General features: G+C 39.6%; 2 protein-coding genes across 3 annotated transcripts; one reads left to right on the plus strand and one right to left on the minus strand.

The window, feature by feature from the left end:
* Nucleotides 1-29244: 29244 nt before the first annotated feature.
* DCBLD1 (discoidin, CUB and LCCL domain containing 1) lies at nucleotides 29245-70034 on the plus strand. Its single transcript, XM_070733424.1, has 15 exons — nucleotides 29245-29804; nucleotides 38751-38963; nucleotides 46894-47028; nucleotides 48262-48313; nucleotides 50962-51034; nucleotides 53002-53135; nucleotides 54838-54878; nucleotides 55560-55775; nucleotides 57061-57185; nucleotides 59442-59589; nucleotides 59676-59792; nucleotides 61254-61344; nucleotides 65028-65077; nucleotides 66526-66645; nucleotides 68731-70034. Exons 1-15 carry the CDS (start codon nucleotides 29726-29728, stop codon nucleotides 69222-69224), a joined length of 2088 nt encoding a protein of 695 aa, XP_070589525.1. The 5' UTR covers nucleotides 29245-29725; the 3' UTR covers nucleotides 69225-70034.
* GOPC (golgi associated PDZ and coiled-coil motif containing) lies at nucleotides 63480-101881 on the minus strand. Of its 2 annotated transcripts, XR_011557414.1 has the most exons (9): nucleotides 101301-101853; nucleotides 91304-91468; nucleotides 86662-86837; nucleotides 85615-85780; nucleotides 85204-85299; nucleotides 83360-83524; nucleotides 80446-80623; nucleotides 78835-79046; nucleotides 63480-63842 (listed from the first exon to the last, which is right to left on the minus strand). XR_011557414.1 is itself a non-coding variant. In XM_070733425.1 (8 exons), exons 1-8 carry the CDS (start codon nucleotides 101622-101624, stop codon nucleotides 78934-78936), a joined length of 1383 nt encoding a protein of 460 aa, XP_070589526.1. In that variant the 5' UTR covers nucleotides 101625-101881; the 3' UTR covers nucleotides 76814-78933. The 2 variants fall into 2 exon arrangements, 1 of the variants encoding a protein (XP_070589526.1); XM_070733425.1 differs by lacking the exon at nucleotides 63480-63842 and having other exon boundaries at nucleotides 76814-79046; nucleotides 101301-101881.
* Between the last annotated feature and the right edge of the window lie 14504 nt (nucleotides 101882-116385).

Genomic DNA, 116385 nt, shown 5'->3' on the forward strand with positions numbered 1-116385 from the left:
CTGGCTCCAAACTGACTGTAGATATACAATAAAACCAAACAAAATAAGAATATACATTATAATAAAAGTATAAAGTACAAAGGAATAAGAATGGGATTTTTTTAAAAAAACAAGAACAGATGGTGTTTTTGATTAACATCTATGACCTCAAACATCTCCAACAAGTGGCGCCAACAACCATGCCCCAAGTCCTAGGAGAACATTCAAGTATTCAAGGCTTTCTGAAAAGCTATCAGAGTGGGGTCACCTGGACAACATAGGAGACGGGCACTTTCTCATATAATCTGGTTTTATGCCATTTGGACTTTGTAAGTCACAATCAATAACTTGAATGACAGTTGCAACAGTGCAACTCGGAGAGCAGAGCTACCACACGGACATACCTACTTATGCCCCTTACTGCCAATGCCACTGCATTTGGTTGAAATTTCCAAGTGATTTTCAAGGGTACACCTATGTCAGTGATGGCGAACCTATGGCATGCCTGCCACAGGTGGCATGCAAAGCTATATCTGAGGGCACGCAAGGCGTTGCCCTTTTCAGCTCCGGCACTATGTATGCCCTGGCCAGCTGATCTTTGGGCTTCTTTTCCACTATTTTTGCTATCCCCAGGCTTTAGGAAAACTTCCTAAAGCCTGGGGATGGCAAAAAAACCCCACCCCAGCAGCATACTTTCAGTTCCTTTGGGCCATTTTTCACCATCCCCAGGCTTCAGGAGGCTTTCCTGAAATGTGGGATGGCGAAAAACAGCCCAATGGGCCTACCGGAAGTCTGGAGGCTTCAGTGAGGCCTGTGCACATGTGTGGGGGGGGGGGCAGTGTGGGAGTTGTGTGCATGCACAGGGGGGTTGCATAGGGTTGTTTACATGTGTGGGGGGAGGTGTAGGGTGGGTGTGGGCTATCACATGAGTGTTTGACCCTTTTGGCACCAAAAGGTTCACCATCACTGACCTATGTGAAACACACTGCAGTAGTGAGGCCCTAGGGCAGAGGTCTCAAACCTGGGCCACTTTAAGACTTGTGGACTTCAACCCCCAGAATTCCTCAGCCAGTTTTGCTGAGGTGAGGTGTTGAGCTTTGCTGACTGAGGAATTCTGGGAGTTGAAGTCCACAAGCCTTAAAGTGGTCCGGGTTTGAGACCTCTGCCCTAAGATAACAAGGCATGAGTGACTTCTCTTCCTGATCCAGGAAACAATGCCACCAGACGAATAAAGTTCTTTTTTAAAAAAAATTGTCTAAGATTATATTTCCATAAAGTGGTATCAATAACTTTTTTTCTTACTTTGGATCTCCCACTGTGACTGTCATGAAGAAAAACATCTGTCCACTTTTTCCATACTCTACATTATTTTGAATGAACCATTAGCACATTCCTTCTTACTATTCTTTTTAAACTTTAAAAAATGGAATAGACTTTCCTCAAAGGTGAGTTGATTTTTATCATTTGTTGATCTCTATATTCCTTTCCTGCAATACAGACAGAAGGAAGCACTCCAAACATTGTCCCAAAGGTGTTTGTCTTTGCCCACAAACCTACAAGTAGCCTCAAGAACTCTCTAAAAGAATGCAAATGACCAGCTGTGTGCAAGGAGCATAAATGCTCCCATTCTCCACCATCCATTCAGAGCATGAAGAAGCTTCTTGGATGAGATGAAAAATGTCTTAGAAGAAAACAAGAAAGTCCAGTTGCCTCTTGAAAAAGCACCTTTGGGCAAGCTCATGTACAACATTTTCCTCAGAAATGGCTTTAAATACTCCGAGTCTTTGGAAAGGGGCAGCATACAAATCTAATAAATCATCATCATCATCATCATCATCACCATTATTATTATTATTATTCCAAATGAAGTTAGCTTTCAGTTGAAATTTTAAGCTGTTGAACTTGAAATGTGATGCTCCCATGTCCTATTTGTGGTAGTAGTGACCACTAGTGATTTATTTCCCCTACCTGCATTGCAGTTTGTTAGTTGTATTTTTTTTCCAGTAAATTTGCTGGGATTATTCAGGCTGCGTAGAGAGTAACTAACATAACATAGTGGTTTGAACTTTATTTAGGCATACATTGATCTGTACTATTGATGTACAACTGGGTAAGACAATTTATTTCTTCACTGTATTGAAATTCAATTTTCACCAAGCTAGGTAGCAAAGGAGATTCAAAATTGTAGGTCAAGAACTAAGGTCATAGGTTGCCTATCCTTGATATAAAAGATACTCTTGTGACTTTTCCACCATCCATCCTTAGGCTATTTCCTACCTGATTTTTTTTCTTTCCTCCCAATATAGAGTAACAAAAGCAGTTAAAGATAAACCCTACCAGTTATAATTTCCTATTTTATAGTAAACTTGGCAATATGGGGTTTCCTCCATTCTCAATCTTTGTAATTTTGCCTGGTTTCATCCAGTTTCATATTTTGTCCTGGCTGGAACCTAGAGATAGCTGAAGGTAACTCTATCCCTGTTTGTATTTCAGATGTTTTTTCATCTAGTTGTAAACTCTGTACAACTGTTCTAAGGTCTGTATTTACAGAAGCCAATCATTGCTGTCTATTGCCATAGAATGCCTCATTCGAAGAAAGGCACCATAAGCATTATTGCAAAAGAATCTGTTTTCCTCCAGGTGACAAAACTCTGGATCAGGGATGAAATCTAGTGGGTTCTGAAGTTCTGGAGAACCAGTAGCAGAAATTTTGGGTAGTTCAGAGAACTGGCAAATACCACCTCTAGCTGGCCCCAGAGTGGAGTGGGAATGGAGATTTTGCAATATAGAGCCGGGGTGGCGCAGCAGGTAGAGTGCTGTACTGCAGGCCACTGAAGCTGACTAGATCTGAAGGTCAGCGGTTCAAATCTCATCATCTGCTCAAGGTTGACTCAGCCTTCCATCCTTCCGAGGTGGGTAAAATGAGGACCCGGATTGTGGGGGCAATATGCTGGCTGTGTTAAAAAGTGATGTTGCTAACCTATAAGCCGCCCTGAGTCTAAGGAGAAGGGTGGCATAAAAATTGAATAAATAAAATAAATAAATAAAATAAAATATCCTTCCACCAGAAATGGGGAGGGAATGGTTATTTTGCAATATCCTTCCCCCAAAGAGTGGGAAGGGAATGGGGATTGTTCATCAGCCACGCCCACAGAACCGGTAGTAAAAAAAAAAAGGATTGTATCACTGCTATGGATCTTATCTGAACATTCCCTCTGGCTATAATTCAGCTCCAATTTATAAGATATGAAATTCAGCCTAAAAGAAAGAGGGACTTGCCAGAGGTTCAGCTTAAGAATGGGTATCTGGAGCTTTGAAAGCGTAGGAGGTGATAGGTACATAGCATAATTAGTTTAACTAGATAAGGGTTTGCTGAATCTCTTTCTAAGCTAAGTGCTAATTATGAATTCCTTCCAGTGTTGTAAAAGCTCAATAGAGCAACCTCGGTAAAGAGAAATGTGTGCTGATTGAGTATAGATCACCAACTGTATGTTCAGCTTCTGCTGTTTGTACTGGTAACAAAGGCATGGGGGGAGCAGCGGAGGCCAATTACACAGATCATTCTACACAGCCTGAATACTTTTTTTCCCTATCTCGTATTAGAAGTGGGCATAATATTTGAAAACATGCCCAGTTCAGCACCAGTTGAAGACAGCAATGATTTTCTTATTTTACTCTTTAAAAATTGAACAAAGGCAGTCACAGAGCTGAAAAAGAGCACCAAAGTTCTTGTTAAAAGAGGCAATTTTTAAAATGTCAAAATGTATCTTGGACGTACTTGCTAAATATGTACAGACAGGCACATCTTCAGGGGAAAATATTTTAATTGTTGCGTTCAAAACAAAAAGAAACTGTTGTAATGTATTCATCCTGCATTTCAAACATTCAAAGTATTCCATATTTACAGATTTGTGGGGGAAGGCCAATATTATTTTCATACTGTAAAATAGAGAAATGATGCAGCACAACAATTTAATATGTTAAGCTTGTATTTGGAGCAATTTAAACTACGGGGCTAGATCAATGTACACAATAGCACAAGTTCTACAACAGGAAGAAAAAAAGACAGCAATTTTCAAGCTCACCATAACATCAACTTAAAAAACCCCCATCATTGACAGAAATATTAAGTGGGGGGGGGGGGGGCAATTCATTTGAAACAGAAACAACTTTTTGGGAAATAAATTGCTGCTCTCAAGAAGCTTGTTTTGCACAGACCAAGAAAAGCATACACAGATGGCAGTTTAATGATACAGAGAATCCTGCTATTACAGTGTAAACTCTTTTAAACACTTAACAGATACATAGCTTTTCATTTGCTTTCTCTATGTAACTTTGCATGGACATTGGACCAAGCTGGTTCCTAGAAATCCCAGGACTAATTTACTCTAAATTGAAAAAAACCAGACATACAGCAAAAGGCAGCAAAGAAACATAACAATTCTGAACTCTGCTGATATTTAATGAACCACTAAGATAAATGTAGCCAGCCAGGAAATGACTAACCTTAAAAAACTCAACCTCCTATTAGATGAAAGCATCACATCATCCTCAGGATTGATAATGTGCCACTTATCTTTCAAATTTCCAAAACCATTTATAATCTTAATACAGTACAGTGATACCTTGTCTTACAAACTTAATTGGTTCTAGGACGAGGTTCTTAAGGGAAAAGGTTTGTAAGACGAAACAATGTTTCCCATAGGAATCAATGGAAAAGCGATTAATGCGTGCAAACTCAAAATTCACCCCTTTTGCCAGCCGAAGTGCCTGTTTTTGCGCTGCTGGGAATCCCCTGAGGCTCCCCTCCATGGGAAAACCCACCTCCGGACTTCTGTGTTTTTGCAATGCAGCAGGGGAATCACAGCAGGGGAATCACAGCATCACAAAAATGAGCGCTTCGCTGGCAACGGAAGTCCAGAGGTGAGGTTTCCCAGCGAAGGGAGCATCAGTGAAATCGCAGCATCGCAAAAACACCGAAGTCCTCGAAACCCCACCTCCAGACCTCTGTGTTTTTGCGATGCTGCGATTTCACTGAGGCTCCCCTCACTGGGAAATCCCAGCTCCGGACTTCTGTTGCCAGCGAAATGCCCATTTTTGCACTGCTGGGATTCCCCTGCAGCATCACAAAAACATGGAAGTCCGGAGGTGGTGTTTCCCATGGAGGGGAGCCTCAGGGTAATCCCAGCATCACAAAAACGGGTGCTCCGCTGGCAACGGAAGTCCAGAGGTGGGGCATCCCAATGGCGGTGGTTGGTTTGTAAGGTGAAAATAGTTTGTAAGAAGAGGCAAAAAAATCTTAAACCCCGGGTTTGTATCTCAAAAAGTTTGTATGACGAGGCGTTTGTAAGACAAGGTATTGCTATAATTCTTTAACACTGTTGACCCATCAGATCAGTGCAGTCTGCACAAAACAGATTTGCAGAAGAGTGAAATGACTTACATGCCTCTTCATTGGACATTACAATTAGAAGGTATGACTTTGTAGCTCACCGGCCAATGATTGAAATAAGATATCACCCATGAAACTTTTTGCTTGGTGCATGCTAACTCACAGGAAGGCAGCCTACACTTTCAGATGCAGCCTGATGAGAAGGGCAGTACAACATGACAGATGTGCCGGTGTAGGTAATTCAGAAAGTCATCCCTGGGTCTGCAATTTCTCTCCAGGGTTTTTGAGTTAAAAAATAAATAAATCCCAGCTATACCTGGAGATTAGTCTCAGCACATTCTATGTGCAAAGCAGGTGTTTTCTGACTAAGGCCTGACCTAAAGCTGTTGTTCCATAGTCCTTTCTTTGGGAGAAAGCCCCACTAAATTCCAGGCAAATAACTTCCATTAATAAGTTGCTTGGGCTTGCATTATAAGTTCCCCCAATTATTTTAAATCCACATTTGTTTCTTCTGTCTTTTGGGATTATCTTTGTCTTTCCTCTCCATTTCATCAGGAAGAGGGCAGTGGAATTATTACATTGATGGCAGGGGTTGTTTTTCTGTTGCTGGTTCAGTGTAACTGAAATGTGGATATATAAGTACATAGCAGGAGATAGATCAACAGAAGCCTCCTCTAGTCAGGTCCATCCCCCTCCATCACCGCAGCCCCTCCAAATCCAATTGGAACCTTAATTTGGTATCTGTCTCTTCCCCACCCACCCCCAGCTCCTTTGCAACCGAAGCGCTGTAATGCAAGCTTATTGCACAGTAAGATGAAAATGATTATTCTCTCTTGACAGACCTGCACAGCTCTCTCTGCATTTAACCAGGGCCCTTACAAGTTGGATCAGAGAAGAGACACTTGATAGCCGAGGCTTCCATGGTTGGAATATTTCTGAAGTTAACGCATAATCTGAAAGCAGAAGCTAATAAATTATAAGGTGCTAATTGGGGCCCCGAGTGGAGCCGTCAATCACGTTTCCCTAAACACAGAGAGACCCTCCTAACCTAAAAAGGCAAGAGAGTCTCCAAGAACAGCTCCCAGTTGTCACCAGCCATGACATCCATCTCAACAAGGGCATACATAAGCTGTCAAAGCAGACAGTGCTCAAAGACGTTAGGTTGCAACCCTATGTGTGATTTCTTGGTTCCATCTTACACAAGTGCAGTAGAGCTTTTTCGGAAAACGTACCCCAAGACTGTTCTTTCCAAGAAGTTCTTGTAAAGATTAAGCTTTGTACAGTAACCCCTCGCTACTTCACGGTTCATCTTTCACGGATTCGCTACTTCACTGGTTTTCAAAGGTGGCTTCAATCCATTAAAAATTTTAAATCCATTAAAAATTCATAAAATTCTTCTACAGTACTACTGTACTCTATTAAAGAAACTCGTAGGATATCAAATATAGTTCCAGCTGAGAAACATTACAGAATGACTGTTTAATGCAAAGGGTGGGTTCAAATACTCATTAAATACATTAAAAAAATCTTTCCTCTACTTCACGGAAATTCGTTTTTCACAGGTGGTCTTGGAACGCATCCCCCGTGAAAATCGAGGGATCACTGTACCTGGAAGATACTCCTAATCTCAACTGTAGCAAACTGTCAGCTCTCTATTTATTAAACGTTTAGTAATCCTCCCCTCACCCCTCACCCCATGAGAAAATGTTAAGGACAGAACTTTCAGTCTCATAACAAAGAAGGTTTGATTTTATTTCCTCATAGTAGAATGGTAGAAGTTTTTTTTTTCCTTTTTCACACAGGCAGCTGTTGATAGCAAAACAAATTGGTGTTCATATGCTGTCCCGGTTAATAAAGGTTCTCCTTGCAGCCACACTACACAAAATGACATCTCTGTACTGAAATCTTCAGTAACAACTTATCACCTGCTTCAGTCATGAAATACTTTCCTACCACTAAGTATTTTCAGCTTCAAATGCATAACATTAAACCAACCATAACACAGTAGGAACAGCATAAGCTGTGAGGTGGAAGATCGCAGGCCGAATGTGAACTTGGACTTGAAATTCTAGATGGCTTTCTATAATATAAACACTTGCCTTCCTGATTGGGGCAAATGCCCAGCATATTTTTGAGCAAACCTCTTGTATCTTGTGAATTCCAGTCACATTCCTCATTTACAAACACCAGGAATGCCCCAATAGTGATTCTAGTTTGAGAGGCCCCCAAACTGACCTCCCTACCCCCAAAACTTAGCAGAATTTGTTTGGGGTTTGCAATATATACATAGAGGAAGAGTTAAAATCAGCAGTGTAGTACTGTATTCTATATTCATGAATGTCCCCCCCAAAATATTTGTGTGTAGAATTTTTATTTAATTATTTTTCTGATAGAGAATGTCTTGGCAATGCAGTCAGGCATGGTACTTTTTTCTCCATGGAGAATGAATCATTTGGAATATTGGAATGCCCACTTTTATTTGAAGTATCTTCAGCTCTTCAATAGTGTTGGGCAAACCCAACAAAGTTCGGGTTCGGCGAACTCACCCAAACTTTGCCATGAAGTTTGGGTGAGTTCGCCGAACCCGAACCCGAACACTCCATGACATCAAAGCTCCGCCCCGGGAATCCCATCGTTTTTTAATTTTTATGGAATTTTTATTTTTATTTCTTCCTGGATTCCGTCCTCCCACCATTACTCTAGTGCAGCGTTTCCCAACCGGTGTGCCGCGGCGAGAGGCGGCGGAGAGTGGGCGGATCGGGCGGGCAATGGGGCAGGGCGGAGAAGCCAGGGGCGCGTTTGGCCAGAGGCACCTACTACCGCACCTCCCTGCCCCTGCCTCCCCACGGTGCCTCCGGCGAAACGCGCCCCTGGCTTCTCCGCCCTGCCCCATTGCCCGCCCGATCCGCCCACTCTCCTCCGCCGCCGCCTCCTGCCTTGGGGCGAACAATCCGGAAGTCCGGGACTGTGTGGCTTTGCGCCATGAAGAGAAAACGGCCGACTTTTCCCTGCTGCCATTTTGTCTTCATGGCGCAAAGCCACACAGTCCCGGACTCCCGGATCGCTCGCTTCTCCGGTCAGCAAAGCCATCTGCCCAGGAAAGCGCCGCGCTGGCCGGAGAAGCGAGCGATCCGGGAGTCCGGGACTGTGTGGCTTTCGGCCGGGCTAACGGGAGGCGGCGCGAGGCCGGGCGCTGGGGACGTCTGGGAGGGCGAGGAGGCTGATGGCTGCTGCGCACTCCACTCTCTCTCTGGCTCTCTCTCGCTCTTTCTTTTTCTCTCTGTTGCTGGAGTGGTGAACAAGAGAGAAAGAGAGAGAAAAAAAGGAGGGGAGAGAGAATGAGAGAAAGAAAGCAAGAGAAAGAGAGGGAAAGAAAGCAAGAGAGAGAGAGAAAGAAAGGGGGAAGGAGGGAGAGGGAAAGACATAGAGGGAGGGAAGGAGGGAGAGAAAGAGAGCAAAAAAGAGAAGAAGAGAGAAAGAAAGAGGGATGGAGAGAAAGAAGGGAAGGAAGGAAGAGAGAGAAAGAGGGAGGGAGAAATAGAGTGAAATGGAGGAAGAGATATTTTTTTGTCCAAACTTTTCTTTAGCCCCCCCCCGCCCCCCCCTTCAGTGTTCCCCAGAATTTTGAAAACATGAATAATGTGCCGCGGCTCAAAAAAGGTTGGGAAACACTGCTCTAGTGCCACCCCCGGAATCCAGGAAGTGATCACCTTGGTGTGCTTAGCAATCTGCTGGTAAACGGCGATGCTCCATCCCGGCAGTGGCGGTGTGCGGAGGTAAAGCCCCACATTGCGGGTGCTGCGCGGTCGGGTTGCAACAGAAATTTTGGGCTCAATTGTGGTCATAGGTCATAACTGTATTTGTGCCTGTAATCAGGATAAGATAAATCATCAAGGGAAACCTGTCTATTATTATACCAACTATTCAGTAGATAAGTTCTTTTTAATTAATCTAAGTGCTACTGCAAAAGGTAATGTTTACATCTGCAGTAATTTAGGGAAGAGAAAATAATATAGTTTCTTTTGGGGGATTTGGTTTTTAAATTTATTTTGCATGGTTGGACAATGGATAGTACTTCTAACTAGCATTATAGTTCAGAAATGTGATTCTGACCCAGCTGAAAAGAAGGAAACAGGTTTTTAAACAAAATAAATTCCTCAGCCATGATAATGAATAGCTAAGAAAATATTTCATTCTTGCATTCCAGTTACAATCAAAGTAATATTCATTCATACAAATCTTTTCCCAAATATATTATTTTTAGTATTTCATTTTTTTATTAATAAAGATTATCACAGGGAAAATAAAGGACAGACTATCATAAATAGACCCAACTAAGTATAGAACACTGGAGAAGCAGTCACATTTCTTCCTTACATAAATAACTAGAGATGATGAGGTGAGCTAAATACAAATACGTATGATGTCACTTTGTTTTTTCCAGATATAGTATAGATTGTTTATTTTACCAGAAGGGCCGCACAATAAATAAAATACTGCTTTTCAATCCTTAGTTTTTCCTCCCAATTCACTTTTAAATAGTGCAAATTTCACTTTGATACATAAGCAGTTGGGATATTCACAATATGATAGAATCATACAATCACTTACCAACCAGATAAAAAACATACAGTTAAAAGTATTTGTATACTTATACTCAGTGATGGGCAACCAAAGTTTTTACTACCACACCGTGGCCGTGGCTTATTCAACATCTTTCAGTGCAAATTGGGTGCTCTGGGGTGGAGCTCCAAATTTTGCTACCGGAACTGCGTTCCTGACCATTCCCGTAGGAGCCCATCACTGCTTATACTGTATACTGAATGGTTATAAGTCCTTGTATACATACTGTATACAGTTAAAAGAATACCTGTGTAAGTATACCTACATGTACCTATGTAAACAATTTCACCAATTTGCTCCTGTAGATCACACCATTTCATAAAAACAGTTTTAAAAACAGCATTTAAAATGAAATTATATATTATCCTGCTCAGGAAAACACACAAACACACACACACACACACACAGATACTGTGTGTGCATCAATAAAAACATTTACACTGAAATCATATATGTTTATTTTACTAATTTAGTGCTTTGTGGAATTTAAACTTTCTTCCTTCTTTGTTCCAAATATTTCTTGGAACACAGGCCATTAGTTTCTTGGCCACACCATTGTACATCCAAACATCTATAGCTATGCTTGAGCAAATACTTTGCAGCATGAATATCCAAATTTATCTATGTATGTATATCTCTATCCATATCTATATACACATACATGCTTGAAGCCACATTTGCCAGTTAGAAATTCTATGCTTACAGAAGACAAATTTATACATTTATTGAGGAAGGGAAGACTAAAAAAGAGAAGGCATGATGCTTTTACCAGAAATATACTGAGAACAAAGTATTGTTCTCAGGGATTGAGGGCAATGTGTAGAAATAGTATGGGCCAAGAAGGAAGTTCTCCAATACAGACCTTGGTAGGAATTCAAATATGTTAAGTGTGGCACAGCAAAATAAGGTCTCATTCAAGAATTCCAGCAGGCATCCAAAGATAGAAAGGGAGGGAGGGAGGGAGGAAGAAAGGAAGGGGTGGGAGGGAGGGAGGGAGGGAGGAAGGCAGGAAGGAAGGAAGGAAGGAAGGAAAGAAGGAAGGAAGGAAGGAAGGGGTGGGAGGGAGGGAGGGAGGAAAAGATAAAATTTCAGACTTCAACCCTATTTTCTATAGCTTATCTAAATCACATCCAAGAACCCCATGGGTAAAAATATTTGTGTGGTTTGGCTGATCATTTTGACATCATACACATTGAAAATAGAAAAAGTATTTTATTTCATTTAAGTTGTGATGTAAGGGTAAAAAGTAAACTGATGATACGAGATGAACTTCAGACATTTTGCTCAAATTTATGTGAGTTGTTAAAAATGCTTCCGTTTGAATGTTTTGCCATAATTCATAGATCAGACCATACTCCAATCATGGCTGTGTATCAATCGCGGGTTTAATAAAATAAATATTTAACTTTTCCCTTGTTTATCTGCACAGGGGATTAGATGCTAGGTTCTCAAGAGAATGCATCTAATCCCCCATTTCACAGGCAGCTTAATTCAGTACCATGAATTGGAGTCTCTCTTAGTCTAAAACGAGTGTATTGTTTCCTAGCAAGTAGAAGGTGAAAAGGATTCAGTCCCCGTTAAGTAGGAATGCAGATGAAAATCCTTTTAGTTCAAAACAGATGCTGATTGAAGAAGATGATGGTGAATGATGAGAGTCAGTCAGAAATGGTAAGATAAAAATAATAGTCTGTTTTCAGCTGCTCTCACAGACCATTGATGCATAGTGGTTACTTTTTCTAATGGAGAATTTCTGGGACAGCTGGTCCCTGCAGGGAACTCTGGGATCTTTTCAGATCAGGTTGCATTTAGGCTTGGCTAAGCACCAGAGGATTTTAGGATTTAAGCAGCTGTAAATGTGGATGGCTATGCTACAGCCATTAATATGAATGGGACAGTCGATGCTAGGCATGGAAGGATAGAGTAAAAGGCATGGAAGCATAGAGTAAAAGAACCAGAGGGAACTCAGAGTGGCATGGACACAGGTCGATGAGAAATAATGAATGGTCCAAAGCACACTTACCTTCATTACCGGTTCAGAACTCTGAACACTCGTGTGTGGGGCTTCTGCACATGCTCAGAACTTTCTGTGCATGCGCAGATCGTCCATGATAACTGCCAGGCAGGTGGGCGGAGCCTCCCACCACTGCCACTACCAGTTCATCTGATCCAGGTGAACTGGTAGCAACCCACCACTGTTCCAAAGTCACCCTGTGATCTTTATGAGTCTATGGGGATTCGAACCAGAGATTGAAAATCTCAGTCCGGCACTCTAGTTGTTATACCACTATGAACCAAAGCTATAAGATGGGACCTTCTTCTGCCTCATGTATCCCAGCGGCTGGTTAGGTCCCACAGAGTTGTCCTTCTCCAGGTCCTGTTAGCCAGGCAATGCCATCAGACAGGGCCTAGGGGAAGAGCCAGGGGTGGGCTGCTAGCCAGAACACCGCCACAGCTCGTAAGTGCTTACGGGGCCAGCACGATTTTGCTTCTGCACCTGTGGAGATAGCAAAATTGCACACGGAGCATCAGGTGCGCCCGTGTTTCGGCAAGGTTTTTCTGCTTCCGCACATGTTGAAACATGGGCGCACCTGCGACTCTGTGCAGAAGCAAAATCGCGCTGGCCCAGCAAGCACTCACAAGCAGCGGCGGTGACCCCAATTTAGCATTCTGGCTGGAGCCCACCCCTGGAAGAACCTTCTGTGTGGCAGCTCCTTTGATTCCTTTGGAATCAACTCCCTCCAGAGAGTTGTACCACCCTCACCCTCTTTGCCTTTTGCAAGGTTTTGAAAACATACCGTTGCAGGCAAACCTGGGGCCGTTGACTGTTAACATCTTGATATGGATGTATATGATGGGATGAATGTGGATGAATGTTTTTTAAGAACTAGGGTTTTTAGTCTACATTTTAGATTTGGATTTCGTATATGTCCTACTTTTGTATTTTTATATTGGTTCTTGTTGTGATCCGCCCTGAGTCTACAAAGAAGGGTAGCATAGAAGTCCAAATAATAAATAATAAAATAATCAATAATCTTTCACTCACTTATTTCAAAGTGGTTTATACTGAAATCAAGCCACCCATTCATCTTTACAGGTAATCCTTAACTTACAACCACAACTCAACCCAAAATTTACATCACTTAGTGAGACATTTGTTAGGTGAGTTTTGCTCCATTTTATGACCTTTCTTGCCACATGTGTTAAGTAGATCCCTGCAGTTGTTAAGTTAGTAACATGACTAGCTAAGTCAATCTGGCTTCTCCATTGACTTTGCTTGACAGAAGGTTGCAAAAGGTATGATCACAAGACTCTGAGACACTGCAACCATCATAAGCATTATAAGCATCATAAGCATCTGAATTTTGATTAAATGATCACAGGGATGTTGCAACAGTCATAACTGTAAAAAATGGTCATAAGTCACTTTTTTCAATGCCACTGTAACTTTGATTGGTCACTATATGAACGGACCAGAATATCTCCGGGACCGCCTTCTGCCACACGAATCCCAGCGACCGGTTAGGTCCCAGAGTTGGCCTTCTCCGGGTCCCGTCGACTAAGCAATATCATTTGGCGGGACCCAGGAGAAGAGCCTTCTCTGTGGCGGCCCCGTCCCTCTGGAACCAGCTCCCCCCAGATATCAGGGTTGCCCCCACCCTCCTTGCCTTTCGCAAGCTCCTTAAAACCCACCTCTGTCGTCAGGCATGGGGAAATCGAAATTTCCCTTCCCCCTAGGCTTATAGAATTTATACATGGTATGCTTGTATGTATGAGTGGTTCTTTAAATTGGGGGTTTTTAGATTGTCTTTTAATATTAGATTTGTTTATATTGTCTTTTTACATTGTTGTTATCTGCCCCAAGTCTTCGGAGAGGGGCGGCATACAAATCTAATAAAAGAAGAAAGAAAAAAGAAAAAGGTTATAATTTGAGGGCTACCAGTATTTATCAACTTCCTATCATCATCTACATTTGTTCAGTGGCACAGATAAATGGATGGATGGTTGGATAAGTGGATGGATTATAAACCGACAGGCAAACAGACAGATTTCTTCTTTAAAGTATTGCTTTAAATAGTTACAATGTGGCTGCTTACAATTGCAAATAATTAATTAATGATTTTACAGAAATATAGTTAATTTAAATTTAATAAATATTTTATTAAAATAATAGCAGAATACTGTCTGACAAAACTGATACATTAAAAGTTTGGTTCCCTGATTTAAGATTGACTGACTGAAAGGTAGTCCTGCATGTAGCTAAGATTTCAAGCCTACATACCGTGGCTACAGAGGCTACCTAGTGAATTCAGCAGGTAGCCATTAAACAGATTCTGGCCCACATTATATATACTGTATTCTCTTCCAAGTTCTCTAAGTTCTGCATTTCACAGAAACTGCTCAGCTGTATTAATTTATACCAATGAACTGTAGCTATAACTATTGAAAGTCACCCATTTCTAGACTTCTGGTTTTTAAATGTATCGTTTTATGCAGATCAGACTGGATGGGATAATATCTTTCTTATCTTTTCCAGATTGGCCCTAGCTCTTTTCATTTTGCTCCTACGGCACTTTTGCCCTTCATTTTAAAGTTGGAGCTCCTGATTTCTGAGCACATGTGAAAAAATCTGTCCTTTATTTAGGTGCCAATTTGAAAGCCGAACCCTTGAAAACCTAGCACTGGGTATCAGTGAAAGATGAGTCACCTTTTCCAGGCATCAGGCCCAATATTACAAGATGCTGGCCACTCACATCTTTTATTAATTTCAAAGGGTACTCTCAGTTCACAGCATCCTGTAAGATGGCTATATACCTTACTTATATGCTTCAGAGCAGATGGGGTATCAGATAATCCAGCTGGCCATAAATTATATTCAGACCACAATTTGATCTTGCCTTTCTTGAGAAATATAGTCAACAGATGATGTCCAGAAGAGGTTTTTTGCTGGTTTCACAATTAGAAATAGCAAATTGAAAATGTCCAGTTTTGGCTTCCCTATACCTTCAGCCAATCATTAAGTTATCATCCACAATGGGCTTGAATTGATTTGAATTAAGGAACTCATTATTCTTACCTATATATATATATTAAATAATGCCACTCACGCATCATCACAAAATCTCCAGAACTGTAAAGACTACAAACATGAAACCTAGCATGTATGTTCCCCTTGGCTTCTAGGTATTTGCTAAGAAAGGGTTTGTCGAAATGACCATCAGATTATTAGTATTTCGGCAAAGATTTTTTTTTTTTTCTCTCCAATCACAGTACAATAAAAATTATAACAACAAAATCAAATTGTTTTACAATAAATCAATTTCAGGAAGTTATAGAATACAACCTTCACTTTTGACATCTGAATAAAAATAGCTGCCCAATTTTTTAATGCTATAGAAATATACTATTGGCTAAGACCCCATTTAAGATGTTCTGAATTCTAGTATCTCACATTGAATAGCCTGAAATGTTTCAAATCTCTCCTAATCGCTTCCATATCAATTTTCATATATAATCAATACCCTTTACAAACAGTTAATGCCTAGCGTAGTCAAAGGGGAAAAAATAAACCCAGTAATATCACCAAATATTGCCTAATTAATCCAATTACCAACCTAATTACTAATTGCTTTATATAAAAAAATGAAAAATGAAAAGGATAGAATCAAAATAAAATGAAATCTATAAAAAATAAAATGAAATTAAGTCTCTAAAGAAATTTAAAAAACGGAAGACAGAGAATAGAAAATTGCACCAAATAGATAAGATAAATATAGGTGTAAAGATGCAGCAGATTATTAGTATTTCTGATGCAGTATGTAACAGTGATGGTGAACTTTTTTTCCTCGAGTGCCAAAAAAGCCTGGCCAAGCGCTATAGTGCATGTGCAAGTGCCCACACCAATAATTCAGTGCCTGGGGATGGTGAAAACAGCTTCCCCCGGCCCCTGGAGGCTACAAGCAGCCTGTTTCCCAACTTCTGGTGGGCCCAGTAGGCTTGTGTTTCACCCTCCCCAGTCTCCAAAGGGTTCCCTGGAGCCAGGGGAGGATAATGCCCTCCCCCATCCACCCAGAGGTTCTCTGGAAGGCAAAAACGCCCTCTCAGAGCCTCTGTGTGAGCCAAAAATCAGCTGTCCAGAACACACATACCCATTGGAGCTGAGCTGGGCTAACAGCTCGCATGCTAGCAGATATGGCTCCGTGTTCCACCTGTGGCACCTGTGCCCTAGGTTTGCCATCACTGGTATATAAGAAAATATACTGATGTTAAGAAGTTACACATTCTATTCCCCCAAATCACCTGAAAAGAACTCTGTTCCAACTGCCAGTTGCCTTATATTTAACTGTCAATTTATCAAGCCCGATCACATAGTTTTGTAACGCAGCATGGGTATCCAGCTACCAGTAATATATAAAGGATCAATATATATTGCCAGTAATGAGAGCCATTGTTTGCTACACCTCTTCACATCATTTCAGTTCTATCTTTCCACCTGCCACTCTAGACAAAATCTCCCTTCTATGTTATTCTGCTTCTCCAGGACTGACTGCTTGCAAACATTTGCCCATCCTAATAGTGTACTGATGGGAAAGGACCCCACACATCTTTAGCCTGGCATAGAAAAGAAGATGACAGCACATTCCCAATTCAGAAAGCAGGAGCATTCTTTGTACTCTTTTTAGTTTTGACCCCTGTGGCCAGGAGGTCAAAATCTGTTTAGTGTGTGTGTGTGTGCGTGTGTGTGTGTTATTTTTTGAAGCAATGCACTTTGGTTGTCTGACTCCACAAGAGATTAGTTGGCTGCCCAAGATCCAAGAGTTCTTTTCCTGTGGAAGGCTTAACTGGTTGAGAGGGAAGGAATGGCATGACCTTGGCAGGAAAAGCCATCTCAACTCAGCCAGCAAGTTTCTCATAGTTTTTAGCTGGCTGTCAAGTATATTGCTGTGCCCTTCTACAGAATCTCGTTTTGAACTGTAAAATAATATGATCCCCAAGGAAATGAAGGTTAGCAAGTCAGTGGAGAAAAGTGCGATTCCACATCAGAACCAGAGGCTGACTGATATTATTATTTTTTATTATTATTTATTAGATTTGTATGCCGCCCCTCACTGTAGACTCGGGGCGGCTAATGGAGAGCTGAGGTTTATCCATAGCTGCTCATAATTCCTCTCCTTCCTGCTGGGATTTATGCAGATAATCAATCAAAAATCAAAAACAAATCAGGAATTATGTCTGATTCAAAGGCATGGCTTTTTTCCTCATATAAAAAACTGTTTTTTTAATGAATGACACATCATTCTAGAACTAAGTGCTCTTGTAAGTTTTATGTTAGTAAAAATGTCCAAATATATATATCTAGAATGCAAACTCATGAAGACGCCACTGGAAAGGCACAAATTGTCAGTCAACTCAAGATACACTAATTCTAATGTTTTTCCATCAAGTATTATAAGTGTCATGCATACCCAGGCACCCTTTCTGTTGTCTAAAACAAAAAAATTAGCTGAGTTGCTTTCAGATAGAAGGGAAGATTAAGAATTGAGTGGACAGGGTGGATGGATAGACTTCAGATTGGTTATGCGAGTGCTTTTCGATTATCTTCTGTCATAAACTCTCTGCTGGGATGATTGTTTGCAATATTTGGCATGTTTTCACTGAAAAACTCAAGCAGCTCATCAATGTGATTGAGGTGTAAGATGTTTAAGTGATGTCTTAATTTTTTTGGCTTTATGCTATCCACTGCAAACATTTTTAGACACATTAAACTTACTGGTCTTTCCTTGTCTCCCACCGAAGTCACAGTTTTTTAAAATTTTATTTTATTAATAGAGTTGAAAGGGACCGTTAGGTCATCGAGTCCAACCCCCTGCCTGAGCAGGAAACCCTACAGCACCCTAGCCAAATGGAAGTCCAATCTCCTCTTGAAGGTGTCCAGAGTTGGGGAGTTCACCACCTCCCCTGGCAGGCAGTTCCATTGATTGATCGCTCTGACCGTCAGGAAGTTCTTCCTTATTTCCAGGTTGAATCTCTCCTTGGTCAGCTTCCAACCATTGTTCCTCGTCCGGCCCTCTGGTGCCCTGGGGAATAAAGAGACATATGCTTAGTCATATTTCCTCGTCTCAGCTTTTGGGAGACTCATTATCTCCATCTCTCTCCTCCTTTCTTCTCATCCCTGTTAAATATTTTTCCATGGTGTCTTTTAAGGGTTTGTTATCTGTATTTCATATCTTCTGCTCTATGCTGTGTGCTATTGTTCAGTGGAAAAAAACCCTACTCCCTGCGGCAAAAAACCACACATTCCCCAGGGTCACCTGGCCCCCTGGCATTGTTCCACACACCCCCAGGGGGGTCTGCCTCACTATTTGAGAAGCACTGGGTTAGAACTATTGTGGTTTGTTAGAATCTCCTACCCAACAATCAGAAACAAGTGAAAAAATAAAAATAAAATTCAAAGCATATGGAGCTTATTTTGGGTTCAGAAATGTTTCTTCAATACCAGAAAATAACCAAGCCTCAATCATTTCATACATAAATCAATCTCTGTTTTGTTTCATGAGCTTTCTACATTTCTGATGTATAATTTGGTGAGGAAAGAGATTTGATTGTCCAGTCAGTAATCGGAATCCTTTTCCTATTATTGGGGGCTCCTTTCATAAATGGATAAATGCTTATCTTGTAATAGATAATAGAGTCTTGGAGTTGAAGGGGAACTTTGTGAAGACATACATGGGCAACCAGAGAAAAACTCTATATTATCATAGCTAGGTCAATATTTCCATATATTCAAAGACCTCTATGCTGCTGGTTTACAGCACCAGGAAAGTATGCCTGGATGAAACTTAGACAGCATCAGATATGTTTAACCATGCCATGGCTGCTAATTCTCCACATTTCATAAGCATGTTATGCCCTAGTAGCAAAAGAGAAATGTGTGTGTAAAGATTCATTGCTGCTTCAAAACAAACATTGGTATAGCAAGATGGTTTAGTAAACATTACCTCACTTTTGTGAAAATGGAGACCAACGAAAGATATAAAAAGAATGGAGAGGGGAAATTACCATACTATTCTTTGTGTAGAGCATAGAGGAAAGGGTAAAATTATTTTGCGAGGACCAACGTATAATAACACTTTAAGATAATGTTGGTTTCAGCCATTTCAATATTTAAACTTAGCTCAGACCACTCTAATATTCTATTCTGCATAATTCCAAGATTCTTCCATTGTTCCTATTTCTTAGACTAAAAGTATTGCAGGCTTGAAATTGTGTAAACTCTAGTTGCATCCAACTGGAATGACAGAAACAGAGATATTCCTTTGCCGCAGAGCAACATAGTTGTTATTACTGACATTTGCATGGCATTTTCTTCTTGGTTCTGGCATAGGTTCTCTTTGAACTCAGCGACAGTTTCCAGCCAAGCTTCAGAACCCTTCCACAAAATCAGAGGTTCAAATTCCTTCTTAGAAAGAACGAAGTGTCACAGAAGTCATCTGAGACATGATTTTTATTGTAAACAGATAACCTTCATTGACATTACATTCTTGATCTCTCTTGCTGTATACGTTCTCATGACGTTCAGGCCAGCTCCTGTTTTTTAAATTATTATTTAATCTGATAATAAATATTTTGTGATGCAAATGATTAATTTCAATAAGAAAATTATATTCATTTCTGTATGAGTTGATATTTACTTCATAGAAACATAGAAGACTGACGGTAGAAAAAGACCTCATGATCCATCTAGTCTGCCCTTATACTATTTCCTGTATTTTATCTTAGGATGGATATATGTTTATCCCAGGCATGTTTAAATTCAGTTACTGTGGATTTACCAACGGCGTCTGCTGGAAGTTTGTTCCAAGGATCTACTACTCTTTCAGTAAAATAATATTTCCTCATGTTGCTTTTGATCTTTCCCCCAACTAACTTCAGATTGTGTCCCCTTGTTCTTGTGTTCACTTTCCTATTAAAAACACTTCCCTCCTGAACCTTATTTAACCCTTTAACATATTTAAATGTTTCGATCATGTCCCCCCTTTTCCTTCTGTCCTCCAGACTATGCAGATTGAGTTCATTAAGTCTTTCCTGATACGTTTTATGCCTAAGACCTTCCACCATTCTTGTAGCCCGTCTTTGGACCCGTTCAATTTTGTCAATATATTTTTGTAGGTGAGGTCTCCAGAACTGAACACAGTATTCCAAATGTGGTCTCATCAGCGCTCTATATAGCAGGATCACAATCTTCCTCTTCCTGCTTGTTATACCTCTAGCTATGCAGCCAAGCATCCTACTTGCTTTTCCTACCGCCCGACCACACTGCTCACCCATTTTGAGACTGTCAGAAATCACTACCACTAAATCCTTCTCTTCTGAAGTTTTTGCTAACACAGAACTGCCAATACAATACTCAGATTGAGGATTCCATTGCTTTGACCATTTATCTAGTAAAGCTAAATCATTTACCATATTACAGACGCCTTCAGGGATATCAACCCTATTGCACACTTTAGAGTCATTGGCAAATAGGCAAACCTTCCCTACCAAACCTTCCCCTATGTCACTCACAAACATATTAAAAAGAATAGGACCCAGAACAGACCCTTGTGGCACACCGCTTGTAACCTGTCTCTGCTCAGAATACTCGCCATTAACAATAACTCTCTGATGTCTACGCTTCAGCCAGCTGCAAATCCACTGAACTATCCAGGGATTAAGTCCAATCTTCACTAATTTATCTATCAGCTCTTTATGTGGAACCGTATCAAAGGCTTTGCTGAAGTCCAGATAGGCAATATCCACGGCACCACCTTCCTCCAACACCTTTGTGACATAGTCAAAGAAATCAATGAGATTAGTCTGACATGATTTGCCTTCAGTAAAGCCATGCTGATTTGGGTCGAATAAGTTATTGTTTTTTAGGTGCTGATTTATCCTCTTTTTGAGTAGAGTCTCCATCATTTTAACTATAACTGATGTCAAGCTACTGGCCTGCAGTTACCAGCTTCTTCTCTACTGCCCTTCTTGTGGATAGGCACAACACTGGCCATTCTCCAATCCTCAGGAACATCTCCTGTTAACAGGGATTGGTTAAACAAATCAGTCAGGGGGGTAGCAATGACAAATCTGAGTTCTTTAAGATGGGTAGATGCCATCTGGACCCATTGCCTTATTTATCTTTAATCGTTCAAGTTCTTCTAAGATATCAGCTTCTAAGATCACTGGAGCTAAATCCGTACAGCTGGAAGAAATGCTATATCCATCTATAGTATTATATTGTAAGGTGTCTTTTGAGAAAACTGAACAGAAGTAGCTATTGAAATGGTCAGTGACCTCCTTATTCCCATCAATGCATGTATTATTCCCGGTACTAAGCTTCGTGATGCTGCAGTTTTTCTTCTTCCTATCACTAATATATCTGAAGAAGCTTTTATCCCCCTTCTTTACAGATTCGACAATTTCTTCCTCTTTTGAAGCTTTAGCAGCATATATTATCTGTTTCACCTCCTTCTATCTCATTTTATACACCTCTCCATCAGCTATACTTACAGACTCTTTATACCTTCTATAGGCAGCCTTTGTTTCATTTACTATAGCCCTTACATCATTGCTAAACCATAGCGGTTTCTTCTTCCTTTTACCTTTAGTTATTTGCCTTACATACAGTCCAGTGGCTTTTAAGATGGCCTTTTTTAATACAATCCACTGGGTGCTCGCTCCTGCCATTTTACCCCTCCCCTTTAATTCATTATTTAAATATTCCCCCATTGCATTAAAATTTCTTTTTCTGAAATCCAATACTTTGGTTGCAGTATAGGATTGCTCACAATCAGTTTTACTTCAAACCACAAACATAGATGGTCACTGCAACCTAAATTTTCTCCCACCTTAACCTCTGAAACCCAGTTCATAAAAACTAAATCTAGAATATTCTCCCCTCTAGTCGGTGTCTTAACCAGCTGTGCCAGAGCTGCTCCTGTAAAGGCCTCTACTATATTCTTACTTTTGCATGTAAGGGCACTGGGGATATTCCAGTCAATATCAGGCATGTTGAAATCACCCATAACCACAATATCTCCCTTTACTGCCATTTGGATAATTTCATCCACCATCTTGTCATATTCTTCAGATTGCCTTGGAGGCCTATAGATCATCCCAATTCTAATGATAGAACCTTCTTTATTTTGCATGCAAACCCAGAGAGTCTCCAGATCTTTATATGTATTTTGAATTAGTGTTGTTTTTAGACTTTCCTTAACATAAATGGCTACTCCACCTCCCCTTCTCTCTATTCTATCCTTCCTATACAATGTATATCCTGGTATGGATATTTCCCATTCATTAGAATCCTTGAACCATGTCTCAGTTATGGCAACCAGATTCAAATTATCTCTAGATATTATGGCCATTAACTCACAGAGCTTGTTGCTCAAGCTTCGAGCATTCGTGCACATTACCTGAAGAACATTATTTTCATTATTAGTTTGCCCCTTATCATCAACAACTACATCTATTTTATTTACAGCTCCCTTTTCATAAGCTGAAAGCTACACACACACACAACTATGTACATACACCTAGATAGATAGATAGATAGATAGATAGATAGATAGATAGATAGATAGATAGATAGATAGATAGATAGATAGTCAGAGACAGTGTGTGTGTGTGTGTGTATAGGATAATAGTGACACCCTGTGGTTGGAATGAAGTATGACATAATTTTGTCTCCATTTCATATTTTGCCCCTGGGAAAGGGTGTTATTGATAGAGACTTTAGCAGTAGGTTTTCCAAACTGACACCAGAGGATTACATCCACCAGACGTTTCTTCTACACAAGTCCCACTGAAATAGGTGCAGCTAATGTCTGAAATGCATAAATAATTTCTCAAACCAGGGGAATTATTTGAATCACCAGGCAATTCAGAACTCCTTACAAGCAAGCATGCCCAGATACGAACATGTCTCCCAAAAAATAAGACTGTCTTATTTTTTTTTGAACCGTGAAATAAGCACTTGGCCTTATTGCCATGCACTCAAAAGCCCTATTGGGCTTATTATCAGGGGATGTCTTATTTTGGAGGAAACAGGGTACATTTCCAGATGTTTCCATAGTTGACAAAATAACACCCATATCTGGACTTTCTAGCACACGGGTGTCAAACTCAATTTCATTGAGGGATGCATTAAGGTTGTGTTTGACCCTGAGAGGGTGAGTTGTGTGAGGTCAGGGTGGACGTGACCAGCTTGATATCACTCATGTGATCCAATACCACTTTTGTTTGTAGTTTGTTTTGTTAGTACTCTGCCAATGAAAATGAAGCTTGTGAAGCTTCTCTGGCAGAGGCACCACATGTTAGTCATTCACTCTATCAGAGAGGCTTCCTAGGCCCATTTTCACTTCCCAGAATGCTTTAGGGAGGTTTCCTAAACCTGTTTTCGCTTCCCGGGAGGCTACAGGGAGGATTCCTAGCAGGAGTGAAATTTTAAAATTTTCCCTACTGGTTCTGTGGGCGTGGCTTGGTGGGTGTGGCAGGGTAAGAATACTGCAAAATTCTCTCCCATTCCTGGGGGGAAGGCTACTGCAAAATCCCTATTCCCTACCCACTCCTAGGGGAAGTGTTAGTACAGGGTACATGTGTGTTACGGTTTGCCATTGTAAACTGCATATTATAAACTGTACCAAACTTGTACTGTCACTTTAAATGTTACAGTTGCTACTGTAAAACTGTACTGTCACTTAAAGGGTTAATGTGCACTCAAAGAGTTAACATTTAATTGCAGAGTAAATGTTCAAGGCTATGTTGTCATTGAAGCTATAAAAGCTCATGATGGTGCCTGATCACTTCCTTGTTACTTTATATTTTGCCTGAGATGGGGGAGTTGTTTTTCTAAGCTCCCTGCTTGTATTAGCTTTGTGCTTTTATCTATCTTATTGTATTTTAGCTTCATGCTTTATCTATATATTTTAGCTTTGTGTTTGTTATCTATATTCTGTATTGTTCTGTATTTGCTACGTGCATATTTTGGATTGTTTATATTTTGTTTATATGTAAATAATACTTATTTAACTAAGTCTGTGTCTTGGCTTTATCACACTCCACGCTCTATTAAAATTCTCTGCTTGGTATTGTTGGAGGTTTAATAGCATAGCTAACCGAGACAAGCCAACAGGAAGGATATTGCAATATCTCCATTCCCACCCTACTCTGGGGCCAGCCAAAGTGGTATTTGCCGGTTCTCCAAACTATTCAAAATATCTGCTACTGGTTCTCTAGAACCTGTCAGAACCTGTTGAATTTCATCCCTGCTTCCTGGGCCTGTTTTTGTTTCCCAGGAGGCTTCATGGAGACCTCCTAGGCCCAAAACAGGGTGCAGGAATGTGACATCCCCCCACAGCCCGTTTTTTGCTCCCAGTGAGGTTCAGGAGGTCAAGTGCTGCCTGTCACACACCCTGGCCAACACTCATACCCACCCAGTCACATGACCACCAAGCCACGTCCACCAAGCCATGCCCACAGAACCAGTAGTTTTAAAAAAATGAATCCCACCGTGTTAAGATGTTGATTTTTCTCTCCTTCTGCAACAACAGTGTCAAATTTCCAGATCTCAAAGATCCTTTCGCAGAATTTTTTATTAATATTATCACCTCAGATGATTACTTTCAGCAGCATGTCCTCTTCTCATCCTAGTCTTCTCTGAGGCTACTTCTCCCTAGCACAATGTTACGATACACTTTTGTTCTACCAGCTGCTTAGTCCTTCTTTAGGACAATCCTTTATGTTAATATCACATTAAGGCAGACAAAAAATACACAGTACTCAAAATCATTGAGTATCCATGCTTCCATTGGTCACAAAAGTAGATATTTTTTTTCACAATAGGACATTTTTTAAAAATTTATATATATATATATTTATTTATTTATTTATTTATTTATTTTTATTTTATTTTATTTTATTTTCATTTTCATTTTCATTTTCATTTTCTTATTCTTATTCTTATTCTTATTCTTATTCTTATATTTATTTATTTATTTATTTATTTGTTTGTTTGTTTGTTTGTTTGTTTATTTATTTATTTATTTATTTATTTATTTATTTATTTATTTATTTGCCGCCCCTCTCCGAAGACTGACAAATACTGGTCAGGACAAATACTGATCTCTAATTGTGCAATGTTGGAGAAATTCAAAAAACCCCACTGAAAGTTAGATAATTAAAAAAATTATTTGAATGAGCGGAGATGGACAAATTAACAATAGAACTTAAAGGACAAAAAGATTCAGATTATTATGTAATATGGGAAAAGTGTTATGACTGGATTGACAACAGAAGGATGAAGAGAAAGTGTACGAAGAAGACGTAAAATTGAAAATGAAGTATTGTATGTACAAGTAGATTGGATGACCTTCCTTGCACCAGCAAAGAGGAAAACACATTACTGTCACATTAACATCAGAGGAAGGTCTGGGACAAGCTGAGGTTAACATCACACACATCCCTGCTCTTCCAAAATAGTAGGAGTCCTGTCCTTACCTTGGGGCAAATAGGTCACAATTGGCCATAAGAGATAAAATTGCTGACCCAAATTCTCCAAGTTATATCTACCGTATATACAAAATCTGGCAAATGCTCCAGAAGCCAAGTTTTCTTCCTGCTGGGAAGTGAATTTAAGATTTATTTTGCTTTCCAGCAGATGGCACTGTAGCATGTTATTAATTAGATTTGGTAATAAAAAGGAAAGTTTAAATTCCTGGATTCTTTTGATCCCCCAAGGAACACACACACACACACACACAAATAATTCTTCATTCCTGCTACTGCCTTGATTTGTCATTGGTGCTTTCCTTTGAAATTTTAAAGAACCAGCTAATTTGTTTTATAGATCCAGCAAAACAATCTTTTCCAAGTCATTTTTGGCCTGTCAATTGTACACTGCTCAAAAAAATAAAGGAAATATTTAAACACGGAGAGGGGTGACATGTAAATGAATGAATGAATGAATGAATGAATGAATGAATGAATGAATGAATGAATGAATGAACAAATAAACAAATAAATAAACAAACAACACAATATAACTCCAAGTAAATCAAACTTCAGTGAAATCAAACTGTCCATTTAGGAAGCAACACTGATTGACAATCAATTTCACATGCTGTTGTGCACTTCAACTTTGTAGAGAACAATGTATTCAATGAGAATATTTCATTCATTCAGATCTAGGATGTGTTATTTGAGGGTTCCCTTTATTTTTTTGAGCAGTATATATCCATACCTATCTCTGCCTTGACATTTGTTAGATATCTGTCATTTCTTCAATAATGACTCTTGGGGCAAAGTCTGTCCATAGAAGTAAACATCATTACTGACATTGTGGATATTGTGGCTACTCTTTTGTGATTTCATTCTTCAAAAATCTCCTACAATACTTTCATTGTTAGAATATTTTGCAGTTTTATACAGCTTTCATCTACCTAAAAGAATTAATCCCATTTATTTGCTCAGCTTTTGAAATTATGATTGTTATCTTTGTTGGACCTTGCCAAAAACTAAACAGGATCTATTTTTTCCTATGAGAAGCTGTTTGTTCCTTGTAATTAATTTTAAAAAAATCTTATTGTAAAGGTTTCAATATTCCAGTCTTTATCTAACATAGTCTGATTACACTTTCAAACTCTTATTTACATTTTTGCTGTTGGTTTCAGATTCTTTACATTCCTAAGCTTATGATTAAGGATTTCTTTCAGTCACAATTGAAGGCAGACCCATCTGGTGTTTTCAGACCTGTTGGTCTCAAGCTATTAACAGCTTAGTAATAGTTAATGAGTAATTTCTTAAAATGATTAGAAAATGAGGTTTATGAACTTAAGTGTTTTTAATGGCTCAACCATGTTGTGAGGAAGATGGCTGATCCTGTTATCTCCAGGTGCTCAAACCTGCAGAAAATCACTGTCTGGGGTCTCCTTGCAAGGAACAGTCCCCAAAGCACATATGGGCAATCTCCCAACACTCTCCTCATCTGTAGAGGTTCCAAGGAACAGGCCTTCTCGCTGGCTCTGTGGTTTCTGCTTTTGTAGTGCTGTCTTCAGTTTGCCATGACTTCCCCAGAGGATTGAAGGATGATTTCCACTGACTATTCATATTCAATGGTATAGCAATGTTCTCTACATGGGGCTGCCCTTGAAGACTGTTTGGAGACTACAAATTGTGCAAAATGCAGCCGCGCGAGCTATAGTGGAACTACCAAGATCTGCCCACATTTCAATATCACTCCGCGAACTGCACTGGTTGCCAATTGGTCTCCGGGCCCAATTCAAAGTGCTGGTTATAACCTATAAAGCCCTATATGGCTTAGGACCAGATTATCTTCGGGACCATCTTCATGTATCCCAGCGGTCAGGTGTTGTAATCATAGGTTCTTAGGCACTGAACATTGGGATAGAATATTGCTGAAGGGTGATGTTTTAGCCTAATGGGTGCTGTATAAACCTTATTCTTCCTGTATGGAAAGGCAGCAAAGTCCAGGCTGAGTAAGCAAGCTGCAGAATCCATGACCACGTGGAAAATAATTAACTTGATATACAGCATGAAGATAACGTATAGCTAACTTCCATATAAGGAAATATAGAGGTCGGCCCACTGGGGGAGGGCAGTTTGCCTTCAGTCAGGTCCCTCTGGACATACATACCATGTCCTCCCTCCTGGTCTTTCGCAAAGCTTTAAAAACTTACCTTTGCCGGCAGGCATGGGGGCCGTGTGTGATGAATCTGTCTCCAGCCAATATGAGATATGATTGGATTGGATGAATGTATGCAAGTGTTATGCTTTTAAGTAAATTTTTATATTGTAGAGATATTGGATTTCTTATATATTGTTATATTAATGTTGTATGCCACCGTGAGTCGCCTCGAGAAGGGCAGCATAGAAATCAAATAAATAAATGAATGAATGAATGAATAAATAAATAAATAAATAAAGTAAGTAGGTAGGTAGGTAGGTAGGTAGGTAGGTAGGTAGATAGATAGATAGATAGATAGATAGATAGATAGATAGATAGATAGATAGATAGATAGATAAGCAAGCAAGCAAGCAAGCTTCGGGTTTATTATTCATTCCTTAGCAAATGACCATAATACTTTGTGAAGACAAGGAATAATGGATGGAAACCGATCAAGGACAGATTCAACCTATAAATAAGGAGAAATTTTCTAACAGTCAGAATAATCAACTAATGGAACAGAAGTTGCCTTCAGAAGTTGTGGGAGCTTCCTCATTGGTAGCTTTCAAGAACAGACTGGACTGCCATCTGTCAGAAATGGTGTAGGTTCTCTTGCTTGGGGGCGGGGTTGGACTAGATGGCCTTCAACAGTGGTTCCCAACTTGGGGACCAGTAGTGGGTTGCACCCAGTACAGCTGGGATCAGGGTTCTGGTTGCGGAAATTGAAATGCGCATGCATCTCCGCGTGCCTGACGCACATACTTGCGCGCCCACATGAGATTTGGCTTCTCTGCAGCAAGCCAAATCTTGCACAAGGACGCTCTCCCGCACGAGATTGCGCAGATTTTTCGTGGCCCTTTGCGACATCCATTCTGTGCACATGGACAGAAGCAAAAAAAGTGTCCTTGCGCAAGATTTCGCTTGCTGCACATGCACAGAAGCCAAGTCTCACACCGACGGGTACATGCATGCCCGCCAGATGCACCCCCACCCGTGCTGGTCCTGGAGAGCATACCAGTAGTGGCTGGTAAGTGCAATCCCTGCCCAGTCAGGACCTCTTTGGGGGTCGAGTGACCATTTCACAGGTGTCACCTAAGACCATGGGAAAAGACAAATTTCCCATGGTGTTAGGAACTAAAGCTTCTATTCCAATGCCTTGGAACATATTTTTACAATCCGACCAATCAGGCGTTTACAGTGGGGGTGCCTCTCTGACCTTCCTGCCAATCAGCTTAAAGCTCTGTTGGGATAATTGGGGCTAGACTTATGGTTGGGGTTCACTACAACATGAGGAACTGTATTAAGGGGTCCCAGCATTAGAAAAGTTGTAAAGAACCACTGACCTAAAAGGCCACTTCCAACTCTATCACTTTGTTAAAGTCTAAGGTTCCATGCACTTTCCTCCCCAAGAATCGTGATTTTTATGTTCCCCCTTCCCAAATGCCTTTATAAGGTCACCTTTAGGCAGTGAGGGGCTTCCAATTTTTTTACTACCACACTGTGGGCGTGGCTTATGCCAGGATGCCCGGCATTTTCCTTCAACATCTTTCAGTGCAAATTGCTCTGAGGTGAAGCTCCATTTTTGCTACCCCAGTGCGTCCCCCCCCCTTCCAGGCAGTAGCCCACCCCTGCCTTTAGGTGTGTGTGTGGGGGTAGACGGGCTGCGCGGTAAACGAGAAGCCTACAGATGCTTTCTCCACAAGGACCCATGGGGGGGAGGAGCCTAGCCCTTTCCGCCATCCAATCCGAAGAGCCCCTGCTCCTCGCTTTCTTTCCTTCCTCGTTTCTTTCGGCCCACGGGAGGGGGGGGGGACAGAGAGGGAGGCAGGTTCGCCTGGCTTCGGCAATGAGGGAAAGCGTTCCCCGTCTGGCGTGAGAGTTGGTCGCGTCCTTTGAAGGAAAACAAAAAACGAGCGGCGCGGCAATTCTTCTCCCGGCCGGGCGCGGGAGCGAGTTTTGAAAAGCGCCGGGAGAAGCAAGTAGGGCTGCCGGGGGACGCAGGTCCGGGGATTATGGGCCGCAGTCGTGAGCTGGGCGCCCTCCTGTTGTTGCTACCCGTTTTGTTGTCCGGCAGCTCGGCGGAGAAGCTCGGTGAGTCGGCCGGCCTTGCCTTGCCGGTTCGCACGTTTGGCATGGGAACGTTTAATGGAGCGAGGAAGTGGGTGGGTGGGTGAGAGACTGGAGGTGGACGTAAGCGCCTGCAAGAGGCATTATTCTTACGTGCAAAAAGACCTCGCCTCTGTGGACCGAGCGAAAGAGCACTTTGCATTGCCGGATATTTCTTCCTTTATTTCTTCATCCATTCATTTATTCATTCATTCCATTTGTATGCCGCCCTTCTCCCAAGGGACTCTTGGCCGCTCACAACAAAGATTAAAACATATAAATAATATTAAAATATCTTTAAAAAACCACCGTAGTTTAAAAACAATTTAAAACCCTTTGCGGGCGATGCTCTTTTTCTCCCGGAGGTCGTTAAAAATCTTCAAGGTTTTTAAAGGGTTTTTAAAAAGGGGGCTTCAGTTTAACTTTGATCCCAGCGCAGGTTTTTCAATTTTGGAATTGGAACGGCGGATAAAACTTGCGGGCTGTTGTTGTTGTTGTTGTTGTTGTTTTGTTTCGTTGCACCGGGCTGCTCTTTTTTTAAAAAAAACAAACACCTCGAATTGAGGCACAACCCCAAGGCTAGGAGTTGGTTGATGGGAATAATCTGCCGGGAGTTAGGATTTGGGTCATTGCAATTGTGTATGCATGTTGTTGTGTTTATTTTATATAAATCTTATTAGGGTTTTAAAGTTTAGATAGTATTTTTTGACCTCTTTTTACTGTTTTGTAATTTTTTTTTAATTGTTGTAAGTCGCCCTGAGTCCTTCGGGATTGGGCGGCATAGAAGTCAGATTAAATAAATAAAAATAATAAATAAATCTACAATCAGCTTTTTAAAAATCCCATAGTTCCCATGTGCATATATTTCTTTTTTAGATCCTGCTTTCAATCTCCCCGTTTGGGGGGGGGTGTAATAAAACAGCTGAGTTTGTGTCTGTTCTGCAAATAGATAATTAGGTTCTCTTAAAAGTTTCTGATCCAGCTCTTTGAACTTAAGCGTTCTTAAACATTTGCTTGTTCGTTGGTTTCCGGAATGTAATAAAGGTCTTGGTGACATGTACATCTGAATCAGTCGTTAAGGTCACCTTGTTTGTAGGGTACCTTGAGGTATTAGAAATGGGCACGTGTATTGTTGGGAAATGTGGGAGCCATATTGAGAGCTGCATAGTCATGGAAAAGGGAAGAGATTCCACCTGACTTCAAAAAGAGATTTTGCACAGCCACAGTTTCTTTTCCAACCTTCCGGAGTTTTGAAAGCTATGAAAAAACAAAAAGACTATGAGGAAGTTATGAGCGGAATGAATGGAGTTAGCACATTCATGTTTATGAATGCCTGAATAGGATTGTGAGCCATGCTGAGATAAGATTCTGCTGGGTCTCACTCCAACTTGGGTATCTAAAACTTGATAACTAATGCGTTGAAATGAAACATTACACTGATAGCAGTATCTACACTGGTTAATTCAAGCACATAATTGCCAGGAATTTTATTTTCTAAAAACTGGGTCTCAAAAAATATTCATCTGCAAGTCCCGGAAATCACACTTAATCTTTAAAAAGCATGCTGTGTGAAATATATATATTTTAAAAGGTGTTTGGAATTTGTCACTTTAATTCCTCTAGGCTATCTTTCAGGATTTCCCTGCAAAATTAAATCTTAGAGTGATTGCGGACCTGAGTCTTCAAGCTGCTTGCCTTTCAACTTCAAACTAGTTTTTCTATAACGGTGATGGCAAACCTATGACATAAGTGCTACAGGTGGCACGTGGAGCTATATCTGCTGGCACACGAGCCATTGCTCTAGCTTAGCTCCGGTGTCCATGTGTATGCCAGCCAGCTGATTTTTCACTCGCACAGAGGCTCTGAGAGGGTATTTTGGCTTCCAGAAAGCCTCCGGGGGATGGGGTAGGGTGTTTTTACTCTCCCGGCTCCAGGGAAACCTTTGTAGCTTGGGGAGAGCGAAACACGAGCCTACTGGGCCCACCAGATGTTGGGAAACAGGCCATTTCTGGCCTCCAGAGGTCCTCCGGGGGCTGGGGGAAACTGTTTTTGCCCTCCCCAGGGATTGAATTATAGGTGTGGGCACTCGCACATGTGCATAGCACTTTCAGCACCCAAGGAAAAAAAGGTTTGCCATCATTGTTCTATAACATAGTCTCAACAACAACAAAAAAATGCTGCTGGGTAGTAAGATGTACCCTTAATTTGTTTTCCTTTTAGAGGGATTACCTTTGAGTGGTTATTGATACGTTCTTCAGGTGAACTTTGCTATTTGTACCTTGTGGCAATTTCCACTATCAGAACTATCATTTGTAACGCAGAAATAGATGATTGGTAGATACAGGTTAGCACATGCAAGTAGTTCCCTTAAATGAAACTGTGGAAATGCAGTGTTCTAAAATTGCTGACCTTTTGACATACTGGATAGTTCTTATTTCCTATGAAGTTATAAACTTCCATAATTTTAGAGGGAAGGCTTTTTTAATAGTCTGTTTAATTAAGAAGTCATTGTAGTTAAACAAAAATATTGAAGGATATATGTAGATCTCTCAGCTGATGGTCAAATACTCTGCAGCAGTGGTTCTCAATCTTTTATTCCCCATGACCCCCTCAGGTTATTTGTGGCCACGGACAGACACCCCTCAAACCTGACTCAAGATTTAAATCCTAAAATTACTTCAAAGCGTTGTGGACACACACACCTGTGACAATATTGTGGGGCTCCTAGGGATTTGTGGCCCACAGGTTGAGAACCACTGCTCTACAACAATTTAAAAGGGGAGAAATTCCATTTTTTGACCTTTGGTTTGTCTAATATAGTTAGAAAACATGGCTTTGCAAATAGAACCTTGAGTTGTACTATATTAGTTGATTTGATGCTTTATATTGTTTAAACCCCTTAATCCACGACAGCTTTATCTGTTTATCTAGTTACAAGATTGTAAAATAAATATTTTGGGGTGTTTGTCTAATATAGCTAGAAAACATGGCTTTGCAAATAGAACCTTGAGTTATGCTATATTAGTTGATTTAATGCTTTATATTGTTTAAATCTGTTAATCCATGACCGCTTTATATGTTTATCTAGTTATAAGATTGTAAAAGAAGTATTTTTTGTGGGAGAAGGAAAAAATACAAAATCCATAGTTTGGTCAATATGTTCATTAGAATCTCTTGTTGTATTTGCTATAAAAAATAAAGTGGGGGTAAGGTTCCAAATTCTCAAGAAGATAATACACAAAATGTGAGATAGAAGAAAAATGTGTTTAAGGAAATAAGACAGCAATTCTGATAAAGATGTGTACAACTTAAATGCAAAATTTTGCAAACTGCATTAGTCACCGAGTATTGCAATTTTCAGATTGTAGCCAGTGCAACAAAGAAGTGATAGGTATACAGTATGTACAATTTCTTAAAAACGTTCTAGATCAGTGATGGCGAACCTATGACACGCGTGTCAGCACTGACACGCGTAGCCATTTTCGGTGACACGCGGCCGCCGAGAAACGGGGAGCTTTAGGGAGTGGCCAAGATGCAAATCTCCCCGCTTTCCAATTTCCCACCGACTGCAAGCAGGTACAGCAAGCGCAATTATTATTATTATTTTTCCTCTCCCCTTAATTTTGTTTTGCACCGATTTAAAAAAAATTGTGCCAGTTGCAATTTTAATTTCACTCCCAGGGCTATTTACCCGGGGGTCCTACTTTGCTTACATTAAACTGCTCATCCTGTAAACAAATATCTCTCCTCCAGGAAATCTACTCCAACCTCCCCTCCCCTCCTTCGCTTCTTTCCCTCCACGAGCAGCGCGCGGTGTCCCTCCCCTTGGGTCGATCGCATCGGGGAGGGCGGAATAACTTAATTGCCGTTTCCTCTTATAGCTGTTACAGGAGACGGTGCTAAGGTAAACCCTTACCGGTTTAAACGTAAAGGATGAGGGGTTATTAATTTGTAATTTAAAAAATCATGCCGGGCTCGCAAAAAAGAGAGTCCAAAAAAAGAACTGTGTGGACGTCGCGCTGTTTGCTTCCGCCTTTGGCGGCTCGTAACTAGATTTTTACAACCCCCTGCCCCCCTTGATAAGCTTTTTCTTGAATCTGACCAGTTTGGGGGGTCGCCCCCCCCCCTGCCCAGGAAAGAGTTGCAGCAGGAAAGCAGCGCATTTGAAAAGCGCACTGCTTTCCCAGAAAGCCGGTTTTCGTGGCCGGCACAGGGCTTTCCCGGGCAGCTGGCTTGAGCCTTGTGCCGGTCAGCAAAGCCGGCTGCCCGCCAGAGACGTGGAGAGAAAGAAGGGAAAGCGAGGGAGGGAAAGAGGAGAGGAAAGAAGGAGGGAGGGAAGGAAGGGAGAGAAAAGTGAATGAGAGGGAGAGAGAAAGGGAGGAAGAGAGGAAGGAAGAGATAAATATAAAGGGAGAGAGGGAGAAAGAGAGGGAGAGGGAGGGGAAGAGGGGAAGGAAGGAAAAGAGAGAGAGAAAGAGAAAAAAGTGGAAGGAAGAGAGAAGGAAAGAAAGGAAGGGAGAGAGAGAGAAAGAGAGAGAGAGAGAAGATAGGAAGGAAGAGAGAGAGTGAGAGAGAGCAAGAAAGAAAGCGAGAGAGGAGAGAGGAAGGAAGAGAGTGAGAGAGAGTGAGAGTGTTTTTTTTCTCAAGGTGACACACCACCCGAGTTATGCTCGGTTTTTTGGCGAATTTTAACACACCAAGCTCAAAAGGTTGCCCATCACTGTTCTAGATCAAGCTACTTCTGCTGATCACTCAGCCTTCCATCCTTCCAAGGTCCGTAAAATGAGGGCCCAAATTGTTGGGGGCAATATGCTTACTCTCTGTATTCTGTTTAGAGAGGGCTGTAAAGCACTGTGAAGCAGTATATAAGTCTAAATGCTATTGCTATCAGCTGTATCTTAGGTCTTTCACTTTGGGCAAAACTAAGCGTGAATGAAAACAGTCTTTTGCTTGTTATACCTTTTAAAAAGCAGGAAACACATTTATGCTACAAAGTATAGCTGGCTAAGAATGAGTGCTGAGAGGTCAGTTGTTTCAAACTCAGATTTGCAATGAATTTGGTAGGTAGTCTCAGGTTGAGCAGTGCTTGTATTTCAGATTCTTCCCCATCAGAATTACAGGTGCATAGTAACTGCCCATCATATGGGATTGTTGTAAAGAGTAAGTCGGATAATGTGACATTATACCTTATATTAAAAATAGATAACAGCAAACATTTATCTGATGTGTGTCTTGATTTTAAATAAAATGGAGGACACATTGATAAGCAAAGATTTGCCATTACTGTTTGTGCATACACCACTAACCATTAAAACAGAGCAACATAAAATCATAGAATTCAGAATTGGAAGGGACCATGACCATTATCTAGTCCAGTGGTTCTCAAATTTTCTAATGCCACGATCCCTTAATACAGTTCCTCAGGTTGTGGTGACCCCCAACCATAAGTCTAGCGCCATTTCTCCCAACGGAGCTTTAAGCAGGAAGGTCAGAGGCACACCTCCATTGTAAACGCCCGATTGGTCGGATTATAAAAATATGTTCCAAGGCACCATCATAGAAACTTTAGTTCCTAACACCATGGGAAATTGTCCTTCCCCGTGGTCTTAGGCGACACCTGTGAAATTGTCGTGCAATCCCCAAAGAGGTCCTGACTCCCAGGTTGAGAACCACTGCTCTAGTCCAATTCTCCTCACTGTGCAGAAAAATGAATTAAGACGTCCATGAGAGGTAGGATCTGGCCTCCTTTTGAAAAACGTAACAGATGGTGGACCCAGAACTGTCCCACTGTTATACAGGCTATAAAATTATATGTTATACAATATGATTTATTTCTAAGGTTAGTCAACAAAATTTAATGCATAATGGTTGATTAAGATAATACTGGTTTCCCAATTATGTTTATTTAATAATTATCTCTAATTTAGAAAATTAGTCCTTGCCATTTTAAAATTATTCTTACAAGGAGTAGAAGGCAAGCCGGTGGTAGGAATCCAACCAGGGTGAGAATTAACATTTTAACTTTAAATGATCCTTCTTGAATTTCAAATATGTTAAGAACTACTTCAAAGTCTTCTGTCTTACTATGGCTGAATACTTTTAGAAAGAGTAAAAATGATGCAGTGTGTCATGTTATCTTGGGTAGCATCCCAAAAATAAAATTTAAGGAAAAATATCCTGCATGATTGTTTTACATTTTAGCCTGTAAAATTGAATAAGAAGATGATTGGGTTCACATATTGCACTAAAACGTAATTTGTTTAACTCCATTACTTATTAATTATAGTTAGTTGGATTTGCTAAACTATAAACCTTCGTTTACAAAGTGTAGTTGTTGTATAAGATAGCAAGTCAAAAGTTGACAAAAGAGCTGTGATAGCCAGTGTTCCCTCTAATTTTTGGGGGGATGGGCGGAAAAGTATAGTGTCTGAGCGGCAGTCCCTTTGGGACTGGGCGGCACAGAAATAATAAATAAACAAACAAACAAACAAATAAAAAACCCACCCTGTTTTGCCTCAGAGAATTTCAAAATAAAATACTGTACTGTGTGTCTATAACAGTGAGCTCATAATAGGGCAACTCTATCAATATCAAAATGCCACTTAAATAGTTGAGCTAGTTTCAAACTAGATTTTGATTTTCTTTCTCTCTTTCTTACTCCCATTCTTTTTCTTTTTCTTTTCCTTCCTCTCTTTTTTCTATCTGTTTCTCTCTCTTCCTCTCTTCCTCTCTCTCTCCTTCCCTCTCACTCTTTCCCTCTCGGCTTCTGGGCAGGTTTGGAAAACTCTGAGTTGATGATGATTTTTAAGTGAGCGATTGCTCACTGCTCAGCTTAGAGGGAACTATGGTGATAGCGCAGTGTTATAATGCAGTATTGCAGGTTAGCTCTGCCCATAGCCAGGAGTTTGATCCTGACCAGCTCAAGGTTGATTCAACCTTCTATCCTTTCGAGGTTAGTAAAATGAGGGCCCAGATTGTTGGGGGTAATATGCTGATGCAGTAAACTGCTTAGAAAGGGCTGTAAAGCCATTTTTTATCCAAGGCATTCTTTAGACCCAGCCTTATATGACAAGAAGGCTCGGGAGGCAGGTTCTGCCGGCTGGCTGTGTAGGATCCTGCCGGCCAAGGGCGATGGGCAGGAGGGTTGGGGAGGACTCGGAGGCTCAAGCCTCCTTTGGTGGCGGCATCCCGGCTTGCACACATTATTCCCTTTTACATTGATTCCTATAGGGAAAATTGCTTCGTCTTACGAAGTTTTCATCTTACGAACCTGGTCATGGAACCAATTAAGTTTGTAAGACGGGGTATCACTGTATATATATCTCACATGTTTTTGCTGAATTTTTAAAATTAAATAGCACTATTTCGGCCTTGTTCTGGCCTCATCAGCTAGCCATACCCTTACTGGGTATGTATGTATATTATATCCAGTAAGGGTATGGCTACATACATACATATACATGTATGTATATTATTTATATATATAAATAATATACATACATACACCTTCTTTTTCACATACACACAACAATTTAGGTCATAGCTTCTTCCAACCTTATTTCAAATTTTCAGAGCGTATTGTGGGCACTTTCACCAAATACTTACTATGAGGAGTTGGATAGATAATAGGTGGGTAAGGTTGTTTCCCATCATTCTGTCAGGTTTCTCATGATGCTTTCTAGCATGTCAGTGTAACTTGTCTCTTTTCTAGGCTTCTGGGTACATTATTAAATAGAACACCACACTGTAGTCGCTACCGTTTTATTTTCCAAGAATGTTCTGAAGTGCTCATGAGGAAAATCAGCATTGGTATAAAGATAGATCCTCTACTTCCTTGTGGAAAACACCGAAGCTTCCATGGTGACATAACTGTTGCCTGGGAGTTGGGGGCTCCTTTAATATCCTTGTTAATGAGCCTACTGAAGTGGTTCCTATTTACATGCTTTCAAACTGCTAGGTTCCACAGGAACAAATAACAAGAGATTACCCTGTCACACAGTAGCTTTGATAAAAATAGATGTTGTAAATCTATCATTGATAAATTGGGCTGTGAAGAATAGGCAGTCTAGAAGATTGACTTTCTATAATAGGGGTCCATGCTTGCTGGCATCCATTTTTCTATGTACAATAGTTCCTTAGTCTATGGCCATTTGTAATCTGCTTTAAATAATAAATTATTTTGTGTGTTGTAGTATTTTGGGGCATGCTAAGAGATCTTTTCAAGAAATGTCATGAGATGGGTTAAAATATTACACCAGGCCATTGTTCTAACTATAGTTTAGCATATTTTCAGCAGCATATTTTGTTTGTTATACATTTCATACAATTTTCAAAATTCCCTTTATATTTTTACATAGAAATGGGGAATAGTAAATAATGTAAAATATGTAATATTTTGTAATAATAATCATTGCTGATTAGTTGTGATGCACATTGCATATCATTAGGACTACTAAATTTTAATATCTTCATTATGCCTATAAATTACAAATAAAATCATTAGTTTGATGTTCAAATATTGTGTCTTCCTGGCCTGCACGCTTGCCTAAAAAGTATAAAATTAAATATTGATTAAAAGGCTTAAATTAATAATTTCTACTTCATTCTTATTCTTTATTCTGAAAAAAATAATTAAGAGATTTTTATGGGCCCTGGGTATTATGCCTCTTGTATCTAATGGGTAAATTGGTTCTAGATACACTTCTCACTATTATTTTTGACCATAAAGAAAAATTTTCATGCAAGCTTAGTAATCCGTGAACTGGTGATTCACACCTCCCTTTCTTTTTAAGAGATTATTGAGAACCCACTTTAAAAAATAGATATTCAAATCTAAGAGAATAATAAGTAGGAAGTGATATTTTAACAATGTGGTGCAATGCAGGACATATATACCTACTGTTGTAATTTTTCATTTCTTTCTTCAAATAGATGATGGATGTGGGTCTATAGTCATCTACCGAGACAGTGGAACTCTGACATCCAAAAACTATCCTAAAACTTATCCTAATCATACTGTCTGTGAAAAGAAAATTCAGGTACCTCATGGAAAGCAGCTGATTTTAAAAATTGGAGACTTGGACATAGAATCCCAGAAATGTGAATCTGACTACCTTATCATCTACAATTCCACAACAGTATATGGTATGTAAAGAGTTGATGGTACAACTGATTTATTAGAAGACTTAAGATATTTTCCACAATGCTGTTGTCACTCTCCAAATCATCAGAATCATTTTCACAGAAACCCATACTGATTCCCACTGCAGTTTCCAAGTGCCTTAGATGAGTTGTCCAAAGCTCTCACAAACTGACCAATAAGGGAGTATAAAATCAGCACTCTATCTTAATCTTTTCTCACCCTTATCGGCATTGTGTTTATCCAGAAGTTTGGGGGGGGGGGTGTTCTTTAAAAAAATAGCACTAATTACTGAGGGGGAACTGAGACATCCAAGGACACTGTGATAGTTTGGTACAGGAATAAGGATGAGCCAAAGATCGGTAGGCAAAGAGGGATGAGAGTTCTCATCATTGCCCAAGGATTCACTTCTTCCTTTTAAAAAAAAAGAGCCAAAACATACAACTGAATGTTTCTTCTGTGTTAGACTTATGGTACTAAAATCCATAGCATAACTTAGGTGATGCAAGAAATGAGGATTAAAATGTTTAGAAAAAGTGTGTGTGTGTGTGTGTGTGTGTGTGTGTGTGTGTGTGTGTAGGGCTACAAAAAATAGTGGCCAGGTCATCACAACGATCCAACAGGCTACCCTAGGCCCAATTCTGTAAGAAAAGTGGAAGACAAGATTTCTGAATCCAATTAGAGCTGATGCATACCAAGTATATACTTGTAAAAATGATGTAATATCCAATAAAATGGAACCAATGACCAGACTAGACTGAAAGTTTGATGATCAAGGAAAATAGGTAATAGATCTTTACTCTGATATGATTAAATAATCCTCATTTTATCATGGCCTTAGAGTATATGAGTATATGTTGTGAGCCGCCCCGAGTCTACGGAAAGGGGCGGCATACAAATCTAATAAACAAACAAACAAACAAACAAACAAATAAATAATCCTTTTCCAGTGTTCTTTTTGGATAAACTGCCATACAGTGATTTATTATTTGATTGATTGATTGATTGATTGATTTCTATGCCGCCCTATTCCTTGGACTCAGGGCGGCTGACAATAAAATAATACATAACATGCAGAAATCTAAATTTAAAAAACATTAAAACCCCAATATCTTAAAAAACCAGTCACTCATGTACAAACAGACATAAATTCATTCGTTGGCCGGGGCTAGATGTTGGTCTTAGCAGTCCCAAGCCTGTTGGCAAAGATGGGTCTTCAGACTCTTGCAAAAGATGGGGAGGGGTGGACAGTGCAAATCTCTGGAGGGAGTTGATTCCAAAGGGCCGGGGCCGCCACAGAGAAGGCTTTTCCCCTAGGTCCCACCAGGCGACATTATGTAGCTGACGGGACCTGGAGATGTCCAACTCTGTGGGGCCTAACTGGCCGATGAGACACATTAGTATAACAGAACAATACAAGAATGTTCCGTTGTATTCTAATCTGTCAGTTATGAAAAACATGTGACTTAGCCAGTTCTAAACACACTTCCCAGAGAGCAAATACCATAGAAAGATGGCTTTTATTTTTAAGTATACTTTTTCAAATTTATGTTATTAAATGTTATAAAGTATAAAAGCTGGGAATGAGACTGCCTCCTGAACCTAGAGTTGCTTTTATTTTGAATTAGTGCTTGATGGCTAAAGAAAGATTATGAGAATATCTGATTATAGAGAATTAAATAGGGAAAATGGAGGATTTCCTAATGTATATAATATGGAATATTGAAAAAAATGCAGAAGATTAGAATTTTCAGGTTACATTTCTATCATTCCTGCATGACAAAGAAGATGGGGGATACATTTGCCAAGGAGTTTTGTTCAAGTGGCTGTTTTTATGCAAAGTCGTGGATTCTGAGTGCTGTTCAAATCTAAATAATTGTATACTTTAACACCATTGCTTTTCACCTTATTAAAAGTGACATGGTTCTTCTTCTGCTATGATAGTAAAAATGTACAGTTTTATAAGACAAATATAAATATATTTGTCTAATAATTTAAAAATTCTGACTGTTATGGGATAATAGGCTTTTTAGATGAGGAGATGGAAAATAGACTTGAATACTGTTATGGTCAGTACAGAAAAAGAATTAGGGCATTATTGCATTATATAGAAATACTCAAATGAATTAAGTATTGCTGTACTATATGACTTCTTAACATCATGAAAATCATTCATTTGGTCATTTAATACAATACTGTCTTCCTTGATAGTGGTTCTCAAAGGTCTTGAACAAAAGCTTTCCTCAAGTTTTACCATCAGAGATTCATTTAAATAGAAAGGCATGTTTAATTCTGGGACTACGTCACATATACTTTAATACAAGATTTTATTACTTTACAAATGTCCCTTCAACAAGAGTTTGGGTTCTCTGAACTACGGTAGATACAGTAATACCCCTCAGCTTTCTTTCTTTCTTTCTTTCTTTCTTTCTTTCTTTCTTTCTTTCTTTCCTTCCTTCCTTCCTTCCTTCCTTCCTTCCTTCCTTCTTTCCTTACTTACTTACTTACTTACTTATTTATTTATTAGATTTGTATGCCGCCCCTCTCCGTAGACTCGGGGCGGCTCACAACACAATAAAACAGTTCATAACAAATCTAATAATTTACAATTTAAAATATTTAAAAACCCCCATTATTAAGCAGACATACATACAAACATACCATACATAAATTGTATAGGCCCGGGGGAGATATCTCAATTCCCCCTCAGCTTTCCTGGAATTATACCCATATTTTCACAACCTTTATGATGAATTATTGAGAATTATTTCTTTACCTTACATTTCATTTTTACAGAATTGTGAACAGCATTCTTGCTTGATCTAATGATTCTGAGAGTTTTGGTTGACTTCTTTCACTAGTGCAGGTATGTCTCATACTTTTTGTGCAGAATTTATTTTATAGTATCTGGAATATAGTTCAATATGTTTCCTAGCCCCAGACCAGTCAACCTCAGAATGAATCACCAGTCTTAATTATTGTACACTTGAGGGCAAGACAGGTCATTGGGAAATATAAGAGATACTAGAAGTGTACTCGTGGGAAAATGTCTGGAAGGGAAAATTTAGTCTGGAAAAAAGGAATGGGGAAAATATTTATTTCTCTCGTAACTTCAAAACACAAAAATAACCATTTCTTTCCATTTTATTTTTTTAAAAGTGTTGATTTCCAGACCATGTTGCAAATTTATTTTTATTCATTAAACAAGTCAATATATAGCTAACCATCTACCAGAGTCTTATATGTACCATAAGATGTACAGGAAATTCTTGATTTACAATCATAATTAAACCCAGAATTACGATTGTAAGTCATGGCAGGTCATCATGTGATCACACCCAATTCCATAACCTTTTTTTTTAGGAACAATTGTTAAGTAAGTGCCCACTTATTAAGTGAATGCCATAGTCATTAAATGAAACTGCTTTCTCTAAAAACTCATGATCACATGACTATGGGATGCTGTAAATCTGCTGGTTTGACAAGCACTTCATATGCAGTCATGTGAGCCATGAGGTGGAGAATGCAACCATCAGAAATTTGGAAATACCTTGTTTCCCCGAAAATAAGTCACCCTTGAAAGTAAGACGTAGGAGAGATTTCGTAGAATTGCCTAATATAAGGCATCCCCCGAAAGTAAGACGTAGGAGACGTTTCGTTTCTCAGCATTCCCAAACAGAACATATAGAATAGAATAGAATAGAATTGTATTGGCCAAGTGTGATTGGACACACAAGGAATTTGTCTTGGTGCATATGCTCTCAGCGTACATAAAAGAAAAAGATACATTTGTCAAGAATAACACTGCTGTCCATAAATTGCATCCCAAAACGCTGCATCAATCAGATTTAAAACACATCCAACACACATCCAACATGCGGCTGCATGTTTGGATGCATTTTTTTCTGCAGCAGGATACAGGATACAATTCACTGAAAAAAAATAAGACATCCCCTGAAAATAAGACATAGCACCTTTTTGGGAGCAAAAATTAATATAAGACGCTGTCTTATTTTCGGGGAAACACGGTAGGATGCCGCGAGAGAGAAGGAGGGAGGGGGAGAGAGAGAGAGAGAACTGATAGATCAAACCATGGGTGATCATGAAGGACAGTCAAACTGGGGTATTTCAATCTCTCCAATGTAATATTATCATTTTCATGAAGAATCTCGCTGTTTTTGGAAGCTTCCTTAGTTCTATTGTTTAATGTTCCAGAAAGAACCTCATTTATGGCCAGTATTAATTTGTTTGGTTTCTCTTGATGAGTCAATTGCAGCCCTTTCTGCCTTCAGTTGTCATATTTTTAAACCATAACAGTTATTTTTGCTGTGGTAATATCACCTAGAAATATTAATAGCAAAACGCTGGTAGAAATGATTGCTAATGATATAAAACATTTTGGACTTCAGTGTTCCCTCGATTTTCGCGGGGGATGCGTTCCGAGACCGCCCGCGAAAGTTGAATTTCCGCGAAGTAGAGATGCGGAAGTAAATACACTATTTTGGCTATGAACAGTATCACAAGCCATTCCTTAACACTTTGAACCCCTAAATTGCAATTTCCCATTCCCTTAGCAACCATTTAGATCAGAGGTCTTCAAACTTGGCAAATTTAAGATTTTTGGACTTCAACTTCCAGAACTCTCTAGCCAGCATAGCTGGCTGGAGAATTCTGGGAGTTGAAGTCCACAAGTCTTAAAGTTGCCAAGTTTGAGGACCCCTGATTTAGATTATTACTCACCATGTTTCTTTATTAAAGTTTATTTAAAAAAATATTTATTAAAGGTGGATGAAAGTTTGGTGATGACATATGATGTCATCGGGCGGGAAAAACTGTGGTACAGTATAGGGGAAAAAACCGCAAAGTATTTTTTAATTAATATTTTTGAAAAACCGTGCTTTAGACTTTTCGCGAAGTTCGAACCCGCGAAAATTGAGGGAACACTGCATAGCAAAACAAGCTGTGATTTACCACATATCTCTTAACTCTTAAATCAAGTAAGGACATTTAAAAGTATGTGCTTATTGTGCTACAATTTCTGGAGGGCTATAATTCAGGTCTTCTACTAACATAATTCCGACTTCCTTCAATCTGTCTTTTATTAAAATAAAAACTCTTAAGCATAATTACATCCTGCAATGGCTCTTTAGCCTTAAGGAATGTTTAAGGTCTTAGTAATTTAACAGGAGACAGGACACAATAATTCCTAGGTGTGTGCAAAATGTTTTGAATTCAAACTGTTTTGAATTTGAAACATCCTGTTTTGAGTTTGAAATCCTCTGTTTTGCACGTGAACTAGGTTGTGATCATTTTTTAGGATTTTGCACTCAGAGTAAAAAGATTAAACCTTTAATCTTCAAACACTTTCTTTTTCCTTCAGAACATCATATCTTACAGTAAAGATAACTTTCTTTTCCAAATATTTTATACAACTTTGAATTGATTTCTAGCTGATATGTACATAGGTCTGATCAACGTCCACGCTAAAATGAGGTCATATCTATATGTTTCTGAAACATTTTGTTGTACATTTTCTCTCCTAACCAATCAACTTGATTCACAGTCTTTATACCTACAGAATTCTCAATAAGTGAAACCTACAAAAAACTGAATTATTTGCTTTTGTGAACATTGCAATCCTCTTACATTATAGAATAACGTGACAGAATAAATTTTGGATCTAGAATAATACTGTTCTACATCCTCCTCCTAATGTTAATTATCTTTTATAATATTATGGATTGCTATATTACTTTTCTTTCACTATCTTTTTCTATCAATAGAGCTCTTATCACTTTTTAATTTTTGCAATTTATTTATATCTCCAACTAGTTCACTACTTTATGTTGATCATTTCAAATTGTTTTCATCTTGCTTTCTAACAATTTTAATTTCTATACATTATAGAATAACATGACATAAGAAATTTTGGATCTAGAATAGTGTTCTACATCCCATTCATACACTTTTATAAAATTACGGATTACTATTTTTCTTTCTCTATCTATAGATCTATCACTTTTTCTTTAATTTTTTCATTTAATTTTTACAATTTATTTATATCTCCAAATTGTTCACTGTTCGCAATTGAGCATTTCCAATTGTTTTCACCTTGCTTTCTAATATTTTTTATAATTCTTTGAGGAAAGTAATGCTGCATTACTTATTAAAAATTATAGTTAAATAGCCAGCAAAAGCATTTCCAAAATTTTGAAAGAATTCAAATATAAAAATTATCAGCTTAAAATGTTTAAATTAATGAAATTGGTTCCATTATAATCTATAGTTTGGATCTAAAAATGTTTAGTGTATGTATGTATGTATGTATGTATGTATGTATGTATGTATTTATTTATTTATTTATTTATTTATTCAATTTTTATGCCGCCCTTCTCCTTAGACTCAGGGCGGCTTACAAGATGTTAGCAATGGCACTTTTTTAACAGAGCTAGGCTATTGCCCCCACAATCCGGGTCCTCATTTTACCCACCTCGGAAGGATGGAAGGCTGAGTCAACCTTGAGCCGGTGATGAGATTTGAACCGCTGATCTTCAGGTCTACAAGTCAGCTTCAGTGGCCTGCAGTACAGCACTCTACCTGCTGCGCCACCCCGGCTCATGAGCCGGTGATGAGATTTGAACCGCTGATCTTCAGATCTACAAGTCAGCTTCAGTGGCCTGCAGTACAGCACTCTACCTGCTGCGCCACCCCGCCTCATTTAATTTCCAATGTAAAAAAATAAAACTGTTACTGAACTTCTAATAAACTATTTTTCAAAAGAGAGGTAGAAAATAAGTAAAAGGATTACTGTTTTTGTTTGCAATAGAAATAACTAAATGTGAATATATAGTTTGCAAATAGCTTAATAGTATACAGTATTTAGAAAATTTATATGGCTAACTTAAAACATGATTCTAGACAATTCATAGCAATAATAAAACCACAAACCATAAAATAATAACTAAAACCAAGAACTAAAAAAGTAATATACTATGTATGTATATATTACATGTTTACATATTTATTTACATATATATTACATATGTATTTATCACATACACTATATTAAGACCATAAATGTTAAACCGGTTCTGATTGTCAGGTTTTGTTATTTAATGCTCTTTTAAGAAAACTATACTTTCAAAACCACTGAGTTCTAGTTATGTACAGTACTTGGAACTAAAATAATCTAAAATGTTAATATTAGTGTTTCTTTTTTATTGAATGTAAGGTGGCAAGAATTTACCTATTTAACTAGCTTCAAAGATTACAAGTCAAATATGCACGTAATTGCACAAAGTAAACTACCAGTATTTTTCAGAATAAAAGACATACCTCCCCCCACAAAAGAAGATGGAAATATTGGTGTGTCTAATACCACAAATACATCCATTTTTGGCCTCCTGAAGCCCAACCCCCGCATCCCATTTTTGCTTTAAAAAATGGGGTGCTCAGAGGGTTTGGGAGGCCACCAGACTGTTCCTGGGGGCTGGGGGAAGGCAAAAACAACCTCATATTTTTTTTAAAAAAATTGGGTGTTTTTTTCTTCACTCAGCCCCCATCCCTCTGGGGAGCACTCTGCAGGCTTCCAAAACCCTCTGTGTGCCCCATTTTTTACAAAAACAGATGAAATACAGGTCTGTTTTTGCAAAAATAGCGCTGTGCTATTTTTGGGAGGTTTGGGAGGCTTGCAGAGTGCTCCTGGGGGCTTTTTTTCTTACTCACCACTTTGAAATGGTGCATCTTATACACCAGTGTGTCTTATAGTCCAAAAATACAGTAAGTTCAATGGATTATTTATTTATTTATTTATTTATTTATTTGGTTGGTTGGTTGGTTGGTTGGTTGGTTGGTTGGTTGGTTGGTTGGTTAGTTAGTGTGTCTGTGTGTCTGTGATATGTAACAAGTCTCCAATTTTACTTGTTCTATTTTTAGGACCTTATTGTGGCAAAGTGCCCATCCCCAAAGAAATTATCTTGGATTTTCATGAAGTAACCATTCGCTTTGAGAGCGGATCCCATGTATCTGGCAGGGGCTTTCTGCTGTCCTTCACCAGCAGTGATCATCCAGGTAAAGTGGAAAACCTCAAATGAGATGAACTGTCAAGAGAACAATGACTGTAAAACCAGCTCATAACAGTCAGGTCAGGCCAGCTTTAGGATTGACACCTTATGGAAATGGGAAGATTGCAGTGAGAGTGCCTTCTTGCTGGCAGGCCAAGCATTCTGAAAACAGAAAGGAGAAGCAAACAGAGAGAAATTGCCTTTTACTATTTCAGTACTAATGATTGCAATCAGAAATTGGTATTGAAAAAAATCTATGTGTTAACATGAAAAAATGTGAACCTCTACTCTGTTGCCAAGTTGTACACAAAAATCTACCTTTTCTTGTACAGTGGTACCTCTACCTAAGAACGCCTCTACTTAAGAACTTTTCTAGGTAAGAACCAGGTGTTCAAGATTTTTTTTGCCTCTACTTAAGAAGCATTTTCTACTTAATAATCAGAGCCTGGAAATTTTCCCAGAAAATTTGAGAGCGGCACAAAGGCCCAGCCAGTTTCCTGCCATTCCCCCTGTGTTTCTCTCTCTGGTGCAGTGTATTGGAGGCAGCCTCGCGCCGGGTGTATGGGAGACGCATGCTTCTCCTCGCCGCCTCAGAGTCCCTCTTTTTTTTTTTTAAGCCTTAAAGTTTTAGACTTTTTTGATTCCCCTCCTCACCTTCTTTCAGCAGCGACTGTCTCCCTCCTCCTGTTCCTCCTCCTCCTTCCCCCACCCAACTTCCGAGCTTTTATTTCTTTCCTAATGGGTTTGCACACATTATTTGCTTTTACATTTATTCCTATGGGAAAATTGTTTCTACTTACAAACTTTTCTACTTAAAAACCTGGTTACAGAATGAATTAAGTTCTTAAGTAGAGGTACCACTGTACTTGATTTATAATGGGTTATATAAATCTGACTGGCTTATCATTGTAGGATAAGACAGTTCTTGCTAAACTTTCACACAATGTAAATTCTGCCATTAGGATTTAAACAATGACTCAAGACTTTTGTTAAATAGAAGTTTTGCTATAATTATTTTGGATGGGAAGGGGAAAACATAGATCCAATTGGAGAAATCCAGGAAAAGGGAGATAAAACAAAGGTTATGAAAGGGGAAACAAATGTTGCAGGGCTTCTGTGGATATTAATTCTTCTTAAATGACACTTTATCTTTAATTGATTAAGTATGTATAGACTTATTAATGTAAATTCACAAGTACTCGTATCTTCCAGATTGAGAAATAACTTTTACTTTGAACAGATCTAATCACATGTCTGGAGAGAGGCAGCTACTACGCAGAGCTGAAGTATAGGTAAGTATAAGCTTAAGGGCTAGACTCTCTGGCTGTCAAGTTACATCTTGCTTGTAACATATTTATTGCTGCAACCAGATAATAGACATGACCATAAGCCAGGAACCCTACTGCCAACCACAGGAATGTGTTTTTCAGGAGATACTTGGAGGCATCTGCCTATGTGATTATCTACTGGATGCTTCTCTGAGTGAGGCAGTAAAGACTTCTTTGGGAAGACTTTACATTCCAAACGGAATGAAGGAATGCTGCAGCAAAACACTGCACTCTCCTAATATGTAGTACTGTATAGTGACTTGTGATGCCAAAGTAAGTCGGGACTATGCTTTTGGAATTGAGGATGTCTGGCTCCTAACTGCAGAAAGGCAACATATCTCAGTGAAGCTGTGCGGACAAGTGGCAGCTTTGCAAAGTCCCACCGATTTCTTCAGTCTGAGGACTTTACAGGGCCAAAAGTCGCCCTGTAGGGGTGATGAAGGTAGAGGGGATATGCTTTGGTGGTTGCAAGGAGAGTGAAGTCTCCTCGACTGACCCAAAGAAAATGCCTTGATGGTTGAACCAAAACCATGAAGACAGCTGAAACTGAAGAGAATAAAGGAAAGATCATGTAACAGTGTGCTCGGTCTGGGTAAGAATTCTTCTGACTTTTGCCATGGAATTTTCCCTAAAATATCACCTTTGGGAAATGGGGCTCAATGGAGGGAAACAGCACCGACTAAAGTCCAGAAGCTACTGTCAGATTTGGAAAAGAAAGAAACAATATTGTAGCCAGAAGTAATATTAAAAAATAAAGGACAGACTGGATTGGTTAGCTTCTCAAAAATTGTTTCAAATTTCTGGAAACTCTTACTACCACCTTGACTTGAAGAACTTTGGGAAATTACTGCAAAATATTTTATCCAGAGACATTTTATTTGCAGTAGTAGCAGAGGAAAAAAAGTAACAGTGACACCTCCTGGCCGAAGAAGGCAATATAGAGCTGGAAAAAGTGGATGAAGTGAAAGCTGTTATGACTAAATTAGATTGACTGGAATATACTAAACACCTGCAGGCTGATTATACTTTGTGCTTGGTGACAGGCTATGAAATCATTCAACTTTTAGAATCTTGAGGATTATAAATACGTCGGACAGTGTGAGAGTGTGAAACAGTTTGGAGGTTTGAAACAAAGTGGAGACTGTTAAGGGACCAATTAATGGAGTGATTCTGTGAACTGCTGTAATATTGGCTATCTTGGTTTGACATAACTGGGATACTGGGATTTTGACAGCTTACTGAGTAAAAATTTAAATTTATTAAAGTAAGGCAAAATGGGATCTCAAGGGGAAATAAATGTATTTCTAAAAGAAATATTATTGATGTTCCAAGGCACACAAGAAATTATGATAAGGAACCATAGGGAGATAAACAAATTGATGAATGATGTAGTTGTGAGACCAGAAAATTATGATCAAAAGGCATTGAACAACAGTCATGAAAGTCAGGAAACAGGAAATAAAATAGAAAGGGAAAGGACAGGGGAAGGAAAAGGACAAATGATATAAAAAGATAAAAAAGAAGAGACAGTCAAAGATGAAATAGAAATGGTGAATTATACTTTAAGAGATCAAAGGTTAGAAGGGGATGCACAGAAAGACATCCGTGAAGTGAGGAAAAAATCATTGAAAGGTCTATTGAAGGTTCAAAGAGTGAAGAAGTGGCAGAGATAGAAAAAATATTTAGCTCAAACACAAAAGAGATAAGAAAATTCAAGATTCCATGGGAGGAGTATTGAAGATGTGCCAAGAAGTAAACGAGATATCAAAATGGACAAGAGACGAATAAATGCAAAATACTACTTAACACAGAAGTTATACCATTAAGAATTAATATAAAGATAGAAATTGTAAATGGGGAAAATATTTTTTAATTTTGGAACTATTCTATTAATGGATTTAAATTAGCTGCAGAAGTTAGAAATCCAAATATGTAAACAAAGATGAAGTAATTTGTGTAATTGAATAATGAACATTGAATAATTAAATAAGCCTTATGATTATTTTGAATTAATGGATATAAATGTGATGTTTACTTCATGTTTATTATGTTTGATATTACTAATGGATTATAGATAAAATTGAGCAGAGGGTCTAGTCAAATAATGCAAAATTTTCAACGTCTTAAGTGGAGATGAAGATGAATAGGTATTGAGAAGAAGAATTATAACTACTGTGTGTATTCAATAGAGATTATAGAGATTGTACCCAGACAGTATACTATTATTGTGAATATAGAAATTTTATACGTAAACATGAAAATTGTACAATAAAAAATAATAATAATTAAAAAACACAACTTTTGGTACATAACATCCAGTTCAAATATGTCAATGAGAAGCAAAACATGCATTTCAGTTCCCGCTGTTGTGGGAGTTTATGCTATTCCATAGAATGTGTGAATCAACTGGAATTTTGAGAGGAAAGGCCTTGATCTTTAGCCGCCCCGAGTCTTCGGAGAGGGGCGGCATACAAATCTAATAAATTATTATTATTATTATTATTATTATTATTATTATTATTATTATTTGTTTTTAAGCCTATAATCATGCGTCTGTGTGCATTACTAATCTCTATTTCAAATAATGAGCCTCCCTTTTTTTTTCCTGGTAGCAAGTACTGTCCTCCTGGTTGCAGAGATATAATAGGAGATATTTCTGGAAATATCATAGAAGGCTACAGAGATGTAAGTACCCCAATGTAAAAGCGGATTTAGAAGAAAAAAAATATGACAGTGCTGTTTTTGACATGTTTTTGACTAATCAATAAAACATTTCACTTTAGCCAAAGTCAGTATAAGATCTGGCAATAGTGATATGAACATGTGCAGATAATAGCAATAGCACTTAGAGTTATATACCATTTCATAGTACTTTACAGCCCTCTCTAAGCGGTTTACAGAGTCAGCTTATTGGCCCTAACAATGAGAAGCACATAAAGTATGCTTTTTTGTTTAATTAATAAAGTTCAGGCTAAATAGTTGGTAAGCTGACTGAGAACTGTTTTTCAATTCAACTAAAAAATCCATTTCTTATGATCTGAAAACTGTTTTGAAAGTTAGGTACAGTAATAAATTTTGCAGGAATCTTATTGTGAGTGAAGTTCAGAAAAACTGCTGTTACACAACAACATCAGGCTGCATGAAACATAAAACAGTTTATGGTCAGTGTAGAAATCCACTAAATTTCTCCATCCAGCCTAAATATCTCAGTATGACGCTACTTCCCCATGTTCAGCTGGTCTTAGGAGCAGGGGTGGGTTCCTTCTGGTTTGGACCGGTTTGGAGAACTGTAGCAACCCATTGATATCACAATGACATTGCGGATCCGGTTCGGTTGGTGCTAGTCCATTGACGGCGCCATATTTTAAAAAAATAATTGAATTTTTTTAATTTATTTTTTTCTTCTGAATATGTACAGAAGCTGAGCCTCTGTCACTGTGCATGCGGTCACCATCTTTTTGATATATTTTTTTTAGTTAGTACTGCACATGCCCGCTTGCAAATCGTGCACATGCCCACAAGGTACGGGAGGAAGTGAACCAGTAGCGAGATAAGTAAGAATCCACTTGGGTTAGAACCCAATAAGGCCTAGGAGCCTTTCTGCCCAGCTAGCTCAAATCCTTTATCAGAGGATCAGCTACAGAAGGCACCGTGGACACCTTTCAACATCACCCTATTGGATTTAGATTAAGGCTTAGGTCAAGGTTATTTTGAATTTTGTTTTTGCCCTCATCTATAAATCTGATAAGCCTCCTTTCCATGACATCTTCCAGATCATTTTGCAGAGGTATCTGAGGGTTGCTCAGTGGAGCACTGCAAATTTAAGAACGGGTTCTGCCCCATTGTCTCTAGTTGATGCTTTGAGACAGACCACTTTGTGTGTTGTTTTGCTTGAATGAAAATGTCGTCTTGCACATATGAACAGAACAGTCACTTAGGACAGCTGCCTTGCTACAACATTGCAGCCTCACTGTAGGGCATAGCAAAAGAGGTGTTGCTTCACCTTCAGAGCTGGATTGATGGGGCAGGCATGAAAAGATCAGTTGAAGCCAAGGATATATTTAGGCTTTGCACACAGTTTGGAAGTACAGAGAGAATTATGTGAGTTTTGATCTGGTCAAAATAATGACTGGTTGTTCTTTTATTATCGTATTCCTCATAGTGTTCGCTTCTATGTGTATTTATGTGGCTGTGTAGTTTTATTTAGATCATTGCCAATTGATGTATATGCCATTTCTTTTAATCCAGTTTACAGATTAGGGTTAACAGGCTTTTAAAGCAATAATTCAAAGTCGTCCTCTTCATAGAGTATCTTCCAACTAAATGACCAGAGCATGTGGCATTATTCTTCGCCACCTGTATTTTGAGGAAATGGCCCTTAATGATTTCTGAGCAAGGGAAGATTACTGCCTTGTAAAATATTAACCTTAGAGCATATTTACCTAACACGTTGTTGCATTCTTTTCAGAAGTAATATTGCCTCTTCTCCAGTTAAATATATAATTTACAGAGAAAAGTTACTTTCCTTTTCTATTAGACTTGATTTTTTGAAAGAGTGCCCTCTATTATTGACTAGATACGTATGAGTTATTTAAGTATTAAAACATAACCTTTGTTATGGTTTGTTTATTTATTTGATTTTATTACACCAGACATCCTTTTTGTGCAAATCTGCCATACATGCTGGAATCATTGCAGATGAGGTGGGTGGCCAGATCAATGTAGTGCAGCTGAAAGGAAAAAATCGCTATCAGGGTATCTTGGCCAATGGGATCCTTTCCCAAGAGTAAGTATTGTTTTTGATGTTTGGTTTATGATACGCTTACTTAAAGCCAGGATATAGCAGTGTACAGCACCTTTCCTTCTCTTTCAAAATAAGTCATAATTAAATAGGCAGCCTAAATAACCATAATTTGATCTGAACTAAAATCATGTTTGCATATGCTATCCTTAACATAATACGGAGACTTATAACTGTATGTTCCCATGCAAAGCTGTTTCCTTCTTTTCCTTCTCCTTTTTATGCAATTTGTCTATACTTCCCTTAGCATGAGCAACTCTACCTCATTGTCTGAAGTTAAATATTGTTCTGTTAATGCAGACTTCCCAGTTTGTTTGCTGAATTGTTCAAAGGGAAAAGCCAATTATGGGCATTAACTTTGTTCAGTTTTCAGCCTATTGAATGAAGAGATATGTGTCAAAATTCAGTCCTTGGTTGCCAAAGTGTGATATTAAACTGGCTCCTGTTATGCCGGGGGTCACGTTACAAGCCCCAATTAAGTCTGAAGTGTAAATTCAAACACACACTCTCTTGTAAAGTAAACAAAGACAGTTTATCGCAAAGAAAAAATACTGTCCCAACGCACTTTTATCAGCCAAAGTGCTCTCCCACAAACCACAAACTTTGAATGCAAAGCAGATAAAGGCAGCTGTGAAGACGTCACAGCCACCCCCCCTTCAAGAGTCCTCTGGCTGAACTTAACTGTGAATTAGTCCAAGAGTCCTGGTAAAATCCTGAAACAGTTCAAAAGAGTCCTTGTAAAATCCTGAAATAAACCACAGTTCTCTCTCACCAAAGGGATAATTTCCCACTCAGGATCCCAACCACACTGACAATTTATCAGCAGCCCCATTAGCCTAATTGCCCCAGCCACAGGTGTTCTCCTTTATTTTCTATAATACTTGCACAGTTGTTCCTTCCTTTTCATAAACCTGTGCCTGCAAGCATCTATGAATCCTTCTCCTTCTGATTCTGATGATGATGACTCACTAATGGGGTAATTAGCTAATGGGCTGCCTGTAATTACCTCCTCATCCGATGCCGCTTCACTCCCAGAAGCTTCCCTTGACACAGAAGCTTCACTGTCCGAAGCTGTTGGCAGTAAAACCGGCCTCTGAGAACGTGAGGATTCTCCCAAACCAACCCCCATAGTACTCGGAGCAGGAGCTGTCCCAGAGCCAACCATAACACCTCCTGAACTAAACATCAACTAAACTGCATTTATTACTCAGTGTGGTTTGCATAACCTCAATATTACAGTTAAATAACAATAGGCATCAGATCTGTTACTATTACTCTAAGTCATGGAAGGTGTTCGTCCTTTGAAATAGAACTGCTAACAAAATCATACGTAAGTAAATAGCTTTGAATGGTTAGTTGTAGAGGTGAGCTGCTAAGGTGGAACGGTGATGGGTGCTCGCCCCTGTGGCTCTGAGTGCTAATGAAGTCCAGCGCAATTCTACTTCTGCACCTGGGCAGGTAGCGAAATGACGTGATTTTGCTCCCTGTCCAGGTGCAGTAGCAGAATTGCACTGGACTCCGTTAGCACTCAGAGCCACGGGGGCAAGCACTCGTCACTGTTCCACCTTAGCAGCCCACCTCTGGTTGATTGGTTAATTACTAAAGATAGACAATACTGGTACATACAAAGGCATACGGTATCTATGACAATAGAAAGTTAACATTTTGGTATTTTTTCCCCTGACAGTGGATCTCTATCAAACAAGCGATTTATATTTAACTCAAATGGTAAGGATTATTATTATTTTGGGGCTTTTGCTCAATAAAGCATAACTATTTTAATTAGTACAGTACTTCAAAGCTGTTGTCATTATATTATTCAGATATTACTCAAAACTAAATCCACTTACTTTGCTCTCACGTAGGTGTTCATACAGGTAACCCTTAACTTACAACCATTTAATGACTGTTCAAAATGATGATAGTGCTTGTTATTATCCTTGTCTGAAATTATAGCTGCCATTGCCAGTGTGTCTGCCATTGTTAATAAAAATGAACAAACATTTAATAGTAATTTGTTTATTCAAGTGTGTCTATGCAAATTTAAGAAAAAAATCATCTCGGTGACATTTTTATTTTTACTAATTAAGATTCAGGCACTTGGCAATCCACCCATCCTAGCGATTGGTTAGAGAGGCACTGCAATTGTCCCTACCTATCTCTCTATCTTTTTCCACCTCCCAGGTCACCAGCATGTGTCAGAATAATATCATCTAAAGGAATTTGCCCAATTCTGCTAAATAATATATAAGTGCTACTTGTGAACAATTAAATTCAGATGTTGAGTTCTACATTTGGGTAGAGCATTAAAAATGTCCAGGATAAATATCCTACTGGGCAAAGCAAGTATTTTTCTGATATAGTATGTACTGTGAAAACTAAAATGTGCATTCTTTTTATTATTTAAAGGTTGTGACAAAGCACTGAATTTAGGAGGTGGAGATGCTTTGAATATTCAGATAACTGCATCATCGTCTTGGGATGAAATCAATAAAGTTGGAGAGTTAGTTGAGTGGTCTCCTCAAAAAGCTTGGCTTAAAGTTCCTGGACCATCTTGGGCAGCAAACCAAAGTAACCATCAGCAATGGCTGGAAATTGACTTGGGAGAGAGAATTAGAATTACAGGTCAGTTCATAGACTTCCTGCTCAGTACAGCAGCGTATGCCTTTAATATGTGTGCCATGATGTTGTGTGGTCTTTGCATCATGAAGGCACAACCAGTGACTTTTTATTTTGAGTGTTGGACCCTGTAGATGCTTCTGAGTCAATTATTCCTGGAATAAACTAACTTGCCTTATTGATTGATTGATTGATTGATTGATTGATTGATTGATTGATTGATTGGATTTGTATGCTGCCCATCTCCGCAGACTCGGGGCGGCTTACAACAATGGTAAAACAACATCCAATTTAATAATTCTATAATTCAATGCTATGTTCAGACAACATGGTAAGCTAAAGCTAAACAATTCTGGTTTTCTATGGAATAAGCTATATGCTGATGCTTTGGGCTCAAACCTTATCTTGGCTCTGACGCAAAGTAGCTGAATAAGCCTAAATGGCTATGTCTCACAAGAAGAGCCCATGTTTGTGTACTGTTCATATGGTCTTCTTTTACTTGTATTTGTTGCTGCATGTGCACTGTGTTTAGAAACTTCTCCATTTTTTGCATGCTGGAGCTTCAATTTTTTGAAAGAACTATATAAACCAATCTGATACAGAGCCTCAGTGGCACAGTGGTTAGAGTGTAGTACTGCAAGCTACTTCTGCTGTCAGCATTTTGGCAGGTTGAATCTCAGTAGGCTCAAGGTTGACTCAGCGTTCCATCTTTCCAAGGTCGGTAAAATGAGGACCCAGATTGTTGGGGGCAAGATGCTTACTCTCTGTAAATCGCTTAGAGAGGGCTGTAAAGCACTGTGAAGCGGTATATAAATCTAAATCTAAATAATGAAATACAATGGTCTTGTATTGTGAAAATTGCCCCAGTTGCTGGTCAATGAAATCCTCTATGCCTTATTATTGGGGAATTGAACTATACTCATATGTAAAATGAGTCCTTCGGGATTGGGCGGCATAGAAGTCGAATGAATGAATGAATGAATGAATGAATGAATGAATGAATGAATGAATGAATGAATGAATGAATAAATAAATAAATAAAATTGCAATCCAGAATTTATTTTGGTTCTTATTACTATTTGTGGCAAATTGGGTTTCTTAAATAGACATTTTTATCTATTGATAGAAGGTATGCCTGTAAACAAATGTTTTAAATATGAGCAGTGGTGGAAATTATGATAAAATATAAAGCTAACATTGACTTTTTAAAGTTTGGTTTCAATATATTAACATTATTTGAAGAAAAATTTAGTTTCATGGTTGTTTATGTTCCGTTTTCTTTCTTTACAAGGAATTAGAACTACAGGATCTACTGTGCTTCATTTTAATTATTACGTTAAGACATTTGTTGTGAATTATAAAAATAATAACTCAAAATGGAGAACCTACAAAAAAGTGTTAAGCAATGAAGAAAAGGTAATGCTGGTTAGGGGATGGACAATGGAGAGAGAATGGGATTATTGAGGGTTAGTTTTCCTCCAGTACTTTTTTTATGATTAAAGCAGCAGTGTTAGGCTCATAAAAATCCTATTGACTGAAATCAGCTTCAACTGTTCTTAAGTTTAGCTATATAACATGCTGTATTCCTAACATTCATAAATTAGTAATAATTGCTTCATGGTAGAGCAACTAGTGAAGATACGAAGAGATTATGCTTTTAAAGGTCATGAGTGCCCTAACAGTAGGGAAATAAAGAGGTTTTGTTAACAAATTGATAAAATTTTAAATTACATACACATACAATTGAAAAGTTTGTGCTTATAAATCTATTTTTTTCATGTACAAGCCAGTTCATGGACAGTGTGTTTGCCATTGTTAATAAATATGTACAAAAGTGAACACAAGAACAAGGGGACACAATCTGAAGTTAGTTGGGGGAATGATCAAAGGCAACATGAGAAAATATTATTTTACTGAAAGAGTAGTAGATCCTTGGAACAAACTTCCAGCAGACGTGGGTTGTAAATCCACAGTAACTGAATTTAAACATGCCTGGGATAAACATATATCCATTGGAAGATAAAATACAGGAAATAGTATAAGGGCAGACTAGATGGACCATGAGGTTTTTTTCTGCCGTCAGTCTTCTATGTTTCTAATAGTAATTTGTTTATTAAAGTGTTTATATGCAAATTTAAGGAAAAAAATCTTGGTGGCATTTGTTTTTTTTTACTAAAGCCTGGGGACGGACCAAAATGAAATAGTTTCCAATGAGTTGGTTTTCTCCCCAATTTTTTTTTAATGGGAGGGAAAAAGCACCACCTAGATATTATTCTGTAGAATTCAATACCACAAAACATAGCCATAGCAACTAAATTGGATGGCTTCAAAGGATACTGGATCAGGGGTGGGTTCTAACTTACCTCGCTGCCAGTTCACTTCCCCCCACACCGCGTGGCTGTGCCTTATGGGCGCACATGCGCTTTGCGCGCTTATGCAATGGCAAAAAAATTCCCCCAAAAATTCAAAAGAAAAAAAAGCCAACATTAAGATGGTAATGCATGCACAGTGCTGAAAATTCACTTTCTGCGCATATGCAGAAAAAAACAAACCAGGAAAAAAATTTGAGGAAAAAAAATCAAATGCAAAAAGACAGCGGCCTCCACAGACTGGCACCAACTGAACCGTTTCCATGACATCATCATGATGTCACCAGTTGGTTGCTACCGGTTTGGGTGAACCAGGAAGAACCCACCCGTGGACTGGATACACATTCATAGAGGATAGGACTATTGAAGATGGAGTTTTGAGTGCCCCACAGTTGACCACTATGAGAAACAAAATGGCTGATGAAAATGGGCCTTTGCCCAAAACTGCAGAGCTTTTTGTTGTTGTGCTGACTTATTGTACTAACCTGGCAGTTAATGGCATCCAAGTTCAGATTCTTTATTCCTATCAAAGAGCTCAAATTCCGGCAATGACAGCATTTGCTGTTAAGCCAATCAGAAAAAAAAATCTCATTTCTTATATTGTAAACAAAGCAGATTTGAACTGCTCAGTTTAACCATTCTCTTACCATATTGCCATGAAATATTAATTTGTGAAACAAGAATTATGTTTTTTGTAGTGTTGGGCGAACCGAACCCGGACCCGAACTTTTAAAAAAGTTCGGGTAAAGTTCGGATTCGGGTTCGGCCGAACACTGCAAAACGCCGCTGTCCAGGAGGAGACTGGAGAATCCCAGCGTGGGATTTCCCACCTCCTTTTGCTTGCAGCGCTGCAAGCAAAAGGAGGTGGGAAATCCCATGAAGGGATTCCGGGGGCGGGGCTTTGACGTCACGGAGATTACTTCCTGGCCGGCCAAAACGGGGAGGAAGGAGTCTCTGTGATGTCAAAACCCCGCCCCAGGAATCCCTTCGTGGGATTTCCCACCTCCTTTTGCTTGCAGCAAGCCGCTGCGGCATCCTTTTCTGTAAAAATAAAAGGAAGCAAAAGGAGTTGGGAATTCTCCACCTCCTTGTTTATTTTTATAGAAAAGGACGCTGCAGCGGCTTGCTGCAAGCAAAAGTTCGGGTTTGGGTTCGGCGAACTCACTCGAACTTCACGGCAAAGTTCGGGTGAGTTCACCCAACACTAGTTATTTGTCTTTTATAAATCCACATTTATTCATAACTTCCTCTGATATCAATTATCCTGTTATGTGTATGTTTGTGTTATTCTTCCATATTGCAGATATTCAAAGCCAACTCAAATCATGGAGATGTAGTTCGGAATAATTTTATTCCCCCTATAGTAGCTCGCTTTCTGAGAATTATTCCACAGACCTGGTACAAAAGAATAGCCCTGAAAGTGGAACTTATTGGTTGTCGAGCAGCCCGAAGTAAGCCATTTTTACACAGCTTGTAAAAAGTTGAATCTGATTGTCCCACAAATGGGATGATGACATTTTTTTCCATCTGTTTGTAGGTAACAGCACTCTTATTCATCCACTTGGACAGAAACCAAGTCAAAGCACGGGCGTTTCCACTAAAAAATATGATCAATCAAGCACAGAATATATACCTTTAGTTGAAACCAACTTAGGTATGACAATCAGTGCAATACTATGTAAGTGAAATGGAGAAGAAAAGTTTTAGTTGTTGGAAACAATTATTCCAAAAACAATCACACCATCCAGGGTCAAAGGCAGGCAGTTCCCAGCCCTCCCATTTCCACGTCTCCCCTCTATACACACATTTTCTGTATCTATCTGCTTTCCTCATATTTGCCCACTTGTGGCTTCTGTTTCCTGAGCTGCTATCACTACAGTTTGACAGGACAGTAGCAAACTTTCAGTGACATATTTTGCTTTCTTTAAAAATAACATGGAAGAGTGTTGTGGTTAGCTCTGGCCCAGCTCCTGCCCCAAGGAATGTGGAGGTGGATGCAGGGGAAACATCAACATGTCATAGGCCTGTTTTATTGCCGACAGAGGCAGGTAGTGCAGTTTCCTCGGACGAAGAAGAAGGTGGGGGTGATTTGGAAGAGGGGGGCTTGGCACACAGCCCAGGAAGCCAATATCCATTATCTTCAGTCGATTTGGATTTGGAAGTCTTGGACCCACGCATGCGCAGAGTTATGCGTAGAAGAGACCAATTGAGGACATATTACAGGAGATAAGAGAGGCCACCTGTGTTTGGGTGGGGCTCTAGTAATTAGAGCTGCTGATACAAATAGCAGCGTGTTGGTTTGGCCGTTGTGGAAGATTATCTGATCGCAGTTCTTTAGGACCGTGCCTTGCTGTTTTCCGGACTTTGTTTGTTGATTTTTCATGCCTTTGAAACCAAAGCGGAGCAAAGTGTGTGTGTCACACTTTGTTGGAAGAAGGAGGGCTGTGACGTTTCTTTACAGCTGCTAGCTAAGTACTTAAGGACTGATTAAGGGAATTGCACAGCCTACAAGGTTGTTTTGGGACGAGTGCTCTTTGCAATACAAAAAGGGTGCTTTGTTTCTTTTGAATTTTGTGATAAAGAACATTGTTTTGAATTTTCAAACGCATGTGTGTGTCTGAAATTTGTACCCTTGAATTTTCGGGAGGCTCATACCAGAGAGCCCGGCAGAACAGAAGAGAAAGTGGACAATGGTCTGCTCCCTCCAAGTGGTCTGAAACCATGCCATTGGAATTTTGCAATGTTGGCATCATCATTTAATCATAATGGGCTTGAATAGAAGCAATGATTTGATGAGGAGCTTACTCCAATGTAATCCAATTATGAAGGACAAGATATTGGGCATTTAGTTCTAGCCATTTCTCCATCAACTTCTCTGATTTATTTATAAAGATAGATAGACATATATACATGAGAGAGAGAGCTTTTTAAAATCAGAATAGCACTCCATCAATTTTGTTTTTGTATTAGAATAAGTGCCTGCTTTATAAGAGATGTACTCCTCTATATGATAATAAACGCGATCCATTAGTGGGTAGTGCAGCTCTCAAGTCAGTTTTCTAGCTTTGTTTTCAGTGTATTTTAAACCTCCGTTTATATTTTACATTTTTTAAAGGATTGAATCTTATGGCTATCATTATTCCAACCCTGGTGGTGCTTTTGCTGCTCCTGTTATTGGGAATCTGGATCTTTATTGCACTGCAGAAGTAAGTGACTTATTTTTTTTGTCTTTCAGAATTAGACACATGATCATTGTCATCGTTTGGATAGGCGCAGCCTCTCTATTCATTATGTTTCAAAAGCAATTGGTAGATAAAAATAATTCCAGTGGGGGAAATATTGTTTTGTTTAATAATTTTATATATCCTTTATAAACTATTACATGTCTGATATCTTATTTAATTCCCAACAGTTTTAATTAGTTTAGTTTATCAGGCTTCCACAATTCTGAGTCTCTAAGAGATGTATGTCTTTCGCTGTTACCTTCTCTTAACATTCATTTGTCTACTGTATATACTGGTAGATAAGGCCATCAGCAAATATGCCAAGTCTTGAATTGTAACCAAAATACCATTGAAAATGTGCCACGCATGACTAAGATAGCCCTCCAAATTTTTGAATGTTTTAATTATTACAATTGGCATATTTATGGATGGCACATTTTTCATAATATTTTGAAAATTCCAGGGTTGGCTAATCCATCAGAATACAGTGGTACATCATCATACGAACTTAATTGGTTCCAGGAGGAGGTTCGTAAGGTGAAAAGTTTGTAAGATGAAACAATGTTTCCCATAGGAATCAATGTAAAAGCAAATAATGCGTGCAAATCCTTCAGGAAAATCACAAACTTTAGAAGGGAGGCGAACAGAGGGCAGGGAGGAGCAGATAAAGGGGGCGGGTGGAAGAAGCAAGGCTAGGCTAAAGGGTGAGTGGAAAGGAAGAAAGGCAAGGGGGGCACCCCTCCCTTTTCTTTCTTCAAAAGACACCGTTTCAGTGCCTTTGCAAGCACGTTGTTCTCTGCAAAATCTTTCCTCCCCGAAGCTGCCCCTCCCTTTTCTTTCTTCAAAAGACACCCTTTCAGTGTCTTTGCAAGCACGTTGTTCTCTGCAAAATCTTTCCTACTCCAAGCAGCCCCTCCCTTTTCTTTCTTCAAAAAAGGGGGAAAAAAGAAAACCCTTCATCCCAGCAGCAGCTGCTTGGGTTCATAAGGTGAAAATAGTTCGGAAGAAGAGGCAAAAAAATCTTAAACACCGGGTTCGTATCTTGAAAAGTTCGTTAGAAGAGGCATTCGTAAGATGAGGTACCACTGTATATAGAATGCATCAGTTCTTTTAAAAAAAAAATACTGCATATGTTGTACACGAAAAGCCACCTGTAGATAAACCAAGGCCAATTTTGGTGGTGTATTTTTGAATCTACAATTCTTGGTTTACCCATGAGAATATGTGATCATTATAAATTGCATCTAAGAAAAATGGGGGGAAACTGACTATTGCTTGACAAAGTGTGCTACTCAGAGAGTTCTTTCCATTTTGTGAAACATTTTGTGGACAAGCATAGCAGAAGAGCAAGGTCAAGGCAGATCAAAGCATTGTTTCAAGATGCTTTCAGGAACCCCTGCCAATTCATTAATGTTAATTATTTGCATGGAGAATTAGCTCAGAATAGCATAGCTGCACTTGGTTTAGCCTTGAAAGAGAAAATCATTTTTTTAAAGAAATGCACTCAATCATTAAAGGAGAGCTGAGGCAGAAAGAAAGAAATTTGCTGAGCTCTGCTTTGTGATGAGGTATTGTTGTGATTTCTGAACATAGACAGAAAAAAGCTTATGGAAAAATATCCGCAGAGCAATTTTCCCCCCCCCTCTTCCTCTCTCTTAACAGACACATTGCTACATTAGGCTATAATTTGGTGATTGTTGGCTGATCATGCAATACAAACCTATTTACTATAAAATCTTGATTTAAACTATCATTTAACAAATTTTTCATGCAGCAGACCAAATTTCAGTCTGGATGTCCACTGACATAATGGACAAATACTCTAAAGGAGGCCTGTCAAACTGGTGTCCGGTGGGCTGGATACGTCACATGTAGGCCACGCCCACCCAGCTCTACAAAGGGAAAAAACATTGCAATATGTCACAATCCAATCCGTGATGCGATCAAGTTTGACACCCCTGCTCTAAATCCAAAGTAGTCCAGACAAGAAGGATATAGTTATATTAATTTTACCTTAATTTTTAACATCTGCAGCGGTTCATGACCCAGATTTCATTATGCGGTTTAGATTTCAATTTGCACATTACAATAACAAAAAACACTCTGACTACGTACTGTAGTTTTCACATTTAATAGACATTTGGGAGTATCCACTACCCCCTCCCTGCAAGGAACCTATTAAAATAAGGTTTCGCTCTTCTGTAGCTATTAACTATTCTTTTTCCTGAATTGTATTGTACATCACAATAAGCAAAAAAAAAAAAAAAAAAAAAGTCCATGGAGCTGCATGGAGATTATTTTTTGGGTAAGCACACATTCGGGCTGCTGGTGAACAGAGAGAAATTTGTAGACATGAACACAACCTGATTGACACACTGAGTTGACATCCTGCCAAATCATCTTACATTCCACTTTGCTCCTTGCCAAGCCATCTAGTCTTAGTGAAGATTGAACTTTCTAACGCCTCTTCACCCTGGAACCTAATGAAAGGAATAGTATTACTGATGCGAACTGGCTCCTTATCTTAAGTAATCTTTTCAAATAAACAACGAGTAGGCACATTCTGCTGTTTTACAAGCACAAAATAATCCATTGGAACAGAAGGTTATACATGTCGTATGATGCCACTGATTGCTTCAGCCATACATAGCCCAAGCTTAGGTTCATGAAATGAATTCTGTTACTTGTAAATTAAAGCTTGATCAATGGTACAAATACTGATTTTGGAGGCTATATATTTTTCAGAGCACCTTAGTTTACATGAGACATTAAACAGATTACTAGACTATCTGGTTGGTTAACAAACTAAAAATATCTACTTTTTATGATGTGTACCAGAGGTTGGGAAAAAGATTCATCGCAATGTCAGTTTTATTCAAAAGGTGCTAGACTAGGGCTGGGGAGACCCAAGTACAGACATTACCTACTCTACTTATGAACAGATTAAGTTCTGAGAGGCTCTTTGCAAGTCCAAACTAGTATTTTAAAAATGTGGTAGAGTATCTGGGTGGATCTGCAAACAGCATGCCAGAAACTAACATTTTTCTGCCTTCCGGGACCTGGTCACATGGCTGGCAAGCCACACCCACAAAATAAGCTACACCCATAGTGTGGCAGTAAAAATTTTGGCAGCCCAGATTTGTTCATTTCTGCAAAAGTTTGCAATTTGAAATTCATCAGTAGGGCAATATCTGTATAAATTTACACTTAGACATGGCTATAAGTTAGGGAATAGTTGTTCTCTCTAATCTAATCTACCTGCAGAGTTCATGTGGCAATAAAACAAATGGAGTTCTCCATTTTTAAGCCACCTTGAACTCATAAAGGAAATGTTATAAATTGAACAAATAAAGGGAGAAATTGTTAGCTTCTTGATTTGTTTGTTTAATGACGCTGTGAATATAAATAAAAATGATTTCAATCAAAACCCCATAGCGCCTGAACTTGTGAACTAGTGAAACTGTAGTACAAACGCTATGTATCTGACTTCTAAGAAAAATAATAAATCTGCCCATGATTTGTGGATTCTTGACAATATCCATAGTACATAATGAAGATATAGGCCTGAAAATTCAGAATTGCCTGCAGTTTGGAATTTACCAAGTTAATAGATTCTATTTGAACTGAAGCAGGAAATGTGTAATTTATCTTATTCTTCCTTACAGAAAAGGAAAGAAAGGTACTACAAATGGTTCATCTGACAGTGGAAAACCAAGTTAGTGGCAATCTTTTATTTTTGTTATAGAACAAGCAGGAATAAAAAAAGTTTCCTGCTGATCAGTAATATCTTTTGGAGTCAGTAGGAGGGATATCCTTGACCTGCTCCGCCTTTCTCTCCTGATCTCTATGAATCCAGTTTTATATATAGTGAGTTGAACGAAGCTGGACTTTCAGAGAGAGCTGCCACCAATATTTCTTATCCTGCTCATCCTGTTTTTCAGCTTCTCTGATTGCTCTATGGGAATCTGAGGATAGGTTCTATTTGTTCCCCTGCCGTTTATGAATGATTTATGATGCTATACAACCACCAAGGTTTTTATAGAGCACTTTTATGTATTATGCTGCTGCCTTGACTCTCCAACAGGGCCTGCCTTTGATCAGAAACATGGCAAGGCCTAAATTTCATAGCACTAGGATTTTGAAGGCACATTAATAAACTATAATATATATATATTCATCACTGTACAAGAAATAAAGTGCTACATTCCACAGAATATTTTGTAGAGCTAGAAATCTTTGTGTGTGCAAGCTGAGCTTTTGCTGTCTCCCTGGAGAAACAGCCTCCACATACTAGCTCTTTGCCATCTAAAAAGGAAAGTATAAACCTCCATTACTACAAGAGATAAGAAGATTAATGATGTCCTAGTAGAATTCGTGCCTAATAGAAAGCATGCAAATGTGAATAGATAAAATAGGTATCACTTTGATGGGAAGTAACAGTGTTCCATGTGCCACTGGCATATAGCAAGTTCCCCAACCCCCAGTCCATGGACCGGACCCAGTACGCAGCATGCCAGGAAATGGGCCATACAAACAAGTGAAGCCTGCACTCCAGTCCGTGGAAAAAACTATCTTCACAGAACCGATCCCTGCTTGGGGACCGCTGGTGTATAGCCATGATAGCCACATGACCACGGAAATTGTCTTTGGGCAATACTAGTTTCCTTGGCCAACAAACAGAGATGAGCACCATGCCCTAGAGCAGGGGTCCTCAAACTTAGCAACTTTAAGACTTGTGGACTTCAACTCCCAGAATTCTCCAGCCAGCATTGCATAGCATAGCTGGCTGGAGAATTCTGGGAATTGAAGTCGACAAGTCTTAAAGTTGCCAAGGTTGAAGACTTCTGCCCTAGAGACACAATTGACAGGAGGAAAACCTTTACCTCAGAATTCCATTCAAGTGGGCCTTCAACATTTTGAGCCTTACAGAGATAATTTGATAATGCTAATGTTGGTAGTGAAGATTCTGATACGAGCTACAATTAGTATTGTAATTGGTTTTCCAAATCATTTTAAAGGCGATTTTATGATAATCACTTAATAAATCTATTAACCCAACAACTCAGAAAATAGATTCTATGCATGCAGTGCTTTAACTTAATCTACTTTTCGGGATTAAACATTGCTAGATTTCTAGATTTCATGTCAAGGTTTCTGTTCTAGGTTTTTGGAAACAAATTCAACCACCCTTTGTCCGATATCAATCTGCGGAATTCACCATCACATACAATAATGAAAAAGAGGCACCCAAAAATCTGGAACTGATCACAAGCGAGATGGCAGGTAATTCTTTTGAAAGCAATCACTGCTTCTGACACTCTAATGTGCAAAACGTTTGATCTCCCTTTGCAGACGTGGTAGATAAATCCACAGTAACTGAATTTAAACATGCCTAGGATAAACATATATCCATCCTAAGATAAAATACAGAAAATAGTATAAGGGCAGACTAGATGGACCATGAGGTCTTTTTCTGCCGTCAGACTTCTATGTTTCTATGTTTCTCTCTCCTTACCTAGGGAAAGGCAATGTAGTTCATAGGTGATTGATTCATAGAGATTTTCTCTGTTCAGAAAGGCTTGCTTTCCTGCCCTTTGGCAAAGTTTTACAAAGTTTTAAAAAAATAATATGCGGGCAGTCCTTAAGTTACGATCATTCATTCAGTGATCAAAGGCATGTCACAAAGGTGCTTTTCCAAAACTTTCTTAGTTTTTTTTTAAGCGATCAAAACAGCATTGAATTTCTGTTTTTGCAGCCTAACTTCGCAATTTCCAACTGTGTTCCATTGTCACAATTCAAAGTGTAGGTTATGACCTATAAAGCCCTTCATGGCACCGGACCAGATTATCTCAGGGACTGCCTTTGCTGCACGAATCCCAGCGATCAGTTAGGTCCCAGAGAGTGGATCTTCTCCGGGTCCCGTCAACTAAACAATGTCGCTTGGCGGGACCCAGGGGAAGAGCCTTCTCTGTGGCGGACCCGGCCCTCTGGAACCAACTCCACCCAGAGATTAGAATTGCCCCCACCCTCCTTGTCTTTCGTAAGCTTCTTAAAACCCACCTCTGCCGTCAGGCATGGGGGAACTAAGATACTCTTTCCCCCTAGGCCTTTACAATTTTATGCATGGTATGTCTGTATCTATGTTTGGTTTTATAATAAGGGTTTTTAACTGTTTTAATATTGGATTATTATATGCTGTTTTTATTACTGTTAGTTAGCCGCCCCGAGTCTATGGAGAGGGGCGGCATACAAATCCAATAAATAAGTAAGTAAGTAAGTAAGTTTCTTTCTTCCACTATCTCATGGGAGATAATCATAGAAATTTGAAATTTTTTAAATGGTCTCACTCTCTCTCTCTCTCACACACACACTACTGAAAATGTTTGCAAAGTGTTACCTGAATTTGTATGTACTTACCTTTATCTCCTTGGAACTTAACTTCTCTATAGAGTTAAGTGAGACTGGTTAACATTGCCTCTTTCAGATTGCCTCTGGTTTTTGTCCCTAGTTGGTGGAACATGGCTTTTCTTTCTGTCTGTCCTCTATTTTTAAGACTCTTGTCACTACTCCCTCCTTAAACCTGCAAGACTTCAGTTTGTAATTCTGCTTCCCCCTAAAGTTCATAAGCCAACACTACCAGCTTTCTTACCCATCATTATTCATACAATGAAGGTAGTTCTTGCTTAATGACAGTAAGTAATGGAACCAGACTTTCCATCACTAACTAGTTGATGCAATTGTAAATATCAAAGTCTTTGGTTACATCATTAAGCAAATTACCATGGATTTAAAGCAAGGATTTCCCGTGACCCTAACTTCCTATTGGATTCTTATTAATTTTGTTATGGAAGATCAGCAGAATAGGTGATAAATTGTGATCACGTGACCAGAATAAACTGTCACGATCAAAAATCCAGGCTGACTGCCAATTATCCAGATGATGAGCATGTGATTGCAGGACCTTTATGTGTGCTGAAACCTGGAAGACTGATAGACTGATAGACTGAGAAAATATTATTTTACTGAAAGAGTAGTAGATCCTTGGAACAAACTTCCAGCAGACGTGGTAGATAAATCCACAGTAACTGAATTTAAACATGCCTGGGATAAACATATATCCATCCTAAGATAAAATACAGAAAATAGTATAAGGGCAGACTAGATGGACCATGAGGTCTTTTTCTGCCGTCAGACTTCTATGTTTCTATGTTTCTATGTTTCTATGATAGTTAAATACCATTCATTCAGTGCCATAACAAATTTACCCATGTACAGCAAACTGTTCAGGAATTAGCACGGCATAATGTAGCTGAATAATATTCAATCTGAACTGGAATTTTAAAGATCTTGTTTCTGCTTCCTGTCTAGATTATCAACCACCCATCATGATAGGAACTGGGACAGTTACCTGGCAGGGATCTACTTTTAAGCCAATGGATGCAGACGATGAGAAAAAATGTCTCTCAGAGAACAGAAATCATTACAACCGCCCACAAAAAAGAAATCACCATGATTATGCGCTACCTTTGACCAATCAGGAACCGGAATATGCTACACCTATTATAGAGCGATGTACTGAAAATGTTATTTCTTCAGATAATTGCTACAACATCCCTGGGGTTTCTTCTTTTCCTTCTGGAACTTTCCTTGCCTTATGCAAGGCAGATGGGAACAGCGGAGATTATAAAATACCCCCAAACATTAAAGAGTATGATAAACCTAAAAGTAATATCTTGCCCATAGTGGACTATAATACGTGCTATCAAAAACCACAGACCGAATCCCTGACAAATGAGGGTTATTCAACACCTAGATACAACCTCAAACCAATAAATCAGACTGCAGTAACAGCACTCTTATAATCCAAAACTCATGAAAAGCTGATGATCCAGGAAAAGGAAAGGACCAAAGAATACGGCAGAATTTGAGTAATATGCCCATTTTACTTCTTTCCACCGTGAAAAGCCTTCAGAATAAGGACTGCAAACAGTGGATTCTCTACAGCTGAATTGTTGGTGCTCCATTTTAATACTGTGCAATGTGTACATACCTTTTTAATTTAAAGAAAAACCCTTAAATATATCTTTCATTTGTTAACAAATGCACTGATTTCTAGGTAAGGCAGCATTCTGAATGGAGATATCGATCATTCTCGGGAGATCATATTTAGAATGGACGGTTAAATAAAACAGACATTTAAAAATTTTGTACTTCCCATACAACACAGATTTTATAAGAAAAAAAAGAGTTTTACAATGTATGTATGCTGCGTGATAGCAGTCCCTTTTAATTTATTCTTGATAGTCCCCTGGAAGATAAAGTACAGAATTTCTATGATTAAAAAAACCAACCATTTGCTCTTCTAAAGATTTCAACGTGGCTGCCTACCTGTTGTTAGCAAGTATATATTCAGGAGTGGCAAGAATTAGAAGTTTGTTTTTAAATGGAAGTTTAGATTCTCAGGGAATAGAATTAAACGCCACTTCCGTGACATCCAACATTCCTGTACTCACTTAAAATCTGACAGATCGTATAATGCTGTTAGCATCTAAACACGAGTGGCATATATACTTGGATGGAATCTGGCTTGTTTTCCATTGTAAGCAACTTATGCTTATTTCTTCTTTGGGAAATATGGAAAAAAAATAAACTGCCTACCAAAGTTATGTAAACTATATTTGTTCTATTTGTGGGGTGGGGGTGGGGGTGTGGAACGTACTCCAAGTCAGCTTTTTATTATTGGCAACTGCCTGAACTAGTCAGTATAGTTTTCTTTGTGTTATTTCAGAAGTGGTTTGGGCCTTATCTGCTTCTTGGGACTGAGAGAGTGACTGGCTCAAGTTCACTCTGCTGACTTCGTGCTTAAAGCAGGATTAGAACTCATAGTCTCTTGGTTTTTCATTTGCCATCTTAACCATGACACCAGTCTGGCTCTCTCACCTTTAATATCTTAAGTTAGTTTTATTCTTTTTTAGTTATTTTTAATATGCATGTTTTTAATTATTATTGTATATAAAATCTGTAATGACAGAAAGAATTGAAAGTAACATTTTCAAATCTACTTTTGCAGCAATTCAGAGCATATACAAAATTGTAATTTAGAACATACACAAAGACATAAATCCCAGACTATTTCCGAATAAATATACAAAAATGGGTGCTATACATTGCTTTCATGTGATAAAACCTGTATTTTGTGTGCAGAATGTTAGATTCAGTTTCTTAACAGCTGAAGCTAAAAAAAAAAAGATCAATGCAATTAACAGCTGTTTGGAACATCTTAAACTATGCATTTTTTGTCAAGAAGATGCTACAACTGTGGAGTGCAGCAACTCTTTGGAGTATTCTATAGATCAGTGTTTCCCAACCTTGGCCACTTGAAGATATCTGGACTTCAACTCCCAGAATTCCCTAACCAGCATTCGCTGGCTGGGGAATTCTGGGAGTTGAAGTCCAAATATCTTCAAGTGGCCAAGGTTGGGAAACACTGCTATAGATCATACAGAACAGTGATCGCAAAACTTTTCGGCACTTGCGCGGAAACACCTGTGCACATGCATGCTTGTCAGGATCACGTTCCGGAAAAGCCAAACTTCCCGGTTCTGGCGTGCATGTGCACTTGATGATCAACTGGCTAGCACACATGTGCAGGCCGGGTTTTGGCACTGCTGCACGTTCAAAAAGAGATTGTGCTACGGAAAAGCCAAACTTCTGTGTTTTGGTACACATGGGCATCTGACAATCCGCTGGTGATGCACATTCACACAATACATTTTGGGCACTGCTGCGTGTGCGAAGGACAGCTGATTGTCGCAGGTATATGCAAGCCAGAAACCCAGAAGACAAACAGGCAAGGCCCGGTGTGCCACCAGGGGTATAGAGACTCAAAATTCCCTATTTTGCTTTTCAAATGCAGATCTCAGGCCAGCCCTATAGATTATAGCTGTGACAGATGATAATTTAACTAAGAAGATCCCAGCCCATGGGAATTAGCTAATGCATCTGTTATGAACCATGTAAATTGAATAAATCATGAATGATGTTTGAAAGCATGCTATAAATTTTGTTTCTCCTCCAAACTTTTGGGGAATGTAACTTCCATTATTATCAATTAGGATGGAAGTTTGGATGATGTAGTACTGGATTCCATAATATCCAGTCAAGAAACCTTTCTTTAAAACAATTAGGTACAACACAGAAAATTTCCAGGCAAAGCTAAGCTGTGGCCCATCTCCATTAATTTATTATTTATTTATTTATTGGACCTTTATGCTGCCTCTCTCCGAGGACTCGGAGCACAGAACAATAAAGGATAGTTCACAGCAGATGTAAATAACATTTGGTCTGCTATAAGTCATCTTTGTTCAGCTAAATTGCTTCAAAATCTGATGTAGGGAGCATTGTCATGGCAGTTTATCTACAAAGGTCTTTTATTTTTGGCCCATTTATTCAGCACTCTACAATCTTTGGAACTGTCCTGAAATAGTAGTGTATTATTAGCTAAATGAAACTACACTGCTAATGCAGGTTTCTGCCTTGTACGTTCTACATCATTTAGTCAAAGCTACACTAAAATCATATTCAGTTAAAACTATTATCATCATCATCATCATTATTATTATTATTATTATTAGAAATTCAATAAATAACACTGTGGCTGGAAGAAAAACTATCCTTATGAAGCTGGACAATACTATGTAAATGCATCAGAAGTTTCCATATGCTGAAAGATCATCTTTTATTTTTTCATTGTAGAATATCATAAAATATTCAGTGAGATACAACAGACTGACTGGACTAGACAGATAATCTTAAGTGGTTCTTATTCCAGTTCCTTTAAAAAAAAATGCTATTGTCTGTTGATGTACTTCCCTGGGAGACATAGTGCTAAGAACACATAAATAGCAAAGAATATGAAATATTCCTTATTTTTAGCAATCAGTCAGGAACAATTTGGCAAAAAAATTAAAAAACAAAACATGGCAAATGTCATGTTCTGATGATAGGGCAGCTAACTGGTTCTGACAAGTTACAACTAAGAGGTGAGATAAAGATTAATTAAGGATTTGTTTCTTGAAATCCAATCCTATGCTTCAGAACATTTATAAATGCTTTAGCTACATGTTTAATTCTGAGCTTTGCTCTGGATTTTTTTTTTAAATGAGACAAAATGTACTGGAAAATGAATGCTTGGACTTGCAAACCTTGATGTAGATAACAATACTGCCAAAACAATGGCTCACAGTCACCAGATAATGCAGTGCCCCCCACCCACCCATGCATTTTATTTTAAAAAACCAATCGTTTCAATGTCATATATGAATAGCTTTTGTTGTCCTTTGTAATTCACTGCATTACCTTGATGTAGTGGTTAAAGTGCTGACCTGGAAACCAGGAGATTTAAGTTCTAGTCTCGTTTTTAGGCATGAAAGCCTGTTTGTGACTTGGGTGACATTCTCTCTCAGCCCAATCCATCTCACAAGGTTGTTTTAGAGAGTGATCACCTGATTCGCTCTTTCTCATGGTGGGAGGGTCAGCAGTCAGGATGGGTTGTACTCGCTCGTGAGAGGCGGGACCGAGTCAGAGATTATAAAAGTGCTGGATCCGCCCATAGGCCTGTTTTCCTGACTCGCCTCCAACAGAGTAGGACATGGCAACACAACCCATCCAACTACTGACCTTATAGCCTGTTATCTCCCTGTGAGTTTTTTTCTTCCTCTAATTAGGGAACAAATTTGTAAGAAAATATTCTCTAGCTAGCCTAATTAGAGGAAGAAAAAAACTCAGAGAAAATAGGAGTAGGAAGGAATACAGTGGTATCTCTACCTAAGAACGCCTCTACTTAAGAACTTTTCTAGATAAGAACCGGGTGTTCAAGATTTTTTTGCCTCTTAAAAACCATTTTCTACTTAAGAACCCAAGCCCAAGCCCGGAAAAGTTTCCCAGGAAATTTTAGAGTGGCATGAAGGCCAGTTTCCTGCCATTCCTCCTTTAATCCCGGCCATCTCAGGCTTTTCTGGACTGCCAGAGGAGCCTTTCGGTGGGGCTTAAGGAGGCTTTGGCAATCCAGAATGAACAAAGCATTTTCCTTTCTTTGGGCACTGAACCTCTGCCAGCGCCCAGAGAAAAGAAATGCTCCCTTCGCTCTGGACAGCCCAGAGCGAACGGAGCATTTCCCTTCTCTGGGTGCTTGGAGAGGGAATAAACCACTTCACTGTGGTGAGTCCCTCACACTGCCTCCCATACACCCGGTGCTAGGTTGCCTCCCAGAGCATCTGGGCACGGAAAGGCAAAAGGGGGTGCTTCACCTGGCTGGAATAACTCGGCTTCAGCCAAACCGAGGAGTCACCACAATGAAGGAAAGCGGCTGGCTACAAAGCGAGCGAGCGAGAGGAGAGGGGAGCCCTTCAGCATGGGAAGGAAGAGGAAGCAGGCAGCAGCAGCAGCAGCAGCCTTTCGGTCAAAGGAGCAGGAGGTTCCCCCTCTTGCCCGCCTGGGTTTCTCTCTGGTGCAGTGTATGGGAGGCAACCTCGTGCACATGGTCCTCCTCGCCCCCTGAGAGTCCCTCTTGTTTTTTAAGCCTTAAAGTTTTGGATTTTTTTGATTCCCATCATCTTACCTTCTTCCTTCGGCAGCGATTGTCCTCCTCCTCTTCTTCCTCTGCCTCCTCCCACCCAAATTCGAGCTTTTATTTCTTTCCTAGTGGATTTTCACGCTTTATTTGCTTTTACAATGATTCCTATGAGAAAAATTGCTTCTACTTACAAACTTTTTTACTTTTATTCGTTCTAGAACCTAGTCATGGAACAAATTAAGTTCTTAAGTAGAGGTACCACTGTATATTATCTATGCTTTGCTGCCTTGAATTATTTGTAAAACAATAGAAGGGGGATAAAAACCTAGTAAACAAAACAAATAAAAGCAGGCCAGATAGTAAGAAAAAAAGCTACTGTTCTGCTCTGCATTAAACTGAGGTGGAAATAATTTAGCTTTGCAATACTTGCAGCATAGTATAGACAAGCAAAGGGTTCCCCATAGATTTCATACCAAAGTTTTTTCCCAGTTAACAAAAAAAAAAAAATACTAAGCTCTTTTGACCATTGTTTGACAGGAAATCTTTTAAATTGAATACTAGGTCTACTAAAATATACATGCAATCGGCTGTGAGTTTCTTAAAAGATGTATTTTTAAAAAAATAAAATACTGTTAGAGCCCAGCTTATCATAATGCTCAGGCAACATTCAGTCAAAAGCAATGATAAAGTATATTAAAATCAGTATTCCCTTGACTGACAATAGCAGCTTTAACACATTAAATCAGCTATAAAATAGTACCGGTGATGGCAAATGTCAAACATTTGTCATTTACATGAAATGTAATGTAGTAGCAGGCAAGAAAATTTTACTCACTCAACTTCCTTTACCAGATTACTCACTCTATGAGAGCCAGTCTACTTAGTGTTTAAAGCAGGGGTCCCCAAACTTTTTACACAGGGGGCCAGTTTACTGTCCCTCAGATTGTTGGAGGGCTGGACTATAAAAAAAACCAATGAACAAATCCCTATGCACACTGCACAAATCTTAAAGTAAAAAACAAAATTGGAACAAATACAATATTTAAAATAAAGAAGTAATTAAATAATTAAGTAATAAAGCAATTTATACTTCTTTATTAACAAGTAAATTTCAACTTAAATCAACAAACTCCCTCCATTTCTCCTTCCTTCCTTCCCTCCTTCCTCTCCATTTCTCTCTTCCTTCTCTCTTTTCTTCCTTCTCTCTCATTTGTTTCATTTTCCTCTCCCTCATTTTCTCTCCATTTTTTCATTTTTCTCTTTTCTCTCTCTCTCTCTCTCTCTTTCCATCTATCCCCCTTTCTCTCTTCCTCTCTCTCTCCCTCTTTCTCTCTTTCTTTCTCTGTCCCTCTCTCTCTTTCTCTTTCTTTCTCTCACTCATTCTCTTTCTCTCTCCCTCTTTGTATCTCTCCCTCTTTCTCTCTCTCCCTCCTATCCTCCCTGCCCCTTGCCTCTGTACCGCCTCCTCGCTCAGCAGCAGACCGCGGTGAGTTGACAGGAGATTCGGGAGCTTATTATATCTATTGATAAAATCTCGTGGGCTGCCGCGGGACGGATCAATTGCCTCAGCGGGCCACATCCGGCCCCCGGGCCGTAGTTTGGGGACCGCTGGTTTAAAGCATCAGTCTAGAAACAGGGAGACCATGATTCAAGTCCAGCCTTTGCCGTGAAAGCCAACTGGGTAATGTAGAGCCAGTCGCTCTCTCTCAGCCCAACTCACCTCACAGCATTGTTATGGGGAAAAGATAGGGGAAAAAAGTAGTAGCTGTGTTCACCACCTTGAGTTGTTTGTAAAAAATAATAAAGGCAGGCTATGAAGTGAATGGGTGAATGTAACAATGCAGGAGTCAAAATGGGATGTGCATTCCACTATGTTGCTGTGAAAAGATGACTGAAGAAATGTAGCTCAAGGTTGATACAAAATCAGGGACACCTTCTTGACGCAATGATGAAGAACATACCATACTTTATACAGGACAAAAAAGCAATGTACATAGCTCTTCCTTTTGTTTGTCCCAACCCGCTGGGATGAGAAATAGTCCATAGCTGAGAGTGGACTAATCTGATCTCTCTGCTCCTAGTCCAACAATTTAACCATTATACCACACTGGCTCTATATACAGATAGGTAGTGTTTTGTAAAGTTTATTAATTACCTAACAAACTAATTTTTTTTAAAAAATTAGATAATAGGGTGCCAATACTGCAATCAAACCCCTAACTATTACCTTTACCAAAACATGAAGAATGGGTAAAACGTTTGTGGAAGGCAAGAGAGCCCCTCTGGCTTCTCTAGTTATACATATCAATAATGCATTCGCAATGCCAAAATACTGGAACAGTATTGGAATAGCTCACATTTAGAGCCATTTACAGAATCCTGTGATCATGTGACTGCAATTTTTTTACCAGTTTATAGCATTTACTCCTGTTTCCGGCAATAAGTGCTCATTAGTGAAATGGGCTTTTTTTAATGACCACCACAAAAACGGTTGTAAAATCAGGAATAGTCATAGGGTGATCTGCTGAACTACTGGTCCAATTTGCAACCATAAGTTGTAAATACAGGTGCAAGTTGAGGACTAGCAGTAAGACGGAACAATACATTTTTATATGCAACTCAAAGGTGCTTTTTTTCCAAGAGGTAATTGGATTTGAGGCAACTAGAAAAAAAACATCTTTGGGACACATGATAGAATTGAGAATCTCCATAAACATTTAGCAACTTCATACATTTTATAATCTCATTGCCTAACTGAAAATTCTGGCTTGTCTTGGAAATAAGTGTTCTTGTTAAGATAACTTTAACAGTGAGACATTCATTAGGGCAGCAATTAAAATTTACTGCAAATTAAATACAATTCCATGAGCAAGTGAATGAAATGATGCACAAAAGTAATTTTATGAGCAACATTATAAATGGCAAAATATTTGCATACAGTATTTACATTTTAAAGTTCTCTATAAACATGTATATAGTGCACCTAGAAGAGACATATTTAACTGTGTTCCATAACACAACATTTTAAACATTGAACATAAGGTTAACTGACATTACATTAAGGGCCTTTTTTATACGTTCTCCATTTATGTACAGTCAATAGAAAAAAAAACACTTACAAAGTTTCATGTTACATTATTTCCACTCTCAAAATACATTTTTAAATATTATATTTCAATTGCCTGCAGGAAAGTGAATGGAAAGCAGGCATTTCATGCTTTATCCTATAATTTTAAAAAGCTACATGGTTTTTAACCATTTGCATACAGAGAGTGTGCAGTTTTAATAAGTCACATATGTATACATTTATATGTGGGTGTGTAGGTATGTATGCACACATGTACCTAAAACACACACGCACACATACACAGCAGTACAAGAATTTAGCCAAGACAACCCCATTAATACCAACATATTCTAAAAGTGCCTTGAGCGTTTTTAGGTTTTGGAACTTTTGAGTGCTTAAAAAAATAATACCAAAAATATAGTTCTGTGAAGTATCAGGGCTTTAATCATTTTTCTGCTAGTCCTGGATGGACCTCACAAGATACAAAATATGTTTTCTTGTATAGTCTTCACATAGTCACTGATGTTCTTGGTAGTGATTATTAATCTCCCATCATCATCATAAGTAGAGAACGTCACCTGCAATAGCTCTACTCATGGAATGGACCATTAGCATATGACAAGACTGCTACTATAATCTTACCTGCAATGTATGATCAGTGCTTACCAACAATTTATTTTGGAGATGACTTGGCCAATGATTACATGGCCAATCACCCCACATAAACTGATGACCAGCCATTAACTGATAACTTACAATGAGACAGTGCTGCTTTACTATGTGCCCAATAAATTGGCTCTGAAGTGCCCAATAAATCACTTCATGTGAATCTACTGCCTTTGCAGATAATTTAAGTAGCAATTTTAAAGAGCCTTTCCTCCTGCCTTTATAAAAATCTCACCCTCCCCAATAATCACTAAGAATACAATTGGATAGATTGTGAATGGCAACTGAATGATCAGTTTGTAGGAATCTACAATATGATCAGGACAAAGGTGAACGTGGGCCCTTGGAACAGCCCAGAGCTAATTTAAGTGAGCTACATTTTACAACTTTAGAAATAAACTAGAATTACTAATCTATGGAACACTGAATTCCTTCAGACAAGCTAGTTCCTGTATGACATGTGCAGTGATTATAATGTTATTGAACAGTAGGACGAACAACTATATCAATCCAACCTTACTTAGTTAGGAGAAAATGAACACTTGTACAATTTTTAAGGGCAGACTTAAGTAAAGTAAGTTCATTTCATATTTAGTGTTGCTGTTTTTTAAATTAATATTCTGCTTGATGCTTTAGGAATATATTCAAATCCAGCATTGACAGGCAAGAATATTTGAATTACATATTCAGTGCTAAGTAAGATTACTTCCAAATAAATAATTAATCAGTATTTAAAATCTTACATGTGCATTTTAAAGCAAAATATATATTTATTTTGAATATTATAAAGTTCGTTGGGGGGGGATGTTTTTGTTTTGCTTTTCACCTTCCTGCAAGGTGTATTTTTAAACCATTAGTCATTCTTATTTGTTAGTTGCAGCCTATTTTATTAGTAAATGGATACCATTTTGTTTTTGGTATATGTGAGAGGAATAAAGCATTACAGCTCCTCTGCTTCTTTCTATACTTGCATTCAGAGGTACAATCCGAAATGAACTCAGGAGAAGTCTTGGAGGGCAAATAATACTTTGGTGCTAAAATTCATGGGCAACTGTTTTGAAAAGTGGGACATTTTGCACATTTAGACTTGTTCATAATGAAGCCCTGAGGTAACCAACCAGAACAGATTTGTTTTACAGACAATGGTAACACAGTGTCTCTTTACCTTATGAACAGTCCTTCATTGTAACTTTCTGTGGCATTTATCATATAGAACAGCCCATGAAACCCATCTTAAAGGAAATACTAGTCCCATTCAGAGGGGTTAGGCTAAGCTCTCAGAAGACTGGGCTAGTTTAGATACAGTCTCTTCAGTTTCAATTGTATTCCCCAGGTCTCCATTTTCATGGCCATCAATACTTGCTTTCTTATCAAATACTGTAAGAAAAAAAGAATGAATGAAAGGAGAAACTCTTTTTTTTTTTTTGGATAATATTGTTGCCAATATTTGGTCCAAGCACCAACTGTCTAGGGTAGCATAACTCCCAAGAGAAAGAAGAAAGTGATACAGATATACAGTGGTACTTCGGTACTCGACCACAATTCGTTCCAGAAGTGTGGTCGAGAACAGATTTGGTCGAGTACCGAATTTATTTATCCCATAGGAAATAATGGAAATGGATTTAATTGGTTCCCAGCCCCTGTTAACTCGCTGGGAACCAATTAAATCTATTTTCTTTATTTCCAATGAGATAAATAAATTCGGTACTCCAAGCTGCAGGAAGGGTGGGGGCGGCTGCAATCCCCGCAGCTTTGGGGGGCTCCTTTCCTCAATGCTTCTTCTTATTACCTGTAAGCAACTGCAAAAACTTTCTCCTTCCCGGCGGCTGCAATAGCGGCGGCTTCCCTTCGAGGAGCAACAGCGCCAGGAACGTCACGTAATGAAGAGAAGCTGCTGGAGCGGCGGCAACTGCTGAGATGGCTCCGGCGGCTTCCCTTCATCACGTGACGTTCCCGGCGCTGTTGCTACTCGAAGAGAAGCTGCCGCCGTTGCCACCGCCGGGAACGAGAAAGTTTTTGCAGCTGCTTACAGGTAATAAAAAGAAGCAATGAGGAAAGGAGCCCCCCGAAGCTGCTGGGATTGCAGCAGCCCCCACCCTTCCTGCAGCTTGGAGCTCTTATAGAGCTCCTCAGCCCCCCGAAGCTGCCGGGATTGCAGCAGCCCCTGGCGGTAACATTTTGGATAATGAACAAAATTTTCTGTGGCTGTTCGGTATCCGAATTTTTGTTCAGATACCGAAGCAAATTTTTGCCGAAAATTTTGTTCGTTATCCAAAATGTACGAGAACCAAAGCGTTTGAGTATCGAGGTACCACTGTACTTTTATTTTGAGATTCTATAGAGGACTTATAAGGGTACTGTTGATGTTACAGCACCAAAATTACAATGCACTACAATTAAAAAAGACCAACATATTTGTTTTCTCAGGGGTGAGGAAAGCTTGTTTTGCTGCTGCTTTAAGAATATATACTTTTGAGAGTTCTGGGTAAAGGGTTATTTTTATAGAGAGAGAGAAAGATCAAAAACAATGACTAGAACAGAAATGATTACTGCCATTTTGATGAAATTTTCTGTCTGCTATTTATCAATCGTGTTGTGTTACTGAAGTGGCAAAACCTTTCTAAAGACAGACAATCCTAAGTGTAATTAGGCAAATAAATTTAATAACATGCAGGGTTTATTTTAATTAATGTTTACCAAAACAGACATATGAAAACCAGAATAATTTCATTTTGATTTAGTTGAACTTTATCTGTGTTTCTTTAAGAAAGTTTACCTTGTAACGGTTTATCTCCACTTCCATCTTTTCTACTGGAAGCACAATTGCTACCTTCTTCTAATTCATCAAGATACAAACGATAGCGATGTCCACTCTCATCCTCATATTCTACATTTTCATCATCTGAATCAACTTCAGGAGCAACGTATACAACTTCAAATTCGATTTCTCCTCTCTAGAATACAAAATAACAATCATCTCGCTGCTGAAAAATGGATAATCTGATATATAAAGCAATGGAAGAAATCATGAGCAGTCAATATAAAATGCACTGCAATCAATTTATATATGATCCTCTTAAAACAGGAGTGTCAAACTGGCAGCCCGTGGGCCTGATGCGTCAAGCACAGGCCATGTCCACTCCAGCTCCACTAAGAGAAATAACAGGGTGAAATGTCACATGACAGCAATGTGATGCTGTGAGTTTGACACCTGTGTTCTAAAAGAATAAAAGCAACTGAATTTTAGATGTTCATGTCCACTGTGATGAGCAAGCTATAAGCAAAACAAAAAAAAGTAGAATTAAATATGCACCACATCTCTCATTCTTCTGCTCACATACTGCTTTCTCCTTCTTTATTTAAACTTCAAGCAATGGATATTTAGAACCGCAGAAAGTATTTGATATTATAGCAAAGGAAAAAAGAGGAAGAAAGATTAAGTTGCAAAATGAGACATCTTGAAATAAATACCTATACACAATATCCACTGACAGACTTCTCAATGGAGTAAGATACTTTTGAAAAGAAGTCTTTTTTGGTTATTCTGAATTAATAATAATAATAATAATAGTATTAATAATAATAATAGTAGAAGTAGTAGTAATAATAATAATAATAATAATAATAATAATAATTTTATTAGATTTGTATGCCGCCCCTCTCTGAAAACTCGGGGCGGCTCACAACAATAATAAAAGGCAATATAACAGTAGAACAAATCTAATATTAAAAGAAAAAGATATATAAAACCCCAACAATTAAAACCATACAACACATACATACCAAACATAAAATATAAAAACCTGGGGGAAGTGTCTTAGTTCCCCCATGCCTGGCGATATAGGTGGGTCTTGAGTAATTTGCGAAAGACAAGGAGGGTGGGGGCCGTTCTAATCTCCGGGGGGAGTTGATTCCAGAGGGCTGGGGCCGCCACAGAGAAGGCTCTTCCCCTGGGGCCCGCCAAGTGACATTGTTTGGTCGACGGGACCGGGAGAAGGCCAACTCTATGGGACCTTAAAACCCAGAAACACATGGATTGTTGCTCAGCTTTACTTCTGATCTATGGAAATATTTTGGGGAATGTGAGCAGTACATATGAAATGTTTTTATTTAACTTCTATGCGGCTCAATCCCAAATTTCTGGGCATTGTATAAACAATATGAAAAGGATTCAGTCAAATCTTACTGTGTCAGTTAAACCTTACAACTCCAAAAAACATATTATCAAATGCTTAATAATTTTTTCAGATTTTCTTGAATGCCAGAAGTGATGGGGCAAGGTACCAGTATAACATGCACTTCTCCACCCCTTAAAAGTGGGGGGAAATTGTAGTGCACCTTATACAGCAAATGTTGCTGGAGACCCATCCACCCGCCGACCATTTTCGCCTTCTGCATGTCACATTTTTGGTGCTTCCAGACAGTGGGGTTCTGCAGCAGTGAATGGACCAAAGAGGTGATGAACAGGCCGCAGCAAACAGGCCACAGCGAATGGGCCATGGTATTAGCGAATAAGTGGCAGAAAACGGGCTATGCCAAATGGGCCAGGTGAATACTGGGATGGATACTGGGAGGCAAAGGCAGATTTTTCTTTCTTGTTTTCCTCCCCCCGAAAGGTAGATAAGTCTTATAGTCCGGAGCCTCTTATACGCTGGAAAGTATGGCACCTTTCCGATGGCAGCATATTTCCATAATAGGGGCAATATTTGAGATCATTCTTTTCTATGCTTGTCTCACGCACCCCATACTAAGATCAAATTATTCAAAATAATTTGTTCATGAATTTGTTCATAAACCAGAATTTCAAAGAATTGAGATGATTATGCAAAAACAAGTACTGTACAATAATATACAAACCTCAATCCTGTTTACTTGCCTTATCCCTTCAGAAATAGATTAATAAACCATAAATTCCATGTGTGGCAGGGAAAGAGAATGTCCTTGAAGGATAGGAGGAAGAACTGTTACCAAGGCAACAGTAATATAAAAGGGGCTTCAGCCTGGGCCAACAAAGTAATGTGAGAAAATACTTCCGTCAAGTCCCTCCTTACTTCACATGAAGATAAAGGGAGGGAGGAGGAAACACATTCAGACACATTCAGAACACAAGAACAAGGGGACACAATCTGAAGTTAGTTGGGGGAAAGATCAAAAGCAACATGAGAATATATTATTTTACTGAAAGAGTAGTAGATGCTTGGAACAAACTTCCAGCAGACGTGGTTGGTAAATCCACAGTAATTGAATTTAAACATGCCTGGGATAAACATATATCCATTGTAAGATAAAATACAGGAAATAGTATAAGGGCAGACTAGATGGACCATGAGGTCTTTTTCTGCCGTCAGTCTTCTATGTTTCTATGACTTGAAAGATTGATGTCAGCTGTACAAGATAGACCAGATTTAACCCAGTGTCATGTAAATTGGTACTATCTTTATTTTGACAGATTTTTGCAACCATACAGCAACATCCTGGTTTAGAGTTAACACAAGAGTTCTTGGAAATTCTGGTTTCAGAGATATATTTAATAATAGATAATTATCATTTTCCATAATCAGAAAATATGGTAAATGAGACACGCCGCATATGTTGAAACTGTAACTGTATCAACTGGTATACTTATTCCAAAAGAATAGGGAAAATAAATGTATAGTATATGAATGTTGTATTAACATATACAAAATTACCTGTTGCGAAAGAATAGTTACAGCCTCTTTGTGTTTGGCGTCTCTCAGATTAACTCCATTAACTGCCAGGATGGCATCTCCAACGTGCAGGCCTCCACAGCGATCAGCCGGTTGACCCGGATGAATTTCAGAGACCAAAATGGGAACACCATGCTCCTTTCCTCCCTATCACACCAATATTTAAATACGTCAAAAATGTCTTCTTATAAATCGAAATTCTTCGCATTTTTTTTTAAATGTAGAATTTATATTGCTATCTGTTCAGCAAAACGCAATAGCGTAATTGCTACTTGGTATTTAACACATAACACAATTAGGAAAGCTTTATACTTTTATAGTGAATTACAAATTTTGTGTTTTTAATTAGAATATCAATATGGAACACTAGATAAATAACATAGGCTAGTACAGGGGTTGGCAACCTTAAACATTCAAAGAGCCACTTGAACCCGCTTTCCACAGGGGAAAAAAACACACCGGGAGCTACAAAACCTGGGTGGGTGTGGTCAATTCAACATCACTCCGTTCCAGTCACATGACCCCCCTAGCCATGCCTACCGAGCCACAAAAGCCATGTCTCTCCCCAGCGAAGGGCTACCAAAAATTTTTACTACACACTGTGGGCATGGCTTATGCAGGACACCCTGCATTTTCTTTCAACATCTTTCAGTGCAAATTGGATGCTCTGGGGTGGAACTCCATTTTTGCTACACTACTGCATTCCCCTCCCCCACCCGTCCGGGCAGTAGCCCACCCTTGTCTCTCCCCCCTCTCCCTATCTCCCCCTGCCTTCCCATGTCTCTCTCTCTCTCTTTTGTCTCTCCCTCTCTTCCCCTCTCACCCCACTTTCTATGTATCACTCCGTATGTGTGTGTGTCTATGTCTCTCTACCCCACCCATATCTCTCCCCCCTCCTTTTGGGTGACCGTCCTCCTCCTTCTCATGATCTCCTGGTAGGCTGTGGCTGAGCTGGGAGCGTGGACACATGCAGGAAGACCCTCCCCAAACGAGTACCAAAATGCAGCAAAGTGCAGCACTTTAGTGACGGAGTTAAACACAGAGCACTTTTGCGCCTAGAAAGCAGGCAGGAATCCAGCATCCCTCCCACTCCTCTTTCCTGGTCTCCCGATGCCTGTTAAGCCAGGCTGAGGAGATCCCTTGACGGGAAAGGCGCTGCACGTAACAGGACACAGCTTCTCTCTTACACTAGTGCTCCTGCCATCGCCTTGTCATCCCTCACCCTCAACAGTTCTTTAGCTGAGCGTGAAGGGCATGAACTCCAACCCAAAGTGGCAGGAAGTGAAAGCTGCCTTACAATTGGCGAAGGCAGGTACCGGGGCGCTTCGCTCCTGCACTCTCTGGCGACCCTCCTCCTCCTCCTCTCATGCTGCCCTGGTCAGCTGTGACTGATCCGGGAGCATGTGCACATGCTGGGAGTGATCCGCTGCCCACCCACCCGCATGCATGCACTTTTCCTGAGCTTTGCCATTGATTCGAAGGTCTCCCAGCATGTGCGCACGCTCCCGGCTTAGTCACAGCAGGCTAGACAGTCACAAGAGGAAGAGGGGGTTAAGAGAGTACAGAAGTGAAGCAGACCCGTATCTGTGCGTAAGGCAGCCTTCGCTTCCTGATCCTTTGAGCTACAGTCCAAAAAAGAAATAAGAGGGGTGAGGCCAACCTGTTATGAAGCAGGCAGCCGCGGCAGAGGGCTCGAAGAGCCACATGCAGCTCCAGAGCCTCGGGTTACTGACCCTTGGGCTAGTATAACATGAAAGACATGCGAAAGGGTTTTTTAAAAAATCATTTCTGAGAATAGAAAAAAAGAAAATAAATTTAAATATTACTGTAATTGAAATGCCTAGTCCTTCATGATCTTCTTTAACCAAGAGAACTTTTCTGATTGGACCAACACCTTGGCTCTTCTTTAAGGAATCTGGATTCTAATTTAGAAATTAAAACAATATGAAATGTACATGTAAGCTTTTCGGATAATTATAAAATAGCAAATAACAATTCACTATCTTTTTGTTTAATCCAGCTTTATTTAAATACTATATGTTCAGAGTTATTATTTCTAAGAATTTAAGAAATAATTAAGCTTCCTCGTATGAATATGAAAGTGAAGGGCGTGCTTAAGATTCTCACATGTAGCAGTTCTATATTTTATCAAATTTATGGAATCAAATATATGGGTATACTCAATACGAATCATCAAAAGCCAAAGTATACATAAACAAAACGTAAAATCAACTTACATGCCCTGGGGGTGCTTGCATGGGTCGTTTCAGATCGTTTCGACCTCGGCATGCCCTGATTACAGTTTTGTGCCGGTGCAGATGGATTTCAGCTTCTAGCTGGTTCCAAAGTTTGTCATGGGCAGGTCCTTTCATATCTCTACCCAACAACTGAATTTGTTGAACTCTGAAAATAAAATGTGAAAATTATATATATATATATATCTGTATATGTTCAGCTATCTTAGACTATGATTTTAGACTTAAGGTCATAGTCAGACCTTAACTTGTAATTAATATTACAACAATTGCAACTGCAAAATAAGGCAGTCAAAGCAGAAAAAGCAGTAGTTTTATTTTTTCAAGCAGTTTATGTATACAATTTCATTGAACATACATAAGTGCTTTGTGAACAGTCTGAGTTAATTTGCTTACATGTTAACATTTTTCCAGCTCCTAATTTCTACCTCTATTATCCAACCATTTATAAAACAAGTCCCATTTTCAGAAATACTCTGTAATTTCTTTTTCTGGCTCGATGTCATGTAGGGCTTTATAGGTCATAACCAACACTTTGAATTGCGTCTGAAAACTAATCGACAGCCAATGTGGAGTGCTGGAGAGACATGGGTATATCTGGGGAGGCCCATGACCACTCATGTGGCTGTATTTTGCACGATTTGCAGTTTCCGAGCACTCTTCAAAGGTAGCCCTATGTAGAGAGTTGCCCATTTTAAAATTTGTTCTTTCTTTTGCCATTTTCTCCCCCAAATTAAATGTGGACATCTGTTCGATGTATTTGTGCTAAAAGGCGGCTGACCAACTAGATAGCAAATCCTGTCCTCCACATATAATTTATTTCCATTTTGCAGCAAAAAAAAGGAAAAAGGCTATTGGACTATCCCACAGCTAAAATAGTATGTGCCTGGTCTCACCTCTTTTGGAGATAGCTACATATTCTCCCACCAGAGATAAATAAGCCCTTAATTATAATAGATGGAATTTTTATAGCAAATTTTTCCATATTCCTGGTGCGTTCTCATAAATACTATATGTTGTCAAACGTACCTTCCAGCTAGTTCTTTATCTAAATATTTAGCTGCGAGTCTGGCTCCATATACTTCAGCCTGAAGCACAGCTATGTGTCGACGTAGAGCCTCATTTTCCTTCCGGAGCAATTTCACTTCAGCTTCAAGTTGGGCTTCTTTCACCTTCTCTTTCTTGCTAGCTTCAAGTTCTCTCTCCTGGAAAAATTAAAGCAAGATCCTAATCACTTTCATCACATAAATTAACAAGCCTCACTCTCTCTATGTATGAACAGGACTAACACATCAATGGCTTGTTGTTGTTGTGAACGGAAAGTTACCTATGACACAAAACCATGCGCAACTGAACATTACATTTTTGAAGGTAAAAGCTCTTTCCTTAAAAAAAAAAAACACCACTCCAATCACTAAAACAGTTTGTCTAAAAATAAAAATACGCAAGCCTCCACAAAACGTTTGATAATCTAGCTGCCAATTTCTCTGTATAACAGAAAGCAATTTGGCAGGAAACCTGAAAAGCTTTTTGTTTAAAAATAAATAACTATAAATTATAAACATGTGCCCCTTAACTCCTACTACGCTGTCTCACTTGAGGAGGAGTTGTTTCTGAGAGGGATAAATGAAGGCACTAGCAGCATATAGCAAAAGTGTATGTAGACCCCTAAAGCCTGAAGGTCATTCCAGCTACCCAACTAAAGGAAGTGGGGTGCCAATATTTGGCTGCAGGGATTCGAGAAGACACTGGAGCTAGATGATAATGTTAGTGACAATGGCATAGACCAGTGATGGCAAACCTATGGCACGGGTGCCACAGATGGCACATGAAGCTATATCTGCTGGCACGCGAGCCGTTGCCCTAGCTCAGCTCCAACATGCATGTGTGTGACAGCCAGCTGATATTTAGCTCACACAGAGGCTCTGGGAGGGCATTTTTGGCTTCCAGAGAGCCTCCAAGGGGATGGGGGAGGGCGTTTTTACCTTCCCCCAGCTCTAGAGAAGCTTTTGGAGCCTGGGGAGGGTGAAACACAAGCCTACTGGGCCCACCACAACAGACCATTTCCAGCCTCCAGGGAACTTCCTGTGGGGTGGGGGAAGCTGTTTTCGCCTTCCCCATGCATTGAATTATGGGTGTGGGCACTCGCACATGCGCAACAGCGCACACCCATGCTTTTTTGGCACCCGAGGAAAAAAAGTTCACCATCACTGGCATAGACGTAATTTTACATTGCATAGCAGAAAGCAATGGTCACTACTCCTGTATTATACCAAGAAAACCACACGATGAGCAATATAAAATGACTGATAATATAGAACCAGATGATGTCAGACAACTAAGCTGATGCTGCCATGCAGGATACGAAAATCTAAAGCTGCAAAGACAAAATTACACTGAGAAGATGGAACATAAGCATAAACATGGGGAAACACAACACAGTGAAAGATCCACACATTGACCTCTTTGGTATCAGTGAATTAAAATGAATTGGAATTAGACACTTTCAGTCAGAAGATCATACAGATTTACTTATGATATAAAAACTTGAAAAACAAAGGACATGAAAAACAAAGAAGGAAGAGCATTGCTTTCATAATCGAGATGAACATGGGAAAGAAAATACTCAGGTAAGAATGCTGCCAATGGTCAAATAGTATCTATTAGATTTCATAATCTTTTAATATGACAATTATCTAAGTTACTGCTCCAGTCACTGATGCAAAATGAGATATTAATGAATGTTATAGATAAGTCCAATCTAAAATTGATAGACCAATGCCATAAGGTGAGTTGACGGAGACTGGAATACCATATACCGTAGTTGGAAATAGTTAGGGGGGAAACATAAAAATAAAGCATGATAATGACTTAACTGTTTCTGCAACCCAACCAATGAATTTTTTTTTTCATTGCTTACTATTCAAACAACCAAAACAGTATTTGTCCACATAGACATCACCGGATAGAGCACATAAAAATCAAACTGACTAGTAACAAGGAGATGAAAGTTCTCAGTTCAAACAGCAAAAATATGGCAAGGGGCAGATCATGTGTAAGTTCCAAATAAGGTTAAAGTGAAGCACAAAGCCAACCGGTTTCACAATATGATTACCATTTCCATTAGGAATCATTTTGAATGGCTGAGTTTCATTGACAATGAACCAATGGAATAATGAAAGAAAATTTAAAAAGCTGTTAATGATGAATATGAAATAAAACTGCCAAAGACCAAGAAAAAAGCAATAGCAAACTGGATATCAGGACAGATATATAAATTGCCAAGGGGAAAAAAGCCACAGACAACAAAGACAAAAATCTCAAAAAACAAGTACATATAAATACCTTCTAGAACAGGGGTGATCAAGCTCATGTCACCACATGACGTATCATGACTTTTTCCCCTTTGCTAGACCAGGCATGCCCAGTGTGTGAGACACATCTGTCTCGTGGGCTGTGAGTTTGACACCCCTGTCCTAGAATATTCAAATATGTCTCAATTTGAATTTTTTCATGAACTTTGGAGATTCTGATAATCAACAATATCCATACATCCAATTCTGTAATTAGGTAAAATTATGAACCTAATGTTTTTATGACGACAAATAACCTAGAAAAACATCATCCAATAACAAAACAGGAAAAAATAACTTTATCTACAGGGTACGTTCCAAAAGTAATGCAATTATTTTTTGTTAAAGTAAGTTATTGAACAGATTTGCACAAACACTTAAAATTCTTCAGCGTACTGTCCTTGGGCCTCTACACATTTTTTCCAGCGACTCTGCCATGACTGGTACGCGCCCTGAAAGGCGTCTTCAGGGACCTCTCGCAAGGTCTTCGTCATGGCTGATTGGATCTCTTCTACGGATGAAAAACGCGCCTGGCCACAATGGGCTACGAGTCCGTGAGTTCCTGGCCAAACACCAGATGCCAATGCTGTCCCCACCCCCATAGCCCTGATGTCACCCCAGCAGACTTCTTTTTGTTCCCAGCCCTGAAAGGAACCCATTTTTCGTCCATAGAAGAGATCCAATCAGCCGTGACGAAGATCTTGCGAGTGGTCCCCGAAGACGCCTTCCAGGCCGTGTACCGGTCATGGCAGAGTCGCTGGAAAAAATGTGTAGAGGCCCAACAACAGTACTTTGAAGAATTTTAAGTGTTTGGGCAAATCTATTGAATAAATTACTTAATTGCATTACTTTTAGAACGCACCTTGTATATATTATTGAGACTGCAAAATATTAAATACACCAGACAATTATTCTTTTAAGATACACTGTGTTTTGCACATGTTTTTGAATGACTGCCTACCACACTAAGTCACAGAAACTTTTGTTCAGAGCCAAAGTGCATCATGTTGCTATTATAGGTAAGCTCAACTCCTAACCAATAACCTAACTGTGAAGTTTAATAAATTTCAACTCAACTTCAATAATCCCTTCAAGGAATTTTCGTTAGTCATAGCAATTAATATTAGCAATACAATCTTGCACGTTGGATAGAATAAACATCCAATCTAACAATTGAATCCACAAGTAGTGGGCTAAGAAGTTACAGGAAAGCCAAAAATATATTTGAGATTAACGATCATTAAATATCAGGGCCAAAATATGTACAAAACTCCTGTGCAGTTTTGAATTTAAATATGGATGAAGGCATCAAATTAACTTACCATATCCTCCAAAGAACAGGCAGACTTAAGATGAGAGAAAAAAAGTATCATAATTAGAAATATTGGCCAAAGTACCAAGCTAAGTTAGATCAAACTACAGTAACCCAAAGTTTGCAATCTAATAAGTCTGTTGAAAAACTGACACAGTAGAACTCAATACACTATTTACTTCATTTAATGTGGTGGCATTAATACTGTTATCCAAACAATTACTATCTATATCTCTCATTTCCAGAATACAGTCTCAATCCATCAAAATAAAAGTTATAAGAATCATTCTCAACAAAGTATTTTCAACAATAGAGAAACCCCATACAATCTTTACAAAGAATGTGTTCTTTTTCTAAGTCTATATTTCTTATGTTATTAACTAGGACTGCAGCATAAAGGTAAAAAAAAAAACCCATTACATTTTAAAATGGCACATCCATCTCTCTCTTTCCATACAAAAACTGCAGCACAAACAAGAAATGCAGAACTATTTCCTCTCTTTTTTTAGGATTCTCTCAAGAAGTGTAAATTGAAGAACCTTTAAGAAAATGAATCAAGTATACAGTATTATGCTTTAAGGATAAGCGGTTAGAAGCAAACTAGGGAGGAATTTTTTATCAATTCCACTGTTGTTGAGATAAGGAATAGAAAGGTATATAAGGGAAGATAGTTTGCAGTGGAAAAACGCCAAAAATTCATCTCCAGATCTCACATTGTTGCCTTTTTATCTCACTATTACAACATCCTGACACTATCACATTAATTTAATGCTTCTGATTTTACATGCTTTATTTGCACTGTGGTAAACTATGTTGTTGAAGAAAATAGATAAACATATAAAAATGGCATCTTAGTAACCCAAAGCAGATGAACCACATATATATTTCCCCTTGAACTGCTTAGAATGGGCAAGGTAAAAATTAAAAACTCTAACAGGCATGCAAAATATTTTGATTTTTTTTTTAACTACAAGAATACTTTTTTCCCTTTAACAGGAACACTCACCAATTTTGCCTTTATTGCCCCAGAATCAACATTCAGGCCAGTCTTTGCGTGAAGTTGAAGTTGAATCGCATGGAGTTGCAATAGTTGGTCATGTACTTCTTTTTCTAATACCGCCTTTTCAGCCCGAGTTTCTGTCAATTCTGATTTCAGATCTACTAGTTGAGCCTGGAAAACACAATGTCATTGAATAATTAACATAACTGAATACAGTATCTACAATACTCAAAAGAAATCTAATCCTTAAAGCAATACCTGTTCTACAGGTTTTTCAAAAGTGTCACTATCCTAAACATTTTTTGTTCAAATATACAAAGTTAAATATGGTGATGTAACTTGTTAAGAAGTAAAAGAGATTCCCCAACAAGGCAGATTTGCAATAACATAGCATCACTTTAGAAGTATTTCATTTTTGAATTAGTTTAATTCGCTCTATTCTAAAACTATTGTCATAATCAGGTATAATATGAATCTTCAGGCACTGTTAGTATCAATTACTGTGAATGAGAACCTAATATATATTGGTCAATTTAGCACATTTTCCTTAAATTGCTTGTTTTATATTGTAATAATACATTATTCATCATAAATAATGCGTGCTAACATTGATTTAGAAACAATGGTTATAATTTACAAAACTCTGAATGGAAAAGATTATTTTATTCCTGAATTTGTTTCATTTATAAAATTTTAATAATTAAATCTTTGTGCCAAGGATTATCAACTGTCATAAGACAACCATTTCCCATTAATTTTCTGAGTATACATTAAATATACCCTAAAGAATTTTTGAATAAGAATCAGACATACTAAGAGATACAATAGGAGTGCTTGAACTGATTGTCAAAACTATGTGTAGAACAATGCCTGTTTAAATTCCAAGTAAATTTAGAAACATTCTAACAGTTAGAACGTAAAATTCTTAGGCCATGAATGGTTAGTTTACTGAAGCCTCACAAGCCAATAGGGTGCTTCAGTAACACATTTGGGAATTCAGATTCATTATTGCCTATTTAAAAATGTACGTGGTCCAAGTCCTTGACTAAGACCTTTGAATTATCTTTATGAGCATCTAATAAATTTTAGGATTTGAATCTGATGATATTAGGTTCAAAGGGAATACACAATCAAGTTCACATCTTGGGCATATTTCAAAATATTTATTTTATTTATACACTGCCCATCTTGCAGTTTTGGCAAATCTAGGGGGCTATATTTCAATACAAGTAATAGATAATATTGATTTATTGTTTTCCAAACATGTCTGTTATTCTATAATTAGAATTATGCAAGCTTATGTTTTCACACAACTTATTTTTATTGGCATTTTGGATTCCAGTGTTCTACTCATTTACTCTGTGTTTTTATTTTGTTTTGATTTCTAAGATTGCAGGTATGTGTACTAACTTTAGCATCCTTTGATTTTCCAGTAACCACTGAAATGGATAAACAGGAAAACTAATTTCAGATTCACAGGTAATGTTGAACAAAATATTTAGGTTTATCATCCCCAAATAGACTAAATTCTATAACAATCTAAACAATGATGTCATGTTACAATGTATTTTCATTTTTAAAAAAATGTTGATTACTCTCATAGTTGTAAGAATGTAAAAAACAGACCTGCTTTGGAATGACTGAGTAACAAATGTGTTATAGTTTCAAATTTGGAGAAATATATTGCATAAATTGGCTATAAGGATATCAAAATACTGAGAAGTTTTTTTTCCTTTCAATTCTTTAACAGGACTGATTTCCTAAGAACAAAATGTTGCCCATCACTCTAAAGACATGCATATATTTATTGTAGAAATACAAGGAAAAGGTAAGAATACATTTTAAAGCTGTATTTCATTTTATCCTGTCATTTATTACAAAGATTCATATGGCATGTCGAAGAGTTGCTGGTTAGTGTTTTTGAAAGTACTTACGCAATGAAAGAAAATCAAACTTAACTCACGTTCCATTAAAAAAAAAAAATTAGGAGGCTAGTATTCACTATAAACATTTAGTTCTCATCAATACTAATACACTGCTGAAATATCTTAGGGTACAATGTAAAGTCAATCTAAAAATTATTGGACTAATAAACCCTGGATCAGAAGACAAACCTACAGTACATGCTCTGGTTTTTATCCATACACGAATAATCAATTGTTTTACAGTGTATTTCTTCTGATTAAAGCAATAAGGAGATACATGTGAAATCATTCGTCTATCACATTTCTTAGAGGTCAATAGTAACATTAACATTTGAACAGCCATAATCAAATTATTAAAATGTTTACAACATAATTTAGTTTTGAATTCATTATGCTAGCTCACAAGCTTCTCAGATTGAAAAATCTCGGTATAACCTTTTAGCCTTTCTAAACCGCAGACAATACAGTAAGACCTCACCTATCGCGGGTGTTACGTTCCAGACCCGGCCGCGATAGGTGAAATCCGCGATGGGGAATTTATCCTCCTTCCCACCAGCTCCGGATGCCTGGAGGCGAGCAACAGCTAACCTTTCCCCCCCACTACTACTTACTCTGCGCCTGAGGAAAAGAAGGGGAGGGGGGCAAAAGAATCGCGGCCCCCGAGCATTCCCGACCCACTGCTGTTCTTTGCAGCAGTTCGGCCAAACGTTGTCTTTTTTGCCTTGCCCCGGCTGGAAAGTCCCTGGTGAGCTGCCGCGGCTGGTTCTTTCTCTCTCTCTCTCTCTCTTCTTTTTTTCCCCCCCTCCACCCGCCCAGCACTTCCTCTTCCACCCTCGAGCCCAGTCTGTAAATCCCCGCCACATCGTGTTCCTTTCTTTGCGCGCGCTTGCTCATTTGCACGCTGCCAGGAGCTCTTTCTACAACCCCAAGCATGCCGCCGCCAACCACTAAGTGCGCCTCCAAAGACTGCCTTCTCGGCACTGGCGAGGCGGGTTGAACGAGGGGACAGGCCTCTGCCGGAGCTCAGTCCCCGCCCCGCTCATCATTCGGGAGTCCCGCTGGAATTATTCTAGCGCTTGTTTGTGTGGTGAAATGATTCAAATGAAGCTTCTCTCTGAGCATGAGCTGAGTGCTTGTCCAAACCTCTAAGCGCCGTATCTGTGCTAATGCTGACTTCAAAACTCACGATGAAGTGAAGCCACGGTAGGTGAAGCGTCATATAGCGAGGGACTACTGTAATAAAAATGCCCAAACAAAAGCATACTATAGAACCAAAGAAATTATACTTGGAAGTAGCAGTTCCCTTTTCTATCTTTTGTTCTACCGTGTTTCCCCGAAAGTAAGACAGTGTCTTACTTTCTTTTTACCCCCAAAAGCCCTACTACGTCTTACTTTCGGGGTATGTCTTACATTGGAAAAAAATTGAAAGGGTCGCGTTCCCGAAGGCATCTCCCCAGAGTCCAGAAGGGCAGCCGCGGGACAGGAGCCTCGTGAGCCCTTTTCCAAGTTCAACCTCAGGGCTCCAAGCGGCGTGCACACGTGGAGCCACAGACGCGTGTCGGGGAAGCGTGTGTCTGGAGGGGAGGAGCCGCTCTGCGCAGTTGGGCAGCCCCACCTGCCTGCCGGAAAGTAGGCGGGCGAAGGAGGGCGCAGCTCCGGTCGCTCGCCTCGGAGCTGGTCGGCCTCGCTGGCCGCTTGCAGCTGAGCCTCGGCAGGACTCGGTTGCTTGGACGAGCGCCTTCGCTGCAAGCCGCCGCCCTCTCGGCTCGCTTCGGACCAGCGTCGTCCTTCGCTTTGCCAAGCCGGGGAAGAGGCGGTGGCGCCGCGGCGAGGTGAAGGTAAGGGGCGCGCGGGGAGCTTGGAAGCGATGTCATCGGGCTCCCCCCCGGCAATACCCCCGTGTTTCTCCGAAAGTAAGACATATGTCTTACTTTCGGGGTACGGCTTATATTAGCCGACCCCCCTGAAACCCCCGATACGTCTTACAATCGGGGGTGTCTTACTATCGGGGAAACAGGGTAATACTGTAACTCTTCAAGGGATTTCAAAGCTGGGATGCTGCAGATCCAAAATGATGAAAATGCTATAAAATGCAAGGAGTAAAATGCTGGGACATTTTTCAACTTGAATATTTCTCAACGGTGAAAAGGTCAGAGAGTACGGTCATCTAAATGGCTAGAAATTCTAGGGACTGTGGCCCATTATGTCAGAGTCAACAATTGGAGGATTATATTTAACATACTGACAATACAAGAACTAGTGTGAATAAAATACTGCCTGGTTCGGCTCTGCAACCCAACAAGACAGGCACAGACTTCAGAGGATAATCAGAACTGCAGAAAAAATAATGCTGCCAACCTGCTTGGAGGACCTGTATACTGCATGAGTCAACAAAGAGGGCCGTGAAAATATTTACTGACCCCTCGTGAAAATATTTACTGATTCCTCGCAACATAAATTGTTTCAACTCCAACTCAAAATGACTCTATAGAGCACTGCACACCAAGACAACTAGATACAAGAACAGTTTTCCCCCCAAACACCATCACTCTGCTAAACAAATAATTGCATTACTATTATTATTAGTCTTCTCATCGTTCCTATCACCCATCTCCTCCCATTTATGACTGTATAACTGTAACTTGTTGCTTGTATCCTTATGATTTGTATTAATATTGATTGTTTCCTGATTGTTTATTTGTACCCTATGACAATCACTTATTGTTGTACCTCATGATTCTTGACAAATGTATCTTTTCTTTTATGTACACTGAGAGCATATGCACCAGAGACAAATTCCTTGTGTGCCCAATCACACTTTGGCCAATAAAGAATTCTATTCTTTCTATTCTATTCCATTCCATTCTAAAAACAGATAGTGAGGCAGAAATCTTTCAGAAAAAGGAAGTAAATTTTGTAAGATATCTATTATTTAGTTAAAATATACAAATGTATTTTATGTACCCATCCTGTTATAACATATACTTGCACAATCTTCACCAGTGTAAGGGAACAAACTATCCTGATTTTAAAAAACAAAGGTACAGTCAACCATGACATTATTTTACTATAGGCAAATCCTGGAAATACAGGTAATCCTCGCCTTACAACAGTTTGTTTAGTGACACTTCAAAGCTACAATGAAAAAGAGACTTCTGACCATTTTTCATAGTTATGACTTTTACAGCATCCATATAATCATGTGATTAAAATTCAGATACTTGGTAACTGATTCATATTTATGACCATTGTTGTATCCCCCTTATGATCTTTTGACAAGCAAAGACAATGTGGAAACCAGATTCAATCAACTGCGATGATTCACTTAACAATTGTGGCAAGAAAGTTTGTAAAATGGGACAAAACTCACTTAACAAATGTCTCCATTAGCAACATAAATTTTGGGCTCCCTTGTGGCCAGAAGACAAGGACTACTTGTAGTAATATTTCAAACTGTTTCATCTAAATCCTTGATCCTCATAATAATTTTAAAGCTGACATGTAATTTCCAGATGATCCAAATATGCATTCAGTTTTCTGGTGAAGTCAAAACAGTTTTAAAAGTCAAGCTAACAAATTGGCCAATTTTCTCTATGGCCTCTGAATGAAAATGAAAATGAATGAGCAAAATGATATGGAAAAGTAATCATGCCCAGGTCATTTGGCCTGTTGAGGCAGGAAATTCACTTTTTTTGGTGAACAATTAAGCTGTCAGAATTTTTCATGTCTATCAGGTATATGTTTATTTCAAATATTCTTAGAATTGGAAACATTATATTTTTAATTTTTTTTTTAAAAAAAAATAAGACTTCAATAAGTTTCAACAACATATAAAATACAAGGAAACAGAATAAGATGAATGTTGAGAAATTATTGTCTAATGATGGCTGGATTCATGATGTAAGTCAGGTCTGCTTAAGCAGAGATTGTTGTGGAACCACATAGCTACGTTCACATAATGCATTAAACCTCACATTGCTATTTCTTAAACTTTTTTCCTCTCAGAACTTCTTCCTCTTTTAAAAATTATGAAGGACCCCAAAGAATTTTGTTTGAATTGGTTACATTTATCATTATTTACATTTAAAAATTAAAATGAATGCATGTGTCACAATTATTTGATGGGATTTTAATATTTAATCATATTACAGCATAGGCTAGCAAATAATTTTTTATTTTCACGGATTCCTTGAGAGTCATGAGGACTTTTACACCAACACTAAGACCTCACTTTAAGAAACACTGCAACAAACTATCACATTAACAGGATAAGAATGAGAATGTTGAAATAAATGCAAGAAATGGGAAGGATCCTTCTGAGGCAATATTTAAACCTTCATTTTAGTCTGCATTATCTAAGTCTTTCTAAATTATCTTGTCTCTCCTCTAGAGGTACCTAGGTAAAGTGATCTGGTGAAAGCAAGGTGCTGTTTCAGAAGAAATAATTCTAAAAATCTACCACCATTTCTTTTATAGGCATAGTTCTTTCCAGATGAAATTTTCTGAACTACCGAGAAACTCTGCTATCAAGCTAATTAGAACTTTTCAACGATCACTGAATGATCATATTGAAGCTTATACTTTTTCTCCAACATGTTGTTACCAATGATACCCATGCCTATTGCTACTTATTATCGTTGTATTCTTATATTTTTTTGCCTTTTGACAGTAACTACTGTCTTGTCAATAATTATACTTATAATATGGATTTAGTAACCGGATGTTAGAGTTATGAGATTATAGTATTCTATTGAATAAAAAGTATTTTACCATCTCAATATTTTGCCTTCAGTCCTAATAAAATATAATATCCCACAATATATTGAAATTACTGTAAATGTTTAGCTTCCTTATAGAGTCTCTATGAAACTATTCAAGTGATTATTGTTATACTTAGCACATATTGGAAATAAAAGTACAAATTATAACAAATGCATGTCTATTTATAACTTAGAGAAACAACTTATTTAATATGGATACTTTTCACTTTGGCAGAAAGTCAATTAAAAAACTAAGAAATACCTAACCTACCCACTCATACTTAAAATAGTTCAAGATTATGTTTGTTTTTATCAGTACGGTATTTCTGCGAAGTTGTTGGGAACAGCGAAAGATAATTGAGAAAGATAATTCATCCTTAACTTGTACAATTTTTTCATGCATCTGTAGCAGACTTTCCAATAAAGAACATTAGGGCGGGTATACAAGTAGTCTTCAACTCACGAAAACTGAGCCCAGAATTTTTGTTGTTAAATGAGACTTTTATTAAGTGAGTGTTGTCCCATTTTATGATCTTTCTTGCCACCCTTGTTAAATAAATCACTGCAGCTGTTAAGTGAATGACACAATTGTAAAGTGAATCTGGCTTCTGCATTGACTTTGCTTGTCAGGAGATCCCAAAACGTGATCATATGACCCTGGAACACTGCAATCATCATAAATATGAGTCAGTTACACAGCATCATAATTTAGATCACGTGGCCATAGGGGTGAACCATGTAAGTGTGAAAAACTGTCATTAAGTCACTCTTCAATGCTGCTGCAACTTTGAATGGTCACTAAACATAAACTGTTGTAAATCAAGGATTACCTGTGTCCAGAAAATTAATTGTCACATTAAAAACCTTGCTACATTATAGTTTTTTAAAAAACAATTACTTTATATATTGTTTCTGTCTATTCAGTACAGTATTTATGTCTACAAAATTACTGTTTTTCAGGTCATTTTTAAATTGATTTTCATAATTGATGCAATATATTAACTGGCGCCATAGTTCAACCACCAGTTTGTCTACATAAATACTGTTGTCACTTTGCAAACTTGATAAGAATACTTATTGACCTTGGGAGAGTTTGGCTAGACACTTAAGTTGTTTTCCTGTTGCCAAGCGCCCCTGGATGCTTAATTTGCAAATTTATTTAGCTAGCAGTTACATTGGTATTTTCTTCAACAATGAAGACATTTTTAACAGTGTGCTCTCTTAGGCGTGGAGACCTCAAATGTCTATTTTATTTCTATTTTCCTTTCCCCAACTTCTGCTTCAGCCAATTACACTTGGCATGATTGAGTTTTTAAAATATACAGAGTTCTATGTCGCATGTTTGTGTAGCATAGCTTTTTTAAAATTAGCAATACAGTACTCTTCTCTAGTAGGCTGAAGTAGGGAATATTTGGCCTGTGTTTTGTAACAGATCAGAGATCTTCACATCATAAATGCTTACTGCCGCACTTACTTGAAGGCCTCCGTAGTGTCAGTTTCACCACATAAACACATTTACAACTCTATCCTTAAGACAGATCACACACCAGAGGCAGAATGTCAGCATTATCTTTTATCTCACTATCGTACAGCATTACTTCCTAAAATATCTTACTAAGCCTAAGGGTTAGTTAAGTCCCTCAAAAGTATGACTATTTGTATATGACACAGGCTCCACAGACTGGGCCAGAAGATTTTTTTTAAAATTAGGATATTGATTTCTTGCACTTAAAATTACCCAAGGCTTGAATAGGCTATAAAGAGAGCAACTGTCCCTAAATCACTAAGAGATAGACAAAACCTGTACTTCAAACATGATAATCTCAGACAATGGCCTGGGTTTGCTGACAAAAGCCCAGATTCACACAGCACATGAGGTATCCTTGTTAACACCATCAATGCTAGTTTGGGTAATGAAATATCTACAAGAAAGCAACATGCTTAGAGAGCACCTAGGACCACTCATTTCAACTGAGCTACAAATATTCTCCTTTATTGGTACACATCCCATGGCAATACAGGTAGTCCTCGATGTACAATCACAACGAAGCTCTAATTTTCCATTGTTAAGGGGGAGACATTTGTCAGTGAGTTTTGCCCTATTTTATGATTTTTCTCCCCTCAGTTGTTAAGAGAATTGCTGCAGTTGATAAGTCAGTAACTTGGTCATTAAGTGAAACCAGCTTCCCCATTGATTTTGCTGGTCAGGAGGTGGCAAAAGGTGGATCATGTAATTTTGGGACACAGCAATAATCATAAATCTGATTGTTGCCATAAAGTCACCAAACGTTTGAATTTTGATCATACAACCCGGGGGGGGGGGGGGGCTGGCAAGGTTGTAACAGAAAAACAGTCACCTGTCACTTTTTTTCTTGGTGCCATTGTGACTTGTAACATGCATTACAAGGACTGTGGAAATCACAACAGCAGAGCTTCTGTGAGTAATATTATATTCCTTCCCCGCCTATTTAACAAACACCAAGATCTATTTCTTCTTTCAAAGAGGGGAAAGTGAGGGATGACATCTCAATTCTCATTTCCTTCAAAAGAGATCTTTCTCTACGGCGAAAAGAAGGACCAGGGGAGACATGATAGAAGTGTTCCAATACTTGAGGGGCTGTCACACAAAGGAGGGGGTCAGAGTGTATCCCAAGGTACCCAAAGGCCAGACAAGGAATAATGGATGGAAACTGACCAAGGAGAGATTCAACCTGGAAATAAGGAGAAACTTTCTGACACTGAGAGCGATCAACCAGTGGAGCAGCTAGCCTTCAGAAATTGTGAGAGCTTTATCACTTGAGACTTTCAGGAAGAGATTGGACTGCCATTTGTCAGAAATTGTATAAGGTCTCCTGATTGAGCAGAGGGTTGGACAAGATGACCTATAAGATCCCTTCCAACTCTAGTAATCTCCATCTATCCATCCATCCATCCATCCATCCATCCACCCACACATCCATGTAATCTCTCTCTCTCTCTCTCTATCCATGTAATCTGTCTGTCTATCGATCTACCTACCTATCCATCCATGTAATCTATCTATCTATCTATCTATCTATCTATCTATCTATCTATCTATCTATCTATCTATCTATCTATCTATCTATCTATCTAATCTATCTATCCATGTAATCTGTCCATCCATCCATCCATCCATCCATCCATCCATCCATCCACGTAATCTATCTATCTATCTACCTATCTATCTATCCATGTAATCTGTCTGTCTGTCTACCTATGTGTATCTATCTATCCATCCTACCCGCGGGCCCGCGATCTCCGGGAACCCGGCCAGCCCTGGCTTTTGCCCCCCATCACCTCCAGCTTGTGGTTGATCTGGGACACCGTTTGCGCCTTGTGGCAGAGCTGGGCGAAACAGGAGCTCAGGCTGGTCATCTTCTGCCGCCCTTCGTAAGTGATGTCCGCCTGATCCGGGTCGATTTCGCCCAGCAGCAAGTCCACATCCACGAACGCCTTGTCGAATTCCTTCTCCAGGACTTCCAGCCAGCGGAACATCGTCAGCCCGCCGCCGCCGCCGCTTCCACCAGGGGAACAGGAGGTGGAAGAAGAAGAGGAAGAGGCCGCCGCTCCCCCGCCGCAGGCCCCGGAGCCCGATCCCCCGCAGGAATCCACGCCGGACATGGCTCGCGGGTAGTGGCGTTGCGCTCCTGGCCCCGACACGCTGCGGCCCGACCTCGGCAGGGCTGCGGGACGCACGCGCGCCCGCCCTCAGCGCTTGGCGGTAAGAGGCGCGGCGGCGGCAGGCGGCGGCGTCCTGCCCCGAGACGCAGGCGGGGATAAGGAACGGCGGCGCTTAGAGAAAAGCGACTCTTTCTCCGGGGCGCATGCGCTAAGAAAACGACTGCGCTTCTGTCACCCCCGGCCGGCGACTGGAAAAAGCCGTCGTGCGGGGAGATCGGCAATCGGCTTCTTCGGCCTGCCACAAGACAGCCGAGTTTGCCACAAGGCCAAGTGGGACGATGCCCCGATTCGTCGAACGGGGGCGACGTTCCTTCCGCCTTTGACTTAACGCGGGGGGCGGGGGAGGCGGGACGCGAGAAGCGAAGGGAGCCTCTGGGCGGCTTGGATGCGGGTCAAGCGGGCGGCTTTTGGGGACGCTAACAAAGTAGCTGGTATCTAATTTCTGCATTGATCTGGGAGTTGAAGTCTTCCCAACGGGGAAAAGGCACGCAAAGGATCCTAGGGGCGAATGGAGTGGGTTTTTTTCTTTTAAGGCTGGGGTCTCCAATCCTTGGCAACTTTTAAGACTTGTGGACTTCAACTCCCAGAGTTCCTCAACCAGCAAAGCTGGCCCAGGAAATCTGGGAGTTGAAGTCCGCAAATATTAATACAGTAACTGCTAAGGTTGGACACCACTGTTTTAAGGTCCTTTCGGCATTCTCATACGAGTACTCCTCAAATTATGTCCACAGTTGAGCCCCACATTTCTTGTTGCTAAATGAGACATTTCTCGAGTTAAATTTAATTTAATTTAATTTATTAAATTTATAAGCCGCCCAACTCCTACTGACTCTAGGTGGCATACAATAGATAAAAACAATATAAAAGACAGTTAAAACCCCTGAAAAGGTTTGCCGTTTTACGACCGTTCTTGCCATGGTTGTGAAGAGAATCGCTGTGGGAGGGGCACAGGGTTAAGGTTTAAGTTAGTAACACAGATGTTAAGCAAATCTGGTTTGCTTAACATCAAGTTTTTAAAAAATGATTTTTTTAGCTTGTCAGAAGGTTGTGAAAGGTTACGATCATGTGACCCTAGGACATTGAAGTTGTCAAGAAATGCATGTATGAGCCAGTCGCCCAGTATCAAAATTTTGATCATGTGACCATGGGCTGCTTGAAATAATTATAATTTGGTCATAAGTCATTTTTTTCCAGTGTTATAACTTTGAATGTTCATTAAACAAATGATTGTAAGTCAAGAACTACATGTACAACTTTTCTGCAGAAGTACGTGCTCACATCATGCCTATCTTGTGCTATCCAGAGCATGCTTCCTATTTTGACAAGTCTTTAAAGGGGCTTGTTCCTGTGACAGAGAAGGACTGACATTCAAGTCAGACAATTTTATGCTGATTCAAGAACCAGCGAATGGCATTTTTAATGTGGATTTCTGATTATGCTTTAAGAAACTGCTGCTCAAATCAATCTCTGCAATCACATAGCAAAAGACCGTCTCCTTTTTGCTAGTGTGTCAGTTTTAGTTGCAATGGAAAAAATTCATCATCTTTCACAAACTATTATTAGATTATTTAGTTGGTTAAAAATATAGCAAATTAAGGACCCAACTTTTTGACATATAAAAGGAGCAGAAATGAATGTAAAGTGGTGTTGAGAAACTGAACGAAAATAAATAGAAGTTGGATGAAATTGGTAGTGTCTACTACTGATTTCCCAAACAAGATAACTTTACAAAATCCCCTCCAGCTGAGTTTAATGGCTAGTGATAACATGATTGTATCAGTGCAGTGTTTGTGGTAGAAACATGGCGGCAGTTTGTCATTGCTGCTTTCCAGGATTCTTTTTCATAATTTTCTCATTCAAAGCTATTGCCTTGAGATTTCCTGATGTTCTTGCACCCAAATACTAAGCCCTGCCCTGCTTCACTTTTTCAAGGTCAGTAAGGGTTGTCCCCTGCTCTAATGTTTTCCAAAAACAAATAGTAAATCTTTCAGGGGAGATCTTGACATCTGTAAAGAGACAAAACACCCAAGTATGCTGCTTCAATTACTTGATGTTCCTTCTGCAAGAAAACAAGCTTGGAGAACATCAAGAACTCCATAATGGCAAACTGTTGAGGCAGGCCATTCTCTACATTTTTTAATATATTCAAGGAATGCAAAATGCTTGCACTGATAAAACATCTAAGATATATTTTCTCTATTCTCAAAACATTGTTTATATTATGGAGAAAATATAGCTCTTTTTCTCCATTTTCCACAGAACAATTATGATTGTAGAATACCAATACTGTATACCCAATCCCTGCTTTTCACACTTTTAAAAGCCTTCCCTAGTAATAGCAAAAGCACTTTTACAGGGCTTCACAATGGTTTACAGCCCTCACTAAGTGGTTTACAGAGTCAGCATATTTCCCCAATAATCTTGGTCCTCATTTTACCGATTTCAGAAAGGTGGAAGTCTGAGTCAACCTTGAGCTGGGCAAGATTGAACTCCTGGCAGTTGGCAGAGTTAGCCTGCAATACTACGGGTTAGGTTTAGGTTTATTGGATTTATATGCCGCCCCTCTCCGCAAACTCGGGGCGGCTCACAACAAACTCGGGGCGGCTCACAACACATTCTAACCACTGAGCCACGACTGAGAATGTGGCGAGAGAGTGTAAAAGTCGTTTAGCAACTTCAATTGTGTAATACAGAGTTTTTCAAACTGGGCAACTTTAAGACTAATGGACTTCAATTTCAAGTCCACAACTCTTAAAGTTGCCAGATTTGGGGATCCTTGGTGTAATAGAATGTTGCAAGGACTCCAAAGAGGGAGGAGTAAGAGGCAACTCAGCCTATATGTGTGCAAAATAAAAAGGGTGAAGACAATCCTTCCCTAACATTAACAGAATATACTGTGGATCAGTGTTTCTCAACCTTGGCCACTTGAACAGCTCCCAGAATTCCCCAGCCAGCCCTGCTGTAGATAGTAGAGTTCTCAGACCAGGAAGATTTTGTCTATAGGTAGGAAACAACAACAACAGCAACAATAATAAACATCCTTCCAAGGTGGGTAAAATGAGGACCCGGATTGTGGGGGCAATAGCCTAGCTCTGTTAAAAAAGTGCTATTGCTAACATGTTGTAAGCCACCCTGAGTCTAAGGAGAAGGGCGGCATAAAAATCAAATAAATAAATAAATAAATACACTTCAGAGAAATTACCTAATACATTGGGACCTGTAACACAGTCACTAAGTGAAAAATTGCATAACTCTGTTAATGATTTTCCTTCAGCTTTGTTTTGAAGCACCAGAACAATGTGAGCCCAAACAACAGAAAACATTTCAGGAACTCCACTCATGAGGAAACTGTGTAAAAGAGCAAATCTTACAGCCCTATTCCTCCCCCTCCCCCCAGTGCTTATCCCATTGCTGGGATAATTAGCAAGAAGAAAATTAATGTTTGCATTTCCACTGGTTGTAGAAGAATGGAATACAAGATGGTAAATTAGCACACTATGTGGAATACACAATAAAAGCAATTTGACTGTTTGCCTAGAGACAAATAAAAACCTTTACAGCTGCGGGCCAACCTTTTGGGCACCAGGAACCAGTTCCATGGAGATAATTTTCCTGAAGACAGAAGGGACGTGGTTTTGCATCCTACCTACTACATCCCATGGATGGGGTTTTGCTTGCCTGGGCCAGTTTCTAGCATGCCACAGTCTGGTGTCCATTTACAAAATTGGAGGGGTTGGGGGGCCCTGCTTTACAATACTGCAGTGTCAAACTAATAAAACTCTTGTCAATTACAGGTAGCAGCTGCAAACTTGCTAATTGAAGTCCTAGAACTGAGCTAATTAACCTGCAGTTAGCACTTTTGTGGAAAGTGCTGCTGTACTGCACAAAAAAACAACAGCTCAGAAAAAGATATTTTGTTTAAGCAGTCTTCACTCTGCAGGTAAAGGGGGTAACCCGAGTTAGGTACAGGATAATGCAAACCAGGGGTGGGTTTCACTTACCTTCGCCACCAGTTCAAGCGCGTGTCCCCATGTGAAATTTCATTTCTGCACATGCTCTGTAGCGGGATTCAGCCTGAAACATTGTTGAAGAGTTGATCAGCTGTGCTTCGGGCGAAGAAATAAATACATTAGACTAGGGGAGCTGGCGGGATGGTTCTTTTTGAAGCAGAGAAAGAAGAGAACCCATCCAAAGATGTACAATTCTGCTGAATTTTTTTTTTAAAAAACCATGGTGGAGCCCATGGACTGGCACCGCCCAAACCGGATCCATGACACTGTAGTTACATCGCCAGTGGATTGCTAACAGTTTGGATGGTGGGGTCCAAACCGGGAGGAACTCACCACTGATGCATACTGTCTGATTGTAATGGCAAACATAGACACTGTGAAGATTGTAAATGATTGTATTTTGATCACCCTTGTAACTTTGAATGGTTGCTACCTGAGTCTAAACAAGGTCTACCTTTATTCCATCTTCCTTCTCTCTGCTACTATAGTTTTACACAGAGGTCCCCAAACTTTTTACACAGGGGGCCAGTTCACTGTCCCTCAGACTGTTGGAGGGCCGGACTATAAAAAAAACTATGAACAAATCCCTATGCACACTGCACATACCTTATTTTAACATTAAAAAACAAAATGGGAATGTACTATTTAGAGGGGGGGAAGAAGTCTGAAATTCATACATGTTTATGTTTTATTTTTAATTTTCTTTTGTTAACATCTGATTGGCTAAACAAGGTTTTCTTGGTTTATAGAAAAATGTATAAAATATTTATAGAAAAATATATAAAGAAGGAAGCACTTTGGCATAGTGATTAATAAGTTGGAAATATAATTGGTGTTGTACTTCTTGAAGGAACATTAAGGAGGGAATTTAATTAAAAGAAAAGTATGTACCTGGATGACAACATTAGAAAAAAAACTTTTGCAACTTTTTTGATGATTGATATTAGTTACTGACAAAATACCGCATTTTATTCAGGGAAAATTAGATGGTACATTGTATTGGTTGAATGTATGTTGAGAAAAATGTAAAAAAATTTACACACACACACACGCCCAAAAAAGTCCTTCCTTCCTCCGCCCCCTCCATTCATTTCATTCTTCCTTCCTTCTTCCCTCCATTTCTTCTTCCTTCCTCCTTTCCTTCCTTCCTTTTCCTGCCATTTCTCCTTCTTTCCCTCCCTCCCTCCTTCCCACTTCTCTCTTCCCTCTCCCTATTTTCCCTTCTTTCTCATTTGTTTTTTTCCCTCTCCCTCGTTCTTTCCCTCCATCATTTTCTCATTTTTCTCTCTCACATTCCCTCCCCCCTCACTTGTTTTCTCTCCTTCTCTCTCTTGCTTTCTTTCTCTCTCTCTCTCCTTTTCTTCTCTCTTCCTTCCTCTCTTCTTTCTTTTTCTGCCCTGCAACATGCCGCGGGGCAGTCGGCTGCAAGCAGAAGCTCCCAAGACGGTGGCACCGACGTTGGGTCGCAGTACATTGCTGGCGCTGGCACTGGCCCACTGGCTGGCCCAGGACGGAGGTGCCAGCCCCATGCCCAGCGCAGCGCCAGCAATGTACGGCGTCCTGCAACACATCAAGCCGCCGCCGGTGCCTTGCAGCCAACCGCCCCACCGCCGCCTTACGACTACTGCTGTGCCCTCCCGCTTGACCCACGCTGCGCCACCTTCGTGGCTTGCCCTGCTGCCCCGCGCCCACCAGAGCTCCCGGTGCAGCCGAAGCGCGGGGCGGAGTAGGCGGCGGCGGCGGCTGCTTCAGGCCCGCCCCCGAGCTGAGCTTCCTTCGAGGCAAAACTGCAAAGCTCACCTGCCGCCTCGAAGGAAGCCGAAGGAAGCTCAACTCAACGAGGACCGGCTGTTGGTCCCTTGAAGCTGCTGCTGCCCACTGCAGAGATCCCTTTGCCCGAACGGAGGCGGCGGGCTCAAGGGACCAAGAGCCGGTCTTTCTCGGGGCTGAATTGTTGCAGCCTCTGAGTCCGCCTCCGGGTGAAGGGATCTCCTCGGGGAGAAAGGAAGGAAGCCAAAGGAAGCTCAGCTCAAGGAGGACCGGCTGTTGGTCCCTTGAAGCTGCTACCACCACCAACGCCCACTGCGGAGATCCCTTCGCCCGAATGGAGGCGGCGGCGGCAGCGGGTTCAAGGGACCAACAGCTGGTCCTCGTTGAGCTGAGCTTCCTTTGGCTTCCTTCCTTTCTCCCCGAGGAGATCCCTTCGCCCGGAGGCGGAGGCAGCCTCAGAGGCTGCAACAATTCAGCGCCGAGAAAGACCGGCTCTTGCTCCCTTGAGCCCGCCATCGCCGCCTCCGTTCGGGCGAAGGGATCTCTGCAGTGGGCAGCGGTAGCTTCAAGGGACCAACAGCCGGTCCTCGTTGAGCTGAGCTTCCTTTGGCTTCCTTCGAGGCGGCAGGTGAGCTTTGCAGCTTTGCCTCGAAGGAAGCCAAAGGAAGCTCAGCTCGGGGGCGGGCCTGAAGCAGCCGCCACCGCCGCCGCCTACTCCGCCCCGCGCTTCGGCCGCGCCGGGGCCAAGTAAGCCGAGGCTAGGCCCGTCGCCCCCGGCTCCAAGCGTGGGGCCTGGGCGGCGGGCAAGCATCGGGAGGGCCTCCCCGTCGCCTGGCCGGGATGGTGTGGCCGTTAACAAGTTAGTGCGCGGGGGGGTCCTGATAAATTGTTTACTGCCCCCTCCAGACGCTCTTGCAAGGCTTCCAGGCTCCATGCGGGGCAGCGAAGAAGCAAAAAAGCAGCACTCTCCCGCTCTCTCTCTCCCTCTCTTTCTTGCTTTATTTTTCTCTCTCACTCCCTTTCTATGTCTCCCTCTTTCTCTCTCTCTCTCTCTCCCTCTCCGCAGCAGACCCCCCCAACACCAAAAGTGCCCAAACGCGCGCAAACTTCACCGATGCAAAAAAAAAAAAGCGGCACTGGAGGGACCAAGACGGTCTGCAGCTGAGTGTCTGGAGAGGAGGCGGAAAGCCAGGGGGTGGGGAGGAAAGCAATTGGCCAATTTCTTTCTCGCCTTTAGGGAGAGGAACTGTTGCTGCTCTGCCATAGGGTGCTTTCCTCCCTGCCCCCTGGCTTTCCTCTTCCTTGCCGCCGCCAGACGCTCAGCAGCAGAGTGGAGGGGAGATTCGGGAACTTAGTATTTTATATGGTAAAATCTTGCACGCTGCTGCGGGCCGGGTAAATAGCCTCAGCGGGCCGCATCCGGCCCGCGGGCCGTAGTTTGGGGACCGCTGGTTTTACACCTTGTTCATTTGCAAGACCACTTATAGTATCTCCAGTGAACCTATCAACCCCATGAGACACACAGGCATGCTCCGGTTCCTTTCTATAAAACATGTCATTTGGTGAGACCCAGGAGATGTGCCTTCTTTGTCATGGCATCTACCCTCTGGAACAACTTAGTGCTGACCTTGAAGACCTGGTTTCCTCCACCCTGTGTTGAGGCAGGATGGTGGATAAACCTATCGGCAATGGTTTGGTATGGAATAATTGTGAATGGGCCTCAGCTGTGTCATGCTCCTAGAATGACAATTGTTAATTGAGCAGCTATACATTGATTGACAGATTAAATATTTTAATTTTTTTTTTACATTTAAATATCTTAAACTACAGAAAAGGATAGTACTGTCAAATTAAAAATTGTCTGAAACAGTGTTCCCTCTAATTTTTTTTTGGGGTGGGCGGAAAAGTATAGTGTCTGAGCGGCAGTCCCTTCGGGACTGGGCGGCACAGAAATAATAAATAAATAAATAAACAAACAAACAAATAAATAAATAAAAAACCCACCCTGTTTTGCCTCAGAGAATTTAAAAATAAAATATAGACTGTGTGTCTATAACAGTGAGCTCATAATAGGGCAACTCTATCAATATCAAAATGCCACTTAAATAGTTGAGCTAGTTTCAAACTAGATTTTGATTTTCTTTCTCTCTTCCTTACTCCCATTCTTTTTCTTTTTCTTTTCCTTCCTCTCTTTTTTCTATCTGTTTCTCTCTCTTCCTCTCTTCCTCTCTCTCTCCTTCCCTCTCACTCTTTCCCTCTCGGCTTCTGGGCAGGTTTAGAAAACTCTGAGTTGATGATGATTTTTAAGTGAGCGATTGCTCACTGCTCAGCTTAGAGGGAACTATGGTCTGAAAGAAAATTTGTGTTACATGGGCTGCAGATTATATATACATATACGCATACACACATTGAGTGTTACTAGTACTATGTGTATATTTATTTGTTTATTTATTTGTCAAAACATATACAAGATAGCAGGTATTGGTATGAACATAAATAAAAGTAAAGTAGGTACAGGTAAATTTGGACAATAGGAAGGGATGGTAGGCACAATAATGTGCTATGCACGTCCCTTACAGACCTCTTAGGAATGTGGTGAGGTCGAGTGTAGACAGTGTAAGGTTAAAGTTTTTGGAGTTTGGGGAAGAAACCACAGAGTCAGGTAGTGTATTTCAGGCATTGATCACTCTGTTGCTGAAGTCATATTTTCTGCAGTCGAGTTTCGAGTGGTTTACATTGAGTTTGAATCTATTGTGTACTTGTGCATTGTTGCGGTTGAAGCTGAAGTATTCAATGACAGGTAGGACATTGTGATAGATGATTTTATGAACTACATTTAGGTCAGATCGAAGGTGTCATATCAACCCAGTTGTACATCTCCACCCCATGTCCAGTCAACGAAGCAGTGGAAGTGATGTGCCGCTGCCTGGAGGCTGTTGGGGCCTGGATGGGTGTCAACAAACTCAAACTCAACCTAGACAAGATGGAGTGGCTGTGGGTTTTGCCTCCCAAGGACAATTCTATCTGTCCGTCCATTACCCTGGGGGGGGGAATTATTGACCCCCTCAGAGAGGGTCCGCAACTTGGGCGTCCTCCTCGATCCACAGCTCACATTAGAGAAACACCTTTCAGCTGTGGCGAGGGGGGCGTTTGCCCAGGTTCGCCTGGTGCGCCAGTTGCGGCCCTATTTGGACCGGGAGTCATTTCTCACAGTCACTCATGCCCTCATCACCTCGAGGCTCGACTACTGTAACGCTCTCTACATGGGGCTACCTTTGAAAAGTGTTCGGAAACTTCAGATCGTGCAGAATGCAGCTGCGAGAGCAATTATGGGCTTCTCTAAGTATGCCCATATTACTCCAACACTCCGCAGTCTGCATTGGTTGCCGATCAGTTTCCGGTCACAATTCAAAGTGTTGGTTATGACCTATAAAGCCCTTCATGGCACCGGACCAGAATATCTTCGGGACCGCCTCCTGCTGCATGAATCCCAGCAACCGGTTAGGTCCCACAGAGTCGGCCTTCTTCAGGTCCCGTCGACTAAACAATGTCGTCTGGCGGGACCCAGGGGAAGAGCCTTCTCTGTGGGGGCCCCGACCCTCTGGAACCAGCTCCCCCCTGAGATTAGGATTGCCCCCACCCTCCCTGCATTTCGTAAACTCCTTAAGACCCACCTCTGCCGTCAGGCATGGGGGAACTAAAACACCTCCCCCTTGCCCATGTTGTTTTGTTGATTGATTGACTGTGTGCCTGTTTTTTTATATATATTGGTATTGTTTTATGAAATTACTAATTTTAAATTGTAATTAGATTGGTGGGCATTGGATTTTTATTATGTACTGTTTTTTATTATTGTTGTGAGCCACCCCGAGTTTGCGGAGAGGGGCGGCATATAAATCCAATAAATCTAATCTAATCTAATCTAATCTAAGGCCAAAATTTCAAGTCTGGTGGAATAAGGTATTCTGTTGTGAGTAGAGGAGTGGAGGACTTGTGAGATATTTCTGGACTCTCTCAATTGTATTAATGTCCGGTATGCAGTGCGGGTTTCAGACAGCTGTATTTGAGAATTGGCCTAGCAAATGGTTTGTATGCTCTGGTTAGCCGTGTAATATTGCCAGAGAAGAAGCTATGCAAGATTTAAAAAATGAAAAAAGAGAAAAAGATGAACAGGCTGATGAGCTTTGTTGTAGTAGAAAATAATTGGTGACTGAAGAGAGGAAAGGAAGGGTCCTGGGCAGAGAGGATAGAGGCCTTTAGGCTGATGGCGAATATCATATTTGGAGTTATGGAAGAAAAAGGCTGACACGCACCAGCCATGATATATTCATTAAGGGTTCTGTTTTATCCAACCTCCTAAATAAGCATTCTGGGTTTCTACTCTGCTGAACTATAACTGACCACAAATTATTTACATTAAATACAGTGTTTTATTCTGGGTTTGAAACTATTTTTTCCCTAATTCAGCACACCCATATCCAAGAACAATTTACATCCAAGCATGTCTTTAACTACATACTTAAACCAATGGAGCATTAGCTTCAATTCCATAATGGGTGTGACTTTGCTGTCTGGGAGGAAAATCCTACCCAGCTCAGATGGACAGGAAAGTCTACGGAAAGGGGCGGCATACAAATAAATAAATAAAATAAAATAAAATAAAATAAAATAAAATAAAATAAATGAAATTAAATGAAATGAAATGAAATAAAATAAATAAAAAAATAAAATAAAAATAAATAAATAAATAAATAAATTAAAAAAAGAAAAGAGTAGCTTCCTTTATTATTGTCTGGGAGGTTTTATGTGTAGAGCGTAAGACAAACAATCCCTTGTCATGTAAAGCATGGGTTGAAACAGCACAACAAACATCCTCCTCTAATAAAGTTTATTATCACTAACAGGTGCAGTTCTTTCAAGGCCAAAATCCAAGGACAAACCTCTGTTCAGCATTTAAACACACACACACACAGTATGCTACCCTTAACTTAACATTCAGACTTGCCTTGTATGAAATACCTTTGTATCAGGAGTGAAATGCTCCCGGTTCGCTAGTGCCTGTCAGTTGTCAGAGAGCCAGTTGTGAAGGGAGCATGAGGCTCTGTCCACCCACCACCATGTGGGTTCTTTTACCTTCTGTGCATGCATATAATGCTTTGTGCATGCACAAAGGGTAAAAGAACCCAAATGATGATGTCCGGGCAGGTAGGCGGAGCCTTGGCTCCCTTGTGATTGGTTCTCTGCTGACTGACAGACGGGAGCATTTCACCCCTGCTTTATGTATTATCTTTCCGTGTACTTGCCTTCTCCTCCCTGAATTTTATCCCTGCGTAGACTTCATTAAAACCAGGTTGTAATTGAGAGTTTGAACTTTTAAAAGATATGGGACCTTGAAAGCCAGTCCATTAGCTGAAAACTACTGTTTTACGGCTGTTCATTGCAAGGTGAATTTCTTTCTAGTTTGTGAATAAGATGAAAGGTGGGAGAAAGTACTGCTAGTAAAGAAAAGGGGAAGATTAAGTTGGTAACTGTTGTAACTGAATTTAAACATGCCTGGGATAAACATAGATCCATCCTAAGATAAAATACAAAAAATAGTATAAGGGCAGACTAGATGGATCATGAGGTCTTTTTCTGCCATCAGTCTTCTATGATTCTATGTAACATCTAGGATCTGGATACAAAATAGATTTTTGTAAGTGGGCAAGCTGCCTAAATAATCAGTCCTACCTTTCCCACATAATAGAGAATGCAGTCTATTTTCCCACTTCTGAATTCTTCATATACTCCATGTTTCCTTAAAAATAAGATCCAATCCTATTTTTTTTCAGCAGCAAAATAAGCACCACATTTTATTTTCAGGGGATGTCACACCCACTTACCTTAAGACCACTGCAGCCGCCCCTCCCTTGCCCTGACACCTGTTGTGCCACTGCCCAACTTCCTTTACAGCTGACTGTGGCTGCTTGCCTCCAGATGCCAAGTGGCACATTGTGCCAATGCTGCCACTTGCAACAGGAAGCTGTGTGGTGCATTGTGCAGTAAATTATTTCTATGAGGTTCATTACCAAAAACAGTGGGTATCAATTTAAGTTCCTGGAAACCATAAAAGAAGCAAATTTTGCACAAGATTAGCAAATTGTTAATCTTAAAGATAACTTTTTGTCAATAACAAGTATGAGAGTCCACTTTAAATATTCTAGACTAGAAAGATTTTCTTGATTATTTTTAATACAGGGACACAAAACATGCAGATATTTTATAGCCGTCTGTAAAATAGTTATTTATCTCCCCCCACCTTTCATTTTGTAGTCACTATCACATTTAACCAAAACAGGGAATTGTAGTAGTTTGTTGATCAAATGCCAGATAATAGTTTATAGTTTATTAGATTTGTATGCTGCCCCTCTCCGAAGACTAAATAAATCAGATTAATGTCCCAGCCAACCATAATAAACGCTTGCTCATGAAGCCTGATTTTCCAACCTAGTCAAATTAAAAAATTGTCTTTTTTGTCTCTCTATCCCTTCTTTAGCAACCAAAAGCTGTTGGTTTAGGGTGCTTTGTCTCCGAGTCACTAAGAACTGTTCTATATAATGTTTTCTTTAGACTGCAAGAAAACTTACATATCTTCCTTTTACAAAACTATCTGCCTGCATAAGTGCTACCTGAACAGCACTTTCTATAACAGTGATGGGGAATCTTTTTGGCACAGAGTACCGACTTCACACACTTGCCCGGGGTGCGACCAGGAAGAGGAGTTGCTCAGGGGCATGCATGTGTCAGAAAATGTACTTCTGCAAGTCTTCTGGTTACTGCCATACATGTGCGCACACCGATCAGCTGGCTGGCACACATGCTCACATCAGAAAATGGAAGACAGGCTTTTCTGGTTTCTGGCACTTCTACATGCACAGAGGCCAGCTGATTGTTGCATGTGTATGTGTGCCAGAAACCCAGAAGGGAAACCCAGAAGGCAACATGGTTCAGCATACCATTTTGCCATCACGGCCCTATAGCGTAATCTTGAGGGAAGAAGTTGAAAAAGTTTGTGTTCAGGATGTGAGAGGTCTGTAGATATTTTCACAGCTCATGCAGTATACAGATCCTCCAAGGAAGGAAGGCTGGTTGCAATTATTTTTTCTGCATTCCCAACTAATTGTTGAAGTCTATGTTTTTCTTGTTTGTGTGCCAAACAAAACAGTTATAGAGGCAGTGATGGCGAACCTATGGCACAGGTGGCACAAGTGGCACACGGAGCCATATGTGTTAGCATGTGATTGGTTGCCCTAGCTTAGCTGCTAAGTGCATGTATGTGCTGGCCAGCTGATTTTTGGCTTACATAGAGGCTCTGGGAGAGTGTTTTTGCTTTCCAGAGAGCTTCCAGGGGGGTGGGGAAGGGCATTTTACCCTCCCTGGCTCCAGGGAAGCCTTTGGAGCCTGGAGAGGACAAAACACAAGACCCACCAGAAGTTGGAAAACAGGCTGTTTCCAGACTCGGGAGATGGAGAAGCTGTTTTTGCCACCCAAGCATTGAATTATGGGTGTGAGCACTGGCACATGCACACTCTTTCAGCACCTGAGAAAAAAAAGGTTTGCCATCATTGTATAGAGATGCAGATAATAATTCTTTTGTAGAATTGTATCAGTAACTCTTTGGGCAGTCTGAGCTTTCTGAGTTGCCGTAGGAAGAACATCCTTGGTTGCACTTTGTTGATGGTGTTTTTGATGTTAGATGTTCATTTTAAGTCCCGAAATATTATAAAACCTAGAAATGTGAAAGTGTTTCCTGCTGATACTGTGTTGTCTAGTATTGTAAGAGGTGGTAGAGTAGGAGGGCTCCTCCTAAAATCTACTATCACCTTTACAGTTTTGAGTGTGTTCAGTTCAAAATTGTTGTAGCTGCACCACATGGTCAGCTGTTCAACTTCCCATCTATATGTAGATTCATCGTATTTGTCTTATACAAAGAAATCTGTTTGCCGATTTCTATAAAATATAATTATATTTTTTAGAGACAAGAAAAATAGTATTTATTTGTTATGATAAAAAAAGAAAAGTGAGTTCTTTGATCTGATATTAATAGCTATACAAATTTAATTTAATGATGCATATCTTGCAGACCAGATTCAGACAAATGTTATTCATTCTCTCCATATGCTGCTAATGCTTTATAATGTAATATAGTAATTACATTTTTAAATCATTGTGTAATGTTGGATCAATCTCTGTTTTTCAATTCAATCCCCTCTACGTAGTTGTTTTAGAGCAAAATTAAGATAAACCTTGACCTCTTCTGGTGAAAGATGTGGTGGTGGTAGCAATGATGATGATGATAGGATGGAGATAGAGGAGAAATAATTGGCTTATTTCATTTTACTTCTCCTCCCATCTCCTGATTTGTGCAGCATCTCACCTGATGAGACGTTCTGGAGATTCAAGCTCTTAGGCATTTGATTTGTTCTAATAAATTAATATCCCATCATGGATTTGGGCCATTTAAATTTAATAAATTCCATTGAATGGAGGGATATACTGTACTTCTGTACAGTACTGGTTTAGGGAACTGTATCATCTATTCCCAAGGATTTGATCAACAAGATTCTATGTCAGTATACTCAAAAGTGTATTTCATAAAATTCAATTGCATGTCTTTTCAGTTATGCTTAAACTTGCTATAAAGATGTCACATATATCCTATGATATGCCTCTAGAGGGCCTCAGCTTGCCATGGAACTCCAGTAGCACATGTCCCAGTTTGGCAAGATTATGCTCTGTATTTTGATACTCTTGCATAACTTTTTAAATGGCATTTGAATACATTTCTTGATAAAATAGTATATGCCAAATTATGTGGAGGCAGATGATTGCTGATTGAATTGGTCTGACATGGCTAATTCAGACTAATTATATTTATTGAG

The sequence above is a fragment of the Erythrolamprus reginae genome, chromosome 1 (genome assembly GCF_031021105.1).
Source record: "Erythrolamprus reginae isolate rEryReg1 chromosome 1, rEryReg1.hap1, whole genome shotgun sequence".
In the NCBI taxonomy this organism is placed as follows: domain Eukaryota; kingdom Metazoa; phylum Chordata; class Lepidosauria; order Squamata; family Dipsadidae; genus Erythrolamprus; species Erythrolamprus reginae.

What these genes read in the sequence shown, in the direction of transcription:
- DCBLD1 (XM_070733424.1), top strand. Translation starts at nt 29,726, where the DNA reads ATGGGCCGCAGTCGTGAGCTGGGCGCCCTCCTGTTGTTGCTACCCGTT. An exon ending in CACCAGCAGTGATCATCCAG is followed by an intron (nt 47,029 to 48,261) that starts GTAAAGTGGAAA and finishes TACTTTGAACAG; the next exon opens with ATCTAATCACATGTCTGGAG. An exon ending in TTTAGTTGAAACCAACTTAG is followed by an intron (nt 59,793 to 61,253) that starts GTATGACAATCA and finishes CATTTTTTAAAG; the next exon opens with GATTGAATCTTATGGCTATC.
- GOPC (XM_070733425.1), bottom strand. Translation starts at nt 101,624, where the DNA reads ATGTCCGGCGTGGATTCCTGCGGGGGATCGGGCTCCGGGGCCTGCGGC. An exon ending in TGCAAGCACCCCCAGGGCAT is followed by an intron (nt 85,300 to 85,614) that starts GTAAGTTGATTT and finishes TTTCTAAATTAG; the next exon opens with AATCCAGATTCCTTAAAGAA. An exon ending in TGGAGATAAACCGTTACAAG is followed by an intron (nt 79,047 to 80,445) that starts GTAAACTTTCTT and finishes TTTTTCTTACAG; the next exon opens with TATTTGATAAGAAAGCAAGT.